The following is a 102,931-nucleotide window of genomic DNA, read 5'->3' as shown; positions in this document are numbered from 1 at the left end:
ATCTCACAATTCATGAGAATTTTTGTTGAAAACAGATTTTGTGGGGTTTGTTGGTCTAGTCATATGATTCTCGCTTAGGGTGCGAGGGGTCCTGGGTTCAATTCTCGGACAGGCCCTTAATGGTGCGTAGAACTCTCAGCTCAATTTTCCAAGCTGTGCACACTCAAGGGATCAATGAAAATTGTAGTGAATCAAATTTTTTGTTAATAAAAGTGCAGTTACAGGTTGTCTTCACAGATGAAATATAAACTTTTTTGAGAATTTGGTGGAATTTAACATAGGGCTTGTTGGTCTAGTGCAGGGGTCACCAACCTTTACGAAACCAAGAGCTACTTCTTGGGTACTGATTAATGCGAAGGGCTACCAGTTTGATACACACTTAAATAAATTGCCAGAAATAGCCAATTTGCTCAATTTACCTTTAACTCTATGTTATTATTGATAATTAATGATATTTATCTTTGTGGAAACACTGATCATCTTAATGATTTCTCACAATTAATATATATAGAAACAGATAAATATCATTATGCAACACTTTATTTTTATATTTTCTCTAAGTGCACATTTTTCAAATTTAACATTTTCAAATGATCACTTTTAAGACAGTCTTGTGAAATCACAATATCCCATTTTAACTAGCTAGCCACTAACATTTTTGAACAAATCATGAATTACTTTGCACCATGTTTGTACAAATAATAACTCATGTAAAATACAAAAGTCAACTCTCAAATTTTTAAATAAATCATGTCACACTTTGAACTGGACACCACATCTGTTATCTGTTTCTTTGTCAGTTAGTGAAGACCAAGTCTTTAAAATATTTTCTTGGATTTTAAAAATTTTTTTTAGTTTTCTCTCTTAGAATTAAAAATGTCGAGCAAAGCGAGACCAGCTTGCTAGTAAATAAATAACATTTAAAAAATAGAGGCAGCTCACTGGTAAGTGCTTGTCAAGTGTTTTGCTTTTTTCACTGTGCTTATCCCACACTTGAAGGGATGTACCAATGCTGAATGTGGCTTCTGGATTTCACTCAAAAGACCACACCGTAGTTACTTTTTTCCTTTTATTTTCCTTTAGTTTTCAAGTTTTTCCAACAAAGAAACAGCTTCTTTTTTCTTCTTTAGTCTTTTTAGCAGTGTTAGTAGACTTTAGTTTCTTTAGCTGTCATTAGCTGTCTTTAGTAGCCTTTAGCAGGTGAAAAACATTTAAGGACAAAACACCACAAGATTAACATGCTGTAAAAAAATCAATCAATTATCAATCCCATAATTTACAATTATTAATCAGGCTATCAAACACTTAACAATTAAACAAGTGCAAGAAAATTTATTAATATTTTCCCTTTAAGTTAATTCAGATTTTAAATAAATTGTCTCAACATAAGTGCACCAAGATACATATACAATACATTTAACACCAGAAACACAATAGATAAATGCAGCAGAAAACCCAATATGCAAATACATAAATACCTAACCAATTAACCACCTATTTTAGATACATATTTAAAATCCATATCCAATATAAATATATTATTAATTTAGCAGTGAAACACTCAATCTTAAACGCTGTCTACTGGTAGAAAAATACCCCTTTTCTATGCCCTCACCAGCAGCCAATGATCCAACACAGTTAAATCCAACACTTTAAGTTGAGCGACTTCACCCTCCTGATGAAGCAAACTGCTCCAACATTTATCAAACTAAGCAAAGAATATCAACACTTACCTACCAAACAACAGTTACGCAAAACACCGTGTGTATTTAGCCTCCAGACTAAGCACGCTACATACATAGACTCCCCCATCTCACCAGCGCAACAGGTGCGCCACACCCACAAGGAGAAATAAAGTGCAATCTTACCGGCTGTCCGTTCAACTTTTGGTTATAGTACACTTTTGGCACAACTCTGTGTTATCTGTAATGAACCAAACCTTTCTCCACTCTGCGCTGGCGTCTTTTGTCCTCCTTGATTTGACACAGCTGTCTAATTACCGGGCTCGCGCACCAGCAGACGAGACCGGAGCGCGGCGCCTTATACCTGCGCGTGAACGTAAACTGATAATGCCGAATTATATACATTTCCTGGGGTTGCCTAGGTGAATAGGGATGTGGATGTGCTCTAAAATAAAATATAATTTTATTAAGTGGGGTGTGGCTGGTTGCCAAGCAGCCGCAGTTGCGTGCTCGGGGCTTGTTGGTCTAGTCGTATGATTCTCGCTTTGGGTGCGACAGGTCCTGGGTTCAATTCCTGGATAAGCCCTAAGCAGTGATTTTAAACTCTAAGCTTGATTTTCGAAATTGCACACCCTCAAGGGATCAATGACATTTTTAAAAATCAAATACAGTGGGACCTCAATTTACAAACTCTAAATGTTTACGAAACAGCTTGTAACCCTTAGTTCTTTTTTTTTGCATCAAAATAGCCATACCTTTAAATTAATGGTAAAAGTGCAATATACTAACGCAGTTATAGATTGTGTTCCCTGTTAAAATCTCACAATTCTTGAGAATATTTGTTGAAAGTGGATTATTGGGGGCTTGTTGGTCTAGTCGTACGATTCTCGCTTAGGGTGCGAGAGGTCCCGGGTTCAATTCCCGGACAAGCCCTTAATGGTGCTTTGAACTCTCAGCTCAATTTTCCCAACTGGGCACACTCAAGGGATCAATGAAAATTGTAGTGAATCTAATTTTTTGTCAATAAAAGTGCAGTTACAGGTCGTCTCCACGGATAAAATATTAACTTTTTTTGAGAATTTGGTGGAATTAAACATAGGGCTTGTTGGTCTAGTGCAGGGGTCGGCAACCTTTACCACTCAAAGAGCCATTTTGACGAGTTTCACAAATTAAAGATAATAATGGGAGCCACAAAACTCTTTTGAAATTTAAAATGAAATAACACTGCATACAAAGCTTTTTTTTTTAACTTTTGGGCTATGTTTAAACCAAGGGTCTCAGACACACGCTCCGGCCCGCACCTTATTAAGACAATTTAATGTTAGTACGGCCCGCAAGTTTTACTTTAACGGCGCTTGACAGCGTCATACTTGCCAACTCTCACAGTCTTTCCAGGAGAGAACTGAAATGTAGGGCGTGTTGGTACTGTTTTTAGCGCCCTCTACAGTCTTTGCAAACAGCGTACCTGATCGGCCACATGTTGAATGCAGCTTCTGCTTACACGCGTAAGTAACAGCAAGGCATACTTAGTCAACAGTCACACAGCTTACACACTGACGGTGACCGTATAAAACAACTTTAACAAAACTTTAACACTGTTACGTTACAAATATGCGCCACACTGTGAACCCACACCAAAAAAGAATGACAAACACATTTCTGGAGAACATCTGCACCGTAACACAACATAAACACAACACATCTAATACCCAGAATCCCATGCAGCCCTAACTCTTCCGGTCTACATTGTACACCCCCGTTACCACCAAACCCCGCCCACCTCAACCGATGCACGAAGGGGGGTGGGGAGGGGGGTTGATGTGTGGGGGGGGGTGGTGGTGGTAGCGGGGGTGTACAATGTAGACTGGAAGAGTTAGGGCTGCATGGGATTCTGGGTATTCGTTCTGTTGTATTTATGTTGTTTAACGGTGCGGATGTTCTCCAGAAATGTGTTTGTCATTCTTTTTTGGTGTGGGTTCACAGTGTGGCGCATATTTGTAACGTAACAGTGTTAAAGTTGTTTTATACGGTCACCGTCAGTGTAAGCTGTGTGGCTGTTGACCAAGTATGCCTTGCTGTCTCTTACGTGTGCAAGTAAAAGCTACATATACCATGTGGACGGGCTGGCACGGTGTTTGTACAGGCTATAGAGGATCAGAAAATGCAATGCTATATTGGCACGCCCTTGATTAAGTTGTTAAGGTGATAACTGGAGAATATTTAACCCGGGAGATTTCTAAAAGAGGCACTGAGATCTGTAAGTCTCCTGGGAAAATCGGGAGGGTCGGCAAGTATGCTGCTGAGCTGCATCAGAGTGGTCAAAGAGCCGCATGCGGCTCCAGAGCCGAGGGTTGCCGACCCCTGGTCTAGTGGTATGATTCTCGCTTTGGGTGCGAGAGATCTTGGGTTCAATTCCTGGACAAGCCCGAAGCAGTGATTCTAAACTCTAAGCTTAATTTTTCAAATTGCACAACCTCAAGGGATCAATGAAATTTTTAAAAATCAAATACAGTGGGACCTCAATTTACAAACTCTAAATGTTTACGAAAGAGCTTGTAACCCTTAGTTCTTCTTTTTTTTTGCATCAAAATAGCCATACCTTTAAACTAGTGGTAAAAGGCCAATATACAAACTTAGTTTTAGATTGTGTTCCTTGTTAAAATCTCACAATTCATGAGCATTTTTGTTGAAAACAGGTTTTTTGGGGCTTGTTGGTCCAGTCGTATGATTCTCGCTTAGGGTGCGAGGGGTCCTGGGTTCAATTCCCGGACAATCCCTTAATGGTGCGTCGAACTCTCGGCTCAATTTTCCAAACTGCGCACACTCAAGGGATCAATGAAAATTGTAGTGAATCAAATTTTTTGTCAATAAAAGTATAGTTACAGGTTGTCTTCACAGATAAAATATAAACTTTTTTGAGAATTTGGTGGAATTTAACATAAGGCTTGTTGGTCCAGTGCAGGGGTTGGCAACCCAAAATGTTGAAAGAGCCATATTGGACCAAAAATATAAAAAAAAAATCTGTCTGGAGCCGCAAAAAATGAAAAGCCTATATATAAGTCTTATAATGAAGGCAACACATGACGTAAGTGTTGATATTAGCTATAATAGCCTACTATCAAAATGACTATGTGTCGCAGGCTGAAGCAAATCTTCGTTGACAGAAATGTTGTATTTTCATTTTTATTCTACACAATTTTGCAACATTAGAAGCCATTAGTAAAACAGAGGCTTTTCAGAAGGTGAGATAACTCCTGGAAATTACTGACTTATAATGGCCAAAAGTATAGATGTGTGTGTCCAAGTTAAAGGAAATGGCAGGCTGTCTTTTTTTAATGGATTTATTACAATCTTTGGCAAGCTAGGTACTGTTTGCTGTGGTCTGGAACAACATGGCACACAAACAACTATCTGAAATGCAGCCAATATTACATACAGATAATATGTCCAAAGACATACGACTTGTCCAGGGTGTACCCCATGTACCCCGCCTTCCGCCCGATTGTAGCTGAGATAGGCTCCAGCACCCCCCGCGACCCCGAAACGGATAAGCGGTAGAAAATGGATGTATGGATGGAGACATGCAAAACTAAATTATATACAAAGAGGATAAAAGTAAAGGATATTAAATGAGCTCAAATATACCTACAAAGGAGGCATAATGATGCAATACGTACATACAGCTAGCCTAAATAGCATGTTAGCATCGATTAGCTTGCTGTCATGCACTGATCAAATATGCCTGATTAGCACTCGAACAAGTCTATAATATCAACAAAGCTCGCCTTTGTGCATTCACGCACAGCATAAAACATTTGGTGGACAAAATGAGACAAAGAAGGAGCGGCATAAAACATGTCTTTCTGTGGCAGCGTCTGAGAAAATTGTACATGTAAACAAACTACGATGACTTCAAGGATCGCTGAAGGTTTGGTTGTTATCATCAGTCATCAACAATTGAGAACAGAGAAATGGATATTGGAACAGTGTAGGTCTGACTTGGTAGGATATGGACAGCAAGTAGTGGGCAGAGAGAGAGAGAGAGAGAGAGAGAGAGAGAGAGAGAGAGAGAGAGAGAGAGAGAGAGAGAGAGAGAGAGAGAGAGAGAGAGAGAGAGAGAGAGAGAGAGAGAGATCAGAAGGCATAAGAAAAAGTATCTGCATTTGATTGTTTACATTTGATTATTAACAATCCGGGGAGGGTGTTAGTTTAGGGTTGTAGCTGCCTGGAGGTGAACTTTAATTGCGGTTTTGAAGGAGGATAGAGATGCCCTTTCTTTTATACCTGTTGGGAGCGCATTCCACATTGATGTGGCATAGGAAGAGAATGAGTTAAGACCTTTGTTAGTTCGGAATCTGGGTTTAACGTGGTTAGTGGAACTCCCACTGGTGTTGTGGTTATGGCGGTCATTTACGTTAAGGAAGTAGTTTGACATGTACTTCGGTATCAGGGAGGTGTAGCGGATTTTATAGACTAGGCTCAGTGCAAGTTGTTTAACTCTGTCCTCCACCCTGAGCCAGCCCACTTTGGAGCAGTGGGTAGGAGTGAGGTGGGATCTGGGGTGGAGGTCTAGAAGTAAGAGTTTAGATTTGAGGGTTTTGGAGGTGCTAGGGTACCAGGAGGTGCATGCGTAATCGAAAAAGGGTTGAACGAGAGTTCCTGCCAGAATCCTCATGGTGCTTTTGTTGACCAGGGAGGAGATACTGTAGAGAAATTTCGTTCGTTGGTTGACCTTTTTGATTACCTTGGTTGCCATTTTATCACAGGAAAGATTAGCCTCTAGAATGGAACCTAGGTATGTGACTGTTACAATGCAGTAGTTTTTCGAATAGATGGCACTGTTGTACTGTTTATCATTTTCATTTCACTTTGTATGCAATTGCTCTCTGTGTGTTTGCCAGTTAATAAAAACTCTGCCGAAGAACAGGTTATGGGCCCAGATCGTCGCTAAAAAGCTGTTGTGCACGGACTTTGTGTGAAGATAAACGGTATTGTGGGAACTCACAATGGAGGATAAGATGTTTATTGACAGACTGAGCGGACCAGAGAATTGGGCAACATGGAAGGAATTTGAGAGAACATTCTCAAATGAGTTTGGTCTAAGCGTCACAAGGCTGAGGACAGATAATGGTGGTGAGTACACATCAAAGGAGTTTCAAGAATATTTGATATCTCAAGGCATCCACCATGAAATGACTGTACCTCACTCACCACAACAAAATGGTGTTGCAGAAAGAAAAAACAGGACATTAGTTGAAGCAGCTAGAAGCATGCTGTCACATGCAAATACCTTTAAATTAATGGTAAAAGGCCAATATACAAACTTAGTTTTAGATTGTGTTCCTTGTTAAAATCTCACAATTCATGAGAATTTTTGTTGAAAATAGGCTTTTTGGGGCTTGTTGGTCTAGTCGTATGATTTTCGCTTAGGGTGCGAGAGGTCCCGGGTTCAATTCCCGGACAAGCCCTTAATGGTGCTTTGAACTCTCAGCTAAATCTTCCAAACTGCGCACACTCAAGGGATCAATGAAAATTGTTGTGAATCAAATTTTGTGTTAATAAAAGTGCAGTTACAGGTCGTCTCCACGGATAAAATATAAACTTTTTTGAGAATTTGGTGCTCTTTAATATAAGGCTTGTTGGTCTAGTGGTATGATTCTCGCTTTGGGTGCGAGAAGTCCTGGGTTCAATTCCTGGACAAGCCCTAAGCAGCAGAGGTGTGGACTCGAGTCACATGACTTGGACTGGAGTCATGAATTTGCTGACTTTAGACTCGACTTGACAAAATGTAAAGAGACTTGCAACTCGACTTAGACTTTAACATCAATGACTTGTGACTTCACTTGGACTTGAGCCTTTTGACTTGACATGACTTGCTACTTTCCCCAAAACCTAAAGCTTAAAAAGTTATTTGGGAGCGCTCCGTAGCTTTCATTTTGTACGTGTCTGTCTATCAGCGTGTGTGCTGCGTGTCAGCGTGTGTGCTCGCAGTACAACAGCCAATCAAATTAGATCTACATTGTTTTCATCACACAGCATTCAGCCAATCAAATTGCAGGACAACCAATGAACAAGAGTTGTCAAACAACGCGCCAGTGAGAGAGATTTATAACAAAGTTGGTTTCGTTCGGGTATAAAAACTACGACTTGGTCAACAAAAAAGGAATTGCCGTATGCAAATCACGCAGTTCGAATATTACAGACGGAGACGCAACAACTTCCAACTTCGTTCGACATTTGAAGTTGCACAAAGAAGGGTAAGTTTTGAATGTAAGATAACGTTTATTGGCTAAGTAACGTGACTTTTATTTGCTGTGTAGTTAAATCAGTGAGGCTGTAAACTCACTGCTAACGTCATAACCATAGACATCTTATAAGGGTACGCTGCATCGAGCGCTACTGCTTACTGGCGCAGACGAGACGCGGGGCCGCCATCTTGGAGTGGTGATCCGCTCCAATTCATTTGGCAGGAGCAATGAACTGTCAGCGCATTTAATTCATTTTACCTCACTGAATACCACTCATTTTCACACGCTTTTTTGTCATACGTGTAGCTATGATAACGGACACATGTTTTATTATTCATAGTTTGCTTAACAGTAATATAATATTCTTATATGCTATAAGTGACCAGACGTCCGAGATCAAAACCGGGAATATAAGCCCAGAGAAGGGGGGAAAAAAAGGTCAGCTATTTTTTAAGTTGAAGAAACAATATAATTACGTTATATATACATGCGTATATCCTACATAAACAATGTATGAATACATTAGATATCTATATATCTTATAGACCGTATCTCTGTTGCTGCAGCAGCAGAGAGTTTATTCTGTCTTGACACTTTGTATTGATACTTTGTATTACATTCTTCCCTTAAATTATCATGTTTACAGTGATTGTTATATATGTATTTTTTATGTATGTCACTTTGGATAAAAGCGTCTGCCAAATACTTAAACATATATAAACACCTGAAAGTCTTTATATCAGCTAAAACCACCAATCTGTTTCACTGGATTCAGAATAAAACCAAATGCTGTCTTACCCAACAATGTTTGTATTTGAATATTGTTACTTGAAGACTTATTCCTGGTTACAATTATACTGTTAAGAAAGTATTGTCTTATATTTTGCCTAAAATGAGAATGCATCATAATCAGTGGCGGCTGGTGAATTTTGTTTTAGGTGGGTCTGAAAGTTTGTAAAGCAAATCCCTGTAGGGTCGTCATCCTCCCCCATAAGATTTATTTGTGATTTTCACATACAAATATTGAAGATCTTTGCTCCTTCTCAACTATGTGGTAATGTTATTTTCATAAAATACAACCAATAGTACATTAATGTTAAATCTTACTTGTGAAAAGTAATCCCCCGATTCCTATTTTCAACAGTCCGCTCATTTGAGCAGGAAAACGCTGAACACCAGCCCGGCATCTTTGTTTTCTACCTGTCAACTGTCAGTTTAGGCTGCTCGCCGGCTCCTCATCACCACTTCAAGATGCAATATGCTCGCGTCACAGCAACCAATACTGCGTCTACTTATAAGATGTCTATGGTTATAACATCATTTCAAACACAGCAATCTGTTGCGTCCACTGCAGTTTGCTACCTTATTCATACTTTTTATCAAGTGATTTTTTTAAGCAGGGTTGCATGAGGTACCTACACATAACGTTACGTTAGTCAATGTATCACACACAGTAACATAACGTTAGACGGCGGTCAGCAGCACCGTGTATTTTAGCCACCTACAAAAAGACAAACATAGTCAAATAAAGGTCAGTTAAAATGTTTACTATATTAAGAATATGTGTACATATTGCATAGGGCCCTGACATCTAAAAAGTAAAACTCTGTTCATTGTTATGTTCATGTATTTGTTATGTTTTTCATATGTACGCACACATAAACACACGTACAGTATGAGATGAGATCAATGAGATAAGGTAAGAACAGAATAGAAACTGCTGTGGAACTAGTTACAATGCAATATGCCATGGAAATACAATGTTAACACTTTTGTACAAATAAGTACAGTTGCACTTGTTTTTGCAAATGTGTTTATTCTGTAAAGGAATGAGTTAAATGTTTAAAATTGTTTAAACTATTAAAATGACTGGTTAATAGTGCTATTATGAATTGCAATGTCAGTACTATTTTTTTTCCTGCTATTTCAAATGCACTTGTTTTAATAAATAAATACAGCGGTTTAAAAGCATACACAATCCGTGTAAAAATATTAGTCTGTGGTTAAAAGGACTTGAAAGGACTCGAAACTCAAAATGCAGGACTTGTGACTTGACTTGAGACTTTCCAGTCTTGACTTTGGACTTGACTCGGGACTTGCCTGTCTTGACTCGGGACTTGACTCGAGACTTGAGGGCAAAGACTTGAGACTTACTTGTGACTTGCAAAGCAATGACTTGGTCCCACCTCTGCTAAGCAGTGTTTCTAAACTCTAAGCTTAATTTTCCAAATTGCCCCCCCCTCAAGGGATCAATGAAAATGTATAAAATCAAATACAGTGGGACCTCAAATTACGAGCTCTAATTGATTACGAAAGAGCTTGTAACCCTTAGTTCTTTTTTTGCATCAAAATAGCCATACTTTTAAATTAGTGGTAAAAGGCCAATATACTAACGTAGTTTTAGATTGTGTTCCCTGTTAAAATCTCACAATTCATGAGAATTTTTGTTGAAAAGTCATTTTTTGTGGCTTGTTGGTCTAGTCGTATGATTCTCGCTTAGGGTGCGAGAGGTCCCGGGTTCAATTCCCGGACAAGCCCTTAACAGTGCTTTTGAACTCTCAGTTCAATTTTCCAAACTGTGCACACTCAAGGGATCAATGAAAATGTATAAAATCAAATACAGTGGGATCTCAATTTACAAACTCTAATTGTTTACGAAAGAGCTGGTAACCCTCAGTTCTTTTTTTGCATTAAAATGGCCATACCTTTAAATTAGTGGTAAAAGGCCAATATACAAACCTAGTTTTAGATTGTTCCTTGTTAAAATCTCACAATTCATGAGAATTTTTGTTGAAAACAGATTTTTTGGGGCTTGTTGGTCTAGTCGTATGATTCTCGCTTAGGGTGCGAGAGGTCCTGTATTCAATTTCCGGACAAGCCCTTAATGGTGCGTTGAACTCTCAGCTCAATTTTCCAAACTGCGCACACTCAAGGGATCAATGAAAATTGTAGTGAATCAAATTTTTTGACCTTAGGTCAGTAAGGTGCGTCAGATGCGTCAGTAATGCTGTTGTCTCACGAGAGAGAGAGCGTACGTGACGCGGGGAAAAAAATAGAGTCAAGTGTCACACTCAGCTGCCAAACAATTCTGATTTATTCAGAAAATAAAGCAAATAAAACTTAAATATCAAAATCTGGAGGCACTTGAAGGCTACGTCGAAGAGACCGTCTCGTCATGGGGAAGCCCTAAGACGCCAACGTCTAAAAGAAGCCGCCCGGAGGACTCACCTGGCCATGTGTCACCGCCCGGTACAAACTTCACCGACATCCTGGATTCCATCGACAAGAGGCTGACTTGTTTGGATGGCCGCCTTGCACGTGTCGAGGTGCTCCACAAAGAATTCCAAGCCATCCGAGAGAGTTTGGAATCCGGACAACAGCAGGTTATGTCTCTTGCCAAGGAGAACGCCGCTCTTCGTGAGACCGTAAAATCCCTCACCGACGGAGTGACGCAACTCACCCGGGACAACAGGAGCATGAAGGAGACGATGCTGGACCTCCAGGCGAGAAGCATGAGGGACAATCTGGTCTTCGCGGGAATACCGGAAAAGACAGAGGAAGATCCAGAGGAAACCATTAAGTCCTTCATGGAACATCAGCTCAAGCTTCCAGCAGACACCATCAGGAACATCACCTTCCATCGCGTCCACCGGCTTGGAGCAGAAAAGCCGGCGAACAGGAGGCAGAGACCCATCATAGCCAAATTCGAACACTTCAAGCAGAAGGAGCGAGTGAGGAACCAGGGCCGAGAGCTGAAAGGATCCAACTTCAGCATCAACGACCAGTTTCCAAAGGAAATTCCCGACAGACGCCGTCATCTGTTTCCGCTTCGCAAGAAGTTTATCACCGAAGGATGCCGTGCAGTCATCGCGGTGGATAAACTTTTCATCAACGGCCAACTTTACCGTGATCCGGAAGCCATGCCGTGGTTGTATTATTAGCGTCTGAAACACGGTAAATGTTGTATTTTTTTTTCCTTTTGTTATTTCATTATGCTTCAATTCTTCTCTTTTTCCCCCCTCTTGCTCACAATACACCTGTGCGTCATCATAGCGCACACGTAAACACCATACGCTCTCTCTCTCTCTTTCGGTAAACCAACATGTTTACGGTTTTACTTTTTTGTTTTCCTTTTTATGTCACTTATTTCACTACCTGTTTAATACACCACTCTCTTCTTTTCTTTTTCTTTTATGTTTTGTTTTTCTCTTTCTATTTCTCCACCTGTTGTGTGTGTCCACTTGTCGTCATCAGCATTTACACTCACAGCTAATACATACACAACTATACACACTATACACACCTACATATATGCTTGATAGGCTTACATTCAGATACAGACATGCATTATTTACACATTAAGTACACACATACATCCACACACTTAGTTACAGTCTAGTTTAGTATGTCCACTGTGCAGTTTGTCACTTGGAATGTGCGTTGAGTCGGGTCAAAGGAAAAAAATATAAAAATTCTTAATCATTTGAAGAGCATGCAAGCAGACATTGCTTTACTACAAGAGACTCACCTCTCCAAGTCCGATACCTCAAAACTGCATTCATCGCAATACCCACACACATACTTTGCTAGTTACAACTCCAAACAGAGAGGCGTAGCCATTCTCATTAGTAGAAAGGTCAACTTTACATTCCATAACTCCATTACTGACATAGAGGGAAGATACATCATTCTTAATATTTCTGTTGACGGGAGAAACTTATGTATCGCCAACATTTATGGTCCAAATGTTGATGACCCCTCCTTTTTTCACACTTTCTTCTCTTCACTTTCTCCTCACTCAAACCACTGCTTGATTCTAGGAGGGGACCTCAACTTAGTATTTAATCCAAATATAGATCGGTCCAGAGTGACTGGGAGTCACTTAAGCAATATATGAACGATTATGGTCTTTGCGATGCCTGGCGTTCTTATCACCGCACTCTTAGGGAATACACGCATTTTTCCCCAGTTCACCACTCATTCTCTCGCATTGATTACTTTTTAACTAGTAGCTCAATTTTATCTGACATCTCAAACATTCACATCATGGTGCATGGTCACTATCATCATCAGTGACCATGCACCTGTCTCACTTTCCCTCACTAACAAAACTATCACTGCACCTATAAAACAATGGAGACTTAATACATCATTACTAAAGGACCCAGACTTCCTCAACTATTTTGAGAAAGAATGGACAGATTTTTTAGATTTTAATGATCAACCAGAAATCACGGCGTGCGTTCTCTGGGAGGCCGCGAAAGTAGTTATGCGAGGAAAAATAATTTCTTATTCATCATACAAGAAAAAAAAGGAACGTTTACTAGAACAGGAACTTGAAAATGAAATAAAAATATTAGAAATAGCTTATGCGAACTCACAAAATGAACATACTCTGAACAAACTGAGAAAACTCAAATTAGATTTAAGAGAAATAATTGATAAGAAAAGTCGATTCCTGCTCCAGAGGTTACGCTTAGAAAAATTTGAACGTGACAATAAACCAAGCAAATATTTGGCTAACCAACTAAAATTAAACAAAAAAACAAACTCTATACCATCCATTAAAGATTCAGCTGGGAACATTACGCACGTTCCTGAGGAAATTAACTCCATATTTAGAGACTTTTACAGAAACTTGTATACACCCCAGATTGACCCATCTCTTTCAGACATTGAGACATTTCTCAATGGTATAGACTTACCTAAATTAAATACAAGGCAGGTATCAAATTTAGATATTGCTATTTCTGTAGATGAACTTCACAATGCTCTTCAACAGTAGCCAAACAATAAAGCACCAGGGCCTGATGGGTTCCCTGTGGAGTTCTACAAAACATTCTGGTCACTGCTAGCTCCGATATTTACGAAAATGGCTTTAGAGATTAAAGAAAACTCATTCCTTCCTCCAAATATGAACTCTGCCATGATCAGTCTCTTGCTAAAACCTGATAAAGACCCAACACTTCCATCCAGTTACCAGCCAATCCCCCTGATTAATGCTGATCTTAAAATTATCTGCAAAGTATTAGCTCAAAGATTAGAAAAAGTCACTCCATATATAGTACATCCTGATCAAACAGGTTTCATCAAAGAGAGACAATCGTCCAACAATGTTCGCCGTCTACTCAATGTGATAGACTATTCTGTTATTCATAATCTAAAAACAGCTGTTGTTTCATTAGATGCTGAAAAAGCATTTGATAGAGTGAATTGGAATTTTCTTTTAGCTACTCTACAGAAATTTGGATTTGGAGACTCATTTGTAGAATGGTTCAAGGTCCTATATAGTTTCCCTACAGCTTCGGTTAGAACGAACGGCCAAATCTCCCCAAGGTTTAATCTTATGAGGGGCACAAGGCAAGGGTGTCCACTTTCTCCGTCACTGTTTGCTATATTTATTGAACCTCTTGCAACCGCAATTCGACAGCATGCAAATATTAAAGGCATCCATATCGCAACCGTTCATCATAAAATAAGCCTTTATGCTGATGATGTATTACTTTTCTTACAAAATCCACATTCTTCTCTTCAAAATACAATCTCACTTATCAATAAATTCAGTTCTATTTCAGATTACTCCATCAACTGGTACAAATCCACTGTGTTACCAATTAATTTAGACTTTCAGAGCACCTCATCGATTCCACTGCATAAAGGGAACATTAAATACCTGGGAATCAATATATCCTCCACATTGTCAGATCTGAATCGCTTGAATTACTCCCTAATCTTAAAATCGATTGAGGATGATCTGGCGCGTTGGAAAACACTGCCAATCTCACTTATGGGAAGGGTTTCTACCGTGAAAATGATGGTCTTGCCTAGGGTTAATTATCTCTTTTCAATGATTCCAACCAAACCTTCTCAAATCTGGTTTAAATCACTAGACTCACACATCAATCAGTTTCTTTGGAAGAGTAAACCAGCACGAATCAGCCTTAAAACTTTACAAAAACCCAAAGAATATGGGGGTCTAGAACTCCCAAACTTTTCCTATTACTTCCTTGCAAATAAACTACAATAAATAAAATGGATCAATCCCACTTTATTGGATAGTTTATGGTTAGAGATTGAACAATCACTTAGCCAGGAGATCCCAATTTCTAACTTGCCCTTTATTAGCCAAATTCTCAGAAAACCCAACTGCTTTAAAAGTATTACTGTAATATACGCACTACCTTAACAGCTTGGTGGGAGTTTTTGAAAATAACTGGGTCCCCGCTCACTCCCTGTCAATTTACGCCTATTCGGAATAATCCTGATTTTCTTTTAAACAAGAAGCCATTCAACTTTCCAACATGGTATGATAAGGGAGTGAGATGCCTTGGGGATATCATCAATGCAAACAGTTGTATCTCTTTTAAAAGTTTAATAACACAATATGCAACCAATCCTAATAAATTCCTAGAATATATACAAATCAAATCTGTAATCAGCGCAAGATTCAACAAGACAACATGGGAAAGTAATCATACGACCGTTAAATTCTTCAAAACATCTGCCCCCAAAGCTTTATCCAAATTATATGCTCTCTTATCAAAAATAGATAACACCATAAGTATCCCAACTTCCAAATGGCACTCAGACGTATCCACAAGCTCTGACCCAGAATTCTGGAAACAAATATGCCTCAATACTTCTCGTTTGATTAAGAATCCGAATTTACGACAGATTCAGCTCAAATTACATTACAGAATACATTACACCGGTCTAAGAATGTATAACATGGGTTTAGCTGACTCTAACATTTGTGTACACTGCTCAGATAATAAAGTAGATACCTACTTACACTCAATGTGGTTCTGTGCTCCCGTGAGTAACTTTTGGCTTGGAGTGTGCGAGAACCTATCATTAGCGTTACAGATTCCTATTCCCATCTCCCCCGCACTCTGCCTGTTGGGTGATCTCTCTGCAACTGATCTTGATATAAACAAAACATACCTCCTTATAAATGCATTAGGCATCGCCAAGAAAACTATTCTCATGAATTGGAAATCAAAAAATTATTTATGTATAAACCTTTACAAAAACATTTTATTAGATTATGTAGTTATGGAAAGAATGTCTGCTGAATCAAAACAACAACTGACAGAATTCCGATCTCTTTGGACGCCGCTAATTAATTTCCTGACCTGACTCCCATGGGGGCCGGGGCTGGGGCTCTGTCCCGGGGGTCTTGCTCCGTGGGTGGGGGGTCATGGGTGCTGGGGGGGCCGTGTGCCGCGGGGTCGGGTGGGCCTGGGGTGTGTTCCCTGGTTCCGGCCTAGCGGGCCGATCCGTGAGTGGTCTGGCGGCCGGGGGTGGATGGGGGTGCCTGGGCGGGGGTTGGGGTGCGGGTGGGGCTGTTGGGGGCGGCCTCCTTGGGTTGGGCGAGGGGCTGTCCCTCTCGTGGGTGGTTGCGCCCGTGGGGCTGGGGCCTTGCCGCTGTCGGGCGGGGGGGCGGCTCGTGCCCCTCTGGCCCCGGGTGTCCGTGGGCTTCCTCCTTCCCCTGGGGCGTGGGGCGGGGTGTATGTGTATATGTATATGCATGCATGTGTGTATGTGTATGTAGGTGTATATACATGTATGTATGTATATTTGAATGTGTGTATGTATGTGTGTATGGGTGTGGATGTCCGGTGGTTAGATTGGCCTGGCTGTGGATGAGTTGGGGTAGGTGTGTTGGTGGCCTCGGTGGTAGCTGGGGGTGTGCGTTGTTGTGGTTTACGGGGTCGGTCGTTTTTTTTGTTTCGGTTTCAGCGACCGCGGGTGTTTGTACTGTGGACGGGCGGTGGTGGTGATGGTTACTGTGGTGCTGCCAGCGGTTGGCGTCGCTGTGTTGGGTTGGAGTGGTTGGGGGACTGTGGCTGGTATCTGTGCGCTTGTTGGGTTGTGGGGGCTGGCTGGCGTTGGCTTGCCAGCTGGTTTGGGGGCTGGTGTGCGGACGGGATGCATTGGCTTCTTCCCCAGTTGAGGGGCGCCGTCCCCTGGCCGGGACTCGTATGGGCACGTTGTGGCTTGTTGGTCTAGTCGTATGATTCTCGCTTAGGGTGCGAGAGGTCCCGGGTTCAATTCCCGGACAAGCCCTTAACAGTGCTTTTGAACTCTCAACTCAATTTTCCAAACTGCGCACACTCAAGGGATCAATGAAATTATTAGTGAATCAAATTTTTTGTTAATAAAAGTGCAGTTGCAGGTCGTCTCCACAGAAAAAATATAAACTTTTTTGAGAATTTGGTGTAGTTTAACATAGGGCTTGTTGGTGTAGTGGTATGATTCTCGCTTAGGGGGCGAGAGGTCCCGGGTTCAATTCCTGGACAAGCCCTAAGCAGTGATTCTAAACTCTAAGCTTAATTTTCCAAATTGCCCCCACTCAAGGGATCAATGAAAATGTATAAAATCAAATACAGTGGGACCTCAATTTACAAACTCTAATTGTTTACGAAAGAGCTTGTAAGCCTTAGTTCTTTTTTTTGCATCAAAATAGCCATACCTTTAAATAAGTGGTAAAAGGCCAATATACTTGCGTAGTTTTAGATTGTGTTCCCTGTCAAAATCTCACAATTCATGACAATTTTTGTTGATAGTTCATTTTGTGGCTTGTTGGTCTAGTCGTATGATTCTCGCTTAGGGTGCGAGAGGTCCAGTGTTCAATTCCCGGACAACCCCTTAACAGTGCTTTAGAACTCTCAGCTCAATTTTCCAAACAGCACACACTCAAGGGATCAATGAAAATGTATAAAATCAAGTACAGTGGGACCTGAAATTACGAGCTCTAATTGATTACGAAAGAACTGCGCACACTCAAGGGATCAATGAAAATATTAGTGAATCAAATTTTTTGTTAATAAAAGTGCAGTTACAGGTCGTCTCCACAAATAAAAAGTAAACTTTTTTGAGAATTTGGTGTACTTTAACGTAGGTCTAGTGGTATGATTCTCGCTTTGGGTGGGAGAGGTTCTGGGTTCAATTCCTAAACAAGCCCTAAGCAGTGATTCTAAACTCTAAGCTTAATTTTCCAAATTGCCCCCCCTCAAGGGATCAATGAAAATGTATAAAATCAAGTAAAAGGCCCATATAAAAACTTAGTTTTAGATTGTGTTCCCTGTTAAAATCTCACAATACATGAGAGTTTTTGTAGAAAATTCATTTTTTGTGGCTTGTTGGTCTAGTCGTATGATTCTCGCTTAGGGTGCGAGAGGTCCCGGGTTCAATTCCCGGACAAGCCCTTAACAGTGCTTTTGAACTCTCAGCTTAATTTTCCAAATTGCCCCCCCTCAAGGGATCAATGAAAATGTATAAAATCAAGTACAGTGTGACCTCAAATTACGAGCTCTAATTGATTATGAAAGAGCTTGTAACCCTTAGTTATTTTTTGCATTAAAATAACCATACCTTTAAATTAGTGGTAAGAGGCCAATATACAAACCTAGTTTTAGATTGTTCCTTCTTAAAATCTCACAATTCATGAGAATTTTTGTTGAAAGTTAATTTTTTGTGGCTTGTTGGTCTAGTCGTATGATTCTCGCTTTGGTGCGAGAGATCCCGGGTTCAATTCCCGGGCAAGCCCTTAACAGTTCGTTGAACTCTCAGCTAAATTTTCCAAACTGCGCACACTCAAGGGATCAATGAAAATTGTTGTGAATCAAATTTTTTGTTAATAAAAGTGCAGTTACAGGTCGTCTCCACAGATAAAATATAAACTCTTTTGAGAATTTGGTGTAATGTAACATAGGGATTGTTGGTCTAGTGGTATGATTCTCACTTTGGGTGGGAGAGGTCCTGGGTTCAATTCCTGGAAAAGCCCTAAGCAGTGATTCTTAACTCTAAGCTTATTTTTCCAAATTGCCCACCCTCAAGGGATCAATGAAAATGTATAAAATCAAAAACAGTGGGACCTCAATTTAGAAACTCTAATTGTTTACGAAAGAGCTTGTAAGCCTTAGTTCTTTTTTTTGCATCAAAATAGCCATACCTTTAAATAAGTGGTAAAAGGCCAATATACTTGCGTAGTTTTAGATTGTGTTCCCTGTCAAAATCTCACAATTCATGACAATTTTTGTTGATAGTTTATTTTGTGGCTTGTTGGTCTAGTCGTATAATTCTCGCTTAGGGTGCGAGAGGTCCAGTGTTCAATTCCCGGACAACCCCTTAACAGTGCTTTAGAACTCTCAGCTCAATTTTCCAAACAGCACACACTCAAGGGATCAATGAAAATGTATAAAATCAAGTACAGTGGGACCTGAAATTACGAGCTCTAATTGATTACGAAAGAACTGCGCACACTCAAGGGATCAATGAAAATATTAGTGAATCAAATTTTTTGTTAATAAAAGTGCAGTTACAGGTCGTCTCCACAAATAAAAAGTAAACTTTTTTGAGAATTTGGTGTACTTTAACGTAGGTCTAGTGGTATGATTCTCGCTTTGGGTGGGAGAGGTTCTGGGTTCAATTCCTAAACAAGCCCTAAGCAGTGATTCTAAACTCTAAGCTTAATTTTCCAAATTGCCCCCCCTCAAGGGATCAATGAAAATGTATAAAATCAAGTAAAAGGCCCATATAAAAACTTAGTTTTAGATTGTGTTCCCTGTTAAAATCTCACAATACATGAGAGTTTTTGTAGAAAATTCATTTTTTGTGGCTTGTTGGTCTAGTCGTATGATTCTCGCTTAGGGTGCGAGAGGTCCCGGGTTCAATTCCCGGACAAGCCCTTAACAGTGCTTTTGAACTCTCAGCTTAATTTTCCAAATTGCCCCCCCTCAAGGGATCAATGAAAATGTATAAAATCAAGTACAGTGTGACCTCAAATTACGAGGTCTAATTGATTACGAAAGAGCTTGTAACCCTTAGTTATTTTTTGCATTAAAATAACCATACCTTTAAATTAGTGGTAAGAGGCCAATATACAAACCTAGTTTTAGATTGTTCCTTGTTAAAATCTCACAATTAATGAGAATTTTTGTTGAAAGTTAATTTTTGTGGCTTGTTGGTCTAGTCGTATGATTCTCGCTTTGGTGCGAGAGATCCCGGGTTCAATTCCCGGGCAAGCCCTTAACAGTTCGTTGAACTCTCAGCTAAATTTTCCAAACTGCGCACACTCAAGGGATCAATGAAAATTGTTGTGAATCAAATTTTTTGTTAATAAAAGTGCAGTTACAGGTCGTCTCCACAGATACAATATAAACTCTTTTGAGAATTTGGTGTAATGTAACATAGGGCTTGTTGGTCTAGTGGTATGATTCTCACTTTGGGTGGGAGAGGTCCTGGGTTCAATTCCTGGAAAAGCCCTAAGCAGTGATTCTTAACTCTAAGCTTATTTTTCCAAATTGCCCACCCTCAAGGGATCAATGAAAATGTATAAAATCAAAAACAGTGGGACCTCAATTTAGAAACTCTAATTGTTTACGAAAGAGCTTGTAAGCCTTAGTTCTTTTTTTTGCATCAAAATAGCCATACCTTTAAATAAGTGGTAAAAGGCCAATATACTTGCATAGTTTTAGATTGTGTTCCCTGTCAAAATCTCACAATTCATGACAATTTTTGTTGATAGGTCATTTTGTGGCTTGTTGGTCTAGTCGTATAATTCTCGCTTAGGGTGCGAGAGGTCCAGTGTTCAATTCCCGGACAACCCCTTAACAGTGCTTTAGAACTCTCAGCTCAATTTTCCAAACAGCACACACTCAAGGGATCAATGAAAATGTATAAAATCAAGTACAGTGGGACCCGAAATTACGAGCTCTAATTGATTACGAAAGAACTGCGCACACTCAAGGGATCAATGAAAATATTAGTGAATCAAATTTTTTGTTAATAAAAGTGCAGTTACAGGTCGTCTCCACAAATAAAAAGTAAACTTTTTTGAGAATTTGGTGTACTTTAACGTAGGTCTAGTGGTATGATTCTCGCTTTGGGTGGGAGAGGTTCTGGGTTCAATTCCTAAACAAGCCCTAAGCAGTGATTCTAAACTCTAAGCTTAATTTTCCAAATTGCCCCCCCTCAAGGGATCAATGAAAATGTATAAAATCAAGTAAAAAGCCCATATAAAAACTTAGTTTTAGATTGTGTTCCCTGTTAAAATCTCACAATACATGAGAATTTTTGTAGAAAATTCATTTTTTGTGGCTTGTTGGTCTAGTCGTATGATTCTCGCTTAGGGTGCGAGAGGTCCCGGGTTCAATTCCCGGACAAGCCCTTAACAGTGCTTTTGAACTCTCAGCTTAATTTTCCAAATTGCCCCCCCTCAAGGGATCAATGAAAATGTATAAAATCAAGTACAGTGTGACCTCAAATTACGAGCTCTAATTGATTACGAAAGAGCTTGTAACCCTTAGTTATTTTTTGCATTAAAATAACCATACCTTTAAATTAGTGGTAAGAGGCCAATATACAAACCTAGTTTTAGATTGTTCCTTGTTAAAATCTCACAATTCATGAGAATTTTTGTTGAAAGTTTATTTTTGTGGCTTGTTGGTCTAGTCGTATGATTCTCGCTTTGGTGCGAGAGATCCCGGGTTCTATTCCCGGGCAAGCCCTTAACAGTTCGTTGAACTCTCAGCTAAATTTTCCAAACTGCGCACACTCAAGGGATCAATGAAAATTGTTGTGAATCAAATTTTTTGTTAATAAAAGTGCAGTTACAGGTCGTCTCCACAGATAAAATATAAACTCTTTTGAGAATTTGGTGTAATGTAACATAGGGCTTGTTGGTCTAGTGGTATGATTCTCACTTTGGGTGGGAGAGGTCCTGGGTTCAATTCCTGGAAAAGCCCTAAGCAGTGATTCTTAACTCTAAGCTTATTTTTCCAAATTGCCCACCCTCAAGGGATCAATGAAAATGTATAAAATCAAAAACAGTGGGACCTCAATTTAGAAACTCTAATTGTTTACGAAAGAGCTTGTAAGCCTTAGTTCTTTTTTTTGCATCAAAATAGCCATACCTTTAAATAAGTGGTAAAAGGCCAATATACTTGCATAGTTTTAGATTGTGTTCCCTGTCAAAATCTCACAATTCATGACAATTTTTGTTGATAGTTCATTTTGTGGCTTGTTGGTCTAGTCGTATGATTCTCGCTTAGGGTGCGAGAGGTCCAGTGTTCAATTCCCGGACAACCCCTTAACAGTGCTTTAGAACTCTCAGCTCAATTTTCCAAACAGCACACACTCAAGGGATCAATGAAAATGTATAAAATCAAGTACAGTGGGACCTGAAATTACGAGCTCTAATTGATTACGAAAGAACTGCGCACACTCAAGGGATCAATGAAAATATTAGTGAATCAAATTTTTTGTTAATAAAAGTGCAGTTACAGGTCGTCTCCACAAATAAAAAGTAAACTTTTTTGAGAATTTGGTGTACTTTAACGTAGGTCTAGTGGTATGATTCTCGCTTTGGGTGGGAGAGGTTCTGGGTTCAATTCCTAAACAAGCCCTAAGCAGTGATTCTAAACTCCAAGCTTAATTTTCCAAATTGCCCCCCCTCAAGGGATCAATGAAAATGTATAAAATCAAGTAAAAGGCCCATATAAAAACTTAGTTTTAGATTGTGTTCCCTGTTAAAATCTCACAATACATGAGAATTTTTGTAGAAAATTCATTTTTTGTGGCTTGTTGGTCTAGTCGTATGATTCTCGCTTAGGGTGCGAGAGGTCCCGGGTTCAATTCCCGGACAAGCCCTTAACAGTGCTTTTGAACTCTCAGCTTAATTTTCCAAATTGCCCCCCCTCAAGGGATCAATGAAAATGTATAAAATCAAGTACAGTGTGACCTCAAATTACGAGCTCTAATTGATTACGAAAGAGCTTGTAACCCTTAGTTATTTTTTGCATTAAAATAACCATACCTTTAAATTAGTGGTAAAAGGCCAATATACAAACCTAGTTTTAGATTGTTCCTTGTTAAAATCTCACAATTCATGAGAATTTTTGTTGAAAGTTAATTTTTTGTGGCTTGTTGGTCTAGTCGTATGATTCTCGCTTTGGTGCGAGAGATCCCGGGTTCAATTCCCGGGCAAGCCCTTAACAGTTCGTTGAACTCTCAGCTAAATTTTCCAAACTGCGCACACTCAAGGGATCAATGAAAATTGTTGTGAATCAAATTTTTTGTTAATAAAAGTGCAGTTACAGGTCGTCTCCACAGATAAAATATAAACTCTTTTGAGAATTTGGTGTAATGTAACATAGGGCTTGTTGGTCTAGTGGTATGATTCTCACTTTGGGTGGGAGAGGTCCTGGGTTCAATTCCTGGAAAAGCCCTAAGCAGTGATTCTTAGCTCTAAGCTTATTTTTCCAAATTGCCCACCCTCAAGGGATCAATGAAAATGTATAAAATCAAAAACAGTGGGACCTCAATTTAGAAACTCTAATTGTTTACGAAAGAGCTTGTAAGCCTTAGTTCTTTTTTTTTGCATCAAAATAGCCTTACCTTTAAATTAGTGGTAAAAGATCAATATACTAACGTAGTTTTAGATTGTGTTCCCTGTTAAAATCTCACAATTCATGAGAATTTTTGTTGAAAGTGCATATTTTGCGGCTTGTTGGTCGAGTCGTATGATTCTCGCTTAGGTAGCGAGAGGTCCCGGGTTTAATTCCCGGACAAGCCCTTAACAGTGCATTTGAACTCTCAGCTTAATTTTCCAAATTGCCCCCCCTCAAGGGATCAATGAAAATGTATAAAGTCAAGTACAGTGTGCCCTCAAATTACGAGCTCTAATTGTTTACGAAAGAGCTTGTAACCCTTAGTTATTTTTTGCATTAAAATAACCATACCTTTAAATTAGTGGTAAAAGGCCAATATACAAACCTAGTTTTAGATTGTTCCTTGTTAAAATCTCACAATTCATGAGAATTTTTGTTGAAAGTTAATTTTTTGTGGCTTGTTGGTCTAGTCGTATGATTCTCGCTTTGGTGCGAGAGATCCCGTGTTCAATTCCCGGGCAAGCCCTTAACAGTTTCTTGAACATTTAACAACATTTTCCAAACTGCGCACACTCAGGGGATCAATGAAAATTGTTGTGAATCAAATTTTTTGTTAATAAAAGTGCAGTTACAGGTCGTCTCCACAGATAAAATATAAACTCTTTTGAGAATTTGGTGTAATGTAACATAGGGCTTGTTGGTCTAGTGGTATGATTCTCACTTTGGGTGGGAGAGGTCCTGGGTTCAATTCCTGGAAAAGCCCTAAGCAGTGATTCTTAACTCTAAGCTTATTTTTCCAAATTGCCCACCCTCAAGGGATCAATGAAAATGTATAAAATCAAAAACAGTGGGACCTCAATTTAGAAACTCTAATTGTTTACGAAAGAGCTTGTAAGCCTTAGTTCTTTTTTTTTGCATCAAAATAGCCATACCTTTAAATAAGTGGTAAAAGGCCAATATACTTGCATAGTTTTAGATTGTGTTCCCTGTCAAAATCTCACAATTCATGACAATTTTTGTTGATAGTTCATTTTGTGGCTTGTTGGTCTAGTCGTATGATTCTCGCTTAGGGTGCGAGAGGTCCAGTGTTCAATTCCCGGACAACCCCTTAACAGTGCTTTAGAACTCTCAGCTCATTTTCCAAACAGCACACACTCAAGGGATCAATGAAAATGTATAAAATCAAGTACAGTGGGACCTGAAATTACGAGCTCTAATTGATTACGAAAGAACTGCGCACACTCAAGGGATCAATGAAAATATTACTGAATCAAATTTTTTGTTAATAAAAGTGCAGTTACAGGTCGTCTCCACAAATAAAAAGTAAACTTTTTTGAGAATTTGGTGTACTTTAACGTAGGTCTAGTGGTATGATTCTCGCTTTGGGTGGGAGAGGTTCTGGGTTCAATTCCTAAACAAGCCCTAAGCAGTGATTGTAAACTCTAAGCTTAATTTTCCAAATTGCCCCCCCCTCAAGGGATCAATGAAAATGTATAAAATCAAGTAAAAGGCCCATATAAAAACTTAGTTTTAGATTGTGTTCCCTGTTAAAATCTCACAATACATGAGAATTTTTGTAGAAAATTCATTTTTTGTGGCTTGTTGGTCTAGTCGTATGATTCTCGCTTAGGGTGCGAGAGGTCCCGGGTTCAATTCCCGGACAAGCCCTTAACAGTGCTTTTGAACTCTCAGCTTAATTTTCCAAATTGCCCCCTCTCAAGGGATCAATGAAAATGTATAAAATCAAGTACAGTGTGACCTCAAATTACGAGCTCTAATTTATTACGAAAGAGCTTGTAACCCTTAGTTATTTTTTGCATTAAAATAACCATACCTTTAAATTAGTGGTAAGAGGCCAATATACAAACCTAGTTTTAGATTGTTCCTTGTTAAAATCTCACAATTCATGAGAATTTTTGTTGAAAGTTAATTTTTTGTGGCTTGTTGGTCTAGTCGTATGATTCTCGCGTTGGTGCGAGAGATCCCGGGTTCAATTCCCGGGCAAGCCCTTAACAGTTCGTTGAACTCTCAGCTAAATTTTCCAAACTGCGCACACTCAAGGGATCAATGAAAATTGTTGTGAATCAAATTTTTTGTTAATAAAAGTGCAGTTACAGGTCGTCTCCACAGATAAAATATAAACTCTTTTGAGAATTTGGTGTAATGTAACATAGGGCTTGTTGGTCTAGTGGTATGATTCTCACTTTGGGTGGGAGAGTCCTGGGTTCAATTCCTGGAAAAGCCCTAAGCAGTGATTCTTAACTCTAAGCTTATTTTTCCAAATTGCCCACCCTCAAGGGATCAATGAAAATGTATAAAATCAAAAACAGTGGGACCTCAATTTAGAAACTCTAATTGTTTACGAAAGAGCTTGTAAGCCTTAGTTCTTTTTTTTGCATCAAAATAGCCATACCTTTAAATAAGTGGTAAAAGGCCAATATACTTGCATAGTTTTAGATTGTGTTCCCTGTCAAAATCTCACAATTCATGACAATTTTTGTTGATAGTTCATTTTGTGGCTTGTTGGTCTAGTCGTATGATTCTCGCTTAGGGTGCGAGAGGTCCAGTGTTCAATTCCCGGACAACCCCTTAACAGTGCTTTAGAACTCTCAGCTCAATTTTCCAAACAGCACACACTCAAGGGATCAATGAAAATGTATAAAATCAAGTACAGTGGGACCTGAAATTACGAGCTCTAATTGATTACGAAAGAACTGCGCACACTCAAGGGATCAATGAAAATATTAGTGAATCAAATTTTTTGTTAATAAAAGTGCAGTTACAGGTCGTCTCCACAAATAAAAAGTAAACTTTTTTGAGAATTTGGTGTACTTTAACGTAGGTCTAGTGGTATGATTCTCGCTTTGGGTGGGAGAGGTTCTGGGTTCAATTCCTAAACAAGCCCTAAGCAGTGATTCTAAACTCTAAGCTTAATTTTCCAAATTGCCCCCCCTCAAGGGATCAATGAAAATGTATAAAATCAAGTAAAAGGCCCATATAAAAACTTAGTTTTAGATTGTGTTCCCTGTTAAAATCTCACAATACATGAGAATTTTGTAGAAAATTCATTTTTTGTGGCTTGTTGGTCTAGTCGTATGATTCTCGCTTAGGGTGCGAGAGGTCCCGGGTTCAATTCCCGGACAAGCCCTTAACAGTGCTTTTGAACTCTCAGCTTAATTTTCCAAATTGCCCCCCTCAAGGGATCAATGAAAATGTATAAAATCAAGTACAGTGTGACCTCAAATTACGAGCTCTAATTGATTACGAAAGAGCTTGTAACCCTTAGTTATTTTTTGCATTAAAATAACCATACCTTTAAATTAGTGGTAAAAGGCCAATATACAAACCTAGTTTTAGATTGTTCCTTGTTAAAATCTCACAATTCATGAGAATTTTTGTTGAAAGTTAATTTTTTGTGGCTTGTTGGTCTAGTCGTATGATTCTCGCTTTGGTGCGAGAGATCCCGGGTTCAATTCCCGGGCAAGCCCTTAACAGTTCGTTGAACTCTCAGCTAAATTTTCCAAACTGCGCACACTCAAGGGATCAATGAAAATTGTTGTGAATCAAATTTTTTGTTAATAAAAGTGCAGTTACAGGTCGTCTCCACAGATAAAATATAAACTCTTTTGAGAATTTGGTGTAATGTAACATAGGGCTTGTTGGTCTAGTGGTATGATTCTCACTTTGGGTGGGAGAGGTCCTGGGTTCAATTCCTGGAAAAGCCCTAAGCAGTGATTCTTAACTCTAAGCTTATTTTTCCAAATTGCCCACCCTCAAGGGATCAATGAAAATGTATAAAATCAAAAACAGTGGGACCTCAATTTAGAAACTCTAATTGTTTACGAAAGAGCTTGTAAGCCTTAGTTCTTTTTTTTTGCATCAAAATAGCCTTACCTTTAAATTAGTGGTAAAAGATCAATATACTAACGTAGTTTTAGATTGTGTTCCCTGTTAAAATCTCACAATTCATGAGAATTTTTGTTGAAAGTGCATATTTTGCGGCTTGTTGGTCTAGTCGTATGATTCTCGCTTAGGGTGCGAGAGGTCCCGGGTTCAATTCCCGGACAAGCCCTTAACAGTGCTTTTGAACTCTCAGCTTAATTTTCCAAATTGCCCCCCCTCAAGGGATCAATGAAAATGTATAAAATCAAGTACAGTGTGACCTCAAATTACGAGCTCTAATTGATTACGAAAGAGCTTGTAACCCTTAGTTATTTTTTGCATTAAAATAACCATACCTTTAAATTAGTGGTAAAAGGCCAATATACAAACCTAGTTTTAGATTGTTCCTTGTTAAAATCTCACAATTCATGAGAATTTTTGTTGAAAGTTAATTTTTTGTGGCTTGTTGGTCTAGTCGTATGATTCTCGCTTTGGTGCGAGAGATCCCGGGTTCAATTCCCGGGCAAGCCCTTAACAGTTCGTTGAACTCTCAGCTAAATTTTCCAAACTGCGCACACTCAAGGGATCAATGAAAATTGTTGTGAATCAAATTTTTTGTTAATAAAAGTGCAGTTACAGGTCGTCTCCACAGATAAAATATAAACTCTTTTGAGAATTTGGTGTAATGTAACATAGGGCTTGTTGGTCTAGTGGTATGATTCTCACTTTGGGTGGGAGAGGTCCTGGGTTCAATTCCTGGAAAAGCCCTAAGCAGTGATTCTTAGCTCTAAGCTTATTTTTCCAAATTGCCCACCCTCAAGGGATCAATGAAAATGTATAAAATCAAAAACAGTGGGACCTCAATTTAGAAACTCTAATTGTTTACGAAAGAGCTTGTAAGCCTTAGTTCTTTTTTTTTGCATCAAAATAGCCTTACCTTTAAATTAGTGGTAAAAGATCAATATACTAACGTAGTTTTAGATTGTGTTCCCTGTTAAAATCTCACAATTCATGAGAATTTTTGTTGAAAGTGCATATTTTGCGGCTTGTTGGTCGAGTCGTATGATTCTCGCTTAGGTAGCGAGAGGTCCCGGGTTTAATTCCCGGACAAGCCCTTAACAGTGCATTTGAACTCTCAGCTTAATTTTCCAAATTGCCCCCCCTCAAGGGATCAATGAAAATGTATAAAGTCAAGTACAGTGTGCCCTCAAATTACGAGCTCTAATTGTTTACGAAAGAGCTTGTAACCCTTAGTTATTTTTTGCATTAAAATAACCATACCTTTAAATTAGTGGTAAAAGGCCAATATACAAACCTAGTTTTAGATTGTTCCTTGTTAAAATCTCACAATTCATGAGAATTTTTGTTGAAAGTTAATTTTTTGTGGCTTGTTGGTCTAGTCGTATGATTCTCGCTTTGGTGCGAGAGATCCCGTGTTCAATTCCCGGGCAAGCCCTTAACAGTTTCTTGAACATTTAGCAAAATTTTCCAAACTGCGCACACTCAGGGGATCAATGAAAATTGTTGTGAATCAAATTTTTTGTTAATAAAAGTGCAGTTACAGGTCGTCTCCACAGATAAAATATAAACTCTTTTGAGAATTTGGTGTAATGTAACATAGGGCTTGTTGGTCTAGTGGTATGATTCTCACTTTGGGTGGGAGAGGTCCTGGGTTCAATTCCTGGAAAAGCCCTAAGCAGTGATTCTTAACTCTAAGCTTATTTTTCCAAATTGCCCACCCTCAAGGGATCAATGAAAATGTATAAAATCAAAAACAGTGGGACCTCAATTTAGAAACTCTAATTGTTTACGAAAGAGCTTGTAAGCCTTAGTTCTTTTTTTTGCATCAAAATAGCCATACCTTTAAATAAGTGGTAAAAGGCCAATATACTTGCATAGTTTTAGATTGTGTTCCCTGTCAAAATCTCACAATTCATGACAATTTTTGTTGATAGTTCATTTTGTGGCTTGTTGGTCTAGTCGTATGATTCTCGCTTAGGGTGCGAGAGGTCCAGTGTTGAATTCCCGGACAACCCCTTAACAGTGCTTTAGAACTCTCAGCTCAATTTTCCAAACAGCACACACTCAAGGGATCAATGAAAATGTATAAAATCAAGTACAGTGGGACCTGAAATTACGAGCTCTAATTGATTACGAAAGAACTGCGCACACTCAAGGGATCAATGAAAATATTAGTGAATCAAATTTTTTGTTAATAAAAGTGCAGTTACAGGTCGTCTCCACAAATAAAAAGTAAACTTTTTTGAGAATTTGGTGTACTTTAACGTAGGTCTAGTGGTATGATTCTCGCTTTGGGTGGGAGAGGTTCTGGGTTCAATTCCTAAACAAGCCCTAAGCAGTGATTCTAAACTCTAAGCTTAATTTTCCAAATTGCCCCCCCTCAAGGGATCAATGAAAATGTATAAAATCAAGTAAAAGGCCCATATAAAAACTTAGTTTTAGATTGTGTTCCCTGTTAAAATCTCACAATACATGAGAATTTTGTAGAAAATTCATTTTTTGTGGCTTGTTGGTCTAGTCGTATGATTCTCGCTTAGGGTGCGAGAGGTCCCGGGTTCAATTCCCGGACAAGCCCTTAACAGTGCTTTTGAACTCTCAGCTTAATTTTCCAAATTGCCCCCCTCAAGGGATCAATGAAAATGTATAAAATCAAGTACAGTGTGACCTCAAATTACGAGCTCTAATTGATTACGAAAGAGCTTGTAACCCTTAGTTATTTTTTGCATTAAAATAACCATACCTTTAAATTAGTGGTAAAAGGCCAATATACAAACCTAGTTTTAGATTGTTCCTTGTTAAAATCTCACAATTCATGAGAATTTTTGTTGAAAGTTAATTTTTCGTGGCTTGTTGGTCTAGTCGTATGATTCTCGCTTTGGTGCGAGAGATCCCGGGTTCAATTCCCGGGCAAGCCCTTAACAGTTCGTTGAACTCTCAGCTAAATTTTCCAAACTGCGCACACTCAAGGGATCAATGAAAATTGTTGTGAATCAAATTTTTTGTTAATAAAAGTGCAGTTACAGGTCGTCTCCACAGATAAAATATACACTCTTTTGAGAATTTGGTGTAATGTAACATAGGGCTTGTTGGTCTAGTGGTATGATTCTCACTTTGGGTGGGAGAGGTCCTGGGTTCAATTCCTGGAAAAGCCCTAAGCAGTGATTCTTAACTCTAAGCTTATTTTTCCAAATTGCCCCACCCTCAAGGGATCAATGAAAATGTATAAAATCAAAAACAGTGGGACCTCAATTTAGAAACTCTAATTGTTTACGAAAGAGCTTGTAAGCCTTAGTTCTTTTTTTTTGCATCAAAATAGCCTTACCTTTAAATTAGTGGTAAAAGATCAATATACTAACGTAGTTTTAGATTGTGTTCCCTGTTAAAATCTCACAATTCATGAGAATTTTTGTTGAAAGTGCATATTTTGCGGTCGTATGATTCTCGCTTAGGTAGCGAGAGGTCCCGGGTTTAATTCCCGGACAAGCCCTTAACAGTGCATTTGAACTCTCAGCTTAATTTTCCAAATTGCCCCCCCTCAAGGGATCAATGAAAATGTATAAAGTCAAGTACAGTGTGCCCTCAAATTACGAGCTCTAATTGATTACGAAAGAGCTTGTAACCCTTAGTTATTTTTTGCATTAAAATAACCATACCTTTAAATTAGTGGTAAAAGGCCAATATACAAACCTAGTTTTAGATTGTTCCTTGTTAAAATCTCACAATTCATGAGAATTTTTGTTGAAAGTTAATTTTTTTGTGGCTTGTTGGTCTAGTCGTATGATTCTCGCTTTGGTGCGAGGGATCCCGTGTTCAAATCCCGGGCAAGCCCTTAACAGTTCCTTGAACTCTCAGCTAAATTTTCCAAACTGCGCACACTCAAGGGATCAATGAAAATTGTTGTGAATCAAATTTTTTCTTAATAAAAGTGCAGTTACAGGTCGTCTCCACAGATAAAATATAAACTTTTTTGAGAATTTGGTGTAATTTAACATAGGACTTGTTGGTCTAGTGGTATGATTCTCGCTTTGGGTGGGAGAGGTCTTGGGTTCAATTCCTGGACAAGCCCCAAGCAGTGATTCTTAACTCTAAGCTTATTTTTCCAAATTGCCCACCCCCAAGGGATCAATGAAAATGTATAAAATCAAAAACAGTGGGACCTCGATTTAGAAACTCTAATTGTTTACGAAAGAGCTTGTAACCCTTAGTTATTTTTTGCATTAAAATAACCATACCTTTAAATTAGTGGTAAAAGGCCAATATACAAACCTAGTTTTAGATTGTTCCTTGTTAAAATCTCACAATTCATGAGAATTTTTGTTGAAAGTTAATTTTTTGTGGCTTGTTGGTCTAGTCGTATGATTCTCGCTTTGGTGCGAGAGATCCCGTGTTCAATTCCCGGGCAAGCCCTTAACAGTTTCTTGAACATTTAGCAAAATTTTCCAAACTGCGCACACTCAGGGGATCAATGAAACTTGTTGTGAATCAAATTTTTTGTTAATAAAAGTGCAGTTACAGGTCGTCTCCACGGATAAAATATAAACTTTTTTGAGAATTTGGTGTAATTTAACATAGGGCTTGTTGGTTTAGTGGTATGATTCTCGCTTTGGGTGGGAGAGGTCTTGGGTTCAATTCCTGGACAAGCCCCAAGCAGTAATTCTTAACTCTAAGCTTATTTTTCCAAATTGCCCCCCCTCAAGGGATCAATGAAATTGTATAAAATCAAAAACAGTGGGACCTCAATTTAGAAACTCTAACTGTTTACGAAAGAGCTTGTAACCCTTAGTTATTTTTTGCATTAAAATAACCATACCTTTAAATTAGTGGTAAAAGGCCAATATACTTGCATAGTTTTAGATTGTGTTCCCTGTCAAAATCTCACAATTCATGACAATTTTTGTTGATAGTTCATTTTGTGGCTTGTTGGTCTAGTCGTATGATTCTCGCTTAGGGTGCGAGAGGTCCAGTGTTCAATTCCCGGACAACCCCTTAACAGTGCTTTAGAACTCTCAGCTCATTTTCCAAACAGCACACACTCAAGGGATCAATGAAAATGTATAAAATCAAGTACAGTGGGACCTGAAATTACGAGCTCTAATTGATTACGAAAGAACTGCGCACACTCAAGGGATCAATGAAAATATTAGTGAATCAAATTTTTTGTTAATAAAAGTGCAGTTACAGGTCGTCTCCACAAATAAAAAGTAAACTTTTTTGAGAATTTGGTGTACTTTAACGTAGGTCTAGTGGTATGATTCTCGCTTTGGGTGGGAGAGGTTCTGGGTTCAATTCCTAAACAAGCCCTAAGCAGTGATTCTAAACTCTAAGCTTAATTTTCCAAATTGCCCCCCCCTCAAGGGATCAATGAAAATGTATAAAATCAAGTAAAAGGCCCATATAAAAACTTAGTTTTAGATTGTGTTCCCTGTTAAAATCTCACAATACATGAGAATTTTTGTAGAAAATTCATTTTTTGTGGCTTGTTGGTCTAGTCGTATGATTCTCGCTTAGGGTGCGAGAGGTCCCGGGTTCAATTCCCGGACAAGCCCTTAACAGTGCTTTTGAACTCTCAGCTTAATTTTCCAAATTGCCCCCTCTCAAGGGATCAATGAAAATGTATAAAATCAAGTACAGTGTGACCTCAAATTACGAGCTCTAATTTATTACGAAAGAGCTTGTAACCCTTAGTTATTTTTTGCATTAAAATAACCATACCTTTAAATTAGTGGTAAGAGGCCAATATACAAACCTAGTTTTAGATTGTTCCTTGTTAAAATCTCACAATTCATGAGAATTTTTGTTGAAAGTTAATTTTTTGTGGCTTGTTGGTCTAGTCGTATGATTCTCGCGTTGGTGCGAGAGATCCCGGGTTCAATTCCCGGGCAAGCCCTTAACAGTTCGTTGAACTCTCAGCTAAATTTTCCAAACTGCGCACACTCAAGGGATCAATGAAAATTGTTGTGAATCAAATTTTTTGTTAATAAAAGTGCAGTTACAGGTCGTCTCCACAGATAAAATATAAACTCTTTTGAGAATTTGGTGTAATGTAACATAGGGCTTGTTGGTCTAGTGGTATGATTCTCACTTTGGGTGGGAGAGTCCTGGGTTCAATTCCTGGAAAAGCCCTAAGCAGTGATTCTTAACTCTAAGCTTATTTTTCCAAATTGCCCACCCTCAAGGGATCAATGAAAATGTATAAAATCAAAAACAGTGGGACCTCAATTTAGAAACTCTAATTGTTTACGAAAGAGCTTGTAAGCCTTAGTTCTTTTTTTTGCATCAAAATAGCCATACCTTTAAATAAGTGGTAAAAGGCCAATATACTTGCATAGTTTTAGATTGTGTTCCCTGTCAAAATCTCACAATTCATGACAATTTTTGTTGATAGTTCATTTTGTGGCTTGTTGGTCTAGTCGTATGATTCTCGCTTAGGGTGCGAGAGGTCCAGTGTTCAATTCCCGGACAACCCCTTAACAGTGCTTTAGAACTCTCAGCTCAATTTTCCAAACAGCACACACTCAAGGGATCAATGAAAATGTATAAAATCAAGTACAGTGGGACCTGAAATTACGAGCTCTAATTGATTACGAAAGAACTGCGCACACTCAAGGGATCAATGAAAATATTAGTGAATCAAATTTTTTGTTAATAAAAGTGCAGTTACAGGTCGTCTCCACAAATAAAAAGTAAACTTTTTTGAGAATTTGGTGTACTTTAACGTAGGTCTAGTGGTATGATTCTCGCTTTGGGTGGGAGAGGTTCTGGGTTCAATTCCTAAACAAGCCCTAAGCAGTGATTCTAAACTCTAAGCTTAATTTTCCAAATTGCCCCCCCCTCAAGGGATCAATGAAAATGTATAAAATCAAGTAAAAGGCCCATATAAAAACTTAGTTTTAGATTGTGTTCCCTGTTAAAATCTCACAATACATGAGAATTTTTGTAGAAAATTCATTTTTTGTGGCTTGTTGGTCTAGTCGTATGATTCTCGCTTAGGGTGCGAGAGGTCCCGGGTTCAATTCCCGGACAAGCCCTTAACAGTGCTTTTGAACTCTCAGCTTAATTTTCCAAATTGCCCCCTCTCAAGGGATCAATGAAAATGTATAAAATCAAGTACAGTGTGACCTCAAATTACGAGCTCTAATTTATTACGAAAGAGCTTGTAACCCTTAGTTATTTTTTGCATTAAAATAACCATACCTTTAAATTAGTGGTAAGAGGCCAATATACAAACCTAGTTTTAGATTGTTCCTTGTTAAAATCTCACAATTCATGAGAATTTTTGTTGAAAGTTAATTTTTTGTGGCTTGTTGGTCTAGTCGTATGATTCTCGCGTTGGTGCGAGAGATCCCGGGTTCAATTCCCGGGCAAGCCCTTAACAGTTCGTTGAACTCTCAGCTAAATTTTCCAAACTGCGCACACTCAAGGGATCAATGAAAATTGTTGTGAATCAAATTTTTTGTTAATAAAAGTGCAGTTACAGGTCGTCTCCACAGATAAAATATAAACTCTTTTGAGAATTTGGTGTAATGTAACATAGGGCTTGTTGGTCTAGTGGTATGATTCTCACTTTGGGTGGGAGAGTCCTGGGTTCAATTCCTGGAAAAGCCCTAAGCAGTGATTCTTAACTCTAAGCTTATTTTTCCAAATTGCCCACCCTCAAGGGATCAATGAAAATGTATAAAATCAAAAACAGTGGGACCTCAATTTAGAAACTCTAATTGTTTACGAAAGAGCTTGTAAGCCTTAGTTCTTTTTTTTGCATCAAAATAGCCATACCTTTAAATAAGTGGTAAAAGGCCAATATACTTGCATAGTTTTAGATTGTGTTCCCTGTCAAAATCTCACAATTCATGACAATTTTTGTTGATAGTTCATTTTGTGGCTTGTTGGTCTAGTCGTATGATTCTCGCTTAGGGTGCGAGAGGTCCAGTGTTCAATTCCCGGACAACCCCTTAACAGTGCTTTAGAACTCTCAGCTCAATTTTCCAAACAGCACACACTCAAGGGATCAATGAAAATGTATAAAATCAAGTACAGTGGGACCTGAAATTACGAGCTCTAATTGATTACGAAAGAACTGCGCACACTCAAGGGATCAATGAAAATATTAGTGAATCAAATTTTTTGTTAATAAAAGTGCAGTTACAGGTCGTCTCCACAAATAAAAAGTAAACTTTTTTGAGAATTTGGTGTACTTTAACGTAGGTCTAGTGGTATGATTCTCGCTTTGGGTGGGAGAGGTTCTGGGTTCAATTCCTAAACAAGCCCTAAGCAGTGATTCTAAACTCTAAGCTTAATTTTCCAAATTGCCCCCCCTCAAGGGATCAATGAAAATGTATAAAATCAAGTAAAAGGCCCATATAAAAACTTAGTTTTAGATTGTGTTCCCTGTTAAAATCTCACAATACATGAGAATTTTGTAGAAAATTCATTTTTTGTGGCTTGTTGGTCTAGTCGTATGATTCTCGCTTAGGGTGCGAGAGGTCCCGGGTTCAATTCCCGGACAAGCCCTTAACAGTGCTTTTGAACTCTCAGCTTAATTTTCCAAATTGCCCCCCTCAAGGGATCAATGAAAATGTATAAAATCAAGTACAGTGTGACCTCAAATTACGAGCTCTAATTGATTACGAAAGAGCTTGTAACCCTTAGTTATTTTTTGCATTAAAATAACCATACCTTTAAATTAGTGGTAAAAGGCCAATATACAAACCTAGTTTTAGATTGTTCCTTGTTAAAATCTCACAATTCATGAGAATTTTTGTTGAAAGTTAATTTTTTGTGGCTTGTTGGTCTAGTCGTATGATTCTCGCTTTGGTGCGAGAGATCCCGGGTTCAATTCCCGGGCAAGCCCTTAACAGTTCGTTGAACTCTCAGCTAAATTTTCCAAACTGCGCACACTCAAGGGATCAATGAAAATTGTTGTGAATCAAATTTTTTGTTAATAAAAGTGCAGTTACAGGTCGTCTCCACAGATAAAATATAAACTCTTTTGAGAATTTGGTGTAATGTAACATAGGGCTTGTTGGTCTAGTGGTATGATTCTCACTTTGGGTGGGAGAGGTCCTGGGTTCAATTCCTGGAAAAGCCCTAAGCAGTGATTCTTAACTCTAAGCTTATTTTTCCAAATTGCCCACCCTCAAGGGATCAATGAAAATGTATAAAATCAAAAACAGTGGGACCTCAATTTAGAAACTCTAATTGTTTACGAAAGAGCTTGTAAGCCTTAGTTCTTTTTTTTTTGCATCAAAATAGCCTTACCTTTAAATTAGTGGTAAAAGATCAATATACTAACGTAGTTTTAGATTGTGTTCCCTGTTAAAATCTCACAATTCATGAGAATTTTTGTTGAAAGTGCATATTTTGCGGCTTGTTGGTCTAGTCGTATGATTCTCGCTTAGGGTGCGAGAGGTCCCGGGTTCAATTCCCGGACAAGCCCTTAACAGTGCTTTTGAACTCTCAGCTTAATTTTCCAAATTGCCCCCCCTCAAGGGATCAATGAAAATGTATAAAATCAAGTACAGTGTGACCTCAAATTACGAGCTCTAATTGATTACGAAAGAGCTTGTAACCCTTAGTTATTTTTTGCATTAAAATAACCATACCTTTAAATTAGTGGTAAAAGGCCAATATACAAACCTAGTTTTAGATTGTTCCTTGTTAAAATCTCACAATTCATGAGAATTTTTGTAGAAAATTCATTTTTTGTGGCTTGTTGGTCTAGTCGTATGATTCTCGCTTAGGGTGCGAGAGGTCCCGGGTTCAATTCCCGGACAAGCCCTTAACAGTGCTTTTGAACTCTCAGCTTAATTTTCCAAATTGCCCCCCCTCAAGGGATCAATGAAAATGTATAAAATCAAGTACAGTGTGACCTCAAATTACGAGCTCTAATTGATTACGAAAGAGCTTGTAACCCTTAGTTATTTTTTGCATTAAAATAACCATACCTTTAAATTAGTGGTAAGAGGCCAATATACACACCTAGTTTTAGATTGTTCCTTGTTAAAATCTCACAATTCATGAGAATTTTTGTTGAAAGTTTATTTTTGTGGCTTGTTGGTCTAGTCGTATGATTCTCGCTTTGGTGCGAGAGATCCCGGGTTCTATTCCCGGGCAAGCCCTTAACAGTTCGTTGAACTCTCAGCTAAATTTTCCAAACTGCGCACACTCAAGGGATCAATGAAAATTGTTGTGAATCAAATTTTTTGTTAATAAAAGTGCAGTTACAGGTCGTCTCCACAGATAAAATATAAACTCTTTTGAGAATTTGGTGTAATGTAACATAGGGCTTGTTGGTCTAGTGGTATGATTCTCACTTTGGGTGGGAGAGGTCCTGGGTTCAATTCCTGGAAAAGCCCTAAGCAGTGATTCTTAACTCTAAGCTTATTTTTCCAAATTGCCCACCCTCAAGGGATCAATGAAAATGTATAAAATCAAAAACAGTGGGACCTCAATTTAGAAACTCTAATTGTTTACGAAAGAGCTTGTAAGCCTTAGTTCTTTTTTTTGCATCAAAATAGCCATACCTTTAAATAAGTGGTAAAAGGCCAATATACTTGCATAGTTTTAGATTGTGTTCCCTGTCAAAATCTCACAATTCATGACAATTTTTGTTGATAGTTCATTTTGTGGCTTGTTGGTCTAGTCGTATGATTCTCGCTTAGGGTGCGAGAGGTCCAGTGTTCAATTCCCGGACAACCCCTTAACAGTGCTTTAGAACTCTCAGCTCAATTTTCCAAACAGCACACACTCAAGGGATCAATGAAAATGTATAAAATCAAGTACAGTGGGACCTGAAATTACGAGCTCTAATTGATTACGAAAGAACTGCGCACACTCAAGGGATCAATGAAAATATTAGTGAATCAAATTTTTTGTTAATAAAAGTGCAGTTACAGGTCGTCTCCACAAATAAAAAGTAAACTTTTTTGAGAATTTGGTGTACTTTAACGTAGGTCTAGTGGTATGATTCTCGCTTTGGGTGGGAGAGGTTCTGGGTTCAATTCCTAAACAAGCCCTAAGCAGTGATTCTAAACTCCAAGCTTAATTTTCCAAATTGCCCCCCCTCAAGGGATCAATGAAAATGTATAAAATCAAGTAAAAGGCCCATATAAAAACTTAGTTTTAGATTGTGTTCCCTGTTAAAATCTCACAATACATGAGAATTTTTGTAGAAAATTCATTTTTTGTGGCTTGTTGGTCTAGTCGTATGATTCTCGCTTAGGGTGCGAGAGGTCCCGGGTTCAATTCCCGGACAAGCCCTTAACAGTGCTTTTGAACTCTCAGCTTAATTTTCCAAATTGCCCCCCCTCAAGGGATCAATGAAAATGTATAAAATCAAGTACAGTGTGACCTCAAATTACGAGCTCTAATTGATTACGAAAGAGCTTGTAACCCTTAGTTATTTTTTGCATTAAAATAACCATACCTTTAAATTAGTGGTAAAAGGCCAATATACAAACCTAGTTTTAGATTGTTCCTTGTTAAAATCTCACAATTCATGAGAATTTTTGTTGAAAGTTAATTTTTTGTGGCTTGTTGGTCTAGTCGTATGATTCTCGCTTTGGTGCGAGAGATCCCGGGTTCAATTCCCGGGCAAGCCCTTAACAGTTCGTTGAACTCTCAGCTAAATTTTCCAAACTGCGCACACTCAAGGGATCAATGAAAATTGTTGTGAATCAAATTTTTTGTTAATAAAAGTGCAGTTACAGGTCGTCTCCACAGATAAAATATAAACTCTTTTGAGAATTTGGTGTAATGTAACATAGGGCTTGTTGGTCTAGTGGTATGATTCTCACTTTGGGTGGGAGAGGTCCTGGGTTCAATTCCTGGAAAAGCCCTAAGCAGTGATTCTTAGCTCTAAGCTTATTTTTCCAAATTGCCCACCCTCAAGGGATCAATGAAAATGTATAAAATCAAAAACAGTGGGACCTCAATTTAGAAACTCTAATTGTTTACGAAAGAGCTTGTAAGCCTTAGTTCTTTTTTTTTGCATCAAAATAGCCTTACCTTTAAATTAGTGGTAAAAGATCAATATACTAACGTAGTTTTAGATTGTGTTCCCTGTTAAAATCTCACAATTCATGAGAATTTTTGTTGAAAGTGCATATTTTGCGGCTTGTTGGTCGAGTCGTATGATTCTCGCTTAGGTAGCGAGAGGTCCCGGGTTTAATTCCCGGACAAGCCCTTAACAGTGCATTTGAACTCTCAGCTTAATTTTCCAAATTGCCCCCCCTCAAGGGATCAATGAAAATGTATAAAGTCAAGTACAGTGTGCCCTCAAATTACGAGCTCTAATTGTTTACGAAAGAGCTTGTAACCCTTAGTTATTTTTTGCATTAAAATAACCATACCTTTAAATTAGTGGTAAAAGGCCAATATACAAACCTAGTTTTAGATTGTTCCTTGTTAAAATCTCACAATTCATGAGAATTTTTGTTGAAAGTTAATTTTTTGTGGCTTGTTGGTCTAGTCGTATGATTCTCGCTTTGGTGCGAGAGATCCCGTGTTCAATTCCCGGGCAAGCCCTTAACAGTTTCTTGAACATTTAACAACATTTTCCAAACTGCGCACACTCAGGGGATCAATGAAAATTGTTGTGAATCAAATTTTTTGTTAATAAAAGTGCAGTTACAGGTCGTCTCCACAGATAAAATATAAACTCTTTTGAGAATTTGGTGTAATGTAACATAGGGCTTGTTGGTCTAGTGGTATGATTCTCACTTTGGGTGGGAGAGGTCCTGGGTTCAATTCCTGGAAAAGCCCTAAGCAGTGATTCTTAACTCTAAGCTTATTTTTCCAAATTGCCCACCCTCAAGGGATCAATGAAAATGTATAAAATCAAAAACAGTGGGACCTCAATTTAGAAACTCTAATTGTTTACGAAAGAGCTTGTAAGCCTTAGTTCTTTTTTTTTGCATCAAAATAGCCATACCTTTAAATAAGTGGTAAAAGGCCAATATACTTGCATAGTTTTAGATTGTGTTCCCTGTCAAAATCTCACAATTCATGACAATTTTTGTTGATAGTTCATTTTGTGGCTTGTTGGTCTAGTCGTATGATTCTCGCTTAGGGTGCGAGAGGTCCAGTGTTCAATTCCCGGACAACCCCTTAACAGTGCTTTAGAACTCTCAGCTCATTTTCCAAACAGCACACACTCAAGGGATCAATGAAAATGTATAAAATCAAGTACAGTGGGACCTGAAATTAGGAGCTCTAATTGATTACGAAAGAACTGCGCACACTCAAGGGATCAATGAAAATATTACTGAATCAAATTTTTTGTTAATAAAAGTGCAGTTACAGGTCGTCTCCACAAATAAAAAGTAAACTTTTTTGAGAATTTGGTGTACTTTAACGTAGGTCTAGTGGTATGATTCTCGCTTTGGGTGGGAGAGGTTCTGGGTTCAATTCCTAAACAAGCCCTAAGCAGTGATTGTAAACTCTAAGCTTAATTTTCCAAATTGCCCCCCCCTCAAGGGATCAATGAAAATGTATAAAATCAAGTAAAAGGCCCATATAAAAACTTAGTTTTAGATTGTGTTCCCTGTTAAAATCTCACAATACATGAGAATTTTTGTAGAAAATTCATTTTTTGTGGCTTGTTGGTCTAGTCGTATGATTCTCGCTTAGGGTGCGAGAGGTCCCGGGTTCAATTCCCGGACAAGCCCTTAACAGTGCTTTTGAACTCTCAGCTTAATTTTCCAAATTGCCCCCTCTCAAGGGATCAATGAAAATGTATAAAATCAAGTACAGTGTGACCTCAAATTACGAGCTCTAATTTATTACGAAAGAGCTTGTAACCCTTAGTTATTTTTTGCATTAAAATAACCATACCTTTAAATTAGTGGTAAGAGGCCAATATACAAACCTAGTTTTAGATTGTTCCTTGTTAAAATCTCACAATTCATGAGAATTTTTGTTGAAAGTTAATTTTTTGTGGCTTGTTGGTCTAGTCGTATGATTCTCGCGTTGGTGCGAGAGATCCCGGGTTCAATTCCCGGGCAAGCCCTTAACAGTTCGTTGAACTCTCAGCTAAATTTTCCAAACTGCGCACACTCAAGGGATCAATGAAAATTGTTGTGAATCAAATTTTTTGTTAATAAAAGTGCAGTTACAGGTCGTCTCCACAGATAAAATATAAACTCTTTTGAGAATTTGGTGTAATGTAACATAGGGCTTGTTGGTCTAGTGGTATGATTCTCACTTTGGGTGGGAGAGTCCTGGGTTCAATTCCTGGAAAAGCCCTAAGCAGTGATTCTTAACTCTAAGCTTATTTTTCCAAATTGCCCACCCTCAAGGGATCAATGAAAATGTATAAAATCAAAAACAGTGGGACCTCAATTTAGAAACTCTAATTGTTTACGAAAGAGCTTGTAAGCCTTAGTTCTTTTTTTTGCATCAAAATAGCCATACCTTTAAATAAGTGGTAAAAGGCCAATATACTTGCATAGTTTTAGATTGTGTTCCCTGTCAAAATCTCACAATTCATGACAATTTTTGTTGATAGTTCATTTTGTGGCTTGTTGGTCTAGTCGTATGATTCTCGCTTAGGGTGCGAGAGGTCCAGTGTTCAATTCCCGGACAACCCCTTAACAGTGCTTTAGAACTCTCAGCTCAATTTTCCAAACAGCACACACTCAAGGGATCAATGAAAATGTATAAAATCAAGTACAGTGGGACCTGAAATTACGAGCTCTAATTGATTACGAAAGAACTGCGCACACTCAAGGGATCAATGAAAATATTAGTGAATCAAATTTTTTGTTAATAAAAGTGCAGTTACAGGTCGTCTCCACAAATAAAAAGTAAACTTTTTTGAGAATTTGGTGTACTTTAACGTAGGTCTAGTGGTATGATTCTCGCTTTGGGTGGGAGAGGTTCTGGGTTCAATTCCTAAACAAGCCCTAAGCAGTGATTCTAAACTCTAAGCTTAATTTTCCAAATTGCCCCCCCTCAAGGGATCAATGAAAATGTATAAAATCAAGTAAAAGGCCCATATAAAAACTTAGTTTTAGATTGTGTTCCCTGTTAAAATCTCACAATACATGAGAATTTTGTAGAAAATTCATTTTTTGTGGCTTGTTGGTCTAGTCGTATGATTCTCGCTTAGGGTGCGAGAGGTCCCGGGTTCAATTCCCGGACAAGCCCTTAACAGTGCTTTTGAACTCTCAGCTTAATTTTCCAAATTGCCCCCCTCAAGGGATCAATGAAAATGTATAAAATCAAGTACAGTGTGACCTCAAATTACGAGCTCTAATTGATTACGAAAGAGCTTGTAACCCTTAGTTATTTTTTGCATTAAAATAACCATACCTTTAAATTAGTGGTAAAAGGCCAATATACAAACCTAGTTTTAGATTGTTCCTTGTTAAAATCTCACAATTCATGAGAATTTTTGTTGAAAGTTAATTTTTTGTGGCTTGTTGGTCTAGTCGTATGATTCTCGCTTTGGTGCGAGAGATCCCGGGTTCAATTCCCGGGCAAGCCCTTAACAGTTCGTTGAACTCTCAGCTAAATTTTCCAAACTGCGCACACTCAAGGGATCAATGAAAATTGTTGTGAATCAAATTTTTTGTTAATAAAAGTGCAGTTACAGGTCGTCTCCACAGATAAAATATAAACTCTTTTGAGAATTTGGTGTAATGTAACATAGGGCTTGTTGGTCTAGTGGTATGATTCTCACTTTGGGTGGGAGAGGTCCTGGGTTCAATTCCTGGAAAAGCCCTAAGCAGTGATTCTTAACTCTAAGCTTATTTTTCCAAATTGCCCACCCTCAAGGGATCAATGAAAATGTATAAAATCAAAAACAGTGGGACCTCAATTTAGAAACTCTAATTGTTTACGAAAGAGCTTGTAAGCCTTAGTTATTTTTTTTTGCATCAAAATAGCCTTACCTTTAAATTAGTGGTAAAAGATCAATATACTAACGTAGTTTTAGATTGTGTTCCCTGTTAAAATCTCACAATTCATGAGAATTTTTGTTGAAAGTGCATATTTTGCGGCTTGTTGGTCTAGTCGTATGATTCTCGCTTAGGGTGCGAGAGGTCCCGGGTTCAATTCCCGGACAAGCCCTTAACAGTGCTTTTGAACTCTCAGCTTAATTTTCCAAATTGCCCCCCCTCAAGGGATCAATGAAAATGTATAAAGTCAAGTACAGTGTGACCTCAAATTACGAGCTCTAATTGATTACGAAAGAGCTTGTAACCCTTAGTTATTTTTTGCATTAAAATAACCATACCTTTAAATTAGTGGTAAAAGGCCAATATACAAACCTAGTTTTAGATTGTTCCTTGTTAAAATCTCACAATTCATGAGAATTTTTGTTGAAAGTTAATTTTTTGTGGCTTGTTGGTCTAGTCGTATGATTCTCGCTTTGGTGCGAGAGATCCCGGGTTCAATTCCCGGGCAAGCCCTTAACAGTTCGTTGAACTCTCAGCTAAATTTTCCAAACTGCGCACACTCAAGGGATCAATGAAAATTGTTGTGAATCAAATTTTTTCTTAATAAAAGTGCAGTTACAGGTCGTCTCCACAGATAAAATATAAACTCTTTTGAGAATTTGGTGTAATGTAACATAGGGCTTGTTGGTCTAGTGGTATGATTCTCACTTTGGGTGGGAGAGGTCCTGGGTTCAATTCCTGGAAAAGCCCTAAGCAGTGATTCTTAGCTCTAAGCTTATTTTTCCAAATTGCCCACCCTCAAGGGATCAATGAAAATGTATAAAATCAAAAACAGTGGGACCTCAATTTAGAAACTCTAATTGTTTACGAAAGAGCTTGTAAGCCTTAGTTCTTTTTTTTTGCATCAAAATAGCCTTACCTTTAAATTAGTGGTAAAAGATCAATATACTAACGTAGTTTTAGATTGTGTTCCCTGTTAAAATCTCACAATTCATGAGAATTTTTGTTGAAAGTGCATATTTTGCGGCTTGTTGGTCGAGTCGTATGATTCTCGCTTAGGTAGCGAGAGGTCCCGGGTTTAATTCCCGGACAAGCCCTTAACAGTGCATTTGAACTCTCAGCTTAATTTTCCAAATTGCCCCCCCTCAAGGGATCAATGAAAATGTATAAAGTCAAGTACAGTGTGCCCTCAAATTACGAGCTCTAATTGTTTACGAAAGAGCTTGTAACCCTTAGTTATTTTTTGCATTAAAATAACCATACCTTTAAATTAGTGGTAAAAGGCCAATATACAAACCTAGTTTTAGATTGTTCCTTGTTAAAATCTCACAATTCATGAGAATTTTTGTTGAAAGTTAATTTTTTGTGGCTTGTTGGTCTAGTCGTATGATTCTCGCTTTGGTGCGAGAGATCCCGTGTTCAATTCCCGGGCAAGCCCTTAACAGTTTCTTGAACATTTAACAAAATTTTCCAAACTGCGCACACTCAGGGGATCAATGAAAATTGTTGTGAATCAAATTTTTTGTTAATAAAAGTGCAGTTACAGGTCGTCTCCACAGATAAAATATAAACTCTTTTGAGAATTTGGTGTAATGTAACATAGGGCTTGTTGGTCTAGTGGTATGATTCTCACTTTGGGTGGGAGAGGTCCTGGGTTCAATTCCTGGAAAAGCCCTAAGCAGTGATTCTTAACTCTAAGCTTATTTTTCCAAATTGCCCACCCTCAAGGGATCAATGAAAATGTATAAAATCAAAAACAGTGGGACCTCAATTTAGAAACTCTAATTGTTTACGAAAGAGCTTGTAAGCCTTAGTTCTTTTTTTTGCATCAAAATAGCCATACCTTTAAATAAGTGGTAAAAGGCCAATATACTTGCATAGTTTTAGATTGTGTTCCCTGTCAAAATCTCACAATTCATGACAATTTTTGTTGATAGTTCATTTTGTGGCTTGTTGGTCTAGTCGTATGATTCTCGCTTAGGGTGCGAGAGGTCCAGTGTTCAATTCCCGGACAACCCCTTAACAGTGCTTTAGAACTCTCAGCTCATTTTCCAAACAGCACACACTCAAGGGATCAATGAAAATGTATAAAATCAAGTACAGTGGGACCTGAAATTACGAGCTCTAATTGATTACGAAAGAACTGCGCACACTCAAGGGATCAATGAAAATATTAGTGAATCAAATTTTTTGTTAATAAAAGTGCAGTTACAGGTCGTCTCCACAAATAAAAAGTAAACTTTTTTGAGAATTTGGTGTACTTTAACGTAGGTCTAGTGGTATGATTCTCGCTTTGGGTGGGAGAGGTTCTGGGTTCAATTCCTAAACAAGCCCTAAGCAGTGATTGTAAACTCTAAGCTTAATTTTCCAAATTGCCCCCCCCTCAAGGGATCAATGAAAATGTATAAAATCAAGTAAAAGGCCCATATAAAAACTTAGTTTTAGATTGTGTTCCCTGTTAAAATCTCACAATACATGAGAATTTTTGTAGAAAATTCATTTTTTGTGGCTTGTTGGTCTAGTCGTATGATTCTCGCTTAGGGTGCGAGAGGTCCCGGGTTCAATTCCCGGACAAGCCCTTAACAGTGCTTTTGAACTCTCAGCTTAATTTTCCAAATTGCCCCCTCTCAAGGGATCAATGAAAATGTATAAAATCAAGTACAGTGTGACCTCAAATTACGAGCTCTAATTTATTACGAAAGAGCTTGTAACCCTTAGTTATTTTTTGCATTAAAATAACCATACCTTTAAATTAGTGGTAAGAGGCCAATATACAAACCTAGTTTTAGATTGTTCCTTGTTAAAATCTCACAATTCATGAGAATTTTTGTTGAAAGTTAATTTTTTGTGGCTTGTTGGTCTAGTCGTATGATTCTCGCGTTGGTGCGAGAGATCCCGGGTTCAATTCCCGGGCAAGCCCTTAACAGTTCGTTGAACTCTCAGCTAAATTTTCCAAACTGCGCACACTCAAGGGATCAATGAAAATTGTTGTGAATCAAATTTTTTGTTAATAAAAGTGCAGTTACAGGTCGTCTCCACAGATAAAATATAAACTCTTTTGAGAATTTGGTGTAATGTAACATAGGGCTTGTTGGTCTAGTGGTATGATTCTCACTTTGGGTGGGAGAGTCCTGGGTTCAATTCCTGGAAAAGCCCTAAGCAGTGATTCTTAGCTCTAAGCTTATTTTTCCAAATTGCCCACCCTCAAGGGATCAATGAAAATGTATAAAATCAAAAACAGTGGGACCTCAATTTAGAAACTCTAATTGTTTACGAAAGAGCTTGTAAGCCTTAGTTCTTTTTTTTTGCATCAAAATAGCCTTACCTTTAAATTAGTGGTAAAAGATCAATATACTAACGTAGTTTTAGATTGTGTTCCCTGTTAAAATCTCACAATTCATGAGAATTTTTGTTGAAAGTGCATATTTTGCGGCTTGTTGGTCGAGTCGTATGATTCTCGCTTAGGTAGCGAGAGGTCCCGGGTTTAATTCCCGGACAAGCCCTTAACAGTGCATTTGAACTCTCAGCTTAATTTTCCAAATTGCCCCCCCTCAAGGGATCAATGAAAATGTATAAAATCAAAAACAGTGGGACCTCAATTTAGAAACTCTAATTGTTTACGAAAGAGCTTGTAAGCCTTAGTTCTTTTTTTTGCATCAAAATAGCCATACCTTTAAATAAGTGGTAAAAGGCCAATATACTTGCATAGTTTTAGATTGTGTTCCCTGTCAAAATCTCACAATTCATGACAATTTTTGTTGATAGTTCATTTTGTGGCTTGTTGGTCTAGTCGTATGATTCTCGCTTAGGGTGCGAGAGGTCCAGTGTTCAATTCCCGGACAACCCCTTAACAGTGCTTTAGAACTCTCAGCTCAATTTTCCAAACAGCACACACTCAAGGGATCAATGAAAATGTATAAAATCAAGTACAGTGGGACCTGAAATTACGAGCTCTAATTGATTACGAAAGAACTGCGCACACTCAAGGGATCAATGAAAATATTAGTGAATCAAATTTTTTGTTAATAAAAGTGCAGTTACAGGTCGTCTCCACAAATAAAAAGTAAACTTTTTTGAGAATTTGGTGTACTTTAACGTAGGTCTAGTGGTATGATTCTCGCTTTGGGTGGGAGAGGTTCTGGGTTCAATTCCTAAACAAGCCCTAAGCAGTGATTCTAAACTCTAAGCTTAATTTTCCAAATTGCCCCCCCTCAAGGGATCAATGAAAATGTATAAAATCAAGTAAAAGGCCCATATAAAAACTTAGTTTTAGATTGTGTTCCCTGTTAAAATCTCACAATACATGAGAATTTTGTAGAAAATTCATTTTTTGTGGCTTGTTGGTCTAGTCGTATGATTCTCGCTTAGGGTGCGAGAGGTCCCGGGTTCAATTCCCGGACAAGCCCTTAACAGTGCTTTTGAACTCTCAGCTTAATTTTCCAAATTGCCCCCCTCAAGGGATCAATGAAAATGTATAAAATCAAGTACAGTGTGACCTCAAATTACGAGCTCTAATTGATTACGAAAGAGCTTGTAACCCTTAGTTATTTTTTGCATTAAAATAACCATACCTTTAAATTAGTGGTAAAAGGCCAATATACAAACCTAGTTTTAGATTGTTCCTTGTTAAAATCTCACAATTCATGAGAATTTTTGTTGAAAGTTAATTTTTTGTGGCTTGTTGGTCTAGTCGTATGATTCTCGCTTTGGTGCGAGAGATCCCGGGTTCAATTCCCGGGCAAGCCCTTAACAGTTCGTTGAACTCTCAGCTAAATTTTCCAAACTGCGCACACTCAAGGGATCAATGAAAATTGTTGTGAATCAAATTTTTTGTTAATAAAAGTGCAGTTACAGGTCGTCTCCACAGATAAAATATAAACTCTTTTGAGAATTTGGTGTAATGTAACATAGGGCTTGTTGGTCTAGTGGTATGATTCTCACTTTGGGTGGGAGAGGTCCTGGGTTCAATTCCTGGAAAAGCCCTAAGCAGTGATTCTTAACTCTAAGCTTATTTTTCCAAATTGCCCACCCTCAAGGGATCAATGAAAATGTATAAAATCAAAAACAGTGGGACCTCAATTTAGAAACTCTAATTGTTTACGAAAGAGCTTGTAAGCCTTAGTTCTTTTTTTTTTGCATCAAAATAGCCTTACCTTTAAATTAGTGGTAAAAGATCAATATACTAACGTAGTTTTAGATTGTGTTCCCTGTTAAAATCTCACAATTCATGAGAATTTTTGTTGAAAGTGCATATTTTGCGGCTTGTTGGTCTAGTCGTATGATTCTCGCTTAGGGTGCGAGAGGTCCCGGGTTCAATTCCCGGACAAGCCCTTAACAGTGCTTTTGAACTCTCAGCTTAATTTTCCAAATTGCCCCCCCTCAAGGGATCAATGAAAATGTATAAAATCAAGTACAGTGTGACCTCAAATTACGAGCTCTAATTGATTACGAAAGAGCTTGTAACCCTTAGTTATTTTTTGCATTAAAATAACCATACCTTTAAATTAGTGGTAAAAGGCCAATATACAAACCTAGTTTTAGATTGTTCCTTGTTAAAATCTCACAATTCATGAGAATTTTTGTTGAAAGTTAATTTTTTGTGGCTTGTTGGTCTAGTCGTATGATTCTCGCTTTGGTGCGAGAGATCCCGTGTTCAATTCCCGGGCAAGCCCTTAACAGTTTCTTGAACATTTAGCAAAATTTTCCAAACTGCGCACACTCAGGGGATCAATGAAAATTGTTGTGAATCAAATTTTTTGTTAATAAAAGTGCAGTTACAGGTCGTCTCCACAGATAAAATATAAACTCTTTTGAGAATTTGGTGTAATGTAACATAGGGCTTGTTGGTCTAGTGGTATGATTCTCACTTTGGGTGGGAGAGGTCCTGGGTTCAATTCCTGGAAAAGCCCTAAGCAGTGATTCTTAACTCTAAGCTTATTTTTCCAAATTGCCCACCCTCAAGGGATCAATGAAAATGTATAAAATCAAAAACAGTGGGACCTCAATTTAGAAACTCTAATTGTTTACGAAAGAGCTTGTAAGCCTTAGTTCTTTTTTTTGCATCAAAATAGCCATACCTTTAAATAAGTGGTAAAAGGCCAATATACTTGCATAGTTTTAGATTGTGTTCCCTGTCAAAATCTCACAATTCATGACAATTTTTGTTGATAGTTCATTTTGTGGCTTGTTGGTCTAGTCGTATGATTCTCGCTTAGGGTGCGAGAGGTCCAGTGTTGAATTCCCGGACAACCCCTTAACAGTGCTTTAGAACTCTCAGCTCAATTTTCCAAACAGCACACACTCAAGGGATCAATGAAAATGTATAAAATCAAGTACAGTGGGACCTGAAATTACGAGCTCTAATTGATTACGAAAGAACTGCGCACACTCAAGGGATCAATGAAAATATTAGTGAATCAAATTTTTTGTTAATAAAAGTGCAGTTACAGGTCGTCTCCACAAATAAAAAGTAAACTTTTTTGAGAATTTGGTGTACTTTAACGTAGGTCTAGTGGTATGATTCTCGCTTTGGGTGGGAGAGGTTCTGGGTTCAATTCCTAAACAAGCCCTAAGCAGTGATTCTAAACTCTAAGCTTAATTTTCCAAATTGCCCCCCCTCAAGGGATCAATGAAAATGTATAAAATCAAGTAAAAGGCCCATATAAAAACTTAGTTTTAGATTGTGTTCCCTGTTAAAATCTCACAATACATGAGAATTTTGTAGAAAATTCATTTTTTGTGGCTTGTTGGTCTAGTCGTATGTTTCTCGCTTAGGGTGCGAGAGGTCCCGGGTTCAATTCCCGGACAAGCCTTTAACAGTGCTTTTGAACTCTCAGCTTAATTTTCCAAATTGCCCCCCTCAAGGGATCAATGAAAATGTATAAAATCAAGTACAGTGTGACCTCAAATTACGAGCTCTAATTGATTACGAAAGAGCTTGTAACCCTTAGTTATTTTTTGCATTAAAATAACCATACCTTTAAATTAGTGGTAAAAGGCCAATATACAAACCTAGTTTTAGATTGTTCCTTGTTAAAATCTCACAATTCATGAGAATTTTTGTTGAAAGTTAATTTTTTGTGGCTTGTTGGTCTAGTCGTATGATTCTCGCTTTGGTGCGAGAGATCCCGGGTTCAATTCCCGGGCAAGCCCTTAACAGTTCGTTGAACTCTCAGCTAAATTTTCCAAACTGCGCACACTCAAGGGATCAATGAAAATTGTTGTGAATCAAATTTTTTGTTAATAAAAGTGCAGTTACAGGTCGTCTCCACAGATAAAATATAAACTCTTTTGAGAATTTGGTGTAATGTAACATAGGGCTTGTTGGTCTAGTGGTATGATTCTCACTTTGGGTGGGAGAGGTCCTGGGTTCAATTCCTGGAAAAGCCCTAAGCAGTGATTCTTAACTCTAAGCTTATTTTTCCAAATTGCCCACCCTCAAGGGATCAATGAAAATGTATAAAATCAAAAACAGTGGGACCTCAATTTAGAAACTCTAATTGTTTACGAAAGAGCTTGTAAGCCTTAGTTCTTTTTTTTTGCATCAAAATAGCCTTACCTTTAAATTAGTGGTAAAAGATCAATATACTAACGTAGTTTTAGATTGTGTTCCCTGTTAAAATCTCACAATTCATGAGAATTTTTGTTGAAAGTGCATATTTTGCGGTCGTATGATTCTCGCTTAGGTAGCGAGAGGTCCCGGGTTTAATTCCCGGACAAGCCCTTAACAGTGCATTTGAACTCTCAGCTTAATTTTCCAAATTGCCCCCCCTCAAGGGATCAATGAAAATGTATAAAGTCAAGTACAGTGTGCCCTCAAATTACGAGCTCTAATTGATTACGAAAGAGCTTGTAACCCTTAGTTATTTTTTGCATTAAAATAACCATACCTTTAAATTAGTGGTAAAAGGCCAATATACAAACCTAGTTTTAGATTGTTCCTTGTTAAAATCTCACAATTCATGAGAATTTTTGTTGAAAGTTAATTTTTTTGTGGCTTGTTGGTCTAGTCGTATGATTCTCGCTTTGGTGCGAGGGATCCCGTGTTCAAATCCCGGACAAGCCCTTAACAGTTCCTTGAACTCTCAGCTAAATTTTCCAAACTGCGCACACTCAAGGGATCAATGAAAATTGTTGTGAATCAAATTTTTTCTTAATAAAAGTGCAGTTACAGGTCGTCTCCACAGATAAAATATAAACTTTTTTGAGAATTTGGTGTAATTTAACATAGGACTTGTTGGTCTAGTGGTATGATTCTCGCTTTGGGTGGGAGAGGTCTTGGGTTCAATTCCTGGACAAGCCCCAAGCAGTGATTCTTAACTCTAAGCTTATTTTTCCAAATTGCCCACCCCCAAGGGATCAATGAAAATGTATAAAATCAAAAACAGTGGGACCTCGATTTAGAAACTCTAATTGTTTACGAAAGAGCTTGTAACCCTTAGTTATTTTTTGCATTAAAATAACCATACCTTTAAATTAGTGGTAAAAGGCCAATATACAAACCTAGTTTTAGATTGTTCCTTGTTAAAATCTCACAATTCATGAGAATTTTTGTTGAAAGTTAATTTTTTGTGGCTTGTTGGTCTAGTCGTATGATTCTCGCTTTGGTGCGAGAGATCCCGTGTTCAATTCCCGGGCAAGCCCTTAACAGTTTCTTGAACATTTAGCAAAATTTTCCAAACTGCGCACACTCAGGGGATCAATGAAACTTGTTGTGAATCAAATTTTTTGTTAATAAAAGTGCAGTTACAGGTCGTCTCCACGGATAAAATATAAACTTTTTTGAGAATTTGGTGTAATTTAACATAGGGCTTGTTGGTCTAGTGGTATGATTCTCGCTTTGGGTGGGAGAGGTCTTGGGTTCAATTCCTGGACAAGCCCCAAGCAGTAATTCTTAACTCTAAGCTTATTTTTCCAAATTGCCCCCCCTCAAGGGATCAATGAAATTGTATAAAATCAAAAACAGTGGGACCTCAATTTAGAAACTCTAATTGTTTACGAAAGAGCTTGTAACCCTTAGTTATTTTTTGCATTAAAATAACCATACCTTTAAATTAGTGGTAAAAGGCCAATATACAAACCTAGTTTTAGATTGTTCCTTGTTAAAATCTCACAATTCATGAGAATTTTTGTTGAAAGTTAATTTTTTGTGGCTTGTTGGTCTAGTCGTATGATTCTCGCTTTGTTGCGAGAGATCCCGTGTTCAATTCCCGGGCAAGCCCTTAACAGTTCCTTGAAATCTCAGCTAAATTTTCCAAACTGCGCACACTCAAGGGATCAATGAAAATTGTTGTGAATCAAATTTTTTGTTAATAAAAGTGCAGTTACAGGTCGTCTCCACAAATAAAAAGTAAACTTTTTTGAGAATTTGGTGTACTTTAACGTAGGTCTAGTGGTATGATTCTCGCTTTGGGTGGGAGAGGTTCTGGGTTCAATTCCTAAACAAGCCCTAAGCAGTGATTCTAAACTCTAAGCTTAATTTTCCAAATTGCCCCCCCCTCAAGGGATCAATGAAAATGTATAAAATCAAGTAAAAGGCCCATATAAAAACTTAGTTTTAGATTGTGTTCCCTGTTAAAATCTCACAATACATGAGAATTTTTGTAGAAATTTCATTTTTTGTGGCTTGTTGGTCTAGTCGTATGATTCTCGCTTAGGGTGCGAGAGGTCCCGGGTTCAATTCCCGGACAAGCCCTTAACAGTGCTTTTGAACTCTCAGCTTGATTTTCCAAATTGCCCCCCCCTCAAGGGATCAATGAAAATGTATAAAATCAAGTACAGTGTGACCTCAAATTACGAGCTCTAATTGATTACGAAAGAGCTTGTAACCCTTAGTTATTTTTTGCATTAAAATAACCATACCTTTAAATTAGTGGTAAGAGGCCAATATACAAACCTAGTTTTAGATTGTTCCTTGTTAAAATCTCACAATTCATGAGAATTTTTGTTGAAAGTTAATTTTTTGTGGCTTGTTGGTCTAGGCGTATGATTCTCGCTTTGGTGCGAGAGATCCCAGGTTCAATTCCCGGGCAAGCCCTTAACAGTTCGTTGAACTCTCAGCTAAATTTTCCAAACTGCGCACACTCAAGGGATCAATGAAAATTGTTGTGAATCAAATTTTTTGTTAATAAAAGTGCAGTTACAGGTCGTCTCCACAGATAAAATATAAACTCTTTTGAGAATTTGGTGTAATGTAACATAGGACTTGTTGGTCTAGTGGTATGATTCTCACTTTGGGTGGGAGAGGTCCTGGGTTCAATTCCTGGAAAAGCCCTAAGCAGTGATTCTTAACTCTAAGCTTATTTTTCCAAATTGCCCACCCTCAAGGGATCAATGAAAATGTATAAAATCAAAAACAGTGGGACCTCAATTTAGAAACTCTAATTGTTTACGAAAGAGCTTGTAAGCCTTAGTTATTTTTTTTGCATCAAAATAGCCATACCTTTAAATTAGTGGTAAAAGATCAATATACTAACGTAGTTTTAGATTGTGTTCCCTGTTAAAATCTCACAATTCATGAGAATTTTTGTTGAAAGTGCATATTTTGCGGCTTGTTGGTCGAGTCGTATGATTCTCGCTTAGGTAGCGAGAGGTCCCGGGTTTAATTCCCGGACAAGCCCTTAACAGTGCATTTGAACTCTCAGCTTAATTTTCCAAATTGCCCCCCCTCAAGGGATCAATGAAAATGTATAAAGTCAAGTACAGTGTGCCCTCAAATTACGAGCTCTAATTGATTACGAAAGAGCTTGTAACCCTTAGTTATTTTTTGCATTAAAATAACCATACCTTTAAATTAGTGGTAAAAGGCCAATATACAAACCTAGTTTTAGATTGTTCCTTGTTAAAATCTCACAATTCATGAGAATTTTGTTGAAAGTTAATTTTTTGTGGCTTGTTGGTCTAGTCGTATGATTCTCGCTTTGGTGCGAGAGATCCCGTGTTCAATTCCCGGGCAAGCCCTTAACAGTTCCTTGAACTCTCAGCTAAATTTTCCAAACTGCGCACACTCAAGGGATCAATGAAAATTGTTGTGAATCAAATTTTTTCTTAATAAAAGTGCAGTTACAGGTCGTCTCCACAGATAAAATATAAACTTTTTTGATAATTTGGTGTAATTTAACATAGGACTTGTTGGTCTAGTGGTATGATTCTCGCTTTGGGTGGGAGAGGTCTTGGGTTCAATTCCTGGACAAGCCCCAAGCAGTGATTCTTAACTCTAAGCTTATTTTTCCAAATTGCCCACCCTCAAGGGATCAATGAAAATGTATAAAATCAAAAACAATGGGACCTCGATTTAGAAACTCTAATTGTTTACGAAAGAACTTGTAACCCTTAGTTATTTTTTGCATTAAAATAACCATACCTTTAAATTAGTGGTAAAAGGCCAATATACAAACCTAGTTTTAGATTGTTCCTTGTTAAAATCTCACAATTCATGAGAATTTTTGTTGAAAGTTAATTTTTTGTGGCTTGTTGGTCTAGTCCAGGGGTCGGCAACCCAAAATGTTGAAAGAGCCATATTGGACCAAAAATACAAAAACAAATCGGTCTGGAGCCGCAACAAATTAAAAGCCATATTTCATGTGTCATGAGATATAAATTTAATTAAGAGGACTTAAAGGAAACTAAATGAGCTCAAATATACCTACAAATGAGGCATAATGATGCAATATGTACATATCACTAGCCCAAATAGCATGTTAGCATCGATTAGCTTGCAGTCATGCAGTGACCAAATATGTCTGATTAGCACTCCACACAAGTCAATAACATCAACAAAACTCACCTTTGTGCACTCATGCACAACGTTAAAAGTGTGGTGGACAAAATGAGACAGAAAAAGAAGTGGCATAAAACACGTCCTAGAAAGTCGGAGAAAGTTATGCATGGAAACAAACTATACGGTGAGTTCAAGGACCGCCAAAATTAGTAGGACAAAACGGCGCTCGCCAAATACTCGAATCAGTGAAGCATGTTTAATATAAACAGAGTGATTTTTAACAATTAGGGAGGTTTGTGTCATGTTTGTCCTCCTACAGAAACCATACTAAAACAAAAAAATTGATTTTTTTTCCCCCTCATCTTTTTCCATTCTTCATACATTTTTGAAAAATCTCCAGAGAGCCACTAGGGCGGCGCTAAAGAGCCTCATGCGGCTGTAGAGCCGCGGGTTGCCGACCCCTGGTCTAGTCGTATGATTCTCGCTTTGGTGCGAGAGATCCCGTGTTCAATTCCCGGGCAAGCCCTTAACAGTTTCTTGAACATTTAGCAAAATTTTCCAAACTGCGCACACTCAGGGGATCAATGAAAATTGTTGTGAATCAAATTTTTTGTTAATAAAAGTGCAGTTACAGGTCGTCTCCACAGATAAAATATGAACTTTTTTGAGAATTTGGTGTAATTTAACATAGGGCTTGTTGGTCTAGTGGTATGATTCTCGCTTTGGGTGCGAGAGGTCCTGGGTTCAATTCCCGGGCAAGCCCTTAACAGTTCCTTGAACTCTCAGCTAAATTTTCCAAACTGCGCACACTCAAGGGATCAATGAAAATTGTTGTGAATCAAATTTTTTGTTAATAAAAGTGCAGTTACAGGTCGTCTCCACAAATAAAAAGTAAAATTTTTTGAGAATTTGGTGTACTTTAACGTAGGTCTAGTGGTATGATTCTCGCTTTGGGTGGGAGAGGTTCTGGGTTCAATTCCTAAACAAGCCCTAAGCAGTGATTCTAAACTCTAAGCTTAATTTTCCAAATTGCCCCCCCTCAAGGGATCAATGAAAATGTATAAAATCAAGTAAAAGGCCCATATAAAAACTTAGTTTTAGATTGTGTTCCCTGTTAAAATCTCACAATACATGAGAATTTTTGTAGAAATTTCATTTTTTGTGGCTTGTTGGTCTAGTCGTATGATTCTCGCTTAGGGTGCGAGAGGTCCCGGGTTCAATTCCCGGACAAGCCCTTAACAGTGCTTTTGAACTCTCAGCTTAATTTTCCAAATTGCCCCCCCCTCAAGGGATCAATGAAAATGTATAAAATCAAGTACAGTGTGACCTCAAATTACGAGCTCTAATTGATTACGAAAGAGCTTGTAACCCTTAGTTATTTTTTGCATTAAAATAACCATACCTTTAAATTAGTGGTAAGAGGCCAATATACAAACCTAGTTTTAGATTGTTCCTTGTTAAAATCTCACAATTCATGAGAATTTTTGTTGAAAGTTAATTTTTTGTGGCTTGTTGGTCTAGTCGTATGATTCTCGCTTTGGTGCGAGAGATCCCGGGTTCAATTCCCGGGCAAGCCCTTAACAGTTCGTTGAACTCTCAGCTAAATTTTCCAAACTGCGCACACTCAAGGGATCAATGAAAATTGTTGTGAATCAAATTTTTTGTTAATAAAAGTGCAGTTACAGGTCGTCTCCACAGATAAAATATAAACTCTTTTGAGAATTTGGTGTAATGTAACATAGGACTTGTTGGTCTAGTGGTATGATTCTCACTTTGGGTGGGAGAGGTCCTGGGTTCAATTCCTGGAAAAGCCCTAAGCAGTGATTCTTAACTCTAAGCTTATTTTTCCAAATTGCCCACCCTCAAGGGATCAATGAAAATGTATAAAATCAAAAACAGTGGGACCTCAATTTAGAAACTCTAATTGTTTACGAAAGAGCTTGTAAGCCTTAGTTCTTTTTTTTGCATCAAAATAGCCATACCTTTAAATTAGTGGTAAAAGGCCAATATACAAACCTAGTTTTAGATTGTTCCTTGTTAAAATCTCACAATTCATGAGAATTTTTGTTGAAAGTTAATTTTTTGTGGCTTGTTGGTCTATTCGTATGATTCTCGCTTTGGTGCGAGAGATCCCGTGTTCAATTCCCGGGCAAGCCCTTAACAGTTCCTTGAACTCTCAGCTAAATTTTCCAAACTGCGCACACTCAAGGGATCAATAAAAATAGTTGTGAATCAAATTTTTTCTTAATAAAAGTGCAGTTACAGGTCGTCTCCACGGATAAAATATAAACTTTTTTGAGAATTTGGTGTAATTTAACGTAGGACTTGTTGGTCTAGTGGTATGATTCTCGCTTTGGGTGGGCGAGGTCTTGGGTTCAATTCCTGGACAAGCCCCAAGCAGTGATTCTTAACTCTAAGCTTATTTTTCCAAATTGCCCACCCTCAAGGGATCAATGAAAATGTATAAAATCAAAAACAGTGGGACCTCAATTTAGAAACTCTAATTGTTTACGAAAGAGCTTTTAACCCTTAGTTATTTTTTGCATTAAAATAACCATACCTTTAAATTAGTGGTAAAAGGCCAATATACAAACCTAGTTTTAGATTGTTCCTTGTTAAAATCTCACAATTCATGAGAATTTTTGTTGAAAGGTAATTTTTTGTGGCTTGTTGGTCTAGTCGTATGATTCTCGCTTTGGTGCGAGAGATCCCGTGTTCAATTCCCGGGCAAGCCCTTAACAGTTTCTTGAACATTTAGCAAAATTTTCCAAACTGCGCACACTCAAGGGATCAATGAAAATTGTTGTGAATCAAATTTTTTGTTAATAAAAGTGCAGTTACAGGTCGTCTCCACAGATAAAATATAAACTTTTTTGAGAATTTGGTGTAATTTAACATAGGGCTTGTTGGTCTAGTGGTATGATTCTCGCTTTGGGTGGGAGAGGTCTTGGGTTCAATTCCTGGACAAGCCCCAAGCAGTAATTCTTAACTCTAAGCTTATTTTTCCAAATTGCCCCCCCTCTAGGGATCAATGAAAATGTATAAAATCAAAAACAGTGGGACCTCAATTTAGAAACTCTAATTGTTTACAAAAGAGCTTGTAACCCTTAGTTATTTTTTGCATTAAAATAACCATACCTTTAAATTACTGGTAAAAGGCCAATATACAAACCTAGTTTTAGATTGTTCCTTGTTAAAATCTCACAATTCATGAGAATTTTTGTTGAAAGTTAATTTTTTGTGGCTTGTTGGTCTAGTCGTATGATTCTCGCTTTGTTGCGAGAGATCCCGTGTTCAATTCCCGGGCAAGCCCTTAACAGTTCCTTGAACTCTCAGCTAAATTTTCCAAACTGCGCACACTCAAGGGATCAATGAAAATTGTTGTGAATCAAATTTTTTGTTAATAAAAGTGCAGTTACAGGTCGTCTCCACATATAAAATATAAACTTTTTTGAGAATTTGGTGTAATTTAACATAGGGCTTGTAGGTCTAGTGGTATGATTCTCGCTTTGGGTGGGAGAGGTCTTGGGTTCAATTACTGGACAAGCCCCAAGCAGTGATTCTTAACTCTAAGCTTATTTTTCCAAATTGCCCACCCTCAAGGGATCAATGAAAATGTATAAAATCAAAAACAGTGGGACCTCAATTTAGAAACTCTAATTGTTTACGAAATAGCTTGTAACCCTTAGTTCTTCTTTTTGCATCAAAATAGCCATAACTTTAAATTAGTGGTAAAAGGCCAATATACTAACGTAGTTTTAGATTGTGTTCCCTGTTAAAATCTCACAATTCATGAGAATTTTTGTTGAAAGTGCATATTTTCTGGCTTGTTGGTCGAGTCGTATGATTCTCGCTTAGGGTGCGAGAGGTCCCGGGTTTAATTCCTGGACAAGCCCTTAACAGTGCATTTGAACTCTCAGCTCAATTTTCCAAACGGCGCACACTCAAGGGATAAATGAAAATGTATAAAATCAAGTACAGTGGGACCTCAAATTACGAGCTCTAATTTATTGCGAAAGAGCTTGTAACCCTTAGTTCTTATTTTTTGCATCAAAATAGCCATACCTTTAAGTTAGTGGTAAAAGGCCAATATACTAACATAGTTTTGGATTGTGGTCCTTGTTAAAATCTCACAATTCATGAGAATTTTTGTTAAAAACAGATTTTTTGGGGCTTGTTGGTCTAGTCGTATGATTCTCGCTTTGGGTGCGATAGCTCCCAGGTACAAGCCCTATGCTGTGATTCGAAACTCTAAGCTTAATTTTCTAAATTGCACACCCTCAAGGGATCAATGAAAATGTAAAAAATCAATGACAGTGGGACCTCAATTTACAAACTCTAAATGTTCACAAAAGAGTTTGTAACCCTTAGTTCTTTTTTTTTTTGGATCAAAATAGCCATACCTTTAAATTTATGGTAAAAGTGCAATATACTAACGTAGTTTTAGCTTGTGTTCCCTGTTAAAATCTTACAATTCATGAGAATATTTGTTGAAAGTGGATTATTGGGGGCTTGTTGGTCTAGTCGTATGATTCTCGCTTAGGGTGCGAGATGTCCCGGGTTCACTCTCAGCTCAATTTTCCAAACTGGGCACACTCAAGGGATCAATGAAAATTGTAGTGAATCAAATTTTTTGTTAATAAAAGTGCAGTTACAGGTCGTCTCCACTGATAAAATATAAACTTTTTTGAGAATTTGGTGGAATTTTACATATGGCTTGTTGGTCTAGTGGTATGATTCTTGCTTTGGGTGCGAGAGGTCCTGGTTTCAATTCCTGGACAAGCCCTTGACAGTGCTTTTGAACTCTCAGCTCAATTTTCCAAACTGCGCACACGCAAGGGATTAATGAAAATGTACAAAATCAAATACAGTGGGACCTCAATTTACAAACTCTAATTGTTTACGAAAGAGCTTGTAACCCTTAGTTCTTTTTTTTTGCATCAACATAGCTATACCTTTAAATTAGTGGTAAAACACCAATATAAAAATTTACTTTTAGATTGTGTTCCCTGTTAAAATCTCCCAATTCATGAACATTTTTGTTGAAAGTGCATTTTGTGGCTTGTTGGTCTAGTCGTATGATTCTCGCTTTGGGTGCGAGAGGTCCCGGGTTCAATTCCCGGATAAGCCCTTAACAGTGCTTTTGAACTCTCAGCTCAATTTTCCAAACTGTGCACACTCAAGGGATTACTGTAATGAAAATGTACAAAATCAAATACAGTGGGACCTCAATTTACAAACTCTAATTGTTTACGAAAGAGCTTGTAACCCTTAGTTATTTTTTTTGCATCAAAATAGCCATACCTTTAAAGGCCTACTGAAATGAAATTTTTTATTTAAACGGGGATAGCAGATCTATTCTATGTGTCATACTTGATCATTTCGCGATATTGCCATATTTTTGCTGAAAGGATTTAGTATAAACCAACGACGATAAAGATCGCAACTTTTGGTATCTGATAAAAAAAAGGCTTGCCCCTACCGGAAGTAGCATGACGTAGTAAATTGAGCATGGCGAAGTTGATAGAGTGGCTGTGCCAGCAATCGGAGTGTTGCTGGTTACTGGGGTTCAATTCCCACCTTGACCTTCCTAGTCACATCCGTTGTGTCCTTGGGCCAGACACTTCACTCTTTACCTCTGATGGCTGCTGGTTAGCGCCTTGCATGGCAGCTCCCGCCATCAGTGTGTGAATGGGTAAATGTGGAAATACTGTCAAAGCGCTTTGAGTACCTTGAAGGTAGAAAAGCGCTATACAAGTATAACCCATTTAACATATCCGCAAAGTTCCTTATTGTTTACAATGATGGCCGCCAGAAGTGAGAGAGATTCGGACCGAGAAAGCGACGATTTACCCATTAATTTGAGCGAGGATGAAAGATTTGTCGATGAGGAAAATGCAAGTGAAGGACTAGTGGGGAGTGGAAGCGATTCAGATAGGGAAGATGCTGTGAGAGCCGGGGGTGACCTGATATTCAGCTGGGAATAACTACAACAGTAAATAAACACAAGACATATATATACTCTATTAGCCACAACACAACCAGGCTTATATTTAATATGCCACAAATTAATCCCGCATAAAAACACCTAGGTGTTTGTTATGCTAGCTCCTAGCTCCTAGCTACTAGCTCGAGCTAGTTATAGCTCGAGCGGGTAATATGGACGGGATCCCGTATATATAACCCGCCAATACAATTGAAACACCTGCACAATACACACACTCACTCAGCCCAAAGAACCGTTCACCTAACCCAAGGTTCATAAAGCTTATATATTTAACCAAAGTTACGTACATGACACGCACGTACGGGCAAGCAATCAAATGTTTGGAAGCGCGCGGGTGGGACCTGATATTCAGCTGGGAATGACTACAACAGTAAATAAACACAAGACATATATATATACTCTATTAGCCACAACAAAACCAGGCTTATATTTAATATGCCACAAATTAATCCCGCGTAACAAACACCTAGGTGTTTGTTATGCTAGCTCCTAGCTCCTAGCTACTAGCTCGAGCTAGTTATAGCAAGCGATCAAATGTTTGGAAGCGCAGCTACGTACTCACGGTATCGCGTCTGTGTATCCAAATCAAAGTCCTCCTGGTTAGAGTCTCTGTTGTCCGAGTTCTTCAATCTTGACTGCATCTTTCGGGAATGTAAACAATGAAACACCGGCTGTGTTGTGTTGCTGACTTCCCTCGCAAAATATCCGCTTCGCACCGACATCTTTCTTCTTTGCTTGCTCAGCTTCTTTCTCCATAATGCAATGAACAAATTGCAATAGATTCACCAACACAGATGTCCAGAATACTGTGGAATGAGATGAAAACAGAGCTATTTCGTATTGGCTTCAATGGGGAAGCCATACCTCTGTTAAACTGGCTACGTCACGCGCAAACGTCATCATACCGAGACGTTTTCAAGCGGAAGTGTGGCGGGAAATTTAAAATTGCACTTATTGGCATGTGTTGCAATGTTAAGATTTCATCATTGATATATAAACTATCAGACGGCGTGGTCAGTAGTAGTGGGTTTCAGTAGGCCTTTAAATTAGTGGTAAAAGGCCAATATACTAACGTAGTTTTAGATCGGGTTCCCTGTTAAAATCTCACAATTCATGAGAATTTTTGTTGAAAAACAGTCTTTTGTGGCTTGTTGGTCTAGTCGTATGATTCTCGCTTAGGGTGCGAGAGGTCCCGGGTTCAATTCCCGGACAAGCCCTTAACAGTGCTTTTGAACTCTCACCTTAATTTTCCAAATTGCCCCCCCTCAAGGGATCAATGAAAATGTATAAAATCAAGTACAGTGGGACCTCAAATTACGAGCTCTAATTGATTACGAAAGAGCTTGTAACCCTTAGTTATTTTTTGCATTAAAATAGCCATACCTTTAAATTAGAGGTAAAAGGCCAATATACAAACCTAGTTTTAGATTGTTCCTTGTTAAAATCTCACAATTCATGAGAATTTTTGTTGAACACAGATTTTTTTGGAGCTTGTTGGTCTAGTCGCATTATTCTCGCTTAGGGTGCGATAGGTCCCGGGTTCAATTCCCGGACAAGCCCTCAATGGTGCTATGAACTCTTAGCTAAAATTTTCCAAACTGTGCACACTCAAGTGATGAATGAAAGTGTTGCCCTAAGCAGTGATTCTAAACCAGGGGTCACCAACGCGGTGCCCGCGGGCACCAGGTCGCCCGTAAGGACCAGATGAGTCGCCCGCGGGCCTGCTCTAAAAAAGGAAGAACATTTTTTTTTAAAATACAAAAAAATTAAAAAATTAAATCTACATAGAAAAAACACAAGATACACTTTCAATCAGTGCATTAACCCAAACAACCCCCCCCCCCCCCCCCCCCATGCACACTCATCCACACCCACTCACACAAAAGGGGTTATTTCTTTCTGCTACCAATATTCTGGTTCCCACAACATAGACAACACATCTGCAAGGGACACAGTCCCTGAAGCACACATAGGCTGCTGGTCCACTAACATTTTCATTAATTACTATTTTTTATGTAATTATTTTTATATTGTTTTACTTTCTTTTTTATCCGAGAAAATGTTTTTTATTTTTTTATCTTATTTTATTTTATTTTTAAAAAAAGGGCCTTATCTTCAACAGACCAGGTTGTCAATGAAATTAGATTTGTTTAAAGGGTTTTTAAAACCAGGCCCAGTCCAGATAATGTCCAAGTCGGACTCAGCAACACACAACTTCATTGATGTACACAGAAAAAAATTAGGGAACACAACAGATTGCATATAATTTATAAACAAAATTACATTATCAAAATAAGCATTTATGTACAGTCCAGATTATGTCCAGGTCACTCAAATTAGGGAACACAACAACAGATATCATATAATCTATAAACATAATTATACTTTCAAAATAAGCCTTTGAGGACTTCTCATCTTTTTTTTTAAATGTTTTTTTGCATCATTATCGTTTTCAACCATGTAACTTTCTACAGTTAGAAAATACTGAATAAATGTTTTAAAGAAAGTAATACTAAGTGAATATCTGTTTTTGGCCTTAAAAATAAACCTTTTACTGAGTACTATAATTAAATTGACTAAATCATGATTGTCAATGAACTCTCCTAAAATAACAGAAACAACATTAAGCTTCATAAACAAACCAATCCTTAAACACATTTTTTCAACTTCCACCCAAAACAAAGACACAATATGACAATACCAAAACAAATGCAGGGTGGATTCAGGCTCCTGACAACAAAATCGGCAATCATCTGACTCTGTCATATTCCATAATTTTAACATTTTCCCTGTGGGTAAGAAGTTATAAATAATTTTAATTTGAAAATAACGATTTTGCACATCGGTAGTAGTTTTATAGATTAGTTTGAATATGGCGTCCCACGGCAACGGGTAGTCAAAAAAGTCCTCCCATTTTCCATATGTGTTGTATGGGGCAGCCTTCAAAGATTTCTTTATTAAATAGAAATTATATATTTTTCTATTTATTTTAGTTCCTTTTTGCCAACTAGAATTTCTTATTAGAGGTTTACAAACTAATAATTTAGTAGTCCCATAATTAATTATTTGTTTCCATCTTTTCCCAATTACTCCAGTTAGTTGATAAAATGAAAAGCTTGAGCAAGCATCACCATACATAATTCTAAATTCATCATACTTCATAATTTTACCATTCCATAATATCATTGACAAAAATTATTCCTCTTTCAAACATATTTTTCCAAAAGAAAGGCTTTCCATCTATTACAATATTAGAGTTCATCCATATTATCTGCTGCAAAATATCGTCTCTTTTTTCTGGCACATAAAATTGAAAACACCACTATGAGTGGATTGTTTCCTTTATGAACCCCGCCATGTTTCCCAGCAGACTGTGCTGGTGATCCCCTCCCAGAAAAATGGGAGTGGATCACTTGTAAAAAAGGATATAATTTATTTTGATACATAAATATATATATATATATATATATATATATATATATATATATATATATATATATATATATATATATATATATATATATATATATATATATATATATATATATATATATATATATATATATATGTTTTTTGTCCAACAGGACATTTGTGTACTACTCAATGTTTAAATACATCTTTGGAACAATTGATGCTTTTAAAGACAGACACATAGCTTCAAGGTTGAGAAGTTTCAGGGCCCCATATTCATACTCTTTGTACAAAACCTTTCTTTTAATCTTTTCTGGTTTGCCGTTCCAGACAAAATCGAAGACCCTCCGCTCATAAATCTTAAAAAAGTTTTGTGATGGAGCTGGTAATGACAAAAACAAATAAATAAATTGAGTAATAATTAACGAGTTGGCAATAGACATTTTACCATACAAGGTTAGGGATTTCTCTTTCCATAATTGCATAATTTTGTCCAGCTTTCTTAGTCGATTATCATAATTTACTGAGCCTAGATCTTCCAGATTTTCTGGGACAACATCACCAAGTATGTTAACTGGTCCATCCGTCCACAAAACAGGCACTTTGCATTCCATTCGAAAGGACGTTCCCTTTAGATTTCCGATCCTTAACATTTTACATTGATCATAATTAAGCTTAAGGCCAGATTGCTGTGAAAATATGTCCAAACGATTAAGAAGGTTCCGCAAACAATGAGGAAAAATCTTATCTTTGTGAATCAGCCTTTTCTGACATGAACTTCATCAAAAACAAACACAGAACACGCCTCACTGATGCACATCTGCAAGACTCACTCAGAGTTGCAGTGTCAAGTTACACACCAGAGTACAACACACTAGTTAACAGCATGCAATGCCAGCAAGCGATCAAATGTTTGGAAGCGCAGCTACGTACGTAGTAGACATACGTAAGTATGTCTACTTACTTTTTTTTTTGTTAGCACTATGCAGGTGTTGCACCTGTCCTGCTTCCTGCTCCCAGATTATGTGAGATTATCTGTTTCTGACAAAGAAACAGATAACAGATTTGGTGTCCAGTTCAAAGTGTGACATGATTTAAAAAATTGAGAGTTTACTTTTGTATTTTACATGAGTTATTATTTGTATAAACATGGTGCAAAGTAATTCATGATTTGTTAAAAAATGTAGTGGCTAGCTAGTTAAAATGGGGTATTGTGATTTCACAAGACTGTCTTAGAAGTGATCATTTGAAAATGTTCAATTTGAAAAATGTGCACTTAGAGAAAATATAAAAATAAAGTGTTGCATATTGATATTTATCTGTTTCTATATATATTTATTGTGAGAAATCATTAAGATGATCAGTGTTTCCACAAAGATAAATATCATTAATTATTAATAATAACAGAGTTAAAGGTAAATTGAGCAAATTGGCTATTTCTGGCAATTTATTTAAGTGTGTATAAAACTGGTAGCCCTTCGCATTAATCAGTACCCAAGAAGTAGCTCTTGGTTTCAAAAAGGTAGGTGACCCCTGCACTAGACCAACAAGCCCTATGTTAAATTTCACCAAATTCTCAAAAAGTTTATATTTCATCTTTGGAGACGACCTGTAACTGTACTTTTATTAACAAAAAATTTGATTCACTACAATTTTCATTGATCCCTTGAGTGTGCACAGCTTGGAAAATTGAGCTGAGAGTTCAAAAGCACTGTTAAGGGCTTGTCTGGGAATTGAACCCGGGACTTCTCGCACCCTAAGCGAGAATCATACGACTAGACCAACAAGCCCCAAAAAATGAGCTTTCAACAAAAATTCTCATGAATTGTGAGATTTTAACAGGGAACACAATCTAAAACTACGTTAGTATATTGCACTTTTACCACTAATTTAAAGGTATGGCTATTTTGATGCAAAAAAAAGAACTAAGGGTTACAAGATCTTTTGTAAACAAATAGAGTTTGTAAATTGAGGTCCCACTGTTTTTGATTTCATACATTTTCATTGAGAGTGTGCATTTTGGAAAATTAAGCTAAGAGTTTATAGTCACTGCTTAGGGCTTGTCCAGGAATTGAAACCGGGACCTCTCACACCCAAAGCGAGAATCATACCACTAGACCAATGTTGGTTTTCACCAAGTTCACAAAAAAGTTTATATTTTATCTGTGGAGACAACCTTTAACTGCACTTTTATTAACAAAAAAGTTGATTCACTACAATTTTCATTGATCGCTTGAGTGTGCGCAGTTTGGAAAATTGAGCTGAGAGTTCATAGCACCATGAAGGGCTTGTCTAGGAATTGAACACGGGACATCTCGCACCCTAAGCGAGAATCATACGACTAGACCAACAAGCCCTACAAATTCACCTTTCAACAAAAATTCTCATGAATTGTGACATTTTAACAGGGAACACAATCTAAAACTACGTTAGTATATTGCACTTTTACCACTAATTTAAAGGTATGGCTATTTTGATCAAAAAAAAAAACTTAGGGTTACAAGCTACATTTTCATTGATCCCTTGAGTGTGCGCTAGAGATGCGCGGATAGGCAATTATTTCATCTGCAACCGCATCACAAAAGTCGTCATCCCCCCGCCATTCACCCGAACCAACATTTTATCAAAACCACACCCACCCGCCACCGGCCCGTTGTTATATATCTAATATAGACGATGCAAGGCATTAGTGAGGTTAGAAAGCTTTTGCCTGTTAAAGACAGGAGACTGATTCGATGCAGCAGAGACATTCAATGCGTGCCACGCATTAATATCTCTTGGCCACGCATTAGTGGCTAAGAGATATTAATGCGTGATAATGTTATTTATCATTATTATAATATTATTGTCATTTCCATTAAGAAAGTGTTGACTATTGTTGCCAATGCCCTCAGATCAGGAGTGCGTTCCTCACACTTTGTGTGCGCAGTTGCAGCAAGCAGAACGATGCTTTTAAGAAGTTAAAAAAATGTTTTAGAAAGATTAGGCCTATATTTTCGTTGGGTAAAAAAAATGTTCGGAATTTATTTCAATGAATATTAACTTGTTAACGTTATAATGCTCAAATAGGGACGAGGGCGGGGTGCACAGTGAAACAGTGAACAATTTCGCGACAAAGATGAACCTTTATTGATTGATCTGCAGCCATGACAAAATATCAGACAATCTCCATTGTCAACGACAGGCAGGAAAATAAAGATAAACACATAGCCTATGTTGTAGGCATAGGCATAGGCTCATACGTTTTTAAGTTGAAATAAAAAGATAAATAAAACATGTGCCTCATAAGCCTTAGGCTGTCAATCACGCGCACAAACTTAAATTATACAATAACATATGTATGTCAGCCCTATTTAAACAAAAATAAATTAAATAAATAATAATAATTGAATTATAATGAAAATAGATGGTCGCGACAAACAAAGCAGGCTAAATAGCCTTACATTGTAGCCAGCGCTTCACTTGAAATCGAGCCCAAATAATTAACACACAGTAGTATATCTCAAATAGAAAAAAACCACAATTAACAACGCAATTGCCTTAATTCCATTGCAATGTAGTGCGCCCAAACAACACGTAACCATCACAATTATTCAGCTGACCGAACTCAATATAGGTTAGACATGGTCTTATTTGGTATAGCCTAGGTAACGTAGACTAATTCGTTTAACATATCCAACCGTATGTCTACTTACTTTTTTTTTTGTTAGCACTATGCAGGTGTTGCACCTGTCCTGCTTCCTGCTCCCAGACCGTAGTCGAAGAGTGCAGGGGAGACACTTCTCCAGGGCCGATGTATGCTCGGGGCAACATCCTTTACTTTACCTGGCAGTGGGTCTCCACAGCGGACGACTTTAGGGTGAATGATGAGTCCGGCGATTAGTTGCAACTCTTGCTTTATTGATTGCTTGCACACAGCCAATCCAACACAAAACAAAACAAACTAGTCCCCGCCCGCACTCACGCTACCGCTCCCTCTCTTCTCTCGCCCACACACTCACTGACGTCACTCACCTCACATGCTGTCACCTGTTAAAGGGCCACACACACACACATACGCTACTCTCATAACACTGGAATAAAATGGCATCTACAGTGCCAGGATTCAGGCGAGAGCGCCTGGCCTCTAAAATGCGCCCTGCTGCGCTGAAGGAGCGCTCACTTGCGGCACTTGTTGCTGGGACGCATAGGATTCTCTTTATACATTTAACTATGTATATATATTTCCAAATTGGTTCGGGCGGGACTATCTATTTTTAAATCTATTTTTGCATTTTGAGAAAATTAGTTTTGGAGAATTAAGCTAAGGGTTTGAAGTCAAGGCTTAGGGCTTGTCCAGGAATTGAACCCGGGACCTCTCACACCCAAAGCGAGAATCATACCACTAGACCAACAAGCCCTATGTTACATACCACCAAATTCTCAAAAAAGTTTATATTTTATCTGTGGAGACAACCTGTAACTGCACTTTTATTAACAACAAATTTGATTCACATTGATCCCTTGAGTGTGCGCAGTTTGGAAAATTGAGCTGAGATTTCAAAGCACCATTAAGGGCTCGTCCGGGAGACCTCGTATGAAGTGAGAATCATACGACTAGACCAACAAGCCCCAAAAAAATCTGTTATCAACAAAAATTCTCATGAATTGTGAGATTTTAACAAGGAACACAATCTAAAACTAGGTTTGTATATTGGCCTTTTACCACTAATTTAAAGGTATGGCTATTTTGATGCAAAAAAATAACTAAGGGTTACAAGCTCTTTTGTAATCAATTAGAGCTCGTAATTTGAGGTCCCACTGTACTTGATTTTATACATTTTCATTGATCCCTTGAGGGTGCGCAGTTTGGAAAATTGAGCTAAGTGTTCAAAAGCACTGTTAAGGGCTTGTCCGGGAATTGAACCCGGGACCTCTCGCACCCTAAGCGAGAATCATACGACTAGACCAACAAGCCTCAAAAAATGCACTTTAAATTTTTTTTTAATGAATTGTGAGATTTTAACAGGGAACACAATCTAAAACTAAGTTAGTATATTGGCCTTTTACCACTAATTTAAAGGTATGGCTATTTTAATGCAAAAAAAGAACTAAGGGTTACAAACTCTTTCGTAAACAATTAGAGTTTGTAAATTGAGATCCCACTGTATTTAATTTAGAAAATTAAGCTTAGAGTTTCGAATCACAGCTTAGGGCTTGTCCAGGAATTGAACCCGGGACCTGTCGCACCCAAAGCTAAAATCATACCAATAGACCAACAAGCCCTATGTTAAATTACACCAAATTTTCAAAAAAGTTCATATTTTATCTGTGGAGACGACCTGTAACTGCACTTTTATTAACAACAAATTTGATTAACTACAATTTTCATTGATCCCTTGAGTGTGCACAGTTTGGAAATTTTAGCTGAGAGTTCAGAGCACCATTAAGGGCTTGTCCGGGAATTGAACCTCTCGCACCCTAAGCGAGAATCATACGACTAGACCAATAAGCCCCAAAAAGTCTATTTTCAACAAAAATTCTCATGAATTGTGAGATTTTAACAAGGAACAATCTAAAACTAGGTTTGTATATTGGCCTTTTACCACTAATTTAAAGGTATGGCTATTTTAATGCAAAAAATAACTAAGGGTTACAAGCTCTTTCGTAATCAATTAGAGCTCGTAATTTGAGGTCACACTGTACTTGATTTTATACATTTTCATTGATCCCTTGAGGGTGCGCAGTTTGGAAAATTGAGCTAAGTGTTCAAAAGCACTGTTAAGGGCTTGTCCGGGAATTGAACCCGGGACCTCTCGCACCCTAAGCGAGAATCATACGACTAGACCAACAAGCCTCAAAAAATGCACTTTAAATTTTTTTTTAATGAATTGTGAGATTTTAACAGGGAACACAATCTAAAACTAAGTTAGTATATTGGCCTTTTACCACTAATTTAAAGGTATGGCTATTTTAATGCAAAAAAAGAACTAAAGGTTACAAACTCTTTCGTAAACAATTAGAGTTTGTAAATTGAGATCCCACTGTATTTAATTTAGAAAATTAAGCTTAGAGTTTCGAATCACAGCTTAGGGCTTGTCCAGGAATTGAACCCGGGACCTGTCGCACCCAAAGCTAAAATCATACCAATAGACCAACAAGCCCTATGTTAAATTACACCAAATTTTCAAAAAAGTTCATATTTTATCTGTGGAGACGACCTGTAACTGCACTTTTATTAACAACAAATTTGATTAACTACAATTTTCATTGATCCCTTGAGTGTGCACAGTTTGGAAATTTTAGCTGAGAGTTCAGAGCACCATTAAGGGCTTGTCCGGGAATTGAACCTCTCGCACCCTAAGCGAGAATCATACGACTAGACCAATAAGCCCCAAAAAGTCTATTTTCAACAAAAATTCTCATGAATTGTGAGATTTTAACAAGGAACAATCTAAAACTAGGTTTGTATATTGGCCTTTTACCACTAATTTAAAGGTATGGCTATTTTAATGCAAAAAATAACTAAGGGTTACAAGCTCTTTCGTAATCAATTAGAGCTCGTAATTTGAGGTCACACTGTACTTGATTTTATACATTTTCATTGATCCCTTGAGGGGGGGCAATTTGGAAAATTAAGTTGAGAGTTCAAAAGCACTGTTAAGGGCTTGTCCGGGAATTGAACCCGGGACCTCTCGCACCCTAAGCGAGAATCATACGACTAGACCAACAAGCCGCAAAAAATCATTTTTCAACAAAAATTCTCATGAATTGTGAGATTTTAACAGGGAACACAATCTAAAACTACGTTAGTATATTGATCTTTTACCACTAATTTAAAGGTATGGCTATTTTGATGCAAAAAAAAGAACTAAGGGTTACAAGCTCTTTCGTAAACAATTAGAGTTTGTAAATTGAGGTCCCACTGTATTTGATTTTGTACATTTTCATTGATCCCTTGAGGGGGGGCAATTTGGAATATTAATCTTAGAGTTTAGAATCACTGCTTAGGGCTTGTCCAGGAATTGAACCCAGGACCTCTCGCACCCTAAGCGAGAATCATACGACTAGACAAACAAGCCCCAAAAAAATCTGTTTTCAACAAAAATTCTCATGAATTGTGAGATTTTAACAAGGAACACAATCTAAAACTAGAATAGTAAATTGGCCTTTTACCACTAATTTAAAGGTATGGCTATTTTAATGCAAAAAATAACTAAGGGTTACGAGCTCTTTCGTAATCAATTAGAGCTCGTAATTTGAGGCCACACTGTACTTGATTTTATCCATTTTCATTGATCCTTTGAGTGTGTGCAGTTTGGAAAATTGAGCTGAGAGTTCAAAAAGCACTGTTAAGGGCTTGTCCGGGAATTGAACACAGGACCTCTTGCACCCTAAGCGAGAATCCTACGACTAGACCAACAAGCCACAAAAAATGAGCTTTCATCAAAAATTCTCATTACTTGTGGGATTTTAACAGGGAAAACAATCTAAAACTCTGTTAGTATATTGGCCTTTTACCATTAATTTAAAGGCCTACTGAAATGATTTTTTTTTATTTAAACGGGAATAGCAAATCCATTCTATGTGTCATACTTGATAATTTCGCAATATTGCCATATTTTAGCTGAAAGGATTTAGTAAAGAAAATCGACGATAAAGTTCGCAACTTTTGCTCGCTGATAAAAAAAGCCTAGCCTGTACCAGAAGTAGCGTGACGTCATAGAAGGTAATATTCCTCACAATTTTTCTTTGTTTACAATGGAGCGAGAGAGATTCGGAGCGACAAAGCGACGATTACCCCATTAATTCGAGCGAGGATGAAAGATTCGTAGATGAGGAACGTTACAGTGAAGGACTAGAGAGGCAGTGATGGACGTATCTTTTTTCGCTCTGACCGTAACTTAGGTACAAGCTGGCTCATTGGATTCCACACTCTCTCCTTTTTCTATTGTGGATCACGGATTTGTATTTTAAACCGCCTCGTATACTATATCCTCTTGAAAATGAGAGTCGAGCACGCGAAATGGACACTTAAAGTGACTTTTATCTCCACGACAATACATCGGTGACACACTTAGCTACTGAGCTAACGTGATAGCATCGTTCTCAAATGAAGATAGAAACAAAAGAAATAAACCCCTGACTGGAAGGATAGACAGAAGATTGTAGTAGAATTTCTGACCTTTTGACCTATATTTCTTGTCTTTTAAGAATGTCCGCTCATTTCCAATACTCTTGTATTTTGTGCCATTGAATGGACCAGTTGTGGGACAAAAGTGAATATTAAGTCGTGCCAACCTGTCTACAGAATGTGTTGACTGTCTAAAGGATTCGAGTTGTTATGGAACAGATAGGAAAAGCAAACAAGACATTTGACGCACTCGATAAGGAACGATGACGCACAACAGACATATAAAAAATGGCAGAAGACCGGAACTCGGGAGTGATTTTGGCTTGTGTGTGTCTTGTTTGCTCCGGAGTAACTTGTGGTTTGTCTGCACGGCAAACTCAATTCAACCTGCACTTCTGATAATGGGTAAATACATTTGTTGTACTAAACTACTTTTGTTGCCAGCTTAAGCTTCGGACAATCCACTACACAAATTGGCGTCACGAACAGGATGGTTTAGAAGCTACAGGTCGACAGCCGCTCTCGCTCTCTCTGTCAGGCAGACAGTGTGCTGCACGCGCGCATCTAATACAAGGTAAGCGTTTTGCTTAAAGTGTAAACATTTTCTGCCTGGAGAGAGCCGGATCAATAAGACTAATTGCTGAATCTATTTTTGATAAAAGATAGGTTTAGTCAGGTTCTCCAAAAACAACCTGGAATGGGGTACATTATGGTTGGATTCAGTTGTTTTATATGTGATCATTTGTCTGTGTGTTTGTTGAAAACTTGTGATTTCTTGTTTTTAACATCAGGGGATTGTTGATAGAATTTTGGTGGTTTGGAGTGTAGAAGCATAGACTATGTGAGACGAAACATTTCTCTTAACCTCTTCATCCTCTGTCGTTGCTGGCAGAGGATGCTTCTTTCTGCAAGTGCATCAGCATTAGCCATAGTTGGATACAGCTAAATTTAAGGCAGGGTTTTGCTAACTGATGTGAAATTTGGCCCATACAAATTTATGAAGTCTATGAAGGTGCGACATATCTCTCTATGTGGAAACTGCAGCGTTGGAAAAGCCTCATTTTGGGTGACCGTTTGGTGACTCCGGTAAAGGAGATCAACTGAGCTGTATTTGTCACGACGTTCTGTTTAATTGGCTGCAGTATAGATGGATATTGATCGGGCTGCATATGGTAGAGCTTTGGTGGAGCTTTGGTGAAGCTTTGGTGAAACTGTATGGAACTGACCAAAACATGATGACTGTAGAGCATTGGGTGATTATCAGTGACTCTATGGTGCTTTTATGCTGTTGCCGTGTATTGGTTAGGGAGTAAAACCAGGGGCTGCTCCGCTGAATGGGTTAATCGCCGTTGTATGAGTAATGATGGGACCTGTGTTTGTTAATGAGACGGCCGATTCCACAAAAGCACGCGTGCATTAGTTGTTTATATTGGTCCGGACCAGGGGGGAGTGGTTTGTGGGATAAAAATGTGTGTTTTTTAAATTTATATATATATAAATCTGCGTATTGTAATAACATTTGTGTAGCACCTGATTTCTTATCTGGTTTAATTCCCCCCTTCCTTTTCCTCCCCCCCTCTCGCAACCTCCCCCCTTCACGCTTTTTCTCACAGCCCCGCTATCTGTAAAAGTTTGGAAATTGTCTAAAATGTGTGTGCGTGTGAGAAAGTAGACAACGTTTATGTACAGAAAACATATGAGTGTATGATCTATCCATTTAATTATCTTATTCTGCTCTCGGAGGTTGGATCGCGGGGGCAGCAGCCTAAGCAGGGAAGCCCAGAATACCCTCCTTAAACTTGACTATTTGTCCATCTAAGAGTGAATGCTAAATGTTGTTCTTATTATTAAGGTTCTGATATGATACAGCTGTGCTTCTGGATGAGAAAAATAGTTGTCTATTGCATTTACTTTTAACTGTGCTGGTAAATTCTCTGTGTGTGAGTGACTGTGTGACGCATATAAAAAACAAAACAAAAAAATTAATAGATTAAAAAAAAAAAAAAAAGAGTCTCAGCTGGGAGACATTTTGAGATAAGAGTGTGTGCGTGTGACGAGGCTCTGTGAGTGACAGCTGCGTGAGGCATTGGTTCGAAGAGGAGTGACACTGATAGCATTGAGCTGGGTTAGCATTGTGTTAGCATAGCATTGAGCTAGGTTAGCATTGTGTTAGCATAGCATTGGGCTAGGTTAGCAAAAGTTTGCTTACTGAGGCATAGTAAGGCTAAGTTAGCATCTAGCTTGGCATTACTAAGTGTGGTTGAACAGTTATTCTCGGTCTGTAGAGTGTGCTAGTAGTAGGTGCTTGCTAAGTCCAGTAAAATAATAGATATGGAAAATTACACGTTTAAATATCAATAAATAAATACGGATTGTGGGACATTGAAACATTGTTTAATTCATCATTCATTTATATGTCTAGTATACTTTTTTTGGTACAGCCTTGCTGCTTATCTGATCCATCCAGTTCCTGTGGGAAGTTGCGACAAACACACACATCATAGATTAGCACACACTGTAACTTTGAATGAATAGTTATACAACAAATAAATTAATAATATTGAATTTAAATTTGATAAAGATAAATTGATCATACATTGACATTTTAATTTTTTTTTTAGGAATAAACACACAATAAAATAAAAGTTAAATTTATATTCTAATACATCTAAGGGCATCTGTGAAACAGAGAGTCTGAAGAAGTACAGATAAGAGCCACTCAGCGCCATTGTCAAAACAAAACGTAGAGAAGCGTTAAACAAATTCTAATCAGAAGGAAGACAGACCAAAATATGAGAACTTAAGTAAACAGACAGCAAGTAAACCATAAATAATAATGTAAATAAATAACAAAGAAAGCTAATTTTTATGTGACATTGGTGCATGTAGAATTACAAATAGAGAATAAAACTAAATGGAAATAACTGTCTGCAAGATGAGCATGACGTCATGAATTGTGCTCGGGTTAGTAATAGATAGATAGATAGACAGATAAAACGTTATTGATTCCTTCAGGAGAGTTCCCTTTGGAAGAAGAACTAAAAAGTAAACAGTAACTAATAAGGGTATAAATGGAAACAAAATAGATTCTATTAAAAGAGAAACTAGGCATTAACGACCATGATATAAAAAAGTATTGCACTGTTATTGTTTTGCATTCCCTGTCATCCTAGCCCCCCAAAGAGGAGTTGTACAGTGTAATGATGTATGAGACAAAGGATTTTTTATAGGCTAAACCAGTAGTTCTCAAAGGAGGATATGGTGTTTCCGCCCGGACAAAAAAAGGAGGTACTTGAAGGTATGCGACACACAGAACAAAAAAGAAAAAGAATGACCGGAAAAAAAAAAAAAAAAAAAGAATAGGCGGAAGCCAAAGCTTATAATGGCCTATGATATACAATTACTGAACATTAAATTACCTGGAACATCAACGTTAAAAGATGAAAGTAATTGTTACTATATTTTATAATGTTCAAAAAACTTTACCTTTCAAGGGTCTCCAAAACCATAACAAAAAACTACATGTGTTCAGCTCATCACTGAGGATGGTACATTATTTAACTCCTAAAACTGAAATACATTTGTGTTTTTATTTTATTTTACTTGACCTATTTCAAAAATCCATATCCCCCGTAAATGATAGTGTCTCCTCATAATGTAAACAAGCTAAGAATACAAACTGGAAGGCTGTTGTTCTTTACTTGGAAACATAATTGCCATTGTTTTAAAATTAAATTATCTGAACATTTAACACATTATGACTTATAAAAAATAGATTGGTATGATCATAACAATAATGCTTTGTGTAATATTGAAATGAGCCTTTTATTTTTAAGTATTGGGTCTATATTTCTTCTATAAACATTTGCCCAAACTTCAAAACAATATTACATATGGAAAAATAAATGAATAATATAACATGTGCAGACATTGCTTATTCAGCATGTGTTTAACTTTATACCGAATAGCAATGGATTTGGATATTTTCTTTAATATGTTCAATATGTGGCTTCCAACATATTAATGATCAATTACTATTCTGAAGAATGTAGTTCATATACTCTGTCAATTTCCACTTGATTTAACTTTAATTTTTGTTTCACAATTTGACTTTGCACCATGGACAGGTCGCCACCTCATCACAGGGCCAACACAGATAGATAGACAGACAACATTCACACACTAGGGCAAATTTAGTCTTATTAATTTCTACATATTGAGATATATTACTTAAAATAACTACTTAACCACTGTTGTGAAACACCTTTCTAATTTATGGGAGTATTGGGATAGGATTGAGGAAGATGTCTGCTGTGGTGGTGGTTAGTTTGGAAATTAATTTAATAAAAGTAACTTTAAAGTGCAGTCTGACATTTTAGTTTGGAGTAATTTATAGTTTTATTTAGACATTGCAGTACACCATACCATGCACCCGGGAATCATGTTTGGTGATTTGGCTCCCAAATTTTTTGTAGTCTTTGGTGTGACTCGACCGGGGTTTTGAACTTGCGACCTGCCGATCTCAGGGCGGACACTCTAACCACTAGGCCACTGAGATGAAGGAGGCAATCCAAATCTCAACAGCTTTCAGTTAGCAATAGATTTTGAGAGTATAATGCGAATAACTATAACTTTACAACCGTTTGCTGTGAATAGTGTTACAAATAATAATTACAAATAACAGCCTACATTAATAAATAGAATAAGAGCCGATATGTAAAGTGTTAAAAAGAGGAGAAGTGTGATTAAGCCTGGCGCTTAGAGCATGGCCTTGTGTGTTTGTTGTGACTAGGTTGGATAACCAGTCGGAGACAGGCAAGGCAAGGCGGGGCAGCTTTGTTTGTGTGGCATTTTTCCAGGAAAGGACAAGACTCAAAGTGCTTCACAGACAACAAAGTGAAATGAAAGAAAATAAAAGCAAAATTAAAATGCAGACAATAAAAATAAACACAGTACGGACGTTAAAAGTTAAAAGATTAAAAGATTTAGCTGAAAGATAAGGAGAAACGTGAATAAAAACATTCCTTTGTTTTGGAGAGTATCACGCACAGCAGGAGGTCAGAGTGCAAGCATGACAGCTTGCTCGCGCCTACTGATAGACAAATGATAGTTTAAATTAACTTATAGATAATCTTTAAGTGAATTAAAAGGGTACTTAAATACACATGAAGTAGTACGTATAATCTTTGAATTAAGGTTATTGATTAGCAATTAATGGGATAGTTAAGACAGTTATTTTAAAACGTGATATGCAAAATTGAACTAACCGAGAGGATATGAAAACGATGGGTGTACATGTTTTGAGTTCCAAATTCTGGAGGAAAAAAAAACCTCAACAAAACGTAAAACTATTCAGACGGACTTGGGTGGTAGCCACGGTTGTGGAAAGGATGTGCAGCCGGGGGACTGCCAGCTTCTCTGAACAAGACAAGCTCCAAAGTTGTAGCCAGAACATGCTCACAAAAAATACAGGTGTGACAGCAGGACGAACAGCAGGATACAAACAGACCCCTGCTGGACATAAGTGTCAACGGACAATATTCAACACAATCTTTGAAGCATTCCTTTGTGGTCAACCTGCACACATCTTGTAATGACCTGCTTACGAACTGTGCCCTGACAATTTAATACTGCACAGAAGGAACTTCCTGATGTTGCCTGACAGCACGACATCAGCTGACAACTACTAGGGACGCCTCCCAGGAATGAGTGGAAGACGGGGACTGCTCCAACTGTCCTAGCACTGGCTGACGCAGGTGCGTCCGTGTGTCCTGCCACCCAAACCGCCAAAGTGTATGATCACCAATTAGACGACTCATAATAGGAGCCTTTTGACTCTTATATATGGTGGGACTCAAGGTATGGCCGCTCATGTGAACTATCCTTACAACAATTAGAATGGTATAAGATGGACAACTAATGACCCACATTGTTCCCTCTGTCCTGCCTACGAAACCAAAAATTTAGGTCAAATGATAAAACAGGGCGTAGTTGCCGCTGATTGAACCGATACGCTAATACCACATTTTTAATTATTTCGGTTGTCTGTTAAAAACAAAGCTATTGGTTGCAATTTGGACATTCCTGCTGTAGGCTACAAGGAGCTAGCAGCTACACAACAGCTGAGCTAAAACAAAATTTAAGCATATCAAATAATTATAATTGCTTATTACGTACATAAAGTCGCAGAGAGACAGAAGTCTGTAGAAAGTATTCAGTAACAAACGTGTCCGCATTATTAAACTTTCTACCACAGGAAACATACTGAACAAATACAGCAGTTACTGTCAGACTCTAATCCGGATTACCTTGTCTATCAGAGACATAGTTAAAACCCACAACAACTTTCGTTCTAATTAATGTCCCGGGGGACAAGATTACAGAAAAGACAGATCGAGTGACAAAGGGGGGAGGAATTATGATTTATGAAAGGGAAAACATTAAAAGTAGATCAATTTGAGTATGTTGAAATTAAAATCACATTTTCCTCAGAAATGTATTTCAAGGTAATTGTAGTATACCGACCGACCACAGCTAAAGACATTTTTCTCGATTCATTTTCAGACATCCTCAAACAGCATAGTATGAAAGAAGTAACGTCATGGGGGACGTTAATCTGGACTGGTTAAATAAGACGCGTAGAAAGAAACTTAAGGATATTATAAACGGCTTCTACATGATACAAAGGATAAGCAGCCCTACTAGAATTACAATTGGATGACAAAAATTAAAGAGAACATCTGTAAATACACGAATACAAAACCAGAAAGAAGAGTTCTAAAATAAAAATACCTTGGATTAATACAACAATTTGGATTCTAATAAAGACATGAGGACTCAGCTCTCATAAGAGCAATTATAACAGGTCTAAATACAGATCGTATGATTTAAAAGTTTGGAGGAACAAAGTTACAATGTTTATGCGGAAGTCTAAGGCTGACTTTCACTTAGAAGTAATCAAAGTTGCAAAAGGGAACATTAGAAAGTTATGGAAAACCAGATACAAACTTACGGAAAGAGACCAGACAAGAAACAACACTATAACATTAAATATCAATGGCGCTACTATCGCAGACAGTCTGGACATAAGTAATAATTTTAATGAACATTTCATCCAGTCTGTACAAACCCTGAATAAAAAATCCCTCAAAATCAGTGCAAATAATTGTCATTTATTCAGGATGGACTAATTTTAGAATTAACAAATGAAACAAAGTTAAACAAAATCTTCACTGCATTATCAGACTCACGATCTAGAGATATATATATGGGTTGGACACTATCTTCCTAAAAACATATAAGGATTATATTATTGCTCGTATAACGACGATTGATAAATAAATCAATAATGGAAAACACTTTCCCTACCACGTCGAGAAACTGCTACTATGATTAAATCCATAAAGCAGGAAATAAAGAAGATCAGAACATGTACAGACCAATTAGCCTTCTCCACGTTATAACAAAAGGAATAGAACATTTGAAATCAAAAAGTGGCTTTGGAGCAATCAAGGCTGCTCACACGGTCACTAAGAGGGGCATTATGTTGACACATCAAATTAATGAGTATTATATTTATCCATGAGAGCATTTTTGTTGTAAATTGTGAGGTATGGCTGTTAAAATCTTGGTTGTTTTTACGAATGATGACAGATGTGAACAAGAGCATGTATTGTCTTTGTGTGATGATGTAAATAAGGTGTGGTTGTATTGTATGGTAAGTATGTGTCCATGAAGGGGCATTTGGTGACTTTTCTTATAATTGATTACATGCTACAGTATGATTATTTTTGATTAATTATTGATTATTATGAATGTATATATTTATTATGATTAATTAGTGTCATAATTTTATTGCTTGATTTTTGGATCCCTTTAATTTAGGTAGCCAGGGACTACAGATGGAAATTAGCTATTTAGATATAATCTGGTACAGAACATATCTGTTTCTGAACTTAATGTTTCTGAGCATTGTCCCATAATAGATAGACTAAATTAAATACAACTATTTAGTGAATTATTGTGGCCACAATAATTCACTAGGTGTTGTAAAATATCAAAGTACTATTGCAAAAGCGAACAGTGACCTCAAACATGACCTGTCCTCCGCCTCTGTTCTTGTTGCGCTTGACTATCAGCTGTCTTTTCTTTTTCTTGGGTGTTTCTGAAACTACTAATACTACTACTACTATTACTATTACTACGACTAACACTGTCCCTGTGAGAGGGACAGAGGGGGGAGGTGAGTTTGGATTGGGTCAAGTTTGAGCGTGTTGAGGTTTTATTTAATCAATATGATCAATCGATATGATCAAGGATAAAGGAACGTAATGATTTAGATTGACAATTGCAGTGGTTGGCGGAAGCAACCCCAACCTCAAAGGAGGGTGCCAATTCAGTAATTAAATGTTTTGTGAATGATCTAATATCCCGACATGGTTTCCCCAAAAAGATTAGGTCAAACAACGGCACCTATTTTAAGAAAACAGGTTAATCTTCTTCAGTCACAAGATCAGCACTTCTCAGGACCAGCAGCTTCCTAGGAAGGTGGAAAGACCATGAGACCAAAATGGTAAGTTTGCAAAATGTAGAATTTGTGTGCCAGTTCCTCTGTGCAGATTTGAGGATGAAAGAAGCCACCCCAGATTCCCTTGCACTCGCTAAGAGGGGCACGGTCAAAGCCAATCCAGGACCAACACCCGATACCTGACTGGAAGGAACCGAGAGGAGAGACAACACCTTGCCAGCGATGACGAGGTTGCCAGCCAATGTGTCCACCGGGACTCCAGCAGCTGTGGAAAGAAGTGTCGGGAGTGCCGAAGCAGCGAGGAGGCCTGAAGCAAGCCGAGGGCCTGGACCAAAGCCCCACGCCCCATACTCTGCCCCAGCCTTCCCCAAAGCCCCCACAGCTCCAACTCTACCTGAGTTTTCCCCAATTTCGGCCAGCACGCACATGCCATTGCACAGTCTGCCCAATGGACTGAACCACACCCCAAGAAGAGAGAGACAGACTGTTTGAGTGGATCTCTTTCTTCACCAAGGCAGCCAAAAGCCCAACGAGGTGTCGGCAGGCCACCAGCCTGAGGCACCACCGAGCCATCTATACGAGCACTAATCGGACATGGACTCATACGAAATTCAGTTGTGTGTTCAAAATCAATTGATAATTAACAATATTGGTAACTACATTCATTGCAAATGCCGGGAAAAATATTTTTGCAAATGTCTTACAGTCATAAGTCTATATACATTCATCTATTTATGTTCAATGATGTTCATGATCAAAGTATTTGTTATTCCTTCTAAATCAAAGGGTAGGCCACTAATTGTGTTCTGTGAGATGGTTTTACTGCAGGCTGGTAACAGCGATCGCTCTGAAGGAGGGTCATAGACGGAATTTTTGCCTCGTATAAAAACATTGAGGTTTTTGCCTCTATCTGCGGTAGAGATTTAAGTTAGTGGTCTATATCAGAAATTGTTTTGGTCCAGGGTCTTAAGACCCTGGAAGGCGGGTATGTAGTAGAATTTCTGACCTTTTGACCTATATTTCTTGTCTTTTAAGAATGTCCGCTCATTTTCAATACTCTTGTATTTTGTGCCATTGAATGGACCAGTTGTGGGACAAAAGTGAATATTAAGTCATGCCAACCTGTCTACAGAATATGTTGACTGTCTAAAGGATTCGAGTTGTTATGGAACAGATAGGAAAAGCAAACAAGACATTTGACGCACTCGATAAGGAATGATGACGCACAACAGACATATAAAAAATGGCAGAAGACCGGAACTCGGGAGTGATTTTGGCTTGTGTGTGTCTTGTTTGCTCCGGAGTAACTTGTGGTTTGTCTGCACGGCAAACTCAATTCAAACTGCACTTCTGATAATGGGTAAATACATTTGTTGTACTAAACTACTTTTGTTGCCTGCTTAAGCTTCGGACAATCCACTACAAGATCAACAATACTATTAAACCATGTACATGTAACTACACGGTTACATTAACAGCCGTGCTCACCTGCGTTCCAGCGATCGACGGCGCGACGAAGGACACCCATCATCGACGAACCTCTGTAGCATGAGCTAACGTGATAGCATCTGTCTCAAATGCAGATAGAAACAAAATAAATAAATCCCTGACTGGAAGGATGGACAGAAGATCAACAATACTATTAAACCATGTACATGTAACTACACGGTTAAAAATTCTCAGCCTGGTAAGGCTTAACAATGCTGTTGCTAACGATGCTAAGGCTAATTTAGCAACTTAGCAACCGGACCTCACAGAACTATGATAAAAACATTAGCGCTCCACCTACGCCAGCCAGCCCTCATCTTCCCATCAACAGCCGTGCTCACCTGCGTTCCAGCGATCGACGGCGCGACGAAGGACTTCATCCGTGGGTTTGGCGGCAAGCATCGGCTAGGCGTAGTAAGTAGTCCTTGTTGTGTTGCTGTAAGTATTGTACTTAGCCGCTAATACACCGATCGATCCCACCTACAACGTTCTTCTTTGCAGCCTCCATTGTTCATTAAACAAATTGCAAAAGATTCACCAACACAGATGTCCAGAATACTGTGGAATTTTGTCGAAGAAAACAAGAGGTTTTTGTATCGGGTCCGATGGGGTCCAACCACTTCCGTGGATTTTGTGACGTCACGCGCATAAATCATATCCAAAGGAGTTTTTCAACCGGAAGTGTGGCGGGAATTTTAAAATTGCACTTTATAAGTTAACCCGGCCGTATTGGCATGTGTTTCAATGTTAAGATTTCATCATTGATATATAAACTATCAGACTGCGTGGTCGGTAGTAGTGGGTTTCAGTAGTTCTTTAAAGGTATGGCTATTTTAATGCAAAACATAACTAAGGGTTACAAGCTCTTTCGTAAACAATTAGAGTTTGTAAATTGAGATCCCACTGTATTTGATTTTATACATTTTCATTGATCCCTTGAGTGTGCGCAGTTTGGAAAATTGAGCTGAGAGTTCAAAAAGCACTGTTAAGGGCTTGTCCGGGAATTGAACCCGGGACCTCTCGCACCCTAAGCGAGAATCATACGACTAGACCAACAAGCCAAAAAAAAATGCACTTTCAACAAAAATTCTCAAGACTTGTGAGATTTTAACTGGGAACACAATCTAAAACTATGTTAGTATATTGGCCTTTTACCACTAATTTAAAGGTATGGCTATTTTGATGCAAAAAAAAGAACTAAGGGGTACAAGCTCTTTCGTAAACAATTAGAGTTTGTAAATTGAGGTCCGACTGTATTTGATTGTATACATTTTCATTGATCCCTTAAGGGGGGGCAGTTTGGAAAATTAAGCTTAGAGTTTAGAATCACTGCTTAGGGCTTGTCCAGGAATTGAACCCGGGACCTCTCACACCCAAAGCGAGAATCGTACCAATAGACCAACAAGCCACAAAAAATGATCTTTCAACAAAAATTCTCATGAATTGTGAGATTTTAACAAGGAACACAATCTAAAACACTCAAAGGATCAATGAAAATGGATAAAATCAAGTACAGTGTGACCTCAAATTACGAGCTCTAATTGATTACGAAAGAGCTCTTAACCCTTAGTTATTTTTTGCATTAAAATAGCCATACCTTTAAATTAGTGGTAAAAGGCCAATTTACAATTCTAGTTTTAGATTGTGTTCCTTGTTAAAATCTCACAATTCATGAGAATTTTTGTTGAAAACAGATTTTTTTGGGGCTTGTTGGTCTAGTTGTATGATTCTCGCTTAGGGTGCGAGAGGTCCTGGGTTCAATTCCTGGACAAGCCCTAAGCAGTGATTCTAAACTCTAAGATTAATTTTCCAAATTGCCCCCCCTCAAGGGATCAATGAAAATGTACAAAATCAAATACAGTGGGACCTCAATTTACAAACTCTAATTGTTTACGAAAGAGCTTGTAACCCTTAGTTCTTTTTTTTGCATCAAAATAGCCATACCTTTAAATTAGTGGTAAAAGATCAATATACTAACGTAGTTTTAGATTGTGTTCCCAGTTAAAATCTCACAAGTCTTGAGAATTTTTGTTGAAAGTGCATTTTTTTTTGGCTTGTTGGTCTAGTCGTATGATTCTCGCTTAGGGTGCGAGAGGTCCCGGGTTCAATTCCCGGTCAAGCCCTTAACAGTGCTTTTGAACTCTCAGCTTGATTTTCCAAATTGCCACCCCTCAAGGGATCAATGAAAATGTATAAAATCAAGTACAGTGTGACCTCAAATTACGAGCTCTAATTGATTACGAAAGAGCTTGTAACCCTTAGTTATTTTTTGCATTAAAATAGCCATACCTTTAAATTAGTGGTAAAAGGCCAATATACAAACCTAGTTTTAGATTGTTCCTTGTTAAAATCTCACAATTCATGAGAATTTTTGTTGAAAGTTCATTTTTTGTGGCTTGTTGGTCTAGTCCAGGGGTCACCAACGCCCGTAAAAAAAAAAAAAAAAAAAAAAAAAAAAAAATTAAAAAAAAATTAAATCTACATAGAAAAAACACAAGATACACTTTCAATCAGTGCATCAACCCAAACAACCTCCCCCATGCACACTCATCCACACAAAAGGGGTTATTTCTTTCTGCTACCAATATTCTGGTTCCCACAACATAGACAACACATCTGCAAGGGACACAGTCCCTGAAGCACACATGATTGTATAGGCTGCTGGTCCACTAACATTTTCATTAATTACTATTTTTTATGTAATTATTTTTATATTGTTTTACTTTCTTTTTTATCCAAGAAAATGTTTTTTATTTATTTATCTTATTTTATTTTATTTTTAAAAAAAAGGGCCTTATCTTCAACAGACCAGGTTGTCAATGAAATTAGATTTTTTTAAAGGGTTTTTTAAACCAGGCCCAGTCCAGATAATGTCCAAGTCGGACTCAGCAACACACACCTTCATTCATGTACACAGAAAAAAATTAGGGAACACAACAGATTGCATATAATTTATAAACAAAACACTTTGCATTCCATTCGAAAGGACGTTCCCTTTAGATTTCCGATCCTTAACATTTTACATTTATCATAATTAAGCTTAAGGCCAGATTTTTGTGAAAATATGTCCAAAAGATTAAGAAGGTTCCGCAAACAATGAGGAAAAATCTTATCTTTGTGAATCAGCCTTTTCTGACATGAACTTCATCAAGAACAAACACAGAACATGCCTCACTGATGCACATCTGCAAGACTCACTCAGAGTTGCAGTGTCAAGTTACACACCAGAGTACAACACACTAGTTGACAGCATGCAATGCCAGGCTTCCCACTAACTGACAAAGAAACAGATAACAGATTTGGTGTCCAGTTCAAAGTGTGACATGATTTAAAAATTTGAGAGTTTACTTTTGTATTTTACATGAGTTATTATTTGTACAAACATGGTGCAAAGTAATTCATGATTTGTTAAAAAATGTTAGTGGCTAGGTAGTTAAAATGGGATATTGTGATTTCACAAGACTGTCTTAGAAGTGATCATTTGAAAATGTTCAATTTGAAAAATGTGCACTTAGAGAAAATATAAAAATAAAGTGTTGCATATTGATATTTATCTGTTTCTATATATATTTATTGTGAGAAATCATTAAGATGATCAGTGTTTCCACAAAGATAAATATAATTAATTATTAATAATAACAGAGTTAAAGGTAAATTGAGCAAATTGGCTACTTCTGGCAATTTATTTATGTGTGTATCTAACTGGTAGCCCTTCGCATTAATCAGTACCCAAGAAGTAGCTCTTGGTTTCAAAAAGGTTGGTGACCCCTGGTCTAGTCGTATGATTCTCGCTTTGGTGCGAGAGATCCCGGGTCCAATTCCCGGACAAGCCCTTAACAGTTCCTTGAACTCTCAGCTAAATTTTCCAAACTGTGCACACTCAAGGGATCAATGAAAATTGTTGTGAATCAATTTTTTTGTTAATAAAAGTGCAGTTACAGGTCGTCTCCACAGATAAAATATAAACTTTTTTGAGAATTTGGTGTAATTTAACAGAGGGCTTGTTGGTCTAGTGCAGTGTGTTTCAACCACTGTGCCGTGGCACACTAGTGTGCCGTGAGATACAGTCTGGTGTGCCGTGGGAGATTATATAATTTCACCTATTTGGGTTAAAAATATTTTTTGCAAACCAGTAATTGTAGTCTGCAAATAATGTGCCGTTGTTGAGTGTCAGTGCTGTCGAGAGCTCGGCAGAGTAACCGTGTAATACTCTTCCATATCAGTAGGTGGAAGCCGGTAGCTAATTGTTTTGTAGATGTCTGGAACACGTCGTGTGAGACAACGATGGTTTGTCATGATCACAATATGCAGGCGACAGCGGGAGGCAGCATGCAGGTAAAAAGGTATCTAATGCTTAAACCAAAAATAAAGAAAAGGTGAGTGCCCCTAAGAAAACGCATTAAAGCTTAGGGATGGGTATGTAGAACGAAACTAAAACTGATCGGGCTACTGTAGTGGATTGTCCGAAGCTTAAACAGGCAACAAAAGTAGTTTAGTACAACAAATTTATTTACCCATTATCAGAAGTACAGGTTGAATTAAGTTGGCCGTGCAGACAGACCACATGTTACTCCGGAGCAAACAAGACACACACAAGCCAAAATCACTCTCTAGTTCCGGTCTTCTGCCATTTTTTATATGTCTCTTGTGCGTCATTGTTTGTTATCTAATGCGTCAATGTCTTTTATCTAGTGCGTCAATGTCTTTTATCTAGTGCGTCAATGTCTTTGTTTTCCCTATCTGTTCCATAACAACTCGAATCCTTTAGACAGTCAACACATTCTGTAGACAGGTTGGCACGACTTAATATTCACTTTTGTCCCACTGGCACAGAATAGAAGAGAAATCAAATGAGCGTACATTCTTATTTGACATGCAATATAGGTCAAAGGTCAGAAATTCTACTACATACCCGCCTTCCAGGGTCTTAAGACCCTGGACCAAAACAATTTCTGATGTAGACCACTAATCTCTACCACAGATAGAGGCAAAAACCTCAATGTTTTTATACGAGGCAAAAATTCCGTCTATGACCCTCCTTCAGAGCGATCGCTGTTACCAGCCTGCAGTAAAACCATCTCACAGAACACAATTAGTGGCCTACCCTTTGATTTAGTAAAGGAATAACAAATACTTTGATCATGAACATCATTGAACATAAATAGATGAATGTATATAGACTTATGACTGTAAGACATTTGCAAAAATATTTTTCCCGGCATTTGCAATGGATGTAGTTACCAATATTGTTAATTACCAATTAATTTTGAACACACAACTGAATTTCGTATGAGTCCATGTCCGATTAGTGCTCGTATAGATGGCTCGGTGGTGCCTCAGGCTGGTGGCCTGCCGACACCTCGTTGGGCTTTTGGCTGCCTTGGTGAAGAAAGATATCCACTCAAACAGTCTGTCTCTGTCTCTTCTTGGGGTGTGGTTCAGTCCATTGGGCAGACTGTGCAATGGCATGTGCGCGCTGGCCGCTTTGGGGAAAACTCAGGTAGAGTTGGAGCTGTGGGGGCTTTGGGGAAGGCTGGGGCAGAGTATGGGGCGTGGGGCTTTGGTCCAGGCCCTCGGCTTGCTTCAGGGCCTCCTTCCACAGCTGCTGGAATCCCGACGGACACATATTGGCTGGCAACCTTAGTCGTTCTCGTCATTGCTGGCAAGGTGTAGTCTCTCCTCTCGGTTCCTTCCAGTCAGGTATCGGGTGTTGGTCCTGGATCGGCTTTGACCGTGCCCTCTTAGCGAGTGCAAGGGAATCTGGAGTGGCTGCTTTCATCCTCAAATCTGCACAGAGGAACTGGCACACAAATTCTACATTTTGCAAACTTACCATTTTGGTCTCATGATCTTTCCACCTTCCTAGGAAGCTGCTGGTCCTGAGAAGTGCTGATCTTGTGACTGAAGAAGATTAACCTGTTTTCTTAAAATAGGTGCCGTTGTTTGACCTAATCTTTTTGGGGAAACCATGTCGGGATATTAGATCATTCACAAAACATTTAATTACTGAATTGGCACCCTCCTTTGAGGTTGGGGTTGCTTCCGCCAACCACTGCAATTGTCAATCTAAATCATTACGTTCCTTTATCCTTGATCATATCGATTGATCATATTGATTAAATAAAACCTCAACACGCTCAAACTTGACCCAATCCAAACTCACCTCCCCCCTCTGTCCCTCTCACAGGGACAGTGTTGGTCGTAGTAATAGTAATAGTAATAGTAGTAGTAGTATTAGTAGTTTCAGAAACATCCAAGAAAAAGAAAAGGTAGCTGATAGTCAAGCGCAGCAAGAACAGAGGCGGAGGACAGGTCATGTTCGCTTTTGCAATAGTACTTTGATATTTTACAACACCTAGTGAATTATTGTGGCCTCAATAATTCACTAAATAGTTGTATTTAATTTAGTCTATCTATGATGGGACAATGCACAGAAACATTAAGTTCAGAAACAGATATGTTCTGTACCAGATTATATCTAAATAGCTACTTTCCATCTGCAGTCCCTGGCTACCTAAATTAAAGGGATCCAAAAATCAAGCAATAAAATTATGACACTAATTAATCATAATAAATATATACATTCATATTAATCAATAATTAATCAAAAATAATCATACTGTAGCATGTAATCAATTATAAGAAAAGTCACCAAATGCCCCTTCATGGACACATACTTACCATACAATACAACCACACCTTATTTACATCATCACACAAAGACCATACATGCTCTTGTTCACATCTGTCATCATTCGTAAAAACAACCAAGATTTTAACAGCCATACCTCAAAATGTACAACAAAAATGCTCTCATAGATAAATATAATACTCATTAAATTGATGTGTCAACATAATGCCCCTCTTAGTGACCGTCTGAGCAGCCTTGATTGCTCCAAAGCCACGTTTTAATTTCAAATTTTCTATTCCTTTTGTTATAACGTGGAGAAGGCTAATTGGTCTGTACATGTTCTGGTCTTCTTTATTTCCTGCTTTATGGATTTAATCATAGTAGCAGTTTCTCGACGTGGTAGGGAAAGTGTTTTCCGTTATTGATTTATTTATCAATCGTTGTTATACGAGCAATAATACAATCCTTATATGTTTTTAGGAAGATAGTGTCCAACCCATATATATATCTCTAGATCGTGAGTCTGATAATGCAGTGAAGATTTTGTTTAACTTTGTTTCATTTGTTAATTCTAAAATTAGTCCATCCTGAATAAATGACAATTATTTGCACTGATTTTGAGGGATTTTTTATTCAGGGTTTGTAAAGACTGGATGAAATGTTCATTAAAATTATTACTTATGTCCAGACTGTCTGCGATAGTAGCGCCATTGATATTTAATGTTATAGTGTCGTTTCTTGTTTGCTCTCTTTCCGTAAGTTTGTATCTGGTTTTCCATAACTCTCTATTGTTCCCTTTTGCAGCTTTGATTAATTCTAAATGAAAGTCAGCCTTAGACTTCCGCATAAACATTGTAACTTTGTTCCTCCAAACTTTTAAAATCATACGATCTGTATTTAGACCTGTTATAATTGCTCTTATGAGAGCTGAGTCCTCGTGTCTTTATTAGAATCCAATGGTATTTTTATTTTAGCACTCTTCTTTCTGGTTTTGTATTCGTGTATTTACAGATGTTCTCTTTGATTTTTGTCATCCAATTGTAATTCTAGTAGGGCTGCTTATCATTTGTATCATGTAGAAGCCGTTTATAATATCCTTAAATTTCTTTCTACGTGTTTTATTTAACCAGTCCAGATTAAAGTCCCCATGACGTTACTTCTTTCATACTATGCTGTTTGAGGATGTCTGAAAATGAATCAAGAAAAATGTCTTTAGCTGTGGTCGGTCGGTATACTACAATTACCTTGACATACATTTCTGAGGAAAATGTAATTTTAATTTCAACATACTCAAATTGATCTACTTTTAATGTTTTCTCTTTCATAAATCATAATTCCTCCCCCCTTTGTCACTCGATCTGTCTTTTCTGTAATCTTGTCCCCCGGGACATTAATTAGAACGAAAGGTGTTGTGGGTTTTAACCATGTCTCTGATAGACAAGGTAATCCGGATTAGAGTCTGACAGTAACTGCTGTATTTGTTCAGTATATTTACTGTGGTAGAAAGTTTAATAATGTGGACACGTTTGTTACTGAATACTTTCTACAGACTTCTGTCTCTCTGCGACTAAAATTATTTGATATGCTTAAATTTTGTTTTAGCTCAGCTGTTGTGTAGCTGCTAGCTCTTTGTAGCCTACAGCAGGAATGTCCAAATTGCAACCAATAGCTTTGTTTTTAACAGACAACCGAAATAATTGAAAATGTGGTATTTGCGTATCGGTTCAATCAGCGGCAGCTACGCCCTGTTTTATCATTTGACTTAAATTTTTGGTTTCGTAGGCAGGACAGAGGGAACAATGTGGGTCATTAGTTGTCCATCTTATACCATTCTAATTGTTGTAAGGATAGTTCACATGAGCGGCCATACCTTGAGTCCCACCATATATAAGAGTCAACAGGCTCCTATTATGAGTCGTCTAATTGGTGATCATACACTTTGGCGGTTTGGGTGTGAAAGATATATATATATCTTCATATATCCATATTTTGTGTTACTTATTAATTTTCATAGTCATATTACATATAGCTAATGTTCCATATTGTACTCTTTGCTTTTCTTTTCATCCCATGACAAAGTGCTCGCACTTGGGCCGGCCTTGAAGTAGAAGGCAGAGAGGAGGAATTCCTCCTTCCTGTGCTTCCCAGGCCGACTCAAGATAAGAAACAATGAGCATGTGTTTGAGGTGAGACAAGTGAGGGCGGGGGGAGATACTGAAGAGGAGAGGGCTTTCCGGGAAGTTTTCAGATCAACTTGGGCTACGCATTTGGATGTGTTGTTCGAGGCTGGTCTCTATTCTCAAATATTTGACAATAAAATTAGAAAATACCTATTCTGTGATTGGTGTATATTCGAGATCAGTTTATGTGTCATCTAAGTAACTTGGGACTGACCAGCGTTTTACATCCCACTTGGAGGAACATCTGGTCAAACGCAACAATATGGGGGGCTTCGTCCGAGATGACACGCTGACAATTGGACCTTCTCTTGCAATCTTCTGGACAGACTCACATGGCCAAAACATAATTCAAGGTAAGCAGAACCTTTCTTTTTAGATAAAATCTGCATTAGGAGTCTGCCCAGAAGTCTGTAAGTTAAACACTGCTTTGTACCGCAGACACAGAATGGTGATTTTGATAGATTGATTGCATTTTTGCCGAGCCTGCCATTGCATTAAAATTGTAAATAGGTGGTCAACTCACGTCATTGTGTCTCGATTACCGTGACGGGCAGTTTCATTGACGAGTGAACTAATAGTTGGGTGTGGCTCACCCTGGGTAGTTGGTCGCCGCCTAAAAGAGTAACGGGTTGGATGCCCATCATATGGTACAGTAAATACTCCCCGGTTGTGAGATCCCTGTTGACATTTTTATGTGCACACAAATTAAGGATGGGTCGGAGGCCATTTGTAAAATACAATAAATACTCCCTGGTTGCGAGTTCCCTACGGCATTAACGTGTGCGTTAAAATTAAGAAACGTACGGGAGGAGGCCCTTCTGTACCATATGATAAATTCCACGGCTGGAGGCCATTTGTAATAAATACAATAAAGATTCCCCGGTTGTGAGGTCCCGGCGACACTTTAGTGTGCGCTAAAATTAAGGAAAAATAGACACAGTGGCCAAGGAGTGTGACAGAAAAGAATGTGATGACGGCTGGGGAAAATGTGATGAATCATTACTGTTTAATAATCAATTGAATGCACTGTTGTCGACAATGGAATTAGCAGGTAGAGTTTAAAAAGAAAAAAAAAAAAAAAGAAAAAAAAAGAAAAGAGAACGTTCCTTGAAAGGGTTAAGAGGGAGTTTACAATACTCGAAAAGTTGTGAACTCAAACGTCAGGTAAAATAAAAAATAAAATAAAAAAGTAACTGGAAGTTTTATGGTAAAGTGAAACGCAGAGAGAGTGCTTACGTGTGTGTGTGTGTGTGTGTGTGTGCGTAGGGCTGTAGGCACTTGCTTGTGTGTGCGTGAGTGCTTACACGTGCTTGTGTGTGTGTGTGCGCTGGTGAAAATGGCCAAGGAGTGTGACAGACAAGAATGTGATGACGGCTGGGGAAAATGTGATGAATGGTTATCGTTCAATGATCAATTGAATGTGCTTTTGGTAACAATGGAGTCCGCGGGGAGAGACAAAAAGGAACGAAGTAAAGTAGTTAAGGAGATGACTCGAGCACAGGGCGAGGAACCTAACGGGTTAAAAGAAGGCTTACAGAACTTATGTGCTCGAGAATATAAGCGTTTGACGAATGAGAAAAGGAAGCTAGAGGGAATTCGAGTAAGCGGGAGTTACATGGAAAAAAGAAAAGCTGCTAAAGAAATGAAAACAATTGAGATAAACATGAAAAAATGGATTGACTGGTCTTTCGCCTGTCGCGCATGCGCAAGACAATTCAAACGACCCGCCCAGACTTTGACTAAGCCACCGCCCTATGACGTAAAGCCGGAGGCATCTTTATACCCACTTTTGACAGTCACAGGAGGAGCCCTGGTGGTCGAAACAGAAACAAAGCTCTCTGGTCCACCCCCTACTCCTGTGACAAATGAGGGCGGTGCTCACACAGCCTCTCTAAGATTGAACCCTCCTCCAAAACTAACCCTGTCTCCTGAGTGTAAATCACCTCTGGTGCCTAAGCCCCAAAATAACAGCCACCCAGCGGAAAACCTCCCGAGTATGCCTAATCTTACTAGACAGCAGATAATACATGAGTCAACGCAAAACTCCTCACTTTACAAGCCAGACCATTTTGTTGCCATAAACAAATGCCCTCCCCCAGTAGATGACAGTCTCTCACGTGCACATCAGACATTCTTGAACAACACACAACAGAGCCAGACTTTGTGGTCTCCTGTAACCGTTAATGGCTCAATGGAAGGCTACATTGACCAACACCCACATGAACCACATGCATACAACACACAACAGAGCCAGACTTTGTGGTCTCCTGTAACTGTTAATGGCTCAATGGAAGGCTACATTGACCAACACCCACATGAACCACATGCATACAACACACGCTTAAAAAAAAAGCTGGAGGGACACGCATATCCACTTTTTCCTGATAATAGCGGACAAAACGGCACACATTGTCATGGGACACCCACTTACAGTACTGACAAACCACACTGTCATTGCATATGTATCATCACATTTGTTTACCATGACGCCACTCAAACAACGCAGACTCATGAAAATTTTGCAACAACCTCACATAACTTTTACACACGAAGGAATCAACATGGCTGATAACATAAATAGTGGAGAACTACATCACTGTGAGGAGAGAGTTGCTTTGACTGAAAAGATAACACCAGACCTGTTGACCACACCCATCCCAGGCTCCCACTGGCTGTTCACGGACGGCTGTTGTTTCAGACATCCTCTAAAGGGATTGCAGGCAGCTTGGTCAGTGGTACAGCAGTCCAGCTCAGGAGAATGGGAGACCTTGGCCACCCAGACACTTGACGAACAGCTGTCGGCACAAAGAGCTGAACTTGTGGCTTTGACAGAAGCCCTAAAGCAAGGAAAAGACTACGAAGTGACTATCTTTACAGACTCGGCTTATGCCTTCATGTCAGCTGTCATTGACCTTCCTAAATGGAAGAGAAATGGCTTCCTGACTGCTGAAGGACATCCGATTAAATACAAGACAGAAATGGAAGCACTGGAAACAGCGCTGCTCCTACCTAAAAGGATAGCTATTGTCAAGTGCAAGGGACACAGTAAGGAAAAAGGGACAGTAACTGATGGTAACAACTTTGCTGACTCCGTAGCTAAGCAAACTGCTGGCTATGACAAGACTGGAATTATCATGACTGCCATTGCCTGCCAGACAGAACTCCTACCTGCCCTGTCTGATAATGAAATCAGAAAACATCAGGAGCAGGCCTCACCACAAGAGAAAACTTTGTGGCTGAGAAGAGGCGCTAGACAAGACCCGACAGGTCTTTGGCGAGGGCCAAATGGTCACCTGGCCTGGCCCCCAGGAATTAGACAAAAAATGCTCCGATGGGCCCACGGTCCCGGACATGTGGGGGCAAAGCAAACAAAAGCGAACTTGTCACTATGGTGGCACCCCTATTTGGAGAACATTGTGGACAACCACGTCAGATACTGCGATATCTGCCAGGACTTTAACCCCAGACCAACACTGAAACCAGAAATGGGGACTTTCCCCATTCCGGCACAAAATGGTGAAGAATGGACGATCGATTACACTGACATGATCAATCCGGTACAAGGGAAAAGGTACTTGCTAACTTGCGTTGACAATTACAGTGGATGGCCGGAAGCAACTCCAACCTCAAAAGAGGATGCAAAATCAGTAATTAAATGGCTTGTTAATGACCTAATTCCCCGACATGGTTTCCCCAAAAAGATTAGGTCAGACAACGGCACCCATTTCAAAAATACTCACCTAGCCTTGGTCGAAAAGGCTCTCGGACTAGAACACAGGTTTGGTTCGGTGTACCATCCTCAGTCCCAAGGTAAGGTCGAGAGAATGAACCAAAACATCAAGACAAAATTGGCAAAAATCTGTGCACAGACCAAATTGAAGTGGGTTGACGCGTTACCATTGGCTTTAATGACCATCCGAATGTCCATGAACAAAACTGGTTTTTCACCCTATGAACTGCATTCAGGTCAGCCCTTCCCAGGACCAGCTGCCTCCCTGGAAGGAAGAATCAGCGTAAAACCAAAATGGTACTTTGAACAAATTCAGAATTTGTGTAATAATTTCTCTGCACAGATTCGTGGACAACAATCCACTCCTCCAGGGACCCTCCCTCCCGTAGAGTGGGTCAAGCTCAAAGTCATCAAACGCAAGTGGACGGAGCCCAGGTGGACTGGTCCCTTCAAGGTCGTGGAACGGACGTCTCACGCCCTTCGACTAGCTGGTAAAGGGGACACCTGGTACCACCTCTCCCTCTGCACTCCTGCTGAAGAACCTGACAGATCACCAGCGGATGTCATTGCTGACATAGCCACATCATCTGCCCCACTCGACCCCCTAGCAGTGCCTTTTCAGCCTGAGGCAGCTGAAGAAGAACGGGAGCAGAAAACGACTCATTTTTAGTGTGTGTGTTAACGAAGTAACACACATAAGGGGTGACCGTGCTAGTAACCTCTCCCCCTCTAGGTCATAGAAGAGCGAGGCTTTAATTACACACACATAATCCTACAGCCCAGAAGACGACGCTGAGAGAGAGATTTTCTACCTATATTACTCTTTTTAACTTCTATATTGTATATCCTTATTTGAGACCAGCCTTTATACTCGAAGTTATCCAATTTCTCTTGCTTGTTTTCAGCATAACTATCTGTGTCGTTATATTAAGTGAAAAGTTTGATGTTTATCCCCGTTTCGTTACCTGAATTACTCTGATTTTGATAGACGAAAAGCAGGATGTTACGCCCAGAAGTATTTCCTGACGGATTGGTGTTTAGGTTTGTTCTACTGTTCTTGTGCCTCAGTCCTTCCTTCCCGACGACAGTGACTGACAAGTGTCTTAGAACATACGGCGGACTTGAAATAGACTGGGTTAGGGGGGATAGCAAGACTTATTTTTTTGACCTGTGCAGTGTGATTAATTGCGGGGGAAAAAATAGTTTGTACCGTGGTAGTAACCTCTATCTTTGTGACGACATAAAACTGAATCATTGGTGTCGGAAGCAGACAACTTACTCTAGTGGGTGGTGCCCCTCATGGACGAGTGTAACCCACTACACAGGGCCCTCTCTTTACCATTACCGCCTACCTCTACTATTAGAAGTTATTCAGAGAGGGATGACCTTTCAGAGGAATTTTGATCGTTCCCAGAATCCCCTTGCACTTACAATTATCGGAATGGGTGTTGTGCCAAGTCCCTTTTATGTTGTTTTGGGGGTTGAACAGGCTGGTACGGACCCTAAAGGGATTATTAAAATTAATATCCTTGAGAGGGCATTAACTACCTTTGCCCCCTCTGTAGCACCTAAAGTGCCACTCCACCTCGGTGACGTTACAAAAGCTCTCACATCTGTGTATACTAATGACATCACCACTGAAGACCTGGTAGCTTTGACCTTAGGAGCAGGTGCAGGCAACCTATGGCTCAGGTGGATGACTAGCATGGCTAAGAGCCAAAACCTGGGTGACTGTGTTGCTTGTTCCGCTGGACGTCCTTTTCCCCACACTTACCCCGCCCCTTTTAAGTTGACTGACATAAATGGCTCAAACTGTCTTATTTCCTTGTTCTCTGAACCCACGCCACCAGGGTGCGATTTGTTGGCTAGTGTGTACCCTCCTGTTGACAATTCCACCCGACTTCTTCCATTTGTGGCCCAAAAGCTGAATTACACGTGTTTTCAATTCAAAGGACCCTCTTCGTCCCCCAACAAATTGGGTGACATTAACCCTTCCTGGTGCACCACACTGATAGATGGCTCAAGGATAGGCCCTTGGGCACGAGCTGACTTATTCTGGTATTGTGGGGAGCACAGATTGTACATTAGAATCCCAAAGTCATCCGTAGGGCTTTGTGCTATGGTTAGACTGGTGACCCCACTCACCCTAGTGGGTACCAAATTAACTCCCCTTGTAACTCCTGTCTCAGCGGCCTCTCTAACTTCTCGCCGACGCCGCCATGTTTTATCTCGAAGGAGTGTAAAGGGCTCCTTTGATCTGATGAGAAACCCTGATGGTGTTTACTTTGATGCAATTGGACAACCAAGAGGGGTCCCCTCACAACACAAATTGTGGTGTGAATCCTGTGCAGGTTTCGAGAACCTTCCTATCATTGGTGCTATTTTCCCTGTGACTGCTACTAAAAATGTAGAACGCATTAACTATGTTTTTTATAATCTGTTGAGACTGACCAACCTGACTCGTGACGCCGTTGAGGGACTTGCTGAACAACTTGCCCCGACCTCTCTCATGGCCATCCAGAACCGCATAGCCCTTGACCGCATCCTAGCCAAGGAAGAAGGCGTGTGTGCAATGTTTGGTGACCAATGCTGTACCTTCATTCCTAACAACACTGCACCAGATGGCTCAGTTCAGAGGGCCTTAGAGGGCCTCCAGGCCCTGTCTAAGGAACTTACTGAAGTTTCAGGGGTCTCTGACCCCTTTAAAGATTGGCTCCAAAGCACATTTGGCAGGTGGACCGACCTAATTAAGTCTGTCCTGGTCTCCATTGGAGTTTTCTTGGCCATTATAGCCTCTTGCGGTTGCTTTATCGCCCCTTGTGCTAAGTCTCTATGCACCCGCATCATTGTTAGAGCTGTAGAAGGTCAACCCCACCCTGTTTCTGGGCTCGTTATGTCTTTGAAGGGGGTCAAGCAAAATGGAGACTTTCGAGAATTATTGGTTTCCTTCCCTGACCATGACGGCATTGACGTGGACTCCCTCCATCTATCTTCCATGTAACTATGCTGTTGTTTTTGCTAGCTTGAAAAAAAAAAAAAAAAAAAAAAAAAAAAAAAAAAAAAAAAAGAACACAGCACCTACTTTAATGTAGGGCGTGCTTTAGAGGTGTTGCTCTCGTAGGAGAGATCTTTTGGATAAGATCTGAAGGGGGAATTGAAAGATATATATATATCTTCATATATCCATATTTTGTGTTACTTATTAATTTTCATAGTCATATTACATATAGCTAATGTTCCATATTGTACTCTTTGCTTTTCTTTTCATCCCATGACAAAGTGCTCGCACTTGGGCCGGCCTTGAAGTAGAAGGCAGAGAGGAGGAATTCCTCCTTCCTGTGCTTCCCAGGCCGACTCAAGATAAGAGACAATGAGCATGTGTTTGAGGTGAGACAAGTGAGGGCGGGGGGAGATACTGAAGAGGAGAGGGCTTTCCGGGAAGTTTTCAGATCAACTTGGGCTACGCATTTGGATGTGTTGTTCGAGGCTGGTCTCTATTCTCAAATATTTGACAATAAAATTAGAAAATACCTATTCTGTGATTGGTGTATATTCGAGATCAGTTTATGTGTCATCTAAGTAACTTGGGACTGACCAGCGTTTTACATCCCACTTGGAGGAACATCTGGTCAAACGCAACAGGTGGCAGGGCACACGGACGCACCTCAGTCAGCCAGTGCTAGGACAGTTGGAGCAGTCCCCATCTTCCACTTGTTCCTGGGAGGCGTCCCCAGTAGTTGTCAGCTGATGTCGTGCTGTCAGGCAACATCAGGAAGTTCCTTCTGTGCAGTATTGAATTGTCAGGGCACAGTTCGTAAGCAGGTCATTACAAGGCGTGTGCAGGTTGACCACAAAGGAATGCTTCAAAGATTGTGTTGAACATTGTCCGTTGACACTTATGTCCAGCAGGGGTCTGTTTGTATCCTGCTGTTCGTCCTGCTGTAACACCTGTATTTTTTTTTTGTGAGCATGTTCTGGCTACAACTTTGGAGCTTGTCTTGTTCAGAGAAGTTGGCAGTCCCCCTGCTGCATATCCTTTCCACCCTCGGTTGACCTAACACAACCGTGACTACCACCCAAGTACGTCTGTATGGTTTTACGTTTTGTTGAGGTTTTTTCCTCCAGAATTTGGAACTCAAAACATGTACACCCATCGTTTTCATATCCTCTCGGTTAGTTCAATTTTGCATATCACGTTTTAAAATTACAGTCTTAACTATCCCATTAATTGCTAATAAATAACCTTAATTCAAAGATTATACGTACTACTTCATGTGTATTTAAGTACCCTTTTAATTCACTTAAAGATTATCTATAAGTTAATTTAAACTATCATTTGTCTATCAGTAGGCGCTAGCAAGCTGTCATGCTTGCACTCTGACCTCCCGCTGTGCGTGATATTCTCCAAAACAAAAGAATGTTTTTATTCACATTTCTCCTTATCTTTCAGCTAAATCTTTTAATCTTTTAACTTTTAACGTCCGCAATGTTTTTATTTTTATTGTCTGCATTTTAATTTTGCTTTTATTTTCTTTTATTTCACTTTGTTGTCTGTGAAGCACTTTGAGTCTGCCCTTTCCTGGAAAAACGCCACACAAACAAAGCTGCCCCGCCTTGCCTTGCCTGTCTCCGACTGGTTATCCAACCTAGTCACAACAAACACACAAGGCCATGCTCTAAGCGCCAGGCTTAATCACACTTCTCCTCTTTTTAACACTTTACATATCGGCTCTTATTCTAATTATTAATGTAGGCTGTTATTTGTAATTATTATTCAACACTATTCACACCAAACAGTTGTAAAGTTATAGTTATTCGCATTATACTCTCAAAATCTGTAGCTAACTGAAAGCTGTTGAGATTTGGTTTGCCTCCTTCATCTCAGTGGCCTAGTGGTTAGAGTGTCCGCCCTGAGATCGGCAGGTCGCAAGTTCAAAACCCCGGCCGAGTCATACCAAAGACTATAAAAAATTTTGGGAGCCAAATCACCAAAAACGATTCCCGGGCGTATGGTATGGTGTACTGCAATGTCTAAATAAAACTATAAATTACTCCAAACTAAAATGTCAGACTGCACTTTAAAGTTACTTTTATTAAATTAATTTCCAAACTAACCACCACCACAGCAGACATCTTCCTCAATCCTATCCCAATACTCCCATAAATTAGAAAGGTGTTTCACAACAGTGGTTAAGTAGTTATTTTAAGTAATAGATCTCAATATGTAGAAATTAATAAGACTAAATTTGCCCTAGTGTTTGAATGTTGTCTGTCTATCTATCTGTGTTGGCCCTGTGATGAGGTGGCGACCTGTCCTGGGTGCAAAGTCAAATTGTGAAACAAAAATTAAAGTTGAATCAAGTGGAAATTGACAGAGTATATGAACTACATTCTTGAGAATAGTAATTGATCATTAATATGTTGGAAGCCGCATTTTGAACACATTAAAGAAAAATATCCAAATCCATTGCTATTCGGTATAAAGTTAAACACATGCTGAATAAGAAATGTCTGCACATGTTATATTATTCATTTATTTTTCCATATGTAATATTGTTTTGAAGTTTGGGGAAATGTTTATAGAAGAAATATAGAACCAATACTTAAACTTAAAAGGCTCATTTCAATATTACACAAAGCATTATTGTTATGATCATACCAATCAATTTTTATAAGTCATAATGTGTTAAATGTTCAGATAATTTAATTTGAAAACAATGGCAATTATGTTTCCGAGTAAAGAACAACAGCCTTGCCGTTTGTATTCTTAGCTTATTTACATTATGAGGAGAAAACTATCATTTACGGGGGATATTGATTTTTGAAATAGGTTAAGTAAAATAAAATAAAAACACAAATGTATTTCAGTTTTAGGAGTTAAATGATGTACCATCCTCAGTGATGAGCTGAACACATGTAGTTTTTTGTCATGGTTTTGGAGACCCTTGAAAAGTAAAGTTTTTTGAACATTATAAAATATAGTAACAATTACTTTCATCTTTTAACGTTGATGTTCCAGGTAATTTAATGTTCAGTAATTGTATATCATAGGCCAATATAAGCTTTGGCTTCCGCCTATTCTTTTTTCGGTCATTCTTTTTTCTTTTCTTTTCTGTGTGTAAATGTGTATGATCGTTAATATGTCTAATTTACTGTTAAACTGCTCACACAAATTGGTTGATGGTTGATTATATGACCAAAATAAACCTATTTCATTTATTCATTCATTATCTATCGCACTCATAGTTTTATTCCATTTTGCATGTAATTATTCCTATTGATTTCTTCCCATTTCACTCAAACAACTAACCAAACAAATAAACAAACTTGCAGCTAACCACAATCAACAGCATACCATTTACGAATACCTTCATTTGTCACTTTCTCATCTTTTCTTCACTTTCATTTTCCTTTGCAAACAACATCCTGTATCCATCTCTTCCTTACACTTCACACAATGTTTCTATTTTCTGTTCTCCTAGAAACCATTCACATAACGTAAGGTTATAAACATCCTTTTCCCATATTTTCTCAAACCATCCTCTTCACCTTCCTTCTGTTTTTTCACCTGCTCTCTCTTCCTCTCTCTCTCACTTTCTCTCCTTCTCTCACAATACAAACACAATAATCCAAAATAATCAGTCTTATAAAAATAATTTTAGCTTTAGATATGATTTAGGGCAGTGGTTTTCAACCTTTTTTCCCCCCAGTAAAATAAAGAAATAAAATACAGCATAATGTCATCATTTTCTGATTTATTAAATTGTATAACAGTGCACCATATTGCTCATTTGTTGTGGTCTTACTTGACTTATTTGGACAAAAAAATATAAGAATAACTAAAACGTTTTAAAAATTAAACAAATGATTAAATTATAATAAAGATTTTTATACATATAATCAATCATCAACCTTCTTTGGATATTGCAATAGAGATCCATCTGGGCTCGTGAACTTAATCCTAAATATTTATTTTGTTGAAGAATTATTCTTCTATAATTATATTTATAAAGGATTTTGAATTGTCGCTATTTTAAAATATTTAAAATCTCAGGTACCCCTTGGCATACCTTCAAGTACCCCCCTTTTTTGTCCGGGCGGAAACGCCATATCCTCCTTTGAGAACTACTGGTTTAGCCTATACAAAATCCTTTGTCTCATACATCATTTGACTGTACAACTCCTCTTTGGGGGTTGGGGGGGGGGGGGGCTAGGATGACAGGGAATGCAAAACAATAACAGTGCAATACTTTTTTATATCATGGTCGTTAATGCCTAGTTTCTCTTATTTTACTGTTCTATTTTTATTCTCCTTGTAATATTTTTCTATTTTGTTTCCATTTATACCCTTATTAGTTACTGTTTACTTTTTACTTCTTCTTCCTGAGGGAACTCTCCTGAAGGAATCAATAACGTGTTATCTGTCTATCTATCTATCTATTACTAACCCGAGCACAATTCATGACGTCATGCTCATTTTGCAGACAGTTATTTCCATTTAGTTTTATTCTCTACATGTAATTCTACATGCACCAATGTCACATAGAAATTTGCTTTCTTTGTTATTTATTTACATTATTATTTCTGGTTTACTTGCTGTCTGTTTACTTAAGTTCTCATATTTTGGTCTGTCTTCCTTCTGATTAGAATTTGTTTAACGCTTCTCTACGTTTTGTTTTGACAATGGCGCTGAGTGTTGGCGACTCTTATCTGTACTTCTTCAGACTCTATGTTTCACAGTTTGCACAGATGCCCTTAGATGTATTAGAATATAAATTTAACTTTTATTTTATTGTGTGTTTATTCCTTAAAAAAATTAAAATGTCAATGTATAATCAATTTATCTGTATCAAATTTAAATTCAATATTATTAATTTATTTGTTGTATAACTATTAATTCAAAGTTACAATGTGTCCTAATCTATGATGTGCGTGCGTGTGTGTGTTTGTCTCAACTTCCACACAGGAACTGGATGGATCAGATAAGCAACAAGGCTGTTC

General features: G+C 38.3%; 33 non-coding genes across 33 annotated transcripts; 28 read left to right on the top strand and 5 right to left on the bottom strand.

Moving 5' to 3' along the window:
* Positions 1-7,315: 7,315 nt before the first annotated feature.
* trnap-ugg (transfer RNA proline (anticodon UGG)) lies at positions 7,316-7,387 on the top strand. The gene has a single exon. It is a non-coding gene; the product is annotated as a tRNA-Pro (tRNA).
* A 3,009-nt stretch (positions 7,388-10,396) lies between these two features.
* Positions 10,397-10,468, top strand: trnap-agg (transfer RNA proline (anticodon AGG)). Its single transcript has one exon. It is a non-coding gene; the product is annotated as a tRNA-Pro (tRNA).
* Positions 10,469-16,927: 6,459 nt separating this feature from the next.
* Positions 16,928-16,999, top strand: trnap-agg (transfer RNA proline (anticodon AGG)). The gene has a single exon. It is a non-coding gene; the product is annotated as a tRNA-Pro (tRNA).
* Positions 17,000-18,069: 1,070 nt separating this feature from the next.
* Positions 18,070-18,141, top strand: trnap-agg (transfer RNA proline (anticodon AGG)). The gene has a single exon. It is a non-coding gene; the product is annotated as a tRNA-Pro (tRNA).
* Positions 18,142-19,551: 1,410 nt separating this feature from the next.
* trnap-agg (transfer RNA proline (anticodon AGG)) lies at positions 19,552-19,623 on the top strand. The gene has a single exon. It is a non-coding gene; the product is annotated as a tRNA-Pro (tRNA).
* Positions 19,624-21,032: 1,409 nt separating this feature from the next.
* On the top strand, positions 21,033-21,104 carry trnap-agg (transfer RNA proline (anticodon AGG)). The gene has a single exon. It is a non-coding gene; the product is annotated as a tRNA-Pro (tRNA).
* A 1,409-nt stretch (positions 21,105-22,513) lies between these two features.
* Positions 22,514-22,585, top strand: trnap-agg (transfer RNA proline (anticodon AGG)). Its single transcript has one exon. It is a non-coding gene; the product is annotated as a tRNA-Pro (tRNA).
* Positions 22,586-24,921: 2,336 nt separating this feature from the next.
* Positions 24,922-24,993, top strand: trnap-agg (transfer RNA proline (anticodon AGG)). The gene has a single exon. It is a non-coding gene; the product is annotated as a tRNA-Pro (tRNA).
* A 1,408-nt stretch (positions 24,994-26,401) lies between these two features.
* trnap-agg (transfer RNA proline (anticodon AGG)) lies at positions 26,402-26,473 on the top strand. The gene has a single exon. It is a non-coding gene; the product is annotated as a tRNA-Pro (tRNA).
* An 852-nt stretch (positions 26,474-27,325) lies between these two features.
* Positions 27,326-27,397, top strand: trnap-agg (transfer RNA proline (anticodon AGG)). The gene has a single exon. It is a non-coding gene; the product is annotated as a tRNA-Pro (tRNA).
* A 2,334-nt stretch (positions 27,398-29,731) lies between these two features.
* trnap-agg (transfer RNA proline (anticodon AGG)) lies at positions 29,732-29,803 on the top strand. Its single transcript has one exon. It is a non-coding gene; the product is annotated as a tRNA-Pro (tRNA).
* Positions 29,804-32,702: 2,899 nt separating this feature from the next.
* On the top strand, positions 32,703-32,774 carry trnap-agg (transfer RNA proline (anticodon AGG)). The gene has a single exon. It is a non-coding gene; the product is annotated as a tRNA-Pro (tRNA).
* Positions 32,775-34,184: 1,410 nt separating this feature from the next.
* On the top strand, positions 34,185-34,256 carry trnap-agg (transfer RNA proline (anticodon AGG)). The gene has a single exon. It is a non-coding gene; the product is annotated as a tRNA-Pro (tRNA).
* A 1,408-nt stretch (positions 34,257-35,664) lies between these two features.
* Positions 35,665-35,736, top strand: trnap-agg (transfer RNA proline (anticodon AGG)). Its single transcript has one exon. It is a non-coding gene; the product is annotated as a tRNA-Pro (tRNA).
* Positions 35,737-36,589: 853 nt separating this feature from the next.
* On the top strand, positions 36,590-36,661 carry trnap-agg (transfer RNA proline (anticodon AGG)). The gene has a single exon. It is a non-coding gene; the product is annotated as a tRNA-Pro (tRNA).
* A 270-nt stretch (positions 36,662-36,931) lies between these two features.
* trnap-agg (transfer RNA proline (anticodon AGG)) lies at positions 36,932-37,003 on the top strand. Its single transcript has one exon. It is a non-coding gene; the product is annotated as a tRNA-Pro (tRNA).
* A 1,409-nt stretch (positions 37,004-38,412) lies between these two features.
* trnap-agg (transfer RNA proline (anticodon AGG)) lies at positions 38,413-38,484 on the top strand. The gene has a single exon. It is a non-coding gene; the product is annotated as a tRNA-Pro (tRNA).
* A 2,336-nt stretch (positions 38,485-40,820) lies between these two features.
* On the top strand, positions 40,821-40,892 carry trnap-agg (transfer RNA proline (anticodon AGG)). The gene has a single exon. It is a non-coding gene; the product is annotated as a tRNA-Pro (tRNA).
* Positions 40,893-42,300: 1,408 nt separating this feature from the next.
* trnap-agg (transfer RNA proline (anticodon AGG)) lies at positions 42,301-42,372 on the top strand. Its single transcript has one exon. It is a non-coding gene; the product is annotated as a tRNA-Pro (tRNA).
* Positions 42,373-43,224: 852 nt separating this feature from the next.
* On the top strand, positions 43,225-43,296 carry trnap-agg (transfer RNA proline (anticodon AGG)). The gene has a single exon. It is a non-coding gene; the product is annotated as a tRNA-Pro (tRNA).
* A 2,335-nt stretch (positions 43,297-45,631) lies between these two features.
* On the top strand, positions 45,632-45,703 carry trnap-agg (transfer RNA proline (anticodon AGG)). Its single transcript has one exon. It is a non-coding gene; the product is annotated as a tRNA-Pro (tRNA).
* Positions 45,704-47,458: 1,755 nt separating this feature from the next.
* Positions 47,459-47,530, top strand: trnap-agg (transfer RNA proline (anticodon AGG)). Its single transcript has one exon. It is a non-coding gene; the product is annotated as a tRNA-Pro (tRNA).
* An 853-nt stretch (positions 47,531-48,383) lies between these two features.
* On the top strand, positions 48,384-48,455 carry trnap-agg (transfer RNA proline (anticodon AGG)). The gene has a single exon. It is a non-coding gene; the product is annotated as a tRNA-Pro (tRNA).
* Positions 48,456-52,746: 4,291 nt separating this feature from the next.
* trnap-agg (transfer RNA proline (anticodon AGG)) lies at positions 52,747-52,818 on the top strand. The gene has a single exon. It is a non-coding gene; the product is annotated as a tRNA-Pro (tRNA).
* Positions 52,819-55,534: 2,716 nt separating this feature from the next.
* trnap-ugg (transfer RNA proline (anticodon UGG)) lies at positions 55,535-55,606 on the top strand. Its single transcript has one exon. It is a non-coding gene; the product is annotated as a tRNA-Pro (tRNA).
* A 400-nt stretch (positions 55,607-56,006) lies between these two features.
* trnap-agg (transfer RNA proline (anticodon AGG)) lies at positions 56,007-56,078 on the top strand. Its single transcript has one exon. It is a non-coding gene; the product is annotated as a tRNA-Pro (tRNA).
* Positions 56,079-59,902: 3,824 nt separating this feature from the next.
* Positions 59,903-59,974, top strand: trnap-ugg (transfer RNA proline (anticodon UGG)). The gene has a single exon. It is a non-coding gene; the product is annotated as a tRNA-Pro (tRNA).
* Positions 59,975-61,995: 2,021 nt separating this feature from the next.
* On the top strand, positions 61,996-62,067 carry trnap-agg (transfer RNA proline (anticodon AGG)). Its single transcript has one exon. It is a non-coding gene; the product is annotated as a tRNA-Pro (tRNA).
* A 6,521-nt stretch (positions 62,068-68,588) lies between these two features.
* On the bottom strand, positions 68,589-68,660 carry trnap-ugg (transfer RNA proline (anticodon UGG)). Its single transcript has one exon. It is a non-coding gene; the product is annotated as a tRNA-Pro (tRNA).
* A 486-nt stretch (positions 68,661-69,146) lies between these two features.
* trnap-agg (transfer RNA proline (anticodon AGG)) lies at positions 69,147-69,218 on the bottom strand. The gene has a single exon. It is a non-coding gene; the product is annotated as a tRNA-Pro (tRNA).
* An 807-nt stretch (positions 69,219-70,025) lies between these two features.
* Positions 70,026-70,097, bottom strand: trnap-agg (transfer RNA proline (anticodon AGG)). Its single transcript has one exon. It is a non-coding gene; the product is annotated as a tRNA-Pro (tRNA).
* An 807-nt stretch (positions 70,098-70,904) lies between these two features.
* trnap-agg (transfer RNA proline (anticodon AGG)) lies at positions 70,905-70,976 on the bottom strand. Its single transcript has one exon. It is a non-coding gene; the product is annotated as a tRNA-Pro (tRNA).
* Positions 70,977-83,378: 12,402 nt separating this feature from the next.
* Positions 83,379-83,450, bottom strand: trnap-agg (transfer RNA proline (anticodon AGG)). The gene has a single exon. It is a non-coding gene; the product is annotated as a tRNA-Pro (tRNA).
* Between the last annotated feature and the right edge of the window lie 19,481 nt (positions 83,451-102,931).

This window comes from Entelurus aequoreus, linkage group LG20 (genome assembly GCF_033978785.1).
Source record: "Entelurus aequoreus isolate RoL-2023_Sb linkage group LG20, RoL_Eaeq_v1.1, whole genome shotgun sequence".
In the NCBI taxonomy this organism is placed as follows: domain Eukaryota; kingdom Metazoa; phylum Chordata; class Actinopteri; order Syngnathiformes; family Syngnathidae; genus Entelurus; species Entelurus aequoreus.
This window is presented reverse-complemented; position numbering and strand designations above follow the sequence as displayed.